The following is a 118,705-nucleotide window of genomic DNA, read 5'->3' on the forward strand; positions in this document are numbered from 1 at the left end:
TCACAAGTGACTATTTCTATTTTCACAGTCTCATTCCTATCAGCTGCGTTGTCTCAATATCATTGTCCCTGCTGTAAATTTAGGCAAATTACTGATTTCATTTTATGTGCATGAGCAGATTATTGCAAATCTTCATACCACTTACATTAAGTAGCAGCTTCACTTGCTTTTTGTGGTTTATATAGGACCATATCCATAAAAATATTTTCTCAGCAACATAACTTTCATGACCAGACAGAATTGTTAATTCAACAATTTTTGTAGTATTTTCAAGGATCTGCTGTCTTGCACCATGAACTCAAATCCTGCTTTTGTTTGCCCAAGCTTATTATGCCAATATACAAATGCTTCAGTCATTCCTCACTAATCTACCCAGCTGCCTATCTGGATTAGGTTTAGCCAGTTGCTAACCTCACTACTGTATGCACCAAAATTCTGTCTTTCTTACTCCTTTATCCATTTATTTTTCAACTTCTCATGTTTTTTACTGTAAAACTCTTTCCAGCCACGTGATTCTTCTACTATTTTTTTAACGTTCTGTTGATGTAATTTCAAAAATATGTAGTCCTATGATTTTTTAGCAGGTGACAGGTCTTTACCTGTCTCTGCAACCAGGTGCAAATCTTCCTCACACCTACCATGTCCCTCATCTCTATTTAGGAACTGTTACCACAACCAGGCATATCTTCAGTTTGTGGATGAGGCCACACTACATAACTAGATCCTTCCCAGCAGGTCACCACCCAGGTGTAGCTTTTGCATCCAGTTATCTTTGCCTCTGCCACACATTGGACCAACTCTCCTGCTGCACCAGCCATCCTCTTTATCTTCTCTTTCTTTTCCTATACATAAAGAAGGGAAAGAGGAAAAAGCTTGCCTAAACTCCAACCGAATTCTTCTTGCTGCTGTCTGTTTGACAGCTAGCTGCCTGCTTGGATTTTGTTTACTGTACCTCCTTTTCCTTATTTTGACTTAGCAGTTAATTTTCCATTTGGTGTGACTGAATGCTGGCAGCCTTCCTTCACCACCAGCTGCAGCACCTCTGTCTTCTTCCAAACATACAGCTTCAGCCAAACCACCACTTCATGGAACTACAGATTACTACCAATAAAGACAAGAACAGGCAGACAGATGCCTTTGCTTACACTTGGTTAACACCAGGCACAAGTTCCTGAAAACATCATTGACTCTCATTCCCTTCTTCATACCTCTCCTGGTTGCTAGAACAAAGCAAGTCAGCTCTGGCTTTGAATGGAGAGCTTCACTGCCTGCTGCATGTGAGGCAGCATGTGGGAGAACACGTTCTCTGATAAAGCCCTCGATAAGATATTGCAGCCTTAACCTCAAGGGGCCTTTCACACAAATTTCTGTGTCTGCTTCCCCAGCATGGCCAACAAGCAAACAAGAATGACTGCCCCAGATAATAACCAGCTTTTGGGGGATGAACCAATAGAATTTTGTCATAATTAAAAAGAAACAAACAAACAACAAAACAAACAAACAAAAAAACAACAAACAGAATGAACTTTAACTTTTGTCAAGAATGCATTTAGAAATAATGAGGCTACTCCTAAACTGATCAAAAAGGGCAAATGAAATCAAATTCTCAGAGGCAGAGGCAGATTCTCAACTACCGTATTAGAAATGAAACTTAAACCACCAAGAGAGGATCATAACATTAACAAACAAAGAAAGCCTGTTAGTTAACAATTTAAGAACAGCACTGCAGAGTGCAGGCTCTGAAACCTACCTGCTATAAACCAGAGCAACTCTAGTTTCAAAGATTTTCAGCTAACTGAAATATTGCCCATCTAAGACACAGATCTTCTGGATTCTAACTAGTCCTATGTGTAGCAATACCTTGTCCTATTACCAAGTTTAATACCTATTGCTCAACAGGTCAAGGGTGTTCCCTTCATTCAGGATTTCTTTTTCAAATTGGCAGCTTAGCTCAGTACATCAAAATTTACACTGTCTGAGGCTATACTGGGCTTATGAGGCAGAAACCTTGGAAAGGATGACCTAAAGTGGGTCTAGTGAACACTTAGCTGTTCCAGCAGCTTGAGGACATAACTCATACCTGTACGAAATTGCCACCCATGCTGCAACGGTAATCCCCAGAGAATATTGCCAAAATTTTGGGATCCAAAGGCAGTAAAATATTTGGCTGAAGAGTTTAGCATGTTCTTGTACACTCCCAGTCGCTCTTGATAGTTCCAAGGATTGATGACAATTTTGTTGTCCTTTACTAGGAAATCCAGCAGGCTTTCAGGGGCACGGTCCCACAGAGGGGGATAGTCATCTTCTCTGGTGGCATCATTTTCACTCTGTGCTGCGGCAGTTGCTGGAATCAGTGTAAGAGTCACTATAAGAAGAGCATGTGTGCCAAAGTAGGGCCACATTGTGAAGGTTTGTGACCCAGGTGTTTGTGGCTGCAGGGCTTTTATCATGAAAGCTGAGGGCTGGGTAAAAAAGGGTGACTCAGATGCAGAGGTCCTTCCCTCTTTCCAGTGACCCTGACGTGGAGTTGCCAGATTAGCAAACTGTGAGTAATGCTCTGTCCTCCTTGTGGGTTCTGGGGAGCAGCAGCAGATGTTTTAGAGGGATCAGTCTGACCAGAAAATGTCCAAATCTGTGCTGTCCGTGATATATACCCACCCTCCCAAAAGGCTGAGGTGCTACAGTACTGATTGCACAGTTGCGTTATCAACATTTTTGTCTCTGTGTTTCTTACTAGCTGTCACCTTCCTTTTCCCTGCCTAGTTCCTTTGGGTAAGGAAGGGACAGCAATGCCACAGAGCTCACCCCAAAAGAGGCACAGGCAGGGTTAGGTTAGGGCTGAGGTGCTCTGAGGAGGGCTCCAGGTGCCAACCAAGGATCAGTGACATATGGCAGGTGCTGCCATTGGCACCTTTGTCTTTTGGCCTTGGGACAACTGTCTACAGCCTTCAGGTCATAAAAGCATTTGAAGTAGACAAATCATCCTGGTTGCAGGCCATGCAGCATTCGGCTAGCTGTATTTTTAGTGTTTGTCTTGTGTGGAAATGGCCATTATAAAGACCTAAAGTCTCCTACTAAACCTCCATGATCTTGTAGACTCCAAAGGGAATACCCTTTGGTCACCCCTCCACTGATAAAATCAGTGTCTGACTAAGTTACACTCCAACAAAACGAAACTGTCCAGTTACCTTCACCTCACCTACTTCCAGGACTTTATAATCTTCAGCTGCTTTTTCTCAGATAAGCAATGGTTACAAATGAGCACTCAGCAAACACACACATCATTTCTTATCTCTGTAGTCTTTCTTTCGCATGAGAAAAAACACAAATGCCCATTTTCTTTGAAGTAATTCTGTGAGTTTTAGTTGGCCTTTTTGTACCTGAAGTACCTTAAACCCTGGATGAGAGCAAGTCAAATCTGGCTGCAGACTTTTGACAGTAAATTTAAAAGGAATGTATCGGTTCAATTCAAAATTTTTCCATCTTCTCTATTTGTTGTGGAGAATTTCTAGTTAATAGCATAATTTTTCAATGGTCACTTTTTGTTGTTGGCTCCACTACTGAGAAAGAAACCCAAAGGCTTTTGAATGAAAAGCAATCAGTGTTCATCAGAGATTAGCAAGGTCCTGAGAACTCTTTTTCTAATCACGCTGCCTCACAGAGATTTCAAATAATCAAGTTGTTGTTTCATTAAGTTTCTATGGATGGGATTTATCTAACCTAATTGTGGACATTTAAACATTAACTTTACTATGTAGATTGCCTCAACAGCCAAAGCAGAGAATCAGGGATGTCCAGAATGTAACTGGTTTAAAATATACCACTGAGATGTATTGCTCTTGACTGACTGTAGAGGGAGTTGAAATTACAACAATTCTAGACATAGAAGAATACTTTTAGATTAAATAAAATCAATATTGTTTTTAACTACTTTTATATAATAATTTCAGAAATGTTTTCAAAGGTACTTGTTTTTTCTTGAAAGAACATATTCTGTAAAATAATCCTGAGGACAAATGCCAAGAATGATGTTGTTTGTGTTTGCGTTTGTGTGTGTTTGTTTGTGTGTGTGTGTGTGTATTTACCTATACTAGGCTCACCTGAAAAGCAGAGATGCCGAAAAGCATTAGCTAGGGCACAAGATACATGGAGGAATCCTGTGATACTATGAAATAAAAGACACAGAGCTCATAATTGCACTAGGGCTGAATTTTTAGTTGGGAACATGAAGGAGTGAGTAACAGAGGGGGTTGTTTTTACCATCACTGAAATAAGTGTCCAGTTTGGGAATATAAGCTCTCTCTTCCTTTCTGTAGTCAAAGAGGAGAGCTTGAATTCCCCTAGTGAGAGATACCAGTCATTCGTACTATATGAGTGATTTCACTTTAAGCGCCTAAGGTAAAGAGATGTGAATAAACATCTTCATTTTTCACAGAGATACAATATATTTATATTCTCACGGCAGATTACATGTAGTAAATTGACTGGTTCCATGTTTGTGTGGAACTTTATTGTGCATGAAAAACCTTCCCCCTGCTCTGCCGTCTAGAAAGGCAGACCCTATTAACACCGGTCTGGGCAGCCATACAAATATCAAATACTAGTTTGGAGGCAAAAACGTACTTTCTCAAAAGACTTATAATAAGGAATTAAGATAAATTAATGACATAATGCTTGCCCTATGTCAATTTTTGAGCTATTTGATATATATAAAAAAAAAGGTTTGTGCTATACACTAAATGGTAAATAATGTTAAACAAGAAAAGCAAATAAGTTGCTGAAGTTTTTGTAAGACTGTAAGGACAACAGTTTTCCATTGAGAAATTTCTGTGCTGCTGTTTCCAGCTTGGAATCCAGTCCTGTTGGTTTGCTGCCCTTAGCAGGACGAGGGGAGGATTCATGTGACGTCAACTGGACTTAAGTGGTGTTGCTGTCAGGTCTTGAGTCACAGTATCCCTTCAGGCATGTCAGCATTTTAAATAATTGGAAGATTAAGGAAGATTATTAGTAATGTCAGCATCACCATTCTATTCACCACTCTTAATAAGTACTCTACCAGTTACTCAGTATGGCTGTGCTCTTACAGACATTGTAAGAGAAGCAAGTCCTGGAAAATAGTGTAGATAGCGATAGATGGTAAATTCAGGTTTGATATGTAATTGTTGTCAAGTTTCAAGAGAGAACACTGTAGTTTTCAGTTGGGCTGCAGAGTTTGCTTCAAGATAACTGCATCAAAGCTGATGGGCTCCAACTACATTAGTTGAGGTATCTAATAAGAAGAAATGGCAGCCCATGTTTAAGTCCCAAAACTATAAAAACATGAAGTTCCTTAGTCCTGATGGCACACCCCGAGTAATGAACTGGCAAGCCAGTGAGGAAGAGGCATCAGTACCCTCCCTGGAATGAGCTCAGAACTGACACAGAGCTTTGCAGGTGAGAAAACGTTCAGGTAACCTGGGGATGTCACTATCCTTCACTCACGTGAAACAGCACCGAAAGGAAGGCTTCACCCACTTTCTTTTAGGGCAAATGTCCTAAGGGGAAGAAGAATGAGTTTTCATTTAGATGGGATATTGGTCTGTATGAACCTCCCTGTCACCTGTCACCCTTTTTTCATGCCTGACATTTCCACTGATGACTGTAAGTGCTGCTTGACTGCAAGCTGTTCCAGGAAAAACACGACCACACTCTAGCTAAAAATATTCTTCATGTATTTCACTGGATAAACTTGTAGCAGTGAATGTATTTAGATTGCTTACCAGTCTTTGTTGCCATTGCTTTGAACTGGCTTTCTATTTCTTTTTTGTCACAGGCCTTTGATATTTAGCAGGGAGGATCTCTCTGGCTCCAGCGTCCTACAGTAAAACCCCATGACAGAGCTATAAAAGGGATTTTAAATTGCTACTCCACTTCTCTTGGGTGTGGCTGGGAGTAAAGGCCATCAGCCAAAGCCCAAGGCCACATGAGTGGACTCTACCACTAATGCAGCAACACGTGTTGTGGCAAGAGCATCAGCCATCCAAGGGGAAGTGACATTGTGTGCATGGTGGACCCAGCAAGAGGTGCTGTGTCCTCATATCCTGGCTCCTCCATACATCCTTGGACCTAAAATTTCTCCTTCTTTGGAATTTCTCCTTCGTATTGTCGATTAATCCTGTTCTCCCCTCTGCAAAAGCCTTCCCATGTTATCTGCTGATCTTGCCTCACCAGACAGAATAGCCTCTGCCGCAGATCCTGACAATTCAGGCTTTAAATTGTGCTGATAAATCCTGTTAATGAAGGATGGCTAAAAAAATATTCACGTTTCCCTTTTTTTTAACAGAAGCAATCTACTGAATTGGGCATACGCAGTAGCACGAAAAAAAAATAATAAATGAACTGATAATGAATAATGTTCCAAATCAAATCCAATGGCTCCTATTTTAGGAAATACCAGATTCATAGCTGAGGTAGGATACTTAGCATATGCAGTTTTTCTTTCCCAGATGAAGCAGTCATTTTTCCGTGAGACTGGCTGGGTGGACAAATGGCTGGATGGGATAAATGGCTAAAAAGTCAAATGTAAATCCAATGTTTCAGGAGTTCCAATTCCTAATATTAAAAGAAGATGAACTACCAGCAAGGTGCACATATTAATTTAGGAGCAAGCCTCCACACAAGATGTGTAATGGGCACCTGATGCAGTCCCAGATGTACACTTTCGGGTCAGAGTGCTCCAGAGGACTACAGGCAATACTCGAATTTCCTGAGCAGGTATACATATAAACAAAGAAACAAACCAACCCCCCTCCACCAGACCTGAAACAGGGAATTTTGAATTAACTTACATTTTTCATTTTCATAATGATATCATGGGCGTGTATTTATCCTATAGGTTAGTTCAGATCTTCAGATCTTCCCATCTTTCTGTTATGTTTGGCTCAGAAGGTGAAGGTTAAACTGATCATGGAGTTAGATGTCTGTAGTACTTAGCACCTACAGACACATCGTCTTCATCATCACCTCTTCATCAACACTTATCACAAAAGACATGAGCCTCTTTTTCGTAACACGATGGAATTCATTCCTTTGAGGCAGACCACACAAAATCCCCACTCACTGAAACATGTATTTAAAATCTGGTGAAACCAAAATAGATTAATATATTCCTGAGAGCACCAGGAAACAATTGGCTAATGTAGGAGGATGATAGTAAATTTTTAATATAACGTCTATTTTGTCTCAGAGATAGTTACTGAAATACAGCCTTAAGTCTGCTTATAAATTTAAGGAAATATTTTGGCTGTTTGCTTGTATATTACTAGGGAAAGAGCAAACTGCAGAAAAAAAGCACCAGAGTCACATTATGAGTTGGCTTTTTTTTTCAGTCTTTCATTAATTATGCATCCATTTATAAGACAAATTAACTGAATCTTCACTTATATTTTTAGCATGGCATTTTAATTAGATGAAAATGAGAATAAGTGGGAATAACTAATTAGAAAAAATCAGCATAATGGCAAAGATTCATTAAAAGAAAGGCACAAACATCCAAAGCAGTAAATCTGTTGCTAGATGCTAGCGCCCAGATTAACTGATGTGAAGTATTTAAAATGACAGCATCAATTAGAAACTTGGACCAAAACAGCTTTTTTGCCATTTGGAAGGAGTAAACAATTAATTCAGAAATTTAAATCAGGACATATTTTCATCTCTTAAAACTCAGACACTGCAGAGAAAATTTTCAGAGAACTGTGATCCATCTTCTTCCAGCTGCAGCCATTTTCCTTAGACTGAAAAATAAAAAGGAGGGGGAGGGGAGAAGCTTCCTCGCAAGAAAGGAAAGGAGAGCTAGCAAAAATGTTTCTCAAAGAAATAAATTAGTCTTCATTGTGTAAGCAGGAAAAATAAATTTTGGTACAAGATAACTGGAAAGAAATGCAGTAAAATAAAAGACAGGAGGTATAAATCATCCTTACATTTACTGCCTAATTTTGCTTCTGTCATGGGAAAGAATAACACTCTTGTTGTTTCTAATTGATATTCTGTGTTGGTATACAACACAGTAATTTGGTTCTGCTGTTTCATTCGCAATAATAGAGGAAATAAGGGTGCTTTTCAAGAAAAACGGATTTCAGTCTTGTTTGGAGAAACCCGAATAACTCGCTAGAAACAAATTCCAAACCTATTTGATTAAATTAAGATGTATATTTAACATATACTTCCTACACCAAATTAGTAATTTTTGAAACATAACTATGATACTATAGACCTAGGAAAGGTATGTAAGGAGCAAACATATGCATGGACAGATATTAAGAGAGAAAAATGACTGAGTATTGACAGATGCTTGCACAACAAAGCTAGCATTATTTTGAAAAGAGACCTAATGATAGTATATGGAGAGATGTCACATCACCAAGTTGAGAGATGACATAAAACACATGTTTTAAAACAGAATATTTTTCTGGAAAACACGTTAGATGTTTCCATTGTCCATTTTTTCATGCTTTTGCTTCACTTCACTTTTATTTCTTTTTAGATCACAGCCCAAACTCCATTACCTGGATGCTCCCAAGGACTTTGCTTCTGAGATTTCTCACATGACATGATTTCATACACGGCGTTATCAATTCCATAATACAAGCGTCCAATGCATACAGATTCATGTGAAATGTATTTCCTGTAGCTGACAGTTATATGCTGATAACTACACAACAAACAAAAACATGACTAAGTGCCACAAAGGCCCTCAAGCTTGGGACCAAAATGAAAGCCCCGCAGCGCACAATCAGGCAACCGTTGTGGGACAGGGCTTTCTAGTCCACTGCCCCATGTCGCAAAAAAATTAGGCCTTGGATTATCAAAGGGATGCAAGACAAACAGATGTTTTGTTTCAAGTGGGTTTGAAAGGAATTCATTTTAGTCCCCAGGAATTCCTATCAAGTTAGAACCTCTGAGGACTCACTGATTTCACTGGAAAAAATGTCCAGCTTCCCAAATATTCCTGGCCTTCTCCAAAGCATCATTTCCTCAAATGAATGTGGCACATGACCTTACTCAGCACGAGTCATTTAATTGTCATATTTTATTCTCATCAGGAAGATGAGAATAGTCATTGTTGGAAAAAAGTGTGTCTCCTTCAGCTTCCCATCCATCTCTCTGTCCTCTTGCCACCTTGATTTCCAATATAACCTGAGTTCATCCTTTCCCTCCTGCACCATTGCTCGAGTCATGCTCTTCGGACTTTGTGGGGAGCCACAATACAGTGCTTACTCACAGTGAATGACAGACCATGGGAAACCGCCCAGCAGCAGAGGCTGGGGAGCAATGATCTGGATTTTTTCTGCTGTTTGGCTGGTGAAGGGAGCTACTGTTCTCCCTAGGAATAAAGGTTGCCTTTCCTGGAGAGTGATGAGACCTGTTAGAGATGAGTAGAAGTCACTGACGCAGGTATAAAAAAGCCTTACACTATAGCCTAGATTTAAATGAAAGACCAGGGGTAATTTTTTTGCCTTAACATAGACCTCACTGCAGGCTAATTTACACATATTAATGTGTAACGTGTAACAATTAAGCACAACCGATCCTCAAATATTGAAAACTTAATCTTACAAGAAGGAGGCAGAAGACAAAACCCCTCCAGAACAGTGAACATAACGGCCAAGCTTTACAGAAGGCAGGTTTCTGAAGTCTGTGACTGGATTTCTGCTGCATTTTCTTCTAATTAATCTAATTTAAAAAGCTCAGCCTTGGAGCCAGAAGATTTGTATTCCTGTTCTGATTCTCTGCCTTTGGACAAGTAATTAAAAAGTAAACTATTATAATTTATTTTGTCTGACTGAGTACATCAGAATGAAAGACAGGCTCTGATCCTGGGCTTTTACCTTATATACTAAAATCCCACATCAAAATCCTTTGGTGTAACCTCTTCTGCAAAAAAACCTTGCAATTTTATATTCTTGTTCCACAACTGAACTGTGAATGCCAACTGTGTGTGCATAACACAACTTCTAACCAAATAAGCTTTTTTTTTTCCTTTTTCTTAGAGTCCACAGGAATTTATCTCACATTTTCCTTTGGAGTCAGCACTGGTACCAGGTAATCTCAGTAAGAATGGTGAAACAGCAGGCTTTTGTAAATTTATATATGACCACTAGATGATGCTATATAACTTTTCAATCGATCTATTACTTCCACATGTAACTAAAAAAAAATAATAAAATAATCTGAAGACTTGACTACAACTTGGTTTGAATACACTGGCAAATACACAGGTAAGCCAAATCTTATCACTTAAGTAAAAAATCCACGTTCCTCTCCCAGTCAGCAACTGTTGACAGATGGATGTAATAAGAGAGTACATCTGATTTTAGGGCTCCTTGTGCGAGATCAAAAATATTGTGGCAATGTGCTACAGAATGTTTTTAAACAAAACTTTGTCAGCAAAGGTGCTTTCAAAAAATGGTGAAAAAGTAACTTTGCCCAGCAGTTTTTATGCTGGATCGGGTATTAGCTCTTTTCCAGCAGTTAAGATAGTGCCTTAAGCTGGCAGAAGCATCACATGCCGTGCTTGAACTAAATCAGCTTGATTTTGATCCAGATGAAACTTGTGCTGCCAGGTAATGTGGTAGTGCAGGGAAGGCGGCTGTGGCTCAGGAAAAGGCTTTGGTGCTGTTCTGACTTCTATTTTTCCAATACCAAATAGCTCCTCTGATCTCTATGACCCTTGTCCGTGTGATGTCTCTTATATATTTCACGTCTTTGTGTCACTGTTCAACCACCAACCAGTGAATCTGAGTCTCGGGATAGATTTAGCTGTAGATACAGGCAAGTCCTTGTCCACATATTGTGAGTTTTTCATCATTTTCAGAAGTACTAAAAGGAAGAATCCCAAATTCTGCTGTCTGGGAGGCAGACTAGCAGTTGCTCTTGCCTCAGGGAGGTATTGATCCATGCAGTTTCCAGAAGTTCCTGATCAGGGAATGCGGCCTATGCACTTAGGTACTCACCAGGCAGTCATCGAAATAACTCTGCCGTCATAGATGTGCTCATTTCAAATGACTGGTGCAGGTCACCGTTATCTGAATGGCTTGAATCAGACTACTTTAAAGGGTAATTGATGAGGGCACGTAAGCTTGAATTATGCTTTAAGCTTGCTTGAAGAATTAGTCTGATCCTTTTTCAAAGCTTTGGTAGTGATGAGAAGATGTAACTTGAAAAGGTTCATCACCAAGAGCTGCAAAACACTTCCAAAAGGTGAGTTGTCTTCCTAAATCTTACTGCTTTTCATCTTTTTGGTCTTTTTTGGGGGGTCTTGAAGTGGTGAAAAGAAGTCTCATACTTTTGTGAAGTCTTCTGGACTTTACAAGTCACTACTCAGAGAGAGGCTCTATCCACTAGATGGATTTGTATAAACCACTGATTAAGTATTAGAGGTCTTAGTGGATAGAACTACCTGCTCCTTCATACCTAAATATATTTAGTCAATCTGCCCATTTGCTTAGGGTTGAAATGTACTAATGCCCTTGTATTTTGTTTATTTTGCTTGGCGCAATTTACCCATTGCATGCTCTCAAGTGACACCAGATAACATGTCGAGGTTTGCAGCAACCCTACACCCTGCTTGTCACATGCCATTCCTATAATGGCCTACTCCATCCCCCTGCTCCTTCTCCCTCAAAGGAGAGCCAGGGAAGAGTCTTCTTCTGACAGCCCCCACTGCTCCTGTTCAGTGTTGCCCCTACATGACAGAGGCAAAAGGCAACATCTCTTCAGTATCTGCTGCTTCCCATACTGTTTCTACCCCGACCTCGAACAGAAGGGGGTTCAGGAAGAGTTCAGATCCTAAATTCCCCCAAGAACTGAAGGGGACACGCATGGAGCAGTGAGGATCCATGTTGGGCTTTGCCCTCTGCCCCTTCAAGGTTTGCATTTCATGCCCCAGCTCTGACAGACTCTGACTCACCATCGCTGCTCTGGTCTTGCTTTGCAAGGTTTGTCCACCAAGATACATGGGGGAATTGTGTGTCTATGCTCAGTTCTTGACTCGACAAAGAGGGATGGTTCTAAATAACAACCACGTGTCCTCCGTTCCTAGATAAAGATGTCATCTGACAAATGTCTTGAATCTTCTGTTGCTGTATCAAAAAAAAGCCCCAAACCCTACCCAATGTATTAATACTGTTAATTACAGCAAAACGTTAATAAAAACATTCATTAACACCACTGATATTTTACAGTGAAATGACAGAAGGTGTTTCTACTGCCTAGTCATTAAGACATTGAAATATCTGTCTGCATGTTTCTGTTGGTTTATATGTGGGAACACAGTTGTTCCTGTCTTTCACAAATGATAGGAGTCTTACAGCTTTTCACTGATTTGAGACCTAGTATCATAGTGTTCACTTGATTCTGATGCAAAATCAAGAAAGAGACAAAATGCAGCAAGCATTTGTAGTGTCTAGGAAAATATATCTATTATTGAACACACCCTGAAATGAATACAAGGGAGAAAACGGTACAGCAATCCTGCTTGTATGCAACCTATCCATCTCTTCTAAGATGCCACTTCTGTCTGTATTTATACCCTGTTCTTGCAGATCCTTTTCGTTTACTGGCTATGTTGAAGAAGAAAAGACATGAAAATGCATATGAAAAACATCAGACACGGGGTTGGGTTTGGTAACGCTCCACTATTGGACTCTTGGCAGAATCTGGTTCCAATTCCTGCTGTGGGGATGATTTGCGTGGACTTTGCCTGCAGTGCCTCAGAAGTGTCACACTCCTGCCTGCGAAAAACTAAACTAGACTAAACTAAAATTAAAACTAAATTAAACTGGAGCACAGGGTTTTATAATGCTCTTCTGGAGCCTGAGAGCAGCTCTGGTCCCTGTCAATCGAGTATGATGATAAGAGAGTAACCGGGCAACAGAAGCTGCGACCTCTTTCACACAAACTAGAGAAGTTCTGACTTAATGACACCTTCATTCTCAGCAAGGCTTTTGTATCTGTTGCATGTTAAGCTCATGCCCTCATCAAGAATATTTTAATATACAGCTGAACTTTTGTACTTACTCCCCGTACCCACCTTCAGCTTTCCTGCGATAGGAAATTAGGTTTCCCTGCACTTGGGCCCATTGTTTTCTTCTTTGTCAGTATTACTTCAACAGCAGAATACATCAAACACCTATCTTACAGTTTCCTCTGTATGCCTTCAATTGCTTTATGGAGAGATCAACATCCTCTTTTGGGCATGTGGAGAAACTATTCAATTTTTCTAGCATGCCGAGAAGGATGTTAGCAGGAACATTCCTTACTTCGGGAAGTGGTAAAATGAGACTGCTTCATAGCTCCTTAATGTCTCATCTTTCAGGAGCACAACATTTTTGGCGGGTACAAGTTTCTGTAGCGATATACAGACAGTACCCAATGAGCAATCCAATCTAACTGCTTTATTGTAGTTATGAAATTCTCACATACAGCCTGGAAAATGGGGCTGAAAGGCTACAAAAATAAAAAGAATCAAATCTGATTCATACTTCAGCGCCTGAACTCCCAATGGTTCACAAAACATCCTGCAAGGAGAGAACGTCACCACAACAGTCACTGAAGAAGCCAATTCTGGGCTCAAAAAAAGTTTTGACGTGTCTTTTTGTGGGCTTGAATAGTAGCGAAGTTTTCAGCACTGGAGTTTTCAGCATTTTAAGCTATTAAAAGTATGGCAAATGAAAAGAAACCCAGAATTGTGCTTTGACTCAGACTTTTTTTTTTTGTTTGTTTATCATTGGATTAACGGAAAGTATATACAAATGAAAAGTTGGTAAAAATGCTTCTTTTTTTTTTTCCCTTCTGCTCCCCCACCCCGCTTTTTTTTTTTTCCAAAAAAAACCAGAACGCAATTCTCTCTGAGAGAAGGGATTTAACTTCCCTGAGTTAATCTGTTTTTCATAGCTCGTTCCAGGATTAGATCCGAAGGGTAGGAGAGGAAGAGATGGCAGTGAATATTACCATGACTGCAGGAGACTGTGACACTGAAAGTCGTGTAGTACATGGCCAGCATCAAACAGGAGATGGGAGTGCACTGCTCTGCTTTGCGCCTGAACCTCAGCAGTCCCAACCGGGCACAGAGACTCTTCATTTCCAGTAACTACAGTACTTCCTCTGGAAAGAAAAGCTTCACTATAAAATTAGGAACCTCTACTTTACAGGATTAAGTGAGTTTTATATTGGTTTTGGGTTTTTTTTCTGTAATACAAAAATTTGTTACATGCAAGGACAGCAAAGACAACTGCTGTTTTAATAAAGTCCATTCCTAAAATCTCTTCATTATTCTTTATTCATTATTATGATTCACAGAACTTCTCAGTTTATACAAAGCATTTCAAGTGAACAGAACATTGTTTTCTTCTAATCATGATGGAAATAATCAGTGATTTGAAAAGTTGTATTTCCTTTATAGCAGTTTACTTAGTAAAGCTTCTAAATTAAATCTGTCAGAACTCGAATCACTGTGAACAATCCTGTGCCAGCTCAGAGGAGACATTGAGTAAAATGGCCAAGGAATCCTCACGTTTGGGGTTAGCCATTTTAATGACAATCTGAGGTTTGCTATTGACCTCAGTGGAGCCAAAGTTTAGTCCCAGAAGATTTTAAGAGGTATCCCTGTAGTATGAGGTTTTGTTGCTTCCTACACATGCTTCTTGCACAATTTACAAGACAACCTGCAGCATGGGAAAAGAGGGTGAGTTTGGAATGAGTGGATCACAACACTTTTAAGCAAGTATGTGTTTACAGCAGGGTAAATTTATCTGCCTTCCTTGTGCTTTCTCCCTCGGAAATGAATGAAAGCTGTGGGGTGTCCTCTCTTGTATATATATTTCATTAATAACTGATTATTTAGGCCAAACAGAAACACTTGGATTTTTTATGGACTTTGCTGGGGTAGATACCAATTTAACCTCAGACTCAGAGGAGGGGGAGAGAGAAAGATTCACTCAGCAGCATCCTTTCCAACCCTAAGGCATTACGCTAAGCTTACGGGTACCCTTTGATCATCGTGTCTAGTGCCTCAGAACAATAAAGGATTATCTCAGATCTGTCCTGCAACATTCTGATTCTCTGTTGGCAGCAGCATCTGCTGTCCAGGGTTTACATTTTGCTATGTCAATGTGACCCAGAGCCTCGTCGACAGACTCCAGTGTCACCTGCCCTGCCCTTACTCCACAAAGCCTGATTGTTATTTTGCTTGTAATAGAATTACACCAGAGTAAATGTGCTGTGCTGAATAACATTACTCCACTGGGACTCCAAACAAGATCAGGCTGTCAGCACCTTGTCTCTCCTGTGCTTCTGCGAGATGCAAAGCGTGCAGGAGGGAGTTAGGGTGGAGGAGCCCAGCATCCCCGCAATGCTGGCCCTGCAGGAATGAGATCTCTCCTATTTCCATTCTCTGATCCTCCAAGGCTACCATAAAGGCCACAAACATAACATGCCAACTCTGATTTCCCAGGCTTCTCCTTGGAAATGCTCCTTCCTCGCCTCCACCTCCTTTCCCTGCCCCCCACCAGCGCGATGGCATTGAGAGGGGCTGCTTGATGGAGTGACGCGCGGTGAAGTCACCATAGAAACAGGGACTCTGGCCTCATTCGCACACTGAGCTGCTCTCCTGCAGCCCGCAGAGAGCACAGAAGCTGTTATAGGTATAGTCACAGATGATCGACACTGCCTGTTGTTCAAAACCATGTAAAGCAATGTCAGCGTACAGAAGGAAGGATATTTGGAGCAAATAATTTTCTCAGTTTTCTTCAAATATGCGATCCCTGAATCAAAAGCCATGCAACGAACCTATTACGTGTACTTCTCAATACACCTACAGAGCTTTTTCCATGCACGGGTACCAGGTGAAAAACCTGATATCCTGATTTTACTATTTTGATATGTGCCAGAAGTCCCCTAATTTCTCCAAAAGCACTGGGGCATTATGTAAGAAGCTTGGATATGATCCAGGATGTAGATAACAGCATAACAGGCGCGATAGAAAGCCCAACAAATTGGTGAACAAAGGATCTGATTCACTATTGATTTATTAATTTTCAGCTTGCCTAAGTACAGTGTTTTTTCCCTAGCCTTTGGAAGTGTAAATTAACAAATAAAATGTCAGCTCATCATATTCAAAATCCATTAAAACATAGAAATGAAAAAACTTATTTCCAAAATTACTCACAGGCGTTTAGGAGAATAAAGAACAGAGACAAATTTGCCAACATTTTCAAAAGTTCCTAGTCCACGAGTTACCTCTTGAAAATGGCATTAAGCTCATGAACGACTTAGATCTGTACAAAAATCCACTGATCCTGAAATACAAGTTGTAGTGAATAAGTGCCAGAGAGACTAAAGATAAAATAAAAAGACAGATTATCAGTAAGAGAGTGACAAGAAGGCAGAGAGTAATTCAGGAAACACCATAGGTGGAAAGGCAATCAATTGTCTAACATCAGCTCTTGGAAAATCTGTGTTGAATTTTGCATCTGGAAGCCTATGTGTATGGTAAGGTGATGCCACCTGGAAGTCGGAGTAGCAAGATACAATTCCAGCCTAAACAATTATACACATCCGTAAATTATCAAAACAAGCATCACAAATTAACAAGGAGGAAATAAAAATTTAATTAACATTAAATGAGGAATAAATAAAAAAATAAAACACTCTTAAGCCTCTCGGCTAACAAAACATGGACTGTTTGATCACCTGTTTCCTCACTTCAGCCCCTGCCTTTTCAAGGTAAGGGCCTAAGTCCCCTAGCAGGCAAAGGGAACTGGGCACTTGTATGCCTTTAAGTTGTGCAGCTTCATTTTACACCTGCCTGACTGATGCGATGTAACAGATTAATGAAGAAAAATCGCCTACTATAGAAACCTCTAGAAAGGACTTTGCCGTGTTAGTCACCAGATGTATGAGGCTGGGATGACCCTGCTTCTCCCAAACGCTCTTTAGGCACAGAGGAAGGAGTCTGTAACCCCCCTAGGATGCTAGAACTGCTTTTGTCACTTACTTTAAGCCGTGGTGGAGCACAATGGGATAAGAAGCTCTGCAGCCTGCTTGAGGAAGTGGCAATGAAGACTTTAAAGATTAAGATGAGCAACAAAACCTTCATACTGACTGCGGGCCACCGCTCAGTGTGATGCACAGGTTGTTGCACAGCCTCTCTCACGGGGGAAAGCCGGCAGACCCCAGAGTGCAGCCTGTTCATGACCAACTTCTTTTAAGACCATCCATTTAATGCTAGAGAAGAACTCTGAGGTTACCTGCAATCATTGTCCTTCAAATTTGAAAGCCCTCCCTGGAAGTGGCTGTTTGAACATATTGGTACTGTGTCAGTGCCCAAACAGGAATATTGTTTTTCTTCAGCAACCAGGGAGCATGTTATATAAAATGCAATAAGACAACAACATACAAGACTCATTAATCTAGAGAAATTCCATATTTTGGCTTTCATTCCTACAGTCTTAGCTATAAAATTTTCTGTACTGTTCCTCTCCCATTAGCCTCATTAAGTAATTAATGAGCTTTAGATACTAATGCAGTATATAGACTATGCAGATATGTGCATGCATGATAGGATTTGCGCGAGTTTGGTATAATCCTGTCCTCTGAATATGAAAGAGTAGAGTGGCAGCAAACACAGTGACACAGAGAGACTTTTTTTCAGTGTAAATAATGTCTTAAGTTACAAATTCATAATTTTTTTTAACTGTTCTAGTAACAAGGTATAGCAACTCCAGGAGAGACAGAGAAAGACTGGTAGAGGTCATTTTTTCATTAGAAATGGTTGAATGGCACTGGTCTGTTTCAGGGCATGCTCAGTTCTGTCATCATCTCTGAACAATAGGTACAATTGATTTCTGTAGGAATAAAAAGCAGCAGTATAAAACTTCCTGAAGCCTTAAGAAAGGCTGAATGAAATGTTTGATAGCAAAAATAGAACCAAGCTTTTATTTCATAACTATAAGAATTTAATTCTAATAAGCTACAGACCTAATTTCACCTAGTTTTATTCTCCATTGTCAGAGCCAAAGATTCCTCTAATTTTCATTACAATTTCTGGGTTTTTTTGTGTTTTCTCACCCCCTGTGAGGCTGAGAAACCAGCCAGGTGTTGGAATGCAAAGATCAAACCAAGACAGGTATGACAGTGCATGACATACAGAGTTCCCGAACTGGGATACGGGAGATCCCTTGCAGATATGAAGGCTGAAACTGTTCCCTTTACATGCAGCATGACCTACTTGTCCCATTGGGATGACTTGTCAGGGGAGTGTGGATGGTATTGCTGTCCCTTTGGTGAGGCAAGCCGTCACCTTGGTGGGGTCTGCAGGTATGAGGACATGGATGAACAGAAGGTGCAGCCTCATTGAGGCTGTAGCTGTCTCTGGCTGAGAAGCTGCTGTTAAAGAGGAGGAGGAGGAAAAAGGAGACATGACAACCAGGACCACCATGATTTCCTAAAATGATCTGGTCCAACACATATGCCAAAATATGCCTGTTTTAACAAACTAGTTGGTGCTCTTAGCATATTTCTATTTGATGAGTTGTGTGAACTTAAAACGTTATTTGTTTCTTAGCTTTCCTTTTTCTTTAGCATAAAGAACTCTTCTTTTTTGAAATATTGTGATGTGGTGCTGTGCAATTCTGGTATGCAGTACATCTGGAAAGCTTTTACATTTCCAAGTAAATAAGAAAAGAGAACAGTTATAATCATTGCTTATTCTCAAATTACTGCTTGGTACAGTAGACATCAGGGTCATTTAGCCAACATATCAGAAACTGGTGAGTTAAAGTCTCAAACTTTCAGTTTTTCATGGACAGAGAAAAAGGGCTCTGGTCTGGTGTATAATTAGTTGTGTCCAGCACATCTCCTTGGGCAGGGAGATAAGCTGCAGCCTGGGCCAACTGGGTCAGTGCCAATACCATGAACTAGCACAGCACGCTCCAGCAACTCCTTTTTCTGCCTCAGCATAACGCAGCATATTCCCAGGAGGGCAGAAGAGGTGAGTAAGCAAAGTGGTAGAAGTACAGCAAGTGCGTGCCACACAGGCATCCTCCTGGAAAAGCGTCCTCTCCAACCTGCTTCTGAAATCTCTTATTAAAGTATTCTCCACTGAAAGCTAGGAGGTCATGTTTGGGTCATACTTTTAGGGTGTTATGTAAAGAGATTCTCATCATAGCTTAGGAAAAGAAACCTATATGACTTAAACTGAAACACTCCTTCCTTGGAGGAGAAATTCTTCCTCTCCTTTCTTTTCCTCTCCTCCTCTTTCAGTGTGGTGCCCTTTCATCTCTTGCACAACTAAATCCAATTGTATGCTGAATAAAAAGATGTGTCTCTACATGAGCAAGCAGTAATGGGGACTAGAAAACAAGGTATTCATGGTTCTAGTTCGAGACAAAATACTTTTAGCTATTGAAGGCAAAAAAGTACTAAAAAAGTCATACGTATGCTCAATCAGGGTGCAGCAGGTTACCAATGCTCTGCATGACAAGAAATCTAAGGATGAAGAACAAAAAAGAAATGAAGGAAAAAAAAAGAAGGTGGGAAAGAGAGAGAGGAAAAACTAGAGGGTGATACTAACAGGATAAGAATTTTCACATGGAGCCAGATCAAAGATCTTTTATCTTACTGATAGGTATCTGACTGTGGCCAATAGTGGATGCTAGAAGAAAATAGAAAAACGCATACTGATATCTCTCCCAGGCAATTTCCCATATCAAAAAAAATTGTCAGTGGAGAGATTTTTGAGCTACATGTTTTGCCTGTGTTGTCCCCAACTGATTTTTCTTCCATGACTTTATTCAATTGCTTTTTAAACCCACATAGATCCTTATATGCACAACAAACTTTGGCAGGGAGTTGAATAGCTTGACCACAAGGACCGTTTTCTTTTCTGTTTTCTTGGAATCCATCACCTGCTTGTTTCTTTCATTCACATTTGCATCTTTGCACTACTTATGTGAGAAGAGACTGTGAACAACAGTGAACCTTTTACCCTTGTTTACCTTCCTTACTAAAGGTCATAGGGACCTGCGTCATATTTCTCCTCAGTCACCCCATTTCCTGCCTGAAGACTCCTACCGTACCTAGTCACTCCTTGAGCAGAACAACTTCAGACCCTGGCCGCCCCTTTTGGTACCCCACCCCGTTACATCATGCCTGGTTTGAGATGGGGGACCAGACCTGCTCTAGGTAATCAAAATCTGTCTCTACACTGGAGCAATAACGATGTTTTCTGTTTTGTTCTCTGCCTCTCCCTAAATAATCTCTAATATTTTATTTCCATTGTTTTGCCTACCGTTGACATTTGAGCCAATGTATTTATACAACTGTTCAGCATCCTGTCAGTACTTCGTTCCTGAATGGTAGTAGTCACCTGAGATCCCCTTGTCTTCTATGTGAAGTTAAGACCTTCCTGTGTATTATTTCCACCCACAGGTTTTTAGAGAAGCTACAACAAAATCTTATCAGAAACGGAACTTTTACTGTATTAACTTTTCTGAATAGGTCTCTTCATACTGTACTTATTCTAGGGTAGGTATAATTATTATATCTATTATATCATGACCTGTTGGTCATGTAAAATGCCTACAGAGAACTAGCAGCAAATTTCCTAATGGAAATACAGCTTTTATTAGCAAAAGAGTGTTTTAGCTTGGGTGGATGACACCATTCTGACCCAATTCTGCCCCAAATTAAACTAATAGAAGCATTTTTGTGCCCATGTCAGCTTTTATAACTATGTCAGCACTGGAGTTTTAGCCAGAATAGAAATTCTGAGAAAAAAGTCAACAATCCCAAATGACATTGAGAGATGGGCAAATTTTTCAACCATAAGATGGGTCTCTACTGTCAGACATATGGCCTGACAACATGTGTGAAGATAATCTGATAACCTGGTTTTCATTTGGACACTACTACGAGACAATAAGGGTACGTATCTTTCCAAAAGCACAATAAAACTCATTGTAGGTGGTATGAGATGTCATCACATCCCATTTTTGTTTTACTATGGAAAGTCCACCCAGACAACACTGAGAGAGCAGAAAGGCTGCTCATTGCTGTCCAGTGCTTAAAGGTAGGGACTGATGTGCTCGTCCTTCTGGAGAATATTGTAAAGACGAAATGTTATGATATCATGATGGCTTCATCACTGTTATTCTATATATTCACTGAGACAAGGAGCTTAGGTATTCTTCTAACAGAATGTATCTACCACTTTCATAGCAAAAGAACAATATGCTGGGTTTATTTCTCAGCTCCAACTCCAGAAATATTTTGTATTTTCATTCCTCATGTTTCAACCAATTATTCTGTTTAGTTGGTACGACTGCAGTCAATATTTATGATGGGTTTCAAGGGCCTAACTTAAAGCATTAAGTATTATGAATATAAAAAGTCAGTGTTCATCATCCCAGTGTTTTTCTTCTTCAGCATAAATGTTCCATTTCCTATTTTCTGATTGTCCTCAACTCATCAAATCTATATATATCTGGCTCATGCAGTCCCTCGGCTCAAGGCTGGAGGACATGAAGGTAGGGGGAGTACCTTTCCATCCCAGGCTATGCTGTTTCAGAGGTTTTTGGCTCCTGCTCGTCATGCCAGAAGAGGTGGAGAGGTCTGTGGGGTAGGGGCAGATGGAAAGGGGGCAGCTGGTCTCCCCTGAGCTTACCCTGCCCCAAGGCCTGCACATGGACCTCACAGATATGTATATATAGCTACATGCAATATATAAAACCATGCATATATATATATTTTTTATATGTGTGTTCATATGTGTGTGTGCACACACATTTACATGTAAGAGTATGTACAGTGTATCTCTGTGTATATATTTTGTATATAGATGTATGTATAGATGTATGCGTCTATGTATGTGCTGGTATACCTATGGGCACAAAATGCGCAGTTAATTGTCCCTTGGGAGGAATTTCCATCCCCAAACCCCCGTTTCTCCCGAGATGGAGCAAAGTGCCATGACGGGTTGTGCCCTGCTCCCACCAAGGAAGCACTTTTGGGGGCTGAGGCAGAGCCCAGGACCTCACCCGGACCTGCCAGCTGCTGCGGGAGGAATGAGAAGGACCCCAACCCAAGCACTGCTTCCCCCCGAGCCTGCTCTTGCTGGGTGTTCACGCAGACACGCAGACACAGGTGGGTGCATGACACACCCGTGCACGGCCACCAGCTGGAAATACTCCCTCCTCGGAGGGCACGGGAAGGGAAAAGAAACAATGCCCTTTTTTCTGCTTTTCTTTGTCTCTATATGGGAAAGACTTCAAGCGCGAAATCTTAAGAGCCCTCTAAGGTGTTTCAGAGCAAAGATAAATTCCCCTCATGATAAAATAAACAGGTGAAACATGACCGCCTCTGGGGTTTGCCCACGACGCGAGTAAGCGCTCAACGGCCCGTTAGTCCCTGTGTTCACGCGAATAAATAACACGGAGGGGATTATCACCTTCGGCGGAGCAGAGCGGCTTTGCCTTTGTCTCTACCCTTCCCGCAGGGTCGCAGGGAGGACCCGCCGCGCTCCCGGCAGCGAACAAAGGAAAACCCTGTCACCGTCCCGCTGCTGCTGGTGCAGAAGGCGCCCGGCATCCCTGCCTGCTCCGAGCAGGCTCCCCTGAAAGGGACACTAAATAATTGATCAGAATCGATTGCCTGCATACATTGGGAAGGGAAACCGGGCGCATCCCTTGCATGCAGCCTGCTCCTTCCCCCATCGGCGCCGTAATCCTATTCCAGCATGTGCAGATAGATGAGGGGACGCAACTCAGCCTTCAGGCCTGGGCGGGGTTCTTCCCGTTTAATCTTTTCTTTTCTCTTCCCTTCGCTGCTTTCCTCCCTCCCCCCTCGTTCCGTCTCCCAGGCCCAGTGAGGTCAGCTCATGAATATTGCTTCATTTTCCTGAGAGGCTCTGGCAGCGCCGGGTACCTCGTGTGCGGGTGCCCGTCTCCCTGTGCATGCGTTTCGCCAGCCCGGCAGCAGACAAAGTGGTGGTGAGTAATGCGCCTGCTTTAGATCCATTTCTTTTTTCTTTTTTCTTTTTTTTTTTTTCCCCCTACAAAAAGGGAACGTTATTCGGGATTCGGATGCAACAAACCCGTCAGGTATAAAGGGGGACCAGCGAAAATCCTCCCCGCGCCTTTAAAACCCGGACAAAAGGCAGAAGCGCTCCCAAACCTCAAGCCGCGGTTGCGATTTGGGATGTCGGAGATGGAGAGGCGGGCGCCCGGCGAGGGGAAGCGGGTGGCCGGGGCCGGGGGAAGCCCTTGCCTGAAGCCTCGGGCAGGGGACATCCTCACGCCGGCGGGTGGAGCCACCGGACTTCTCCCTTTTGTTGCTGCCATCTATTTACGGATTTTTTTTTCGCCTGGACAGCTGTTCCCGGCAGGAAAACCTGCGGAGACGCCAGGTCCTGGCGCCACGTGGGTTTGCCTCTGGGGAGGAGGCTGTGCGGAGGAGTTTTATGAGGACGGAGATTTCGGACTTGGGCTCAAACGGGGCTTTCGTTGTGCCAGTTAAAAGCGAAAAAAAAAATAAAATTAAGCAACTGAACCGTAGGCGGTAGCCGGTCCTGGAATTGGGGGGCATGCACGGTGCTGGTTGTGTTCCCGGCAGATCGCGGCTGAGCCTGATGACTTTGCTGCAGTGAAACTTCCCAAAAAGATCCAGGTATAGTGTAGGGTTCCCGACTGCTATTTTTAATTTAATTTTGTAATTTTAATTTTACAATAGGTAAAAGGCAAAGTAACGAGTAAAAGATAGAGGATCTAAGCTGAGTCCTGGCTTTCTGCATTTTCTTTAGGTTTGGATTTCAAGAGTGACATTTTGTACCTCTGAACAACAGCAGTTTGGGAATTCTGTTTGTGATGGTTAATAGAGATGTAAAGCAAACCTTTTATAAAGTGTTGTGATACAAGGGTAAGTTCTGATAGGTTTACACTTCCATGCTCCCTTTTTACTCATTAATGCCTGGGAAAATTTTGCCAAATTTTGTTCTTTTGAGCATGAACTTTCAGCATATTGGTTAAAAACAGAGCGATAATGACAGTGCGTTTGAGAGGAAACCCTGTGCCCCTGCCAGTGAGCGCAGAGCAAACACAGTCTCATTGTCTAGTATGTTCCAGGGAGTAAACCAATTGTCAGGGTACGTTATAATGTCTACATTGATTTTGCCCAGTCGGGGGGGGGTTCTTTCTTTATTCCCTCTTCTAGTAGGGAATGGCTAAGCCGTGTTTTAGGAGGGAATCATTAGGCCGTGTTAGGAATGGTGTCATTTCTACTTTTGCCCACGTTTTCCCTTTGAGGACAGTTGAATAAAGGCTATGTGAAAACTGTTTGTGGATCATAGCCATTATTTTCAGAATATACTAAGGAGTGTCTTTGCAGCATGATGTGGCATTTAACAGCCCTTTTAAATAATCTGTTGTGACCATGAAAACTATATTTTTATCCCTATGGGGAGAAAATTGCCTTCCGAGCACCCTTTGGTGAGTACCACATAATATCTTGTACTGGGTGAGGGTGTATTCCCTGCTTCCTCTGTTTTGAAAATCTGCTGGAGTGATTACGCCTCAGCATAATCAGTAACAAACCTGAATCAGACTTAAATCCTGACAATGCCTCTGGAAAACAAATTGGGACAAATCTGGATTTAGAAGCTGATTGAAGGCCCCCTTTCCTTTATGGGCCTCGATTCACTAGTTGCAGAGGCCTAACCCTGTCCTGGAAGAGTCCCTGTCAGTGCTGAAGGGAAATCTGTTGTTGCTTCCACGTGCGCAGCCCTTTGTACAGCAGCCTTCCCCCACTTGGCTGTGACAGACACCTGGAAGAGGCCTTTGAGGAGGCAGACAGGTGCAGTAGCACCCCAGACTGGTACTGGGCTTGGTACGGAGGACGACGAGAGGGAAGGCTGTGTGTGGATGGAATTTTAACTCTGATTTGGCAGCTCGAAGGGGGAAGGGTTCGGCATCAGGGGGGACAAACGCCCCTAGATGCAAGCCGAGTGGGAACTGGTCTCGGCCTCAGCCGGGCGGTGTGGGCTCCCTCCCGAAAGCCATTCCCTGCGGATTGACGCTGGGCGTCAGCCTCGGCCGGCTTCTCCTCGGCCGCCGCTCTGCCCGCAGGTGCCGGGGGGACGCGGGGCAGGGCTCGGGAGCCGACGGGGCACGGCGGCGGCCGGGAGCGGGCACGCTGGCCGCCGGCCTTGACGGAGACCCCGTCTCCCCGCCGCCGCCGGGGTGCCCTCCCCGTCCCCACCCCGACCGTCTTCTCCGCTTCTCCTCCCTCCCCCAGCTCTCAGGGCGGCGGAGGCGGAGGACGCCGCCGGTGATGGACGTCTCCCGGAGATAGCCGCCGCCATGAGCCAGCCACCTGCAGGGGGCGCCGCCGCCGCCGAGCCTCGCCTGCATCCCGAGGGCAGCAGCGGCAGGAAGCAGCAGCGAGCCTCCTCCCCGGCCAGGGCCCGCGACAACCCGCCGCGCCCGCCGCCCGCCGCCGCCGCCGCCGCAGCCTCCCGCGTCCCGCCCGCCGCCGCCGCCGCCGCCGCCGCCAAGGCCGCCTCGGCGCGGCCGCCGCCGGGCCAGGCCCCCCGAGCCGCCCGCGGCCGCGCCGCCGACAGGCCGCCGCGCAGCGCCGGGCCGCCGGGAGCTGTCCAACCCGGCGCCGGTGCTGAACCGCCGCCGGCCGCCGGCGGGAGAGCCGCCGCCGAGGAGCCGCCGCCGCTGCGGGCCGCCGAGGCCGCCGCGCCGCGGGCCGCCGAGGAGGCGCCCCCTGCAGGAGGCGGCGGCGGCGGCGGGGGGGAGCGGGAGGGGGCGGTGGCGCCGCAGCCGCCGCCGCCGCCCAAGCAGTGGCGGGGGAAAGCGGGGCGGTCTCCGCTGAAGGGCGCGGGGGAGGCGGCCCCGGCGCCTCCATCTTCCTCCGGCGCGGGGAAGGGTCGGGGGGCGGCGGGCGGCGGCGGCGGGTACTGGAAGGAGGGATGCCTGCAAAGTGAGCTCATCCAGTTCCACCTCAGGAAGGGGCTGGCGGCGGCCGCCCAGATGCAAACCAAGGGCAGCAACCACAGCAGCAGCGGCAGCACTTCCTCCGCCTCCTCCTCCTCCTCCGCCTCCGCGGCCGCCGCCCCGGCCGAGCCTCCCCCGGCCGCCTCCGCCTCCTCGCCCTCTGCCATGGCGGCGGCCGGGGCGGAGGGGCTGCGGCAAGGCGAGGCGGACGGCGGCGGCAGGACCGGCGCTCCCGAAGGCGCCCTGAGCCCGCAGCTGCAGGAGGAGATGCAGGAAGAGATGGAGAAGCTGCGGGAGGAGAACGAGAGCCTCAAGGTGAGGGGCCGGGGTGGCCGTGGCAGCGGGAGGGGGGGACCGGGGCGGGGGTGGGGGTTTGGGGGGAACCGGGGCCCACCCTCGCACCGGTGAGGAGCTTCCCTGCTGCCCTCACCCCCGGCACTGGTGCTGGAGGCAGAGTTAAGATGGCCCTGTTGTGGGGCCACTTCCCGTCTTCGTTGCGGTGCATATAATGAGCTGGGTTGTACTTAGCTGGTGTCTCTGCGGGCAGGAGCTCCATTTTGGCTGCTTTCCCCTATATATGCTGACATTTGTGCTTTTGACCCACCTGTGGCATCCCTGTCCCCTTCTCACCCCGGTGCCAGAATGAGATAGATGAGCTGAGGACGGAGATGGATGAGATGAGGGACAGTTTCTTCGAGGAGGACGCTTGTCAGCTTCAAGAAATGCGCCATGAACTGGAGCGAGCCAACAAGAACTGCCGTATCCTTCAGTACCGGCTGCGCAAGGCCGAGCGCAAGAGGCTCCGCTACGCCCAGACTGGCGAGATTGACGGCGAGCTCTTGCGCAGCATGGAGCAGGACCTCAAGGTACAGACATGAGCAGGTGTCAAGGGGAGGGAGAGCCTCAGATGGAGACATGAGCGTGCTCTCAGTCCTCATGACTCAGGCATTTCCATCTGTTCTGCTGTACACTGTGCACCCGATGCAGCCCATAGGATAGCAATGGTCAAGCTTACCTTGGTAATAGAAGCCCTGCAGTACATAGGTAGGCTATTTTCAGCTTTAGTCCAAGCATTTGTTGTAAAGTTGATGTGCAAGAAGTGACTCAAATACGAATTAGGATCTAGAGGTTTTGGCTCTTTTACGACGAATGCAAAACACACCCTACCACCACAAAATTAAACCACCTGAATCATCCCGTTAACTTTGAGGGGATTGCTGTACTCTTTAGTAAATATTTCAGAGGACTGGTAGATTAAATACGTGCAGAGTCACAACATGAAATCCTGACTCTGTTGGTGTCAGTGGAAAAACTGCTGTTATCTTTGGTGAAAGCAGGATTTTCCACATGCACTTGATACCATAGACACATCAAATTTCAATGTGTAATCAACTGTATTTAATCCATACCATCTGAATGAACCACAGCCCATTGTTGAGGAAAACAAGTCTGTGTTTAAAGATTGTAGTTGGTAAAATATTCATAATCTCCATTACAGATTTGTCCAATTACCGAAAAAAACCCAAACCCTTTCTTGCACTAGTTGGAAGTTGTTTAATTTCTGCTTCCATCCACTAGACTTTGTTAAGGCTCCTACTTAATCAAGACTCCTAAACTTGTTTCAGTTGACAGGTCTCCCTCCATTTCTCATGGAAATACAGACATCTGTATAGCAACATTTGTCCTCTGTATAGGACTAGTGACCTATGGTTTGTTGGATTCAGTGGACTGCAGTTGAAAATGCTAATTTAATACATGATCAGGAACAAGGTGATTCTTATACTTCTGTCTGATAAGTATAATGGATTGAGAGTCTGTTATTCCCAAGCCTGGTTTGCAGACTTGGATTATCTTTTCTGAAAATTTTCCAGCTTGACATCATTCTTATTAAAATGTAGACACCAGTCCAAGACACGTTTCAGTAATTTTCTCGCTAATGCCGATTTAAAACGCCGATATCCTTCTCTGTATTTCTATTTGATATTCCTTGCCTGTGCATATTCAAAAAACACATTTGCCGTTGCGGCCATGACAGTTCTGTAAGTACAACTGTTCACGTGGCCCCTGACAAAATAGTGTCTTCCTGGTCAGAAGCAAAATGACCCCTTTGTCAGGTCAGATGGAATTGCTGATCAAAGCAAGAGACATTTTGCACACTCAGAATGATGCTCAGGTGAATAGTTGACATACACACCTCTGCAGGCAGAATTTGAACGTGAGCCTTCATGTCCCAAGTGAGTATTGTGATTCCAGTTTATAGAGTTGATGTCTTTGTTGGCTCAATGATACTTTGTATTAGCAGGTAACACATACACAGGGCCTGGGAGAGGCTCGCCTGCAATATAGGACATAGCAGCTAAGGCCTTAGGTTGAGCTGGACAAAGGGCTTGCTCTAATTAGGATTTCTCCCACAATAATCCTACAACTGACTATTTGGAAAGGAATAGTGTTTTTGCAAAGCGTTCCCACAGATCATGAATGTGTTCCGCTTTGGAGTAGGGATGAACATCTAATGCCAAATTTCTGCCTAATTGAATTCCTGGTGCTGGCTAACCATAATTGTAACTCATGTGCAGTTCTCTGTAGTGTTCCCAAGTCCTCTTCTGAAGAATTTCTATCCAAAATGATGTTGTCCATTTTGCATGGGTAACATATTAGGGGACTTAATCCTTCAGAGACACAGTCTTGCATTTAGGTGTATTACAATGCATCTTGCCTAAGTGAGTCACATTTCCCATATGATCTAGAATGCTCTGTAGGATTTCCCTGCATTAATTGCCACTCCACCAAATCTTATGTCAAAAAATCACTACCAGTAATGATTTTGTTATTTTGTTGTATTTAACTGTATCTATGGACCGAAGAGAGAATCCGATAGGATGCTGCTAAAAATGTCCCCTATGATTTTCCATTTACTTTGGTTGGACAACCAGATGAACAGTTTAATACTGAGCATAGGAAAAGACATCAAGATTTCACCCTGTGGTGTGATTCTCAGCTCATCCTGCGGTCTTTTTGGGGTATGGTTATAATTGAAATTCCCCTCCACTCTCTGTTGGGCATTATGTGTCTTGAGTGTGCGTGCAGTGGGGGAGGTTATTGAATGATCTTGTGCTACACTGCAGTGTTGTATCTGTAATTCACACACACTGGGTTTCTTGTCAGGGGAGGCTGAGTCACTAGCTGCTGCTGTTTTCTGATAGATCGGATTCTTCAAGACTGCTTGCTTACAATTATTATTATTTTCTTTAGAGTTTTGGTATGTCAAAGAGAACTCTCTTTGACACAGAAACATAAAGATTGTTCCAGTGAAAGCCATAAAGGATAGCTCTCTGAGCTCCCCTAGCTAATGCTAAGAAGGATTAATTATACTTTCTGATGTTGTAAAAAAAGTAGGAAATTAGGCTTTTCAAACTATGTGCCTAAATCCCCATCATAACAGTGATTAGTGTATATTTAAATATTTTTGGTGCATGATTATAGTTTGTGGTGGTTTCACAAAACACAATGCAAGTGGCTTGAATGGCAAAATTCTCGTTGCTTTATATGAAGAAGAGGAATTAGGTCTTGACGTGTGCCTTTTAACTCCATTCCTGTGAAAATGCATTTAAAAAAAAGGCAAAAACCTCAGTGTTCATTTTCATTTAAAGTATTGGACATCATTTGGATGAACACAAGGTCAGTAAAAATGTCGTTTGTTCATATTTTACTCTTTAAATTATCCAATAGTAGTAAATGCCAGATATTTAGGTTAACTGCCCATGAAGGACAGAGAAACTAGTGGGGTTGAAATAAAGCTGTGTCCTTTTGTGGTCCTGTACCAGGCACAGGTACAGTAGACCTGGGAAGGTGGGCCCTGCTTTTAGATGCTTCTGCATGTGAAATATTTAAAGGGCACATGCCTTAGTGCATTGAAAAACATAAGCTAGCAGTGGTTGAGGGAAAATAGATGCTGCACTGTCTCCAGGAATAATGACAGTCCTGTTTCATTGTTGACATAACAGAGCCTAAGAAGGAGTTGGGGTTTAGTGTCTAATGCAGTTTCCAGTGAAGTCCGTAGGAAGACTATACCATTTTTTTGAAGGAATTGACTTGAATTTTGAATTATTTAGAACTCTATCTGTGGATGTGCTTGTCTACATTTTCTTTCATACGGCTTCTATCAAAATATCCAGAATTAACCTGTAAATGGTTGCTTAAGCACTAAAGGCTGCAGCAATAATTCTTTTTTTTAAAGAAATGTCTTTCTTTTGAAATATCATTTCATTTAGGTTGCAAAAGATGTATCAGTGAGACTTCACCATGAGTTAGAAAACGTGGAAGAAAAACGTACTGTAACAGAAGACGAAAACGAAAAATTAAGACAGCAGCTTATAGAAGTTGAAATTGCCAAACAAGCACTACAGAATGAACTGGAAAAAATGAAAGAGGTTAGTGTTGTTATTTACTTCTGCACAAAGTATTTGAAGTTCTCAAATGCTTATTGCTGAACTAACTGGTTTTCTTCCTACAACTTGTTTTGGCGGCAAAAACTATGTCTGGCAAAAGTTGAAAGTTGCATAGAGTGATGAAGTACAGTTTGGAAGCTGCGAACAAACTAAAATATTCAGTCTTTCCTAGGCAAAACAGAATCCAAACTGTGGCTTTGTTTTTCCTATAAAAGTAGGAAAAGGTGGAACTGATGGTAACAGAGTTCAGAGGCTTTGAGAAAATTGTGCTTATGTTAAGATACATGCAGGAAGGGTGCTGAAGGGAGTCAGAGGTATCTAACTTTGCAGATGATGTTCCCCATGTGTTTTTACAAAGACCATTTTTTTGTCCGTGGTAACTACTACTAGGGACTAGCAGGCACACCGAGACTGGGCATCTAGTTACCTCCCCACATTGTTCAGTCACGCTCTTTGTAGTATTGGGAAGTGAGAGATTCTACCTGGCCTTTCAGTCTAAGCATAATTTTACATTATACCTAATCCATCTTCAAAATTACTCCTTTCGCCATTATATAGTTGCAAGATACTGTGCCATTAAGTAAGCAGAAAATTGTATTACAGTGGTAATAGCCTGTCCGACAGAGGTAACAAAGCATGCAGTAAAAAGAGAAACTGTTGACTAAGAATGGCTTCTCAGAACAGATTTTAGAAATAGCTCTTCAGTTCGGTGTTTAAAATTCAATGAATGCCACCGATTTTAACTTTCAGTAATACTACCTAGCAGGAATGCCAATGTCTACTTTGATCTTCTATGAAGCAGAAGAGATGTATTTCAGTTGTTAAGAAAGGCAGGAAATTTTCAGTTGTGTGATAAGTTACAGTATTTTTAGGAATGTGATTGCTTACTTTAAGTGATGTAGTATTAAAAATGTTCATATTTTTTTCTTTACAGGAACTGAATTTCAAACATGTTAGTAGAGGATAAACAGGTGTTTTTTCTTTGCCTTCTGCTGCTTTTCCAGATAATTGCATATTTGAAAAGCCTTATTCAGCCTTATAAGGCTTATTCTGAGCCTTGTTCAGCTTCCCTCTCCTCTGCCTGAGACTTTCTTCTGTTTTCACTGTGGTTTCCGCCATTAAATGCAACTCAGTTTCCAGGACCATCTTCTTTATGAGTGCATGATCTTTCCGTCATTATCCTTACAACTTCTTGCTAAGCTTGGCTTTACTCCAAATTTTCCATTATTCTTGTCCATTCAGACTCTGCTTCCTTGTAGATTCCCATTTCTGAATCCTTTCCTCCTGCCTTGTGACAGGTTGTACCACAGTAAGCTTCTTTGGCCATGCTTCTTTTTATGGATCTTCAGATTACAGTGAAGTGTAGTGGCAATTTAATAGCTTATGCTCTTTGGGAGCTATGTACCTGCAGGAAATAACCCGATAAATAGGCTTCTTTGTCTCTGTCATCAATAGTCACTTTCTCCTTAACTCTGATTCTTCACTCCGGCCCACTACGCGGAACTGTGCTTCTGCTGCTCTCATACTGTTTTCCACTTCTTTCTTCAGCTTAGGTGTTTGTCTGTTTCTGTCTTTGCTCTTGGTATCAATGGAAGGATACTTGAGACTCCAGAAGAAAGGAAAGTGCTATGTTTAAGCCAGGGGCTCTTCTACATAATACTATTTTCATGAGGCTGAAACAGATGGATGGTTCCCATTGGCACAAAATGGGGGCACTGAGCCAGAATGGAAAAATGCAGTAAAACTCTACACCAGAGTAGAGGTGGAGTGGACAAGAAGTCAGAAATACATCCTTATACTGAATGGGAGAGGAGAACTGCTATGCTCAGTCATTATATGCGTCATCATAATTAGACAGGAACTTTCATTTATGTATTTCAAACAGGCTGCTGAGTCCCTTTCAGTAGGAGAAGGCTGCTTTTCAGGCTAGGACTTTCAGCACAGCATGGGGGGAGTTGGAGGATGGTTGAGGAGGTGCAAGTCAAAGAAAAGCAAGTTTGAAGTGCAGCCAAATTATTATGCACTTTGCAAGCATGCCATGACTTGGGGGATGACTGGAAGGATGCTGGTGACAAATACTAATTCTTACAAATTTGAAATTTAGAATCTGTGAAGACACTATGAAATGTTAACTTGAAACAAGCATGAAAAAAACCCAACGCAGTCTGAAGTGCATTACAATTTTTCTGTGACAAATACCGTCTCTTCTCTGGCAATTGGAGGTTTCATGCATCTTAAATGTCATTGACAGATACTCATAATATTAATTTTCTGTTTGCTTGTGAGTTATTTTCTCCAGTTTCATGGGTTTACAACCCTTTCTCATTTCAGTACAGCCATTATGACCAATCAGCCTCCTGCTTAAGAAGTTCTACTCTGCATAAATAAGAATGCAGAGTCAAGACCTTTTGTCTGGATTGTGATCTTCACTTTATTGAGCTTAGAATTAATGGCAGAGTTAATCTCCAAAGACAATGAAGCATTTTTATTTTACAGCATAATAACAGTGCTCAGAGTATGTAATGACTGATTTCTGCACTTTTATGTCATCAAATGTACTGCAAAAACACAAACCTTCCCATTCTTCTTAAAATCTATTTATGTATAACTGCCATGGGAAATTTGTTCTCCTTTTAAAAGAGCTGTGCAAAATAGCAGAGAATGGTTAAAAGACTTACTAGAAAATGTTGGAGGCAAAAGCATAATTTTTTGTTAGGTAGTCTCCAGAGGAGGACCAAAGCCAAAGTTCTCTTTGTGTAGATTCTGTATTGTTTTGAAAAACACGTTAGACTTGACTACAAACACGTATAAAAGATAAATGCTAGCAGATGTGTTTGTGGGGAGACAAATCTGGAGTTCTCCAGTGAATGTTTGGGTGAGTATAGACTTGTGAATATATTCGTCCGTTAATATAGAGAGATGGCTGCTGTTTCCTTTCTGGGTTTGTAGCTTTTGAAAAAAATAATTATGATATATTCCACGACAAATAGAAGTTGTTGTTGATGACAGCAGAAGCTTGCAGGCATCCGGGATTTGGAAGGTGTTCTAGCAAAACATACATTTTCTATCAGTTTACTTTCAGTCCCTCGATCTGCAGCTACTGCATTTAATGTTATTCCTGCATACATCCACATGGAAACATAAGATTTTTAATCTGCATTGTCAATTCTCAGCATTTATTTGTAGCAACTGCTGCTGATTTCCTCTTTATTATTTGTTATTATTAATTGTAATGCTTTTTGGGAAGCTGATGACAAACTAGGGAAATTGTTTCCCAGAAGAAAGAGAAACCAACTGTAGCTAGATGTATTTTCTCCAGATATAAAAAAATTTGTTAAATAGTTGGATTCCTTAATATGTTCATTAATTTGTTGGTAACCATTTGTTATAGCCTAGCTAACTCTTCTAGAGCTTTTAATGAGAACAGTGTGAACTAATAATTCATTCATTTGCTATAGCTATGTAGCAAATGCCCAGTTAGCTGTGCTTCAGATGGTTTGTTGTGAGACAAATGAAGTAGGAGGCAAATATGACAGATGTATTGGACACCGGCCTTTACAAATCCTCATTGCGATGCAGATATGTAATTGCAGGAGGCCCAGGGTTTTTCAGAGACATATATATCTATGGATAGAAATCGATTGCTCTTGTAGTGCTCCAAACTGGTCAGATGCAAGACAGCTCAGTTCTTACAGCCGCATTAGGGTGATGTTGTCAAGCTACCATTTTCTTCTCCTAAGCATAGGTTATTAGCTTAGGTACAGAGCTTGCGATAACCATGGCTACATGTCACGTGAACCAGACATCTCTGTCTTTTATCCCCTCAGTTCAGACTGCAGGCAGAGGAATTTTTGCCTCTCTACATGGGTCTGTGCTTTGCTGGAGCGGTGCCTGTCTTGTCAGTCAGTCAGTCTGGTTTTGTATGCTGCATGGAAACGGAAGAAAGCAGCAGGATTTGGGGAGCTGGGCACTGGAGCTCGGAGGAGGAATCTGAATTCTATTCCTGATTTTGATACTAACCTGCTGTGGGACCACAGGAAAGTGATTACTGCTCTACTCTTGCAACCTTTGCCTGCCCTGTTTCACCTGTGTGCACAGATTAGCTCTCCATACACCTCTTGTGTGCTCAGGCTGCACAGAAATTAGGAGGGTAGCTGGAAATTTCACAACAAAAGCTTCTGTAAAAAAAAGACAAAATGAAAAACCCAACAACTGTAAAAAAAAAAAACCAAAAAACAAAACAGAACCCCCCCCCAAAAAACTGGAGAGCTGTGAAAAGAACTGGTAAGGGATGATCTGTCCCAGTCCCCTTGATCATCTATATAAGCTTGCCCACTATGTCTCCTTGATAAAAATCTAGTGTCTCTCCTTTCTCACATCCCTTTCTCTCTCTAAACCCCTTCTCCAGCCATGTAACCAGAGCCACTTATTTCCAGTCTTTTTCCTATAACTCACAAATTCTCTAGATTCTCTCTCTCGATCTTGATCCTATGTCTGTTTTTCTTTTTTTTTTTTTAGGCGGGTGTGTGTGTCTTATAATAGTTCCTTTGCTTGGCTGTTTTTCTGTTTTCTGTTTCCTAAGTCCCAGTCTTATCGTTCTTCCTCCCTCCTTTCTTTCATCCTTCCAACTCTTCATCAGTGTCCAGTCTCCCCTCTGGATTTCAAGTCTATTCCAGTTCATTTTCCTCTTATTCTACTCCAAGTATATTATCCCCATTTCTTAGTTACAGCTTTGCTCTTCTGTGAAATTTGTCTTTTTCCCCTGATTCTTCCACCCCCTCATACAAATCTGTCAGCTTCCTTGGCTGGTTCTGTTCCTTTTCCTTGTTTCCAAGCTTTAGCTCTTTACTTTTGCATCTGGACGGAGAGCAGTGCAGGATCATTAACTGTGCTAGGAAAGAGCAATATATCACTGTGAGTACTAGGAGAAAAGGTTTCTGGTTCTAATGTCTAGCCTCGGCTTTATCTAGACCCACATGCAGCAACAATTGCAGGACTAATTAGGCTTTGCCTTCTGGCCTGGAGTTGGCACATAATCTGTCAGCTGGAGAAAATGTGCAGATTGATAGCTGGGGTGGGAGAGGATGCGGTAGTTTGTAAATACAGAATTTTCAGCAATTTAAACCAGTAAACTCCAAGAAGTAATTACCTGGTAATGTACAGAAATGGAAGATTTCTGAAAGATTATGGTTTGGCCAGTCATGATTTGGATGAAATAGAAAAGTATGAGGTATGTGTCGCATACAGACACAAAAATGTTCCCGAGCACAGGCATACTGGAACTTATCAAAAGAACAGTTACTAGAATAATTTAATATACGCAAACTAGGATATTCTCTTCTTGTAAAGAGCTGAATAATTTTGCTGAAATTTTCCAAAATATTAACAATGTTGATAACATCCTGAGACAGATGCTTGGCATGGAAAATTTGCAACATTTAAAATGTGATGAGGTTGTAAGGAACAGGAAACAGGTCTCATAATGGGTGGTGGTTTGCAGCATTTCCAATAGGCAAGGCAACCATATTCAACAGCAGCATTACATCTTCGGATGCCTTCAGAAGCAAAACTTTCTCATCCCCTATTTGTTTTGGTCACTTCTCTTAGGACCTTAAACTTCACCATTTCACAGTTGGGGCTGCCAGTGCTACCATTGGCCATCAAGCCCCTGACCAATGCTTCCTTATTTGCAAGAGGTCCATCAGAGTGATTCCCACAGCTGGCTTGTTTATGCCCTGTGGCAAAAATTGCCTTCAATCCATGGAAGAAATCATGTGACTTCTTCTAGTTGTCTGAAAAAGGATTCATCTGTTTCCTCTTACTCATCAGATGGTCTGTAGAAGATACCCCAAATTATGCCACCCATGCTTCTCTGATTGTTACCCGTAGCTCACAGCTGGCCCATCACCCATTACAAGGCAATGCTACATGCAACTGAACTGCTTTTTTGTGTAGAGCGCAACCCCGCTTCCTCGCCTTTAGAGTTTGTATTGATCCTTGATCCATGGCTGCACTATCCCATCATGTTTCTGTGATCCCAGTGAGGTCACAGGTCTGTAACTGCGCAAGGACTTCTAGCTTCTTTTTGTTTCCCATTCTGCATGCATACAAGCCACTGGAGATGGAGACTTGGCTGTGCTGCTTTGAAAGGGAAAGTTTGAGCCTCCTGCATCATACCATCTCCCAAGCACTTCCTAATTGCACCTCTTGTTTTCATTTCTCTTCAGAGCTTGAGCCTCATTTCAAACAGCTGGTAATGGAGGGAGCAGGGACAAAATTGAGAGAGACGAGACGCTAGTCTAATGCCTGCTGATGTAGCTGATCAGCTTCACAGGATCGGTGTAGTAAGTGATACTCTTCGAAGAGTTACAGTAATTTACTTGCTCCTGGCACCAGATGGCAGCAGGGGAGGATTTAATAAGTCTTTCACAAGCCCGGTTCCTTCTTGGGTCTTTTGGACGACCCAAATACCAAGCCTATCAGCAACACTTCTACTAAAAGTACCTTTAAGCAGAGGGTTTCCGTGATCTGGAATCTCAGTTTGTTGCCCCATGAAAATTCAATTTGCTTTGGTGAAAAGAACAACAGGATAATGAGGAGGCTTTCTTAAAAAGAGATGAGAAACAAGTCTCTGCCTGAGTTCATATAGGAAAAGGCAAAAAAGTCCTCTGTCTCCAAGTGCGGCCCAGTGATTCTCTAAGCATCACACCCCTGCAGATACAGAACCCCCATTTACTTCTGTCAGACTTGCTTATGTGAAATTCCGGTACCTTTGGTACACTGCCCAAATATCGTGTTCCTTTAAAAACAGTACTCAGGAGGGACGCTATTCATCATCTACGAGGGTGTGACTGACATCCTTGCTCAGAGCACACTGTGATTTCACAGTGAGCAGGATAAGCAGCTTGCTTCAGTTCTTTAGTTCTTTGGATATGAGAAAAGAATCATAGTGGAGAAATAAATTAATTTCTATTACAAAATCTGTTGTAGTAATTCTCTGAAAATGCCATGCTATAAACAGGAAAAAATTTATGTGCATTTGAGAAGCAGTTTGAATTTAAACCTCATAAAATTACATTTTAATTATGTATCAGCCATCAACAATTCACATGAGCCATTTGCTTTAAGACAGCTTATCAAAACTGAAAATAAACAGACTAATGGTCAATAATAATATAGCTCCAAAACGTATGTAATAAATAGTGAATGACTTCAAAGGAATAAGACTCCATAAATATCTTATTGTTAAGCGGTTTTGTGAGTAAAGATGCCTCGAGTGGATTTTTTTCAGAGACTCATTGAAGCTGGTGCGCTGCTTTGTGGATTCCTATTGATTTGTCTTAAAATTTGCAAGGATGTGTGAAAAGAGAGGCAGGATTGCTTGCTAATGGGGAAGTAATACTGAAAGAGTAGCAACTAGTAGTGAAAAAGAGTGTATCTGGGATATGTTTAAAACAGAATTTAGCCATCACAAAATAAAGTTAGGTTTGAGGAATTCTTTGAATCTGTAAACATAATGCTTCTCCTCTGGTTTCATGAGGGCACGGGACTTCCTTCCTTGTGGCAGAATATTACCTTGTTTTCTTTCCTTCCTTTCTGTGATGGATATCAGCAGCCTTATATTTGCAAGTTCTCTTGTCACAGTTGTTATTGATACTACATACAGTCTCAGGTAAAATCAGAATCTCTTTGCAGTCAGCTCTATTTTAAAGGAAAAAAAAAAAGTAATGACCATTTAAAAAAAATCCTATCCAGAATGGAGGCCCAGAGTAAGAGTTGAGCTTCTAAACACACAGAAACTATGTTTTAGATTAAGGACATGAGTCCCTACATCCAAGTCAGTACCTGAGACCCTTTTTTTGCTTGAATCATTCTTCTCAAAATTGTTCTTTGCTACAGAATTGCTTCCATTAGTCAAAAACTATATTTTTAAAGTAAATCAGGCTAAGGAAGGGCCCACACGCTGACAAGCAATTGCTAGCACATCCCTCGAATGGTTTTGGCCTGGATCAGCTACCACTGCTTCAGTGCTTGGGCATGATTAGGGGTCTAGCCTGGCTCAGAGCTCATTCCTGATTGACAGTTTGGATGTGGTCCTGCTTGTTTGGAAAGAAGCTGTAGGGAAGTTTAGCTGTATTGTCATTTTACCTGAAAGGAGACTGAATTGTGGAGTGCCAGTTGGCATCAGGTCCTGAGAACAGTCCCTGACCATTTAATTTATAGTGTAAAAACTAGGCAAAGGGTCTCTGACTTGGTATGGAGCCAGATGAGATAGCAAATGAGACACAGAACGGCATGTCCAGTCCGTTGCTGCCATGTGAATTCCTGCTGCTGAGAATTATTGGCAAGGGGCGATCACCAGCAGCGACAAAGCCAACACAATTGGCGTGCCCAGTTGTGTGTGGGAGGAATGGAAAGTGCAGTAACTGTGTCTCAGGTGGTGGATGGTAATTGTTTACTAAAGAAAATGGTTTGTGAGCATGAACTCGCAGTGGGGCAGGCTGGAAAAGATGTATCTGTTGCTACAGACTTCAGGCTATGACTTTGCTGATATCTAAAGGAGAAAGAAGGCCTTTTATATCTCAAGTAGTCAATCTTAATACCGACTTCAATAAGGTCCTTAAACTACGATACCACATTAACAAATGGAGGAAAGTTTGGTAAATCCAGTATTGCTTGGTTTCTATTCAGTCATCTCCTAATCATTTGTTGGCACTGTGCTGTTTGTAAGCCTGAGAAGTTTTACTTATTTTCTAGGAAAATATAAGGTTTTTAGGACTCTGTAATGGTCCTCAATCACAGAATACAAGTTTTTATTTTTTGCACTTCCCAGTTTCAGTATTTCTTTACTCAAGTGGACATTCAAGTGTCCATATACATAACTTAGACATAGAGGTACAAACTCGATTGCTCAAATGAAAGAAAAAGTTGTCAGGTAAATTAAAAGTGTAAAAATGAGCTCTCTGGTTTAGCTGGCTTTTCTATAGCTGTCTTGATACCTTTCATAGTTGTATCCATAGACAGTACATAGTCCACACTGGCTCTTGTGTTGTTTTGCTTAAGTTTTTTTAATAATATATTATGGTTTTTATGTTTTTTAAATTCCAACTATAATTTTATTTATGCCCATTGTGTCAATTTTGGCAAATCTCTGGAATTATTTTTGTAAGACACTGTGTATGATTTGCTTAGTTTCTTAAAGAAAGGGATTGCATGATAGAGAGGACAAATCTGACCTCTTTGTACTACTACAAAAGCATGAATGGGAGTATAGAGGTAGGCCAGGATTCTGGAAAATCCAGATGACTTTGCAAAATTACCTTCTATCAGCTGGAAGGCTTTATGGAGGCAGAACAGAGACATTTTCCAAGTGCGGAACCAGAGGTCTAGATACATGTCTTCATATGGAATCAATATGCACCAAATGTCATCATCTTCCTGGAAGTCTCACCAAGGCTTTGGTGAATAATAGTAATAGATGATTTCTCTCCCTTACACCATTGTGTTCAGTCTGCTGCTTAAGTGCATCGGTCCCTTCAAAGCAACACCTGGAAAAACAGAGCATTTGCAGTGTGCTGATACAGGTCAAAGCTGAGCTTGTTTCAGATTGAAAGGAAAATTATCATAGCTTCGTTTGTCTTTAGTGCACGTGCTCGCTGCTGGCTTCAGGGCTGTCTTTCTTATAGTCTTAAATTGAGCTCTTCAGCAACCCCACATGAAACAATTTTCTGTGTTTACATTCTCTGGTGCTGCTAGCAAGCCTACAGTTAAAAAATCAGGTCACTCTGTAGCCTGGTAGATATATTAGTTATCCTGCACATGGAATTTCCCAGTGCATCTTTCAGGTGCCTGTGTTCCTGATAGCCCTTTGGCAGAGCCTCACAGCCCCAGGTAGTTTGTTCTGGCTTCAGGAGAGTAAGCAGAAAGTACCACCATGGAGGTAAGCACTGTCCCATGTTTTGGCTGAACTCAGCTGCCAGTGTGAGGAAGAAGAACCTTGTCAAGTCATAGTACAGATGGCTGTTCTGAAGCATGTCCTGAGCCCTCAGGGAGTAACCTCAGTGCAGTTTCCAGTGTTAAAACAGGTGAACAAGACTGGCAAGACCTCAAATGGGAACATAGACAACAGAGCCATATGCAACAAAACTATCACAGAAACTGCTATATTTACTAGTCAATATATTACTCATTACTTTTTCAGAATGATAGTTCTGAGAACTTAGGTGGCTAACAAAAAGTACTCGGTGCTTACAGAATCAGAAAAGCCAAGTGAAGCAAATATAGCTTCTTTATGTGCTTCTATACATGATTAATAAGTAGTTCCTGAAGGAGAGATGATACTGTTTCATAACTAGTATCCTAATGGCACATAGCAGCATGCAGAAGATGTAGTGTAATACTCTGGGCTTTTGATTTGGCTGTAAATCTTGGTCCTTTTCTTTCAAAGTTGTTGCCTAAGCCATCTTTTCCCCCAGCCCACCCCAAAAAAGAGGCAACGCAACTCAATGATTTATTACAAATGCCTCTTTTCTACAAATGTCTCTTGTGTTTGTCTCCAGTGCACTTAAAAATAAAAGATTATACAGTGTAGTGAGGTTATTGGTTGCAGCATTGTGAATTTTTGAATGGTCCATCCCACCGTGCAGGAAATCAAGTGAGGGTGATCCCAGAGGAATGTAGAGACACTCTCAGAACATAAAAAACCCACCTGGAGGTGAATCTGGTGAGGGACATTAAAGGGCAACAAGAAGGGGTTTTACAGGTATATCAGCAGCAAAATGAAGATGAGGGAAATTGTGTGCACAGTGGTAAATGGCGTGGGAGACCTCTTTCATAACATTCTCCTAGACAAGCTGATGAAGTATGGGCTAAATAACTGGACAGTGAGGTTGACTGAAAATTGTCTGATGAAGTACCAGGCTCAAAGAGTTGTGATCAGCAGTGCAAGGTCCATCTGGAGATTTGTGACTAGTGGCGTACCTGTCAGGGAACAGCAAGGGCCAGCTGCTCTGAGGGACTGGGAGCCAGGAGCTAAGCAGAAGGACACAGCCTGCAGGGCAGGGACCCCACCGACCGGAGCCCAGTTCAGCAGTACCTCATCAAAGTGACCAGAACAAGCCTGGGTACAGCAGCTGTGATCAACCAAGAGTCCAGATCATCCGACAGGTTTGCGGTGACAAGGCAGGTCTGAGATTAAGCCAGGAAGTCAATCCACAGGTCTAGTGATCATGAGGCAAGTGATGGGGAAAGTGCAAGGTCAAGCCAGAAAGTCAGGCCACAGATGAGGGTTAAGATCAAGTGGATCCATGGCCACGCACAGCTATGGCAGAGCTGGCTACAGCTACAACATAGTTCAGGCGGGGACCTAAGGTCCAGATCTGAGGTTAGGTGGAGCTCCTGGGCCTAATAGCAGGGCTGTGGGTGAAAGTCCCTGGTGAAGTTCATCAGGATAATGAAGGCCTATTAACACACTCTGGCCTCTGGCAGGACCCCAGGGGTCAACACTTGGCCAATTGTGTTTAACATCTTCATTACTGACCTGGATGAGGTCAACAGGTCAAGGGAAGTGAGCCTTCCCCTCTACTCATCATTAGTGATGCCACACCTGGAGTGCTGGGTCCAGTTCTGCACTCCAAGACAGAAAAGGACATGCTGGAGCAAGGGCTGTGAAGGGATTGGAGCATGTGTCAAATGGGGGAAGCTGAGAGAGCTGTGACTGTTCAGCCTGGAGATGTTGGGGGAGCAGCAAGGGCTGGCTGCTTCCTGCGGGATGGGGAGTTCTGGGGGATAACACAGCCGGTGGGGCAGAGGTGTCACCGGCCAAGGCCCAGTCCCACAGTACCCCAGCAGATTGAGCAGGGCAGACTCAGAGATCATGGCCAGGTTCAAACAAGAGTCCAGATTATCAGCCAGGTTCGTGGTGATGAGGCAGGTCTGAGGAGAAGCCAGGGAACCAACCCACAGGTGGATCAACAGGGTCCATGTCTGGGCACAGGAACAACTGGGGTGAGCTGGAGACCAGTACTTCTCTCACGTAGTTCAAGCAGGTCCTGAAGCCCCCCAGACTGAGCTGAAACGGGCTCCGGGGCCCATGTGCAGGGTGTGCGGGGAAGCCCCAGGTGAGGTTGGTCAGGGCCACCAAGGCAGGCCTGTGGGTGCCCTCAGGGCCCTGACGGAAGAGTGAGTGTGTGTGAGAATTTTATCCATTTATATAAGTACTCGAGAGGAGGGTGTAAAGAAGGAGACAAATTCTTTTCAGTGGTGTCCAGTGACAGGACAAACCCATGCTTTTTTGCTGTGAAGGTGGTCAAGCACTGAACACATTGCCTACGGAGGAAGAAGACTCCAACTTGGAGATATTCAAGACCACCCAGGACATGGCCCTGAGAAGCCTGCAGAGCAGGGGCACTGGACTAGATCTCCAGAGGTCCCTTTCAGACTCAACTAGTGTGTGATTTTTCTCAGCTCTGGGGTCTGGACTTGTTAATAACAAGCAGAATTTAATTTCCCATTTTGCAGCAGAGCATACAGGGGTTAGAAAAGGTCACTTCTGGAAGGGGAAAAAGGAAATGGTTTCCAGATTATTTCTGCTAAACAGGGAGAGTTCAGTGTTTGTCCAAGCTGTCTTTCTTCTCAGGCAAAACACAGCGAGTGAACAGGCAGGAGGTCAGAGACAAGTGTGCTATCAAGCAGGGCATTTTCCCTGCTGCAATCATATGCACGGTGTTTTGTGCAACTAGATGTGTTCTGGGCAGTACAGCTGTACGTGTGTGTGTGTGTCCGTGTGCAAAGCACTAAAGCTTTCATCAGGCAGATACCTCACATGCAGTAAGGGAAGTAACGTACAAAGAACAAAGTACAACAAAGAAAGTATTATACACAGGATGGTTGTGGGGAATACTGCTCAACAAATGGCTTCTGTGTCCAGGCTGGACAGGAGTAGGGGCTGTACGTGACTGTGCACAGCGGCCGGCTGATGCCTCATTGACTACCAGTGTGCTAGTTGTGCTTTACCTCTGAACTGCCCCTACTACACTCCGGAGACCAGAATAGCATGTTTTGAGCCCCCTTCTTCTTTTATATCCTCTAATTTGCACACATTTATAGCCATATTATGTGGTGCGTGTCACTGCATATTAAATAGAGATGAGTCGCTTGACGGGGAGAGCACCCGACTGTAGGGTGTGCTGGGGTCTGGGATCAGCCCAGCTGCTCTTCTCAATCGTGTGGAATCAATGCTAGCCAGGAACAAAACCACCAGGCTTTTGATGTTTGTTCACTACAGCCTGGAGGTTTATTTTTCACCTACTGCAGTGCTTATAATATCAAGAAATACAACCTCTTAGCATTTTAGCAGATTCAGCTTTTGATAACACTCCATAGTTAAGAGTTCCAAGAACTGCATTTCTTACTTGGAAGCAAAGGGCAGTGGATTAACCTTTTAGGTATTTTCTGAAGTGTTTGCTTCTGCTGATATATTTTGACATATTATGTGATTTTTTTCTCCATTGCTAATATTGACAACAGCATATATCAAGATGCGTAGAATGAGACCTGTGGATATAAATTCTATTTCGCTTTGTCTAATCCTAGTTAACACAATTGTGTTGATTGACTTTGGTTATCTCAGCAATGAATCCAGGTTAGGATAATAACCAAACTCTTTGCTTAGGTCACAGATGAGTACTTGCACTTAGAAAGTATTTGCCATGCATCTGTTCCCATCAGTGTTGTGCATAATGAGAGGCTTCTACTTCCCTGTAAAGCATGACTGATGATGACATCCAACTGGCATAATTACCAAGAGTGTTTTATATTACAGGCTTGGTTGAATTCTTTTAATTTCTACAGATGCTAGCAGTTTACATCTTTGATTAAATGATTAATTGGAAACACCAGTAACATTGCCCCAGAAAGAGTTTTGGACTGGAACGTTGGGTTGACGATACACAGACATAGTGGTGTGCTTCTAACAGTATTATCGCTGAGTTCCCAGACTTTGGTTAGGTTTTGTGCATTCAGAAATTATGAAAACAGAACTGTATAATATGATCAACCAGTCTGGCCTCCTGAATAACATGGGTCATAAAATAACCCCAGCAATTTTATTTAAACCGATGCCTACTTTTCAGAAAAGGGTGCTGGTCTGTGCTAGAAATGGACAGATGAGAACAGTCTACCAGAACTCTTCCAGAACTGTCCCAGGAACTGTTCTAATTTGCACCTCCTTTCTCACCTAAATTTGCTGTAAGCTCGTTACCAGCCAGGAAATGTATGTTCTTACTACCATGCTAAACTCAAAAGTCCAGCATCAATGCTTTGATATTGTTTTTGTTTGTTTTTTTTTTTTTAAATCTGTATGCTTAGGGTTGATATAATTTAGCCATCTAAAAATTAAGCATTTAACCTAAGTTAGGAATTGGGCCTCCCTCAAAGGAGAAAAATGGGCACCACTTGGAAGTGATTCATTCCACTTGTGTGAGGGTGGTTTGACTGTGGAGAGGTACATCCCTTTCTAGCTATTGCACAGTGAACCTCAATTTTGACATCTAGATCCTAGGACTAAATTAAGGCTTTTGGTCACAAAATTACACTTGGACATTATTTCAGCTGATTATCCTCTATGACCCTGTAGTCTTTTTCAGAGATGTGACTTTTCAAGAGATCTTCTGTATCTTTATTTTCTAGGCTGTTTTCCTATTGTCTTAGCATAGCTTTACTCCTCGTTCTTACATGTGTATCTTCATATTTGGTCATATTAAAACAGATATTATTTGATTGCACCAAGGTTTGTATCAGTGACTGTCCTTTTCAATATTTAACATTTCTCCAACCTTTACTCTATCTGCAGTCTTTATCCAATATTATTTTAGTTTTTTTCCAGGCAGCAGCAAAAAATGTTAGTTAGTGTGGGACCAAGAATTGATTCTTGTGTGACCCCATTAGGACTTCTGTGGCATTAATTTGCAGGTGATTTGCTGGTTCAGTGACATTTATGATAAATGCTGAAGAGTCAGATGTTTGTTCACGGTAGCTAGTTAAAAATGCATCCCAGTGATCAAATATTTATAATGAGCTGAAGACTGTTAAACTTCATTTCAGAATGAGATTTTCACATTTCTAGCTGTCGTGGTTTAACCCAAGCCAGCAACTAAGCACCACACAGCTGCTCGCTCGCCCCCCAACCCGATGGGATGGGGTGGACAATCGAAGTAAAAGTGAGAAAACTTGTGGGTTGAGATAAAGACAGTTTAATAGGTAAAGCAAAAGCCACACATGCAAGCAAAGCAAAACAAGGAATTCATTCACTGCTTCCCATCGGCACGCAGGTGTTCAGCCATCTCCAGGAAAGCAGGGCGCCATCACACATAACGGTTACTTGGGAAGACAAACGGCATCACTCCGAATGTTCTCTCCCTTCCTTGTTCTTCCCTCAGCTTTATATGCTAAGCATGATGTGATATGGTGTGGAATACCTATGAAGAAAAATAACTCTATCCCAGACAAAACCAGCACACTAGCAAACAGAATCTTTAAATAAGTCTTAAGCCAACCTCTACATGAAGGTTTTAAGTCAGTCTAAGAGCCACAGCCCCTTCCCTTGCTGGGAATAAGCATTTCCCTTAAGAAGTTGAGCAAGTTTCATTTAGGGAGAAGAGTCATCATTTAGGAGGATGAGGCATGCAGATCAGCCATGGGTCTTCTGAGCCTTTTGTAGTCAGCAAAGCCACTGGATGGTCTGCTCCAGCCAGTGCTGCAATATTCTCCTTCTCCTCATCTCCATCTTTGCATGGTCAAAATAAAAGGAAAAGCACTGGGTGCAGGCTTATGGGAGAGCAAACTGGTACTAGAGTGAGAAAGGTAGGTGTGGGGATGTCCAAACTGCTAAAATGTCTTCCTTCCATTTTAGCTTCTAGCGTCCATGGATTATTTTTCCAGAGCACCTTCTTTACATGACCTGTTTAACAAAACTTAGATTAAAACTTAAATTTAATTCGTGGCAGGATCACACCAGCATAACTTCAGAGCACTGCGGAGATCCTCTGTTTTCAATAACCTAAGTTCCCAAACACCTTTGAAACTTCGCCATATGTTGTATTACCAAAAATGTTTTTCAGCCAATTTACAAGCTTTTCCGTAGAACTTTCCCAAGTAAACACAGACAAAAGAAGAAACGAAGAGTAACAGAAGACCCCTCCTTATAGGCAGGGGACAGAGTGGTGATTGCTGACGTGTGAGAGATGAATTTCTTTCCCCTGTTAACAGAAAATCATCTGCTCACTGCTCAGGCTTCTAGACCAAGTGCAGATTTCAAAATATTTCCTACATGAATTCATCTTAAATTTTTGCATCCTCTCAAATGAAGTCTGAAATCTGATTTTTTGGTGAGATATCCCTGTAACTGGAGGTTTTGTCCAAGGTGCACAGTCTTATAGGACAAGTTGCAAAGCTCCTTTCTCTGCTATGTGCCTACAAACCTACACAGATGGGCATGTTCTTGATGCCATCCTACCCTGTGAATCCCGGTGAGGGACTGCAAGAGCTGTCTGTGCATTTAATACAACTCTTAAGTACGAAATGGGCTTGAACACAAATATACACGTGTGATCAGCCCACAACTTAACTGAACCGGCTCCTGTACACATTTCCAGCAAGCAGTGTCGGGGTGCACATTGTGTGCAGGATCATCCTTATTTTCCTTCTCATTACTTTTCATTTTCAGACTAACCTTTTTTGTTGGGATGTGGTAACTACACTTTGGTTTATATATATGCATTTTTGTAACTAAGGCAGTAAACCTGATCTGGTTGCTTGCACTTTCCTGTTCTCATGAAAATTTGTTTGGAATCTCTTCTGAGATATTCTTCCAAGAAGACTGAAAAACTCTACATGTCATAATAGGTGTGTAGAAAGAAAACTTTTTAGAGCTGGCAAAATCTCTTATGTATTGAATTCATAATTGCCATATCCATGTCTGTGACTGTGATTATTGCTACTGTTATGTGGTGGTGTTCTGAACTATGTTGACATAGTGTCTGTCATACTGTCAGTCCCAGATAAAGACTGGGACAGTGCATTTTACTAGGCATTGTGCAAACCCTGACAAAAAGACTGACTCTCTTCTCCCAAAAAAGACAAATAGCTGAGTTGACAAATAAACAGCAACTTAGGAGGCCCTAGGAAATAGGTTTAACTAGCATCACTATGCAACGAAATACCTTATTCCTGCACTTTCACTCCAAAATATTCATGGTGTTCTGAGATTTGCTTTTGCGCTTCAGGATTAGGGAGCTGAGTGTAAGCTGACTCTGATTCCCGCATCCATAATGAGGCCTATTTGGATAGTGCTGGGGAGCTCAGCACGGCTAGCTCTTCCATCTTTTGAAAGGTTCAAATGGCAGGAGACCTCTTCCTCTTCAGAGAAATTGCTTCCACTGTTTTATGATATCCTGGTGGATGAAGGAGTATGTAATCACAGAAAGCAAAGTATCAGAGTTTGGCCAGCTATTTGACCAGGTCATATGGAGAGCTTTGAAAAGTCAGCTTTCATCTTCTGCTGCTCAGGATGTTTTTCAAATAAGAAAAAGAAGGAAGCAAATGTAATGGAAGCATAAATGTGCTGCTTCATTTTATGCATTGCAAAGAATGCTTTTACCTAGTTATACCACAGAGTTATCATTATTTGCTCTAGCAATGTGGGTTTGGTTCAAAATGCAAAGGGTTTCTTTAGGCAAAGTGCAAATGTGTAAATTTTACCTCTGCTTTTTTTTTTTTTTCTCATTTAATTGGCAAATGAATAATGGCAAAGGATCTGAAAATGATAGTTGAAATAAATCCTAAATCATTGCAAATGAAATCATACAAATATTGGAGGGCAGCTCCTCTTTTCTCTTCTGTAATATGAAGACATTCAAAAGACTACATAAGAACTATTTTTCTCTTCATGGTGAAGTAGTAAAGGTTGCTTTTGCTTTTTGTTTTGTATCGTTCCTCAGCAGTGTTTTCAAATATGCCAGTTTTAATATGAAGAGAGCATTGCTAGAGCTAGTAGAGATATGCTTAGTGTTTGCTTCATGGACAGGGGTGCTGTGCTTCTTTCATTTCATTTATCCCCTTCTTTTTCTCTCCTGCCTTAATTTTGCAAGCAAGTAGAATACTGAAATACTCAGGACTCCTCCTGCCCTTGAAGGGGGATAGAAGGAGTAATGGGTTGTATGATTCTACGTACTTGTGCCAATGACAAACAAAGGCAGTATCTTGAGCTTGTTGCTGGTAAATTGCACTGATAGAGTTGCAGAATGAGAGAGACATTTTAAAAACAGAGGGTTTCTTTTTTAGGAGAATGCACATTTTCAATTTGCCCACATGGATTCCATTTAGTTTTTAATACATATTCTAGTGCATTAAATTAGAGTTGGTGGCAGTAAACTGAAAAAATCTGTCTTTTGTCTGTTTTGACCCAGCTCCATGAGCTAACTGACCGTATTGACTGAAGGGAAAATGCAGAGAGAGTCTTACGGCAAATTTCAATTTCCGTGGTCATAGTCACTCTGTGCCAGACAGAGGCAAGTTTGTGCATCCCAAAAGGTCGTTCAATATTCAGCAACTTTTTTGAAAAGCTCTGCAGACCTGTCCCAGCAGGTGGGAGGCAGCTAACTGTAACCACATACAGTACCATTGTGTGCCGAAAAGAAGGTTCAGTTGCAGTTGTGGAGGCTGAAGAAGCTGCATGGCCTTTGCCTTAGCCTGCTCTGTGAGGAGGCATAAGGGCTGTTATGGGGGCTCTGTGCACCCATAAATGGCTTTATGTGTCAGGAATTCCTCCTGTGGTTGCCTGCTTTGATTTTTAGATCATAGACCCCCAAACCAGGCTTGAAATAATCAAACCTAAGTATCTTGAAAAATCTTGGTATATTTTGCTTAGGGTTTCTTTATTAATTGCTGAGAGATTTACTGTAGCTTAGGATCAGGTGGTTAGAATTTGAGTTGATTTTGCAGCTTTCCTACTCAGTGGAGTGTGATGCTATTATTTCTGCATTGTGTTATTCTCAGAGTAGATTTCAGGTCTTTTTACGCCTGAGAAGAACTGAGCATCACAGGTGGTGTTAGGACTGCACATTTGGCTTGCAGTTTAGGGCTGGCGAGAGAAGGATTATACCATCTGGTCTTGAGAAGTGCTTAGCATCTCCAGCAAGACATTGGATAAACTCCAGTGAAGGTCACCAGAGAATTGATGCTGCTGAACATCGCAACAGAATTACCCGTTGCATGTCATCCGGTCTGCATATAATATGAACGTTATCAGTGGTCTTATCTAGACTGTGGAAACTTCTCATCATTGCCAAAACACACGTGCAGCCCCATGTGTGCTGGCTACGGTGAATGCTGGAATAGTCAGGTCAAACCCAGTTTTGCCTCCTAGTCTTTCAGAGGTAAACAGAGATTATACAATGTAATGAAACATGCCCCAGTTGCTGGTTTTATTATCCCTAGTGCTGTTGAAATATTTCATTAGTACTTGAGCAGTTCAGCTGACTGCCCATTGTAGAAACTGAATTATATGCATTTTTTGCTTGTTTTCTCCTGCAGATGGGTAACTTGGTTCAAGGTTATAAGAACCATAAAGCTGTCTGGTAAGCATTACTGATCAGAGAGTGCAAAAGCATCTTATGTTTGTTACTTTTATCGTTGTCTTTTTTTAGCTCATAATCATTGAATAGAGTGAACTGCATATGATTTTTAAAATTATATAGAAGAAAAATTACCTGAGCCCAAAAATTATCCTTCAGAACAAACTCTCAAAACCAAATTCTCGAATATGAGTGGCAGATTTTTTTGCTATAGTTTGAGAAAACAGCAGAGATGGCTTTTAGTGGCACTACAGTATGTTTTGTGGTATACTGTGTCACGGGAAAAGGATGAACGAGTGGTGAATTTTAATAAAAGATGATCAAACACAAAAATGTTTGAACAAACAAATTTTGTACATGCAGGTGGCTGTCCCTTTCTAACATTTGTTAATAGGTCCAAAAAACCAACATGCAGACAATTTTAATAGTGTCCAATTGCAGGCATAATATGAAGATTCACTTGCAAGGATCTGGGTTGCCGTTTTTATTTTTGCCATAGGTTTATTTGAACTTTTTTTTTTTTTCCTTTTTCTGTTTTCCTGTGGTACTTCTTTTCATTAGCAACAATAAATTTTTTCAGGTTGAAAACTGGATTGGAAGAGCAGACTAGTACAGGGCTTGAGAGAAATGATAGAGTAGCCACTGTAAATTATGAAATGTACCTCTGAAAAAAACCTCTCCAAAAATTATTATTTAGATCCGGATATACTGCTTGATATGTGGCATTCTTTGCTCGGTATGAGTATTGCCTCAGTGCCCTAACGTGATGTTATGGGGCTCTGTGATTTTGCAGATGTCATATGTCAGCTGAGATGTGCAAGTGAGATCTTAAGTTCTAGTGATCAGAAAGTGTTTCATGGTGTTTTCACAAGAAAAGAGATCATACCGATTCCAGCTGGGCCTAATCCACTTGCTTACCCAAATCATTTTGCTAATTCAATTGTTTGTGTTCTTCATTGTTTTCTGCTATAACATGCTGTTGCTAAACACCATCATTTGTTGGCGAATAATACAAGCTCCATGGCTAGTTTGTTATAATTCAAATAGAGCAGAATAGAAAGTGGTGCCCAGTCACTGCATAGCCACAACTACTGCTGTAATTAAAATTACAGCTATCCCGACTACCAGAAGGAACTTTAACACAAAATATATTGAGAGAAAGGAGAAAACCAGATTTTTCATTTTAAGTCAAACCCTTAAAATATTTTTTGCCCTCTGTAGTTTCTCTTTCTTTTTTTTTTTTGTTTTTTGTCATGGGAAACTTTTTTATATACCTCTTATCTTCTGAAAAGTTGTAGGGTACACAAGAAGTTGCAGCTCAGCATTTCAGAACCTCATTATATCTGGAAAGATGCTGAACTTGGCAGGGTGAACAGAAAGCATTTAGGTAATCAAGCAGAAATACAGTTTAACTATCTCCTAGTTTTTTTATCAGTGGGTGGCATTGGCAAGAATCTGGTGCAAGAAGTTTGCAGTGCTAACTAATTTGAAAAGGGGCTTTTCAAAGTGATAATACATAGTGGTATAATCAGTGGTAACACACAGCAGGAAGCTGCACCTCTGAAAGTTTAATGCTTTATAAATTTGCCGTTTAAAAAGAAAAACAACGCAAAAACCTTCCCTATGCACATACCATTTCTGCAATAGGATAACTAACTGATGTGTAACCCTGGAGAAGAAGCATTTTGTAGACTGGATCCCAAAGATGTTGGCTTTATTTTTAAAGGGAAAAGTAAGTTAATTCAACTATTTTTTTGTGTCTTATCTGGATTCTTTTAGAATTCTGTGATTCACAGCTATTGAGTTATCACAGCTAAGATGCTAATGATCTTTGGTTTTATTGTTTTGTCTATTGAGAATTCAGTGTTTCTGCAAGAGGCATAAAAAAATTAATTCTGGTTCTTGGTGGATCCATCTGTGAATTTTAGTTCTGATTCTGAATTTGACATATTTTTTTGTAATTCTTGCAAAACTCTATAAGGAATTTGAGCAAAAAGCCTCATAGGGAAATCATCTCTTGTGGTTGCTCAGATTTATACAGGAGTCATAGAATCTATGGCATTGACTTTTCCTTTGGAGTGAGCAGTCCATGCGCTTAGTATTTGTTATGGGGATGATATGCAGAAGAACGAGAATAATTGGTACCAGCAGTGCACAGGATCATTATGTATAGCATACTCACCCACTGTACTCCGTTTCTTGAGGATTATGAACATAATTTAATTTCCACTGCATGGAACTGGGTGGCTTTTAGATACAGATGGGTTCTCCCCTGGCTGATGCAGGGAAATGCGTGTTTCTCAGTGGCACAAATGATCCTTCTACCAGAGAATAATCTCAGGGAGATGGCGTTGGTTGTATCACTGCCCTGCCTCAGGGCCTACATTTTACCTGGGGAACATAAAAACTGGGAACAGCTGCAAGTGGGATGTTATGTATTAACATACTCTCTCACTCGCTTTCTTCTCTCCTGCTGTTTTCTTGATGATCTGTATTGAGTGTTGACAGTGGGATGGCTGCAGTCGTTTTCCACCGCTACCACTTGCCCACTAACGAACTTTCTACTGTCAGCAATTACAAGATTTTTGCTGGATATGCTAGTAGGCTTCGATCCCAGTGCATCTTGCTCTAAAAGCAGGAGTTTCTTTTCTACTCACTTCAGCTACGTAACAGATGAGAAGACACCAAAGAAGCTTCCTCATATGGTGGTGCATACATGTGTTTGTGTGGTGCTGTTCTTAAGCTAATATGCTTTGTTTCTCCACTGGGACTTTGTAGTTCAAGCAGTTTTAAATTGTATTGACTTGAATATGTTCTGAAAACAGAACAAACCTAGGGACCAGATCTATGTGTAAGTTTGTCCGCACAGAGTTTGTCTAGGGCATACACCTGTAGAGGTGTGACCGCAATATACTGCAAGCTCAAAGCCTGCGGATGGGACACTGAGAAAGGTGTGCTTGTAGATGTACACTGGAAGTCAGCTGATGAGATCTCTGACACTGTTTTACGTAGCTTGCCTATCACAAAGGCTAAGGCCACATGGCCTGGCTAGATGCATCTTTTAAGTGCCTTGGCCCCATTAAGGTTAATATAAAATGGGAAAGACTGAAGCTGGGTTTCACTGCTTGCCTCAGCTTTTGCATCTCTAAGATGCCACTTGGGGTACCTGCTTTCTTCCTCTCTTGTCATGTGTTAAACATTCATTATTTACTAGTCTTAAAATGTGTTGTATAAAAAAAGGTAACAGACCGATTAAACCAATACCTTACTTGTATAACGTTGTGTAATTTTTTGGGCAGCTGTGTTTCCCCTCTCTATTTGGTATCTCAAGGATTACAAGAAATTAATTTCTTTATAGCTGCACTTGACTTGCAATGTTTTAAAAGAGTGACTGAATTATATACCTCTTTACTGAAATATTCAGTGCGTCTCGTTTTGTTGTTGCAGCAATCACTGAAAAGAAGAGGGAGCAAAGACCTACCAAAATCAGAAAAAAAGTCACAGCAGACACCAACAGAGGTATGTTGTAGTAACAGTAGCCTGGATTCTCAGGTGGAAGCTTCAGGGACACTATGGACATGATGTACATGATTTGTAGATTTGCATGTTGCTGGCTTGTTTGCACGCTCTGTTACTTTCCTGTAGGCTGTGAAACGGAGACCCCTTGCCCCAGATGTGCAGTCAGACCACGCTATGTCAAGGACCACCTAAACAAGCCACTGGTCCTGCAACAGCACCCAGGAGCTTTCATGTCCTCTATATTTTAAGCAAAATAAGTAAATGGGAGCACCAGTGAAACAAGATTATAGGCCCTTTGTGTGCTTACTTCAGGATTTTTGAACACCATAAAGTCTATTACAGTGTTGCAAGCCTAGAAAATATAAGGATTTTCTACAGGCCTCCCACCCCTACAATGTATTTTCTGGGGACTGTGCAAACTTCAGTCACAAGTGAAATAGTCTTTTCTCCTCTTTTAAATTCAAGTATTTATTAATTGATCAGTGAAAAAATGATCGCAGGAAAATCTCTTAGTATCTTAAGTTATGCACCAGCGATTGCAGCGACTGTTAATCTTGTAATTTAAGACCATCCACTGGAGGTCTCCTGTTTTACATCGTTTCTTCAAATACTTCTTTTTCTTTTTTCTAAGGAGGACAACGAAGACCTGAAATGCCAGCTACAGTTTGTCAAAGAAGAAGCAGCCTTGATGAGGAAGAAAATGGCTAAGATTGATAAAGAGAAAGACAGATTTGAACATGAGCTGCAAAAATATAGATCATTTTATGGGGATTTGGACAGTCCCTTGCCAAAAGGTGAAGCAGGTGGGCCACCTACCACAAGAGAAGCTGAACTCAAGCTTCGATTAAGACTTGTGGAGGAGGAAGCTAACATTCTTGGGAGGAAAATAGTGGAACTAGAAGTAGAAAATAGAGGACTGAAAGCAGAGCTTGATGATTTAAGAGGAGATGATTTCTCAGGGACCGCTAACCCGCTTCTGGGAGAGCAGAGTGAATCCCTGTCAGAATTACGACAGCATTTGCAGCTAGTAGAAGATGAAACAGAATTGCTGAGGAGAAATTTAGCTGATTTGGAAGAACAAAACAAGCGCATAACAGCTGAGCTGAACAAATACAAGTACAAGTCTGGGGCCCACGAGAGCTCTAGGCACCATGATAATGCCAAGACAGAAGCGTTACAGGAGGAGCTAAAAGCTGCACGAATGCAGATCAACGAGCTGAGTGGCAAAGTCATGCAACTCCAGTATGAGAACAGAGTCTTAATGTCCAACATGCAACGCTATGACTTGGCCTCTCATCTTGGGATCCGTGGCAGTCCCAGAGACAGTGATGCGGAAAGTGATGCAGGAAAAAAAGAGAGCGATGATGATTCCCGTCCCCCTCACCGCAAAAGGGAAGGCCCCATCGGTGGGGAAAGCGACTCTGAGGAGGTACGCAACATTCGGTGCCTGACACCCACGAGGTCTTTTTATCCGACGCCATCCGGGTGGCAGAAAAGCTTCACTGACAGGCAGCAGATGAAGGACATTCGCTCTGAAGCTGAGCGGCTGGGCAAGACAATAGACCGCTTAATTTCTGACACGAGCACCATCATAACAGAGGCAAGAATTTATGTAGCTAATGGGGACCTCTTTGGACTGATGGATGAGGAAGACGATGGCAGCAGAATACGTGAGCATGAGCTTCTTTACCGGATCAACGCACAGATGAAGGCCTTCAGGAAAGAGCTCCAGGCTTTCATCGACAGACTCGAAGTTCCAAAGTCTTCGGATGATCGAAGTGCAGATGAACCTTTGTCAGTGAGTCAGGTAGACTTTTACTTATTACGGCCTACAGGTAAAAAGGCTCTGTCAAATGAATTAAGCCTCAAATTCGATGTATGGCACATGAAAATTATTCTAGACAGTGGACAAAATTCACTACTTCTTAGATTATTTTAAATCCTCATTGGGCCATATGAAACCTTGTTCTATCAATGGGGCTGTTTGTGAACATTGAGTGAGTCTGATCTCCTGGAAATTAAAAGAATTATGCTCTAGGAGGTGGAAGATTTTACTCCTTTCTGGCCTGAGCAACTAAAGTTGCCAGAGTTGTGCCTTCATTGCCAGTAAAGGCAATGCAGACAGCATTTTTCGCACATAAATTAACATGATTGTTTTCTTAGTGGTTGGGTTCCTGTTAGATGAATAAAAAGAAAATCTTACAAATTTTAAACAGGAGGAAACATTAAATTTCCAAACTTATAAAGAATATGACAAACCACAAAGAAAAATAAACCATGCAAATCTACAGAGTCACAGAGCCACATGGTAGTGTGAATATTGGAATTGCTGTAACTAATTTTATCTTGTTGAAGGCCTATGGGTCACTGCTTACATGCAGGAGTGACTAGCATCTTTTCTGTAGTTTGTTTTTATGCAGAATTGTTCCAGAGAGGTTTGGGGGAGCAAATTCCTTGCTGACTCAAGATCTTTTGCCATGAAAAATGAAAAATTACCTACCCTCATCTTATCATGCAATCCTATAGTTGGCAAATCTTGTTATTGCTCATGGTATTATCCAATGTTTTACTAAGTCTCTTGCTGTGTTAATTTACTTTGTGCTGTCCTGGTAGCTTACAGTCAAAGTAGTTGCCAGGTGAAGCTGAAAGCTATTGTTTCTTATTCCTATGCTGACTAATTAGTCTTTTGTTTCCTTGTATCAGAAAGTCACAGACGCAGTGAGTTTAAAGCTGATCAATTACTATACATGTATTGCATGAAATCAAACAGAAATGGTATTTAGCATGCTCACTTTCTGATGTAGCAATAGCTCTGAGCTTGTAGAGCTCCCATTAGCTTAAAGGCAGAGCACTGCATGGGCATATATTTAAAGCAAACTAATTAGTATTTTCTCTAAGCAAATAACAGCAATAGTTAAATTGGACTTTTCAGGGCTTAACCATGCAGAACTCCTGAAGTCAATGGGAGATGGGCACTTGGTCCCTCCACAAGCATAGTCTGATTCACTATTTATTTTGTTGAAACTTTGGACTTGCTATTCCATTAATTGACTGTTCTCTCTGTCTTTGTATTTACTTTCCCAGATGTTCCAGCCTATCATTTTACTTATTCTCATCCTTGTATTATTTTCATCCCTTTCATACACAACAATATTTAAACTTGTCTTCCTTTTTACACTGTTTTTTGTACTGTAAGTCATTCATCATTTACTGTTCATTGTAGTATTATTTTCAGTTTGTTTATTTTGTCCACCCTCCAAGATAAGAAGTGCAAGAGACGTAGTTTCTGTAATAGCCACTGCTGTAAAAACACTGAAGACTACTTGTTTGCCAAAACCAAACCAAAAAAACTGCAAAAACCATACCAAAAAGTCACCCAGTTGAATAGGAAACTCACCACGGTGTTCCAGGTAAGCAAACAGAAAATGATATTTTTCACTTTGTCTGGTTTTATCATTTTTGAATAAAAATTTTCCGAGTAACTGGAACCAAGTTAATATTCATTAATTTTCACCAAATCAGAAGCAAACCAGAAATACGCGGAGTGCGTGTGAGGAGTCTGTTCCTTTCCTCTTCCCGTTCCCAGAAAAAGAATTTGTATTCTAGCCACATAGGAATAGTAAAACCACATTTGATGTGTATTCTGCAATTGCATGTCACAGCTTGTGTATATTTTGCATGATTGTGATGATAATGTTTTTCAGCACTGTATTATATGGATTACACACCACAGAGGGGACAAAATCAGAAGGATTTGTATATAGAGCACTATATCTGGACATGTGGCGAGGAGCTGGAGCCCCTGAGAATAGGATGCAAGAGGAGGAGGTATCAGAGTAGGCAAGGAGTCTTCTGAGAGACGTAGCCTGGCTGCATTCTCTCTGGGCTCTAGAAGAATGATGCTGACAGTCTGACTTGAACTGGAGAGAGTGATGCTAGTCACCTTGTCTGATGCCAAGTGTCTTTTCCTAAAAACCCAGTTTATCAGATAACATTTTCCAGTCTGTAGCCGACAGGGCTCTGGATTCTCTCTCCAGGTTTCAGAACGAGTTTTGAATGAACATGGTAACACTTCGCTTGCTGAGTGACCCCCGTCTAACCATGTCGTTGGTAGTGAGCGACCATAGGTGAGGGAAGCTTGTGTACATAGGTGTACATCAGTAGTCACCGAATATTCCTCTCTTGCCTACGAGAGGCTGCACTGAGAGCACAGGCAACTCCTGATCTTTCTACCACAGTGAACACAGGCAATTCCTACAAACACTATGAAAACCTCATCTGAAATGCCAAGCGTGGCTCAGTTTTCTTTTCTGTTTTATTCAACCTGTGTTGAAACCCCTGACTCCTACAAATGTGAGTTCTCCAAAGGTGATCATTTACAAGTGTATCAATGAAATTTTTTTGTGCAGATGCCATGATAAAATAAACCTAGTTATAAATAGTGGTAATAAATAAAGCAGCTGTTTTTCTAGCTGGCAATAAGGATTCCCTTTGATTTATCAGTCTGTTCACTTAACCCATTTCCCAGTGAGAACAGTTCATCTCCATGCCTGGGTTGTGCTCTGCTACCTGAAGTAGTAGAGAGGCACCGTTTTGAGGGATGCTCCTCAGATGGAATCAGAGTTTGAGCAATAAGATTTATTTTATGAGAACAAGAAAAATAGTAAACTCACAACATTCAGTATTAAACAAAGCTTGTATTTGTCTCTTTGTTTGTCTAGCTTTGCTCCGGCATCCTCTGCAGGTGTAGTAGCCTTGATCAGTTAAATCACTTAACTGTGATCTAATCCAAATACTTATTCCTACGAGAGGATGTTGTTGCCATCATTTATTTTGTAGTTAGCAAGATATGTATAAAGGAAATGAAAATAAATATATGTGAGATTAATAGATAGCCTTGCCTGGTTTCCTGATTAAATAGAAAGTCAGGCCCAAAGTAATTTTGAGTTTCTAAGATGCTCTAATTTATGCTCAGTTGCCTGAAGGTTGTTCCACGTATTAGAAACTATTATAGCAAGGTATAATTGCATGTCATCCTTTCACAATGAATTTCTGTAACTGTAAAGATAGTTCTCAAATCACTGGGAAAAGGCCCTTCTGCTGCTTTTCTTTCAGCAACTCCTGTAATAAATTTTTCAGCAACTGCTTGAGAAATTCTTATCCCCCCCCCGCCCCCCAGCCCCCCCATGGATTTGCAATTTGGACATTAAAAGTGTAATAACTTGAGGCTTAAACTTGTCATATCAGGTCTTAGCACAAGACTGACTTTTTGAGTTTCTTTCTAGTTTAGTGTCTCCCTTGGGGCAAGAAAAGATCATTTGGGTTTTGTTAAATGTTACTGGCTCAATCCCATAAAAGAGAAAAAATCATACTTAAATCTGATCTGAAGTTTTGGGCTTTCAGATTTTAACCCACACTTGTTTATACTTTTCTCAGGCTTGTATGTGATAAAGATGAGTAGAGAGGGTTTGATTTACACTTAGTGTATCAGTAACAGTACTGTAAAGTAGTAGGAAAGTTTCATACACTGAATTCATACATCTTGGAAGTAATTGTGAAAGATTTGTTTCTTTCTCAGATATCAGAAAAAGTGAGGATCAACCTCTTGAGAAAAGGTAGAGATAACCTCTGCACAGGACTGGCAATTATAACCCCATTGATTTCTCACAATGTTTTTTTTCTTGCATGTAGCTGGAGCTTTCCTCATTCTAATTCTGTCAGGCATCAGCAAAGCAATTTCAAAGCTGAGACCTTTTGGGACATCTAGGGAGCTATTGCACAGGCTACAGTCTGAAATTAAAGCATCTGAAAGCATACAAAATCATTTTAGAAGCTCCCCGCAGTCTTTGAATCTTCAATGAGCAAGGAGAATGGTGAGAACCCCTGCCAGCCTCAGTACAGAGAAATCTCAATGCGAAATGATATGTGTTTTTCATGTCCTTCTGCATTCAGCTTGAAGGGAGTGATTGGAGCTGCTTATCTGTTTCACACCAGATATTGCAGAGAAGTTCACAGCCCTCCATTTTTCGCTGTTTTGAAAGCTGCTGAGAAATAATAAATCAGTGTGGACATCCATCCATAGCCAGAAGATAACATCTAGCCAAAGAAATAATTGTTCTGTGTCTTGCTAAATTGAAATAACTTGGTCTCACAAAGAAACGCAATAACTATACTTGCCAAGAAAGGAAGCAGATTCTCCCCACTCAGTTACTGGCCTGGTGGGCAAAGTCCACCTCACAGGTGAGTAAGTAAATGCAGCTGAACACGTCCACATCCTCTAGCAGGAGTGCATGGGAGTCAGGCAGGGCAGAGCCAGGCAGAACACTGCTGATTCACTAGATTTTGTCTGCCGCATAGCATCTCATTCCAAAGAGCAATAATAAGAAAATATAATATTTTGCTTTTACATGGCAACAAGCTGGATATGTCAGGTTACCTATCAGTTAAAATCTCAGTTATACCGATAGCACATTCACAAGTCCCGATTTAGAATATTCTGACAAAATATTAATATTCTGGCAAAAATATAATTGAATTTGAACCCCAAGATTGCCTTAATTTTACATTTATCTGAAAGATTAAATTTCTGTTTCCTGTCGTCCCAGGGAATTCATTCTGTCTTCTTTCAGAAAGAAGAAATCTTTCAACTATAGGTCTAATTCTGACATTTTTACACTTGTGTAAATTGGCAGTAACTGCAATGAATTTTTATGTCATTTAGAAAATAGATGCATTTTTTCCTATAAAACAACCAGATAAATTAAATTACTTTCATATTTAAAGTCAGGTCTGAATGCCCTGACCAAATACCTCTACTATTATTTTTTTTTTACTGTTAACTGAAAAATTCCCATGATACTGGAATGGGAATTTTTTCCATTTCCATTCCCAAAAGATGATAATCTTTTCCAGGATCAGAGATATTCCTCTCAACCAAAAATATCCATGCCTGAAGCTCCAGTTAGAGATAGAATAAGTGTCTGCTGACACATGTCACCAGTGCTTCAGAATCAAAACGAGAAGAGAGCAGGTGCTATGGTGCAGAAATATGCCTGGCAGTCGGAAAATAGAAAATTGCCAAAACCATGGCTGTCTAAATATGTGTTATAAAAAGAGATGAACTGCACATGAACTTTGGGAGTTGTTTACAAAAACAAGCAGAGCTTTAGGATATTAGATGCCCTTCCCCTTAATCACCCCAGAATTTGATAGGTGAATAGGAGATTTCTAAAGGCATCAGTATCAGGGACGTAATTCCCATTGGCTTACATTTCTGTCTCTGATTTAATGCCAGGGGAAGTGATATTCAAACCCGGCTTTTGCCATTACACATGCAGTTGCCTATGGGGAAAATTACAGTGGCTCTATTTAAAGTAAACATCTAAAGTATCTGCCACCGATTTCCAATGTAACCTTGGAGAAGTGACATGACATAACACTTTGTTGGTTCTGTATCTCCACTAAATTATATACTATTGCAGAAGTGCACAACAGTAAGAGGAGACAGAATTTGTATTCCCTTCTGCCCATTTCTTGATTTATACGTGCACTCCTGAGATGTATTTGCCAGGATTATCAAGGTGTTAAAAGTACCATCATTCAGGAATCTGATGTTGTGGTTGGGTTGATTACAGTGGCAGCAGTGCTGTTCTTCCTTTTTGTTACCAAATTTATGTGGACACAGCAAAACAGGTGTGCCATAACCAAGCTACTACAGCAGAACTGAAGACGCTCTAAAGTGATCTTGAGTGCAGACTGTTAACCGGAATGCACACTACCCTAACTATGTAATTAGATTATAGCCCACACTAAAACTCATGCTCCTTTGCCTTCAGTCTTCCATGATGAAGAAAATTTTAGCAGAGGGCTTGTTTAAAATGCCCTCACACCTTTTTTTGTTGAGGTGCTGACTTTCAGCACAAGTAGACCTGATATCAGGTATGGACAAAGTACACTTTGCCTGTAGAAGCAGTGCGTTGGAAGTAATAAACCTACTACTACTAATAATAATAATAAAAAATAAGCCTTCCTGCTTATTTTGCTTGTGCCAAAGGCCATAAAGCCACATTTGCTGCTTTGCTGCTGTTGGGGGATGGACAGTCTCTGATGAATAATGTTTTTTTCCCCAAGTGCAAAAGTCACTACCGCTACACTTAAGGGTATCAGGAGCAATGAGCCCGGCTTTTTAGAGCTTGCTTTGTGGGTTTTTTTGTCCCAACTTTGCTCTGTGTTTCCCATACTAGGATGAGTTTAACGTGGCCCTTTGACCTATCAGAGGGGTCCAGCTCTTGTCTCCTAATGAGCCCCTCAGCCTCACACATTTCTAGTTCCTCATGCTGACAGAAATGTAGGATTTTGCCTGAGTGAAAACTCAAGTCTGGAATTTAGTCCATTGTTTTCTTTAATTTTACTGTGTTTTACTTCAAAGAGTTTGAGTAACAAGACGAGGGGCACTGAGTTAGCAATATGAAAGACGAGAATAATAACCTATGCTGATGGATAAGGGTGAAAAAACATGTCTTCAGAGTCTGTCTTCATTTGCAGTGGTGCAGCTGTGCTGGCTTCGGGGAGGAGGCAGCGCTGTGGCACCCAGCCTCCAGCTGTGGGCTCAATTCTGCTCCCCGGCACTCGGGCTTCGCTCCCAGCTGTGTCAGCTGGAGTGTCGCGACGTAACATCCCAAAAGAAAGTCACATTGTTGCTTTATGAAGAGGGAATTTTTAAATCCTCAGAGTTTAGAGGCTGGGAATTTTCTTCAGGAACGTTCAGTCGTGTACTTGGGCATCTTTGTTCAATTTTTAGGTGATCTTTGAAATTTTCACAAATAGCCGGAGTCCCATTATTTATGTTACATGGGTGCAGAATAAGCACCCCAGTAATGTATTCACTGAGACTTACAGCTAGACCATATAAGGAGAAAAATGTGTTTTCCCTGAAACCTGCTTTTGGTATTTACTATAAAATGAACTCAGAGCTAAAAAACTTCGTATTTAGCTGCGCATGGATTGTATCACAGATAAAACCATATTGTTCTAAAGAGGAGAGTGCTGACTAAGCAAAGGATGTGTGAATCCTCATATTTTATCCTTCGTCTCACTGATCCTCTTGTCATCAGCTGCTCTGCCCACAAAAATACACATCACTCCTGCTTAGTGCATTTGAAGACACCCATCTGATAGCAGAATTTGTCCAGAGTTTTATGCTGCATGAGTCAAGTACTTTGTGGCTGTTCTCCAGGTACATGTGAGGACAAATGTTCCCCGAAATGTGAATTTTCTGGCTATGGGTGGTCTCAGTCACCGTCCACAGACACATCCAAGCACAAGTATCCATCAGGGCAGTGGTATGTGCATGAAGCTTCTTCCCGGGCGTCTCTCTCAGTGAGCCAAATGAAAGCAATTAAACACATAGTGCAAGAGGAGAGTTAGTGTGATGGGCAGAGACGCAAAGAAGCTGAACTCCTTGTGCCTGCGGCTCAGCAGGGGGAGTACCTAAATTTCGCTACGCTGGCTTCGGGGTCTCCTGTGGACTTTCACTTGCTGAATCTTTTTTTGTCACATACTGTCCCTTCCCTCACTTCATGCCAACCCTTGCTGTGGGCACTCCCAGTGCTTAAAATCCAGGCTGAGGTGTTTTTAGACCTTCCTCGCTAGCCTTATGCCAGGGATGAGTTTCCCGGCGCAAGGGAGATTCTCCATCCAATTTCAAGCACTTTGCTTTGCCGAGACACAAAGTATCTTAACAGACTGGAGAATCTGATGCAGAAACCTTATAAAGTAGCAGGAATATTTCAGTATATCCCAAAGAAACCATTATCATCATTCCCAGAATGCAAGTCAGTAGGTTTAAACAGTGCCCAATAATTCTGCATCTCATAAGTGATGGTGTATTTAGAATACAGAAAAAGATTTTAGGGAGGAGTGGTTTGCTTTTAGCTCTTTAAGATAGCTGTTAGCCAGCAAAACTGCTGCTTTAAACAAACTCCCTTTACAAAGCAGTTTATGAGGATCAAGTTGCAAAGCTCAAAATGATCATACTGAAAAATATGACCCTGAAAACTGGGTCTGGAAGGCAGCAAAGAATCTTCCTTCACAACATGGACGCTAATAAAAGAAACCTAAAATTGCCTATTGTCATAGCTTTAATATTAACACTGGCTGCTTTGGCAAGCTTTAAAGACTGGACTGCACTATAAAACCTAAAAATGTCCTGGACTTGGAGTTGTTTACACAAAATATGAGGAGATATAAAGTTACAGAGCTGGGGGTTGGAGTAGATGGCTTTAAAACCATCCTCCGTGCACTGACGTCACGTGGAAGCCAGCTGCTGGGATGATGCTGAACGGAACTGTTTTTCAGTTTGCAAAAGTTACGGAGTTATTCAAAGAGAGTTGCAAATGCTGCCCCAGTTGAAAGGTTGTGTCTTGCTTAGCTTTCTTATTTCTTTTAAAGATCAAGATTCGCAGAACTGGATCCCAGCTAGCTATGCATTTCATTGCTTTCACTGCTGTTTAGAAATGGACTGAAAAACTTCTAAAGGATTTCTTATTCCATGAAAGGTATGGTTACAGCTTATTCTAAATCAGTGCTTTTGAACAGTTAAGATTAAAAAAGAAAGCAAATTACTAATGTGGCAAAGAGTTATTTAGACATCTCTTTAACATTATTTATATATAATGTGATGGTCATGTATGTTATATATGGTCTTTATTCTTAGAGAAAGACTTCATTAGCTCAGTCAGTTTCTTCAGAGGAGGCACAGATGTATCAACAGAACAGGGATGACAGGTAGTATTGTAAGCACTCGAGTCTCTTTCCTTCTTTCTCTCTCTCACTTTGTTTCTTTTTCTCTCTTCCTCCTTCTTTCTTTGTCTCTCTTTCTTTCTTCTTTCTTTCATTCTTTCCTTGTTTTCTTTCTTTTCTTTCTTTCTTTCTTTCTTTCTTTCTTTCTTTCTTTCTTTCTTTCTTTCTTTCTTTCTTTCTTTCTTTCTTTCTTTCTTTCTTTCTTTCTTTCTTTCTTTCTTTCTTTCTTTCTTTCTTTCTTTCTTTCTTTCTTTCTTTCTTTCTTTCTTTCTTCCTTCCTTCCTTCCTTCCTTCCTTCCTTCCTTCCTTCCTTCCTTCCTTCCTTTTTTCTTTCTCTTTCTTTCTTTCTTTCACTCTTTCATTGCTCCCTCTCTCTCATTTTTCTTCCCTTTCTCTCTCTCTTTCACTCTCTCACTCAACTGTAGTTTCTTTTTATGTATATAGTGCACGGTATTGTGACACATGGCACGCCTTTGTAATTGAACAAATACATAAATTTACGATTTCCTTAGTCATCCAAAATACAGCACTTCGTTGGAAATATAATGTAATTGCTTTTTTTTTCTGTAAAATCAAGGGAAGATTTGTGTTTCTGAATGTTTGTGCACATCCAATCTAATTAATCTTTGTTTAAAAATAACATCTCAGCTGATGTCACTGCATATTATTTTCAGAAGTTGATAGAGGTTTTTTGCAAACTATTATGCATTTTTAATATGTGGATAGGAAGGGTGTGGGTAAGACATGGGAAAATAATAACATTAACATCAAATAGTTGCTTAAAATATTTTTGCTTGAGAGGAGGGAGGGCTACGGGAAAAGTTAAGGGAAAATGCAGCTGATGCAGACAGAATTGATTATTTGCTTGAATTTGATTGCTGTAATGAGCTTCTGACCTTGTCTAGGACATGCAGAAAGTGCCAGCACTGCAAGAGCACAGATTCTGTTCTGATCCACACAGCAAATTATAATGTGGCATTTTACATCCCTTTGGATTGCTTAAGCCATGTAAAATACCCATGGGGACATCTCAGTGCACTATACAGAGTTTATACTACCAGGACTACAAATTTGATTTTATTGCTAGTAGGAAAAAAAACAAGCAACCCCCTTCCCCTCCACCCAACAAAAACAAACAAACAAACCAACCCCAACACCCGAAAACCCCCAAATAAACCATCTACCAAACACCAAGGAAAAGAAAGTTTCCTAGAAAGTTTCATAGGAAAAAAAATGTTTCATAGAATTACGAGTTAAAACTCTCTGAGGAATTTATCCACTCTACAATAGCAGTAAAACTGTATAGTAATCCAGCTGCTAGCATCAATAAACATGAGTTTTCTTCTCAGAATTTATGTCAAGAGGAAATTGGAGAAGCATAAGAGGCAATACAATATTTTTGTGGATCTTAGAACTACAAGTGACTATCTGTAACTAACCTCTTCCAAGACTTGATTTAATTTTGATGGTCTCCAACCTCTTTTTATAATCAGAGTTCCATATGAAACAACTTGGAAACTGTTAAGATGAATGCAAACATGGCAATAGTAGTTCCCAGCACTAGGAAACCACCAGGGGCCTTTTCAACGCTATATGCATGCTTGAAAGGAGTACATATTATGTATCTATTCTTATATGTGTAAAAAAAGATCGCTATATAGTATTGACTTTCTTTCTAGTAATATGCTGCTGATTGAAGCATGGTCATTATTACTAGTAGCGCATTAGCAAAATCACCATTTGTGCAAGTTGTAGACAGATTATGACTGCCTGCCCTGGCTTTACAGCGTTTCTACATTTTTCTATTTCTTTCTGATGTGTATTTGAAGGATTCTAGTGAAGCAGAGAGTCTATTTTTGTTTATTTCTCAGAGATGTCTTGAAAGGTTATGAAGACATAAACGTAGACAACAAAAAGAAAAAAGCAAATGACTGTACTAAAAAATACAACCTTTGAATTAGCAAGGTGAGAAAGTATTGAAATGGTTTTAAAGTTCATTAGCAATAGATGTTTACATTGCAACAGGTCTTAAGTGCAGTGGAATTTTTTTGTAAAAGTTGTTTTTGGTCAACACTTACTGAAGTCTGACACAAAGCTGAAACTTTGGCCCGGTGACGTGCAGTCTCTATAGCCTGGCTGCCTTCCTTAAGAAGCCACGAGCAAACCAGTGCTTGACATCTTTTGTGATGAGAATGCTGTGCTGTCTTTCAGCAGCAATTAGTTTCAAGGAATTTTATGTTTTTATAAAGCTGCCCTGTATGTTTTAGGCAGGTGGAAGAAGGGTCTGAAATCTGTTTGTAGGTAGTTGAGGGACAGATTGCCATTTCAGAGCTCCAAGGCAGATGTGTGTCAGAGTTTGAAAGAGTAAGCTCCAATACCATGTTACACAGTGACATGGTTACACCATTGTGAAACGGGCTGGCAGAGATGTTTGAAGAATAGTCAGCTTGTTCTCTAAGTCCTCCATCCAAAATTGCTTGGGGTAAACAGTTTTTCAAATCCTGAGTTAGGATCGGGCCCGTGATGGCTGTCAGTTGAGAGATCCTGTAGCAGGACTTCCTATGACCCAAAGACCTGAGTAACCCATTGGGCTTCAGCTGAGCTCTTCTGCTTGCTTGTTCAAGAAAGAAGCTGACTCCAAATTTGGCATCAGCTTCCCAGTCAGCTGAAATAACGCAGACACTAGTAAGCAGTGATTACACAGTAGCCACAGCTGAATCAACAAGACTTGTCCAATAAAATGCAGGATGAGGAAGAACTTTGCACGAAGTTCAAGAATGAATTTTCACTATATCAAAGAAAATTGGGCGATAAAATGGGCAGTTCCTGTGAGATGACAATCACTGACTGTCAGTCAGGAAAAGGAACAAATTCGAGGAAGGTAAACTGGACCATCCCTAGTTAGCTCTCTGTTAACTAATTTGCGTGCCCATACGCTTGGTTTCTGGCAGGAGACCAAAGCAATGCAGAGGCATTTTGGGACTAAAACTAGATTCCATGTCCACCTAAGTAACATAACAGCTGGCTTTGAGAGCCAAAGTTGACGAACTCAAGTATCGATATGTGTGTGTACCAGCCATTATACCATAGGAGCTGAGCCATCATAACTGAATGAATATTATTTCGGCCTTGCTGGCAAAGTAAATGTGCTGATGGTAGTGGAGTTTCTATTGTAAAGCCTACGAGAGCAAGAGGAACATAAGGCCCATAAAATCTGTAACTGTTTTGTTCCAAAGTCAGATGAGCAGATCCAAAATATTTGCCTTAAAATATACATATTTAGTCATTCGATTAATAATTTTTCATTCATAGATACCAAGATACTAAAGACTTCTGAAGAGGAAGGAGAAACTGAAGCAAAAATTAGTTAAATATTCTGAGCAAGTTTTTGAACTAGATTAGAGATAGTGCCATTGGAGAATAGTTCTTAGTTTTCCCTGTGCTGGTCCTGGAACTAACATTTATAGATTTAGATTTATAAATCCAAAATATATGAACTCTTTATAGTGACCTATAGTCCTTTATATAGTAGAATTATGCTTTCTACTCTACATGTAAGCTTGTTACTGGTTATTATCTTTCCTGTCCTGTTTTCCTTCATATATTCTACAGCATTCATATAGCCAGGAGAATTTTCTGCATGTATCAAGTTTACAGTCTTCAATTGCCAAAAGAATGTCACAGTCTTTGTCGTGCCACACGCATGTGTGAAAGGAGTGCATGAGCAAACATGATACCTTTACACTTGCAGTTGTCTTTTGAACAAATGTAAAAATAGCTTTCACCCTCAAGGGCAGACGTTGCAGGATCCCAAGGCCCTGAAGTGCCATGCAATATCATGCAGTCTCGAATTTCATTGAAAACGGGTTTATAGTGAAGAGTAGTGGCAAAGATGCAAAGTGACCACCGTACAGAGCCCACTGTGGCAGATGTTCCTGAATTCTATGATGCCAGATGCGTGTACCTCCTCCCCTTTCCAGATTGGGCCTCTCTGACCTTGGGTTTGTGTCCTATAATGCTTAGTTTGTCCATATTCCAGTCACACTCCACGTATATATCATGCAACTGTGTGATGCTGTGTCCTGCACATTTCAGTTAATTATTTGGGGGGTTTGCTTGGGGTTTTTTTCCCCGTGAAAGCTAGAATCAAACACAAGTAAAACTTATTCTGATAAACTTCCAGGAAACATTCAGGGAAGAAAGAAAAAAAGCAGAGCTGTCTTCTTGCTGTTACACAGGCTGTAACCATGGACCTGCGTAAACAACTGGAGAATACTGAGAGGAACTGGAATAAAGAGAAGATGGAATTGCTGGAGAGATTTGACAACGAAAGGAAAGAATGGGAATGTCAATGGAAGGTCATGCAGAAGAAAATAGAAGAGGTAGTTTTAAACAGAACTCTGAACACTTACATTTTCACTTGGGGTGAAGTGACTAGGGTTGCTTCAATTTTTTTTTTTTTTCTGAATGATATCCTATATCTTATCTGTCACTGGCAATTTCTAGTAACTGACAGTAGGATGCAAAGCCTGGGGTTAAGCACTGTTTGCAATTTCTCATTTAATAGCCATGAATACGAAGCAGGAAGTTAAATATCACTTTGTGAAATTTGCTATGGTGCCGTTGGCTGTATATACTGCTGCCAGTTCGGTATATACTGAGCCACACTGCTCGTATTATACATGCTTTTTTCAAGTACATGCTGAACAACTATGTATATGGGGTTTAGGAAAATGCATATTTAGTAATAAAAAATCTAGGCATCATAATTCTCCGGCAAAAAGGAATTAGACGGCACAGGTCTACTGGGGTAAATGGTAATATTAAAAAGAAGGTCATACATTATACGCTGCATTCTGGCTAGAACCTGTTCCATTTATGGACAGCTTTTAGTAGAGAAAAGAGCTACAGTAAATAGTATGAAAATCCTGACACCACTTCTGTTTACACGTACTAACAAACACTCACTCCCTGCCATTTCTAATGCATCTCCTTCCAGAAATAGTTTGGGTAGTTATTTATGATTCTTTTATCCCCAAATTGTCCCTGCAGCAGAACCCTCTGGCGCTCTGTAATGCGTAAATTGAATCTGCTTTGGCAACGTGTAGAAGCAATTTTTTTCACCTCTGAGTTTTCCACATTTTTCATTCGAATATACACATGGAGTAGTTTTGCTTGCTGGCTGCCAACACCATCCTGTGGCTGAGCAACACAGGAATGTATGGCAGAGATTGCTCGCATGAAAGTATGAGAAGGAAAATTATGAGAGCCAAATGAATTGCAGCCATACACTGCCCGTTAAACCAGCCTGCAGCATAACTCCATAATGTCAGCTCTCTTAGATTTTACCTGAAATTCTTGCAGACTTTGGTATGATAGTCTTTGCCACATTTTGTCTTTTGTGTTAGGACACTTCTGTGCAATCTTACCTAATTTCACCACCAAGATGAGAGTGCTTCAAAAGTTAGTAATGTGATTTCTGTGAATTCTGTTGAATTTCAGTTTGTTAGGTACATGAACTGTTTTGACATGATGATAATGTGTTGTGAAAAGGTATTCTGGATATTGGTAGTCCTGACAATGGGTGGAAAGACCATGTTTTTCCCATGTTCTTTATTACCATATGGATTAGGAAAGCATGACAGAGACAGAAAAAGAGATAAAGAATGGAATGGGGCTGAGGGGAAGAGAATGAAGCAAATTGCTGGGTACAGCAGGACCAGACAAAACTGCAGATGATACCCCAAAGTTATCAGCATCTCAAGGTCCCCTCCTAAGCTGTCTATATAGCTGCCCTTGATTTCAGTTGCCTGACATTTCTTCACCAAGAGCCACATGGCTGGAGAAAAAGGAAGATACATTTTAAATGCCATCATCTGTAGAGGAATTTCCTCTATAAATCTTGTGCTACCTTATCAGCTTGTATTTTTATTTAGTAGTTTTCTCTAGCCCACCAAACCCTAACTTAATTCCTGGATTCCTCCAGGAGGATTTACATGATTTAGGAGATGATATTGTTGAGAGTTATGAGGTGGTATCCTTTCTTCTTACTGATATGCTGAGTCCATATGAAGCCCTTATTTCTTGGAAATGACAGAAGTTCAGCCCCCAGGTTCCATGAGCAGCTGGGCTTTGGGAGTGAAATCTGAAAGCTCAGGATAAGGTCAAGTGTCAAGTCTCTGAATGTGAGAATACTTCTAATCCACAGCACTACCCATGAAATGGCCACATGTTCTTCATGTTGTTGTTCTTTTTCACTGCCCTTCCAAAAGATGTTGTGATGGCCTTATGCACTGTGAGAGAGCAGGCAGATGGCTGTTCAGAGGTGCCTGCTCTGCCCTTTCTTCATAAGAGCAAGTTAAGAATGAATGTTTATAAAGAGCCGTGGGATTCTTGGCACTGGAAATTATAGTGTAAGCAGAAGAGGCTTTTATGATGTTGCTATTTTTTCTAATTTATAATTCATCACAGTTCCCTCGTTTGAATGTGCTGGGTGACAGGAATTAACACCTTTTCATTTAACAATGAAGCCACTGGATCTCAGCAGATAGCCCAAAAGAAGATAAGAGGGTGACAGCACATTGCCACATAATACCATTCTGCAGTACTGATTTATCACTCCAGTGGTAGGGAAGAATTACATTTGCCTGAGAACCAGAAGAGTCTGGTCTAGTGCAGATAGCGCTGCATGCGATGAGAATTCACTTCCCCTCCCGAAACTAATATACTTTAACAGGCTGTAAGATAACCAGAGCCCTCTCTCTCCCTCCCATTCCCTCCCATTCCTCATCCATCAGATCAAGGCTGTGTCCACCACATTGTGTGCTGGTATTACTTGATGACAACCATAGAGCTTCTGGCTCAAGGCAGCGCCGTTGGCCTCGTCAGATCTCTTCCAATCCCATCCTATGGGTGGAAGCCGTACATTAAAACCATGGCAAAAAGTTTGTGAACAGTTACAGCCCTTTCCTCATCCTGTGACAGTAACAGTCTGTGAACTATCACACTGTGTGACTCAACATTTTTCTACTAACACATGTATAAAGTCTTTCTACTTGATGCTACTGAGTGAAGCATTGTTCAAAATAGAAGACTAATATGTTCTTTTACCATAGTGTTTATCACAGTACCATGATTTAATAGAAGGTTCTATTGTTTTTTCAGCTTTACCAGGAGGTAAAACTTAGAAGGGAGAGCAATATGAATGTCCATGATAACAAGACCATTCAGAGCAAGATGCTGCAGCTGTCCATGCATTCCCCTACTTCGGAAGAGAGTGACACAGTGGAACTGAACCATCAACACAACGTGGCAAATGACAGGATGGAAAAAGGGAGTTTGCTCAGTAAAACAGGACACGAATGTAAAGAAACCAGAGCCAAGAGCAGAAACAATACTCTGTTGATGGACAGTCTGGCCTTTGAGAACCACGAGGAATCTGAAGACAGCCTCAGCATCAAAACTTCCAAGAAAAATGCCAAGAATTATATTGGTGATCTCAATGTAGTAAGTATGTTTCAGTTACAAGTGTGAGGAAAATACTGAGGGGTTTGGACTGACGGGTTAACCTAAAGAACTGATATACCTGATTTTAGCTTTCCAGCTCTCTACTTTCTCCTCAGTTTGCTATTGATGAGTGCCTTCCCACTGTTTAAATGTGTTAACAGCATGCTCTTTAACTCCATTCATACCTTGGGGGCATTTTTGTATCTTGCCTTGTGCTGCTTTCCTCTGCTATGAGTCTTAAATGCAAATCACTACAAGTTTCAAAATAATTCTGGAGATATCATTTAAAAGGCTTATATTAAAGGACTGTTTTTATATTTATAAAGGCTCTTAAAGAACTTGCCAGAGTCAGTGAAGAATTATGCAGCTATCAAGAAGAAATTCGAAAGAAGTCCAACCACAGAAGGTAAAAACATATTTGTACTCTTTATATTAGAGGAAGAAAATGATTAATGAGACTGTGCTCCTGTTCACTCTGAAGCGGGGTTTGCTGTTGAATTTATTAGGAGTTGGGCAGTTCCTATCCTCCTAGTGTTTCAGTGCTCAGCATAAAACATTCAAATGAAATATACTGAAATATGATATAAGGCCACATTTTACTAGCAAAACAGAGTTTATCTATAGAACCCACAAAATGAAATTAGTATTTATGCGAGATGAAATTGTACTTGTTTCTAATGGCTATATAGAGGATTGGGAAACTGAACACATATTACTGTCTGCCCTGGTCCCATTTCCATGCAGTTCTATATGGCACTGTATGGGTTTGTTAGGCTGGGAGGTTTCTTACATTAAACCCAGATCTAGCCTTAAGTGCGGGGGATGTGTCAGGGACTGACCATCCAAGAGTGCAAAGAAGGCAAGAGAAGCAAGATCAACCATACATTTGTACTAGTGGAAAGATGGTAAGCCAGACCCTGAAAAGCATGGCAAATGAACATTCCGCCATCTGTTAAAAATTCAATATTCATGGTCTGCTTTAGCAAGCTAAACAACAGTCTTCTTCTCGAGTTGTGCAGAAAGTCTCAGAAGGTAAGACTGAACCATGAAAAAGACTGCGAAAGCTGTGTCCCAGCCATGCTGAGACCCCATGGAGGTCTGCATCATGGCAAACTCTTCTCAGATGCTCCCAAAGAGCAGAGGGACTTCTTACATTCCCCCATGCAATCAGTTGGCTATTTGTCACCACTTTATTATTGTAGTTGGGTTAGTGTTTGTATCTTTAAAGCAAATAATAGATTCATAGCTGATGCATAGTTTCTAAATCCTAGCTGAGAAAGGTGATTTTTGAACAGAACAGATCTCAAAAGACACGTCTCTACTGTCACATGTAATGTTAGGAAACCTACACAAGGGATGCACTATGTCCTAAAGCTTTCTTCATTCAGTTCATAGTCAGGTAGACTCTCACTGTAGTCATCAGAACTCACAAGATCCACTGTCCTTACTGTAGGATAGGTAAGAAAACAAGCAATCATCTACAAAAACTCAGCGAAGGAATTTTAGTGGCAAGGGAAAGGAATACAAGATTCCTTTTGGTGAGCTTTCTTCAAATTCTTCATGTGTATTTCAAATATCTGGATGTATCAGCTGCAGCAAAGCTGCTCCTAAATCTTTTTAAGCAGCCAGTGTTAAAACACCTGCTCACGGGGAGAACGAATCCATGCTGCAGTCCCCTGGGGGATTACCCTTATTGCTCATCCCTAAAACACCTTGCCTTTTATTTCCAGAATGAAGTCACTTCCTTTCCTGGGGAAATTTGAGGAAACGCAAAACACAGTTATTCTGCCTGACATGAACGATGTGTCCAGCAATGAATCACAGACTTCAGTTGCTTTTGAAACAGAGGAACATAATAACAGGAAGAATCTCATGAGCTCCACCAAGGCTTTGAAGGACATTCCTTGCAGTGATCTTACTGGTGACAGAGGAACAGACTTCAGACCTTGGCAAAAGAAAGAAGCTCCACCAGTTCCTCCACGGAGCACTTCTCGGCACCTAACAAACTCACTTTCTGCAGTTGTGCAGCTTTGTGAAGCACCAATGAGAGATCCAGGCATCAAAAGCAATTGCAAGGCTCAGGACTGTAGGAGTGGAAGGAAACCAATGAATCCTTCACCTATAAACCAGAATGAATCTGCAGGAGTCTGTGCAAATGAAGGGCAGTCTGTGAAAGGTCCTGTGATGGTAACTGCTTCAATACCAGTAATTAAAAATGAGTGCAATGTACCAACAAGTTTCTGCCACAACACGTGGGCATACGATGTGGGCAAACTTGGAAAAGACAATAAAAGTGAACCTTCCCCACTGTCAGCCCAAAAGAGTTGTTCAGATGGAAATATGGCCCAAAGCAACAAGATGCACCAGAAACAAAATCCCAAGTCTCACAGCAGCCCTTATTACAGTAATGACTTCTATGTCCCTGCTACCGTGCACAATGATCTTTTGGAAGACTCTAGGTATACTTTAGGAAAGACCCAAAGAAATGAAACTTTAGCAGCAAAGATCGATGAGTTTAACCGGACTGTCTTTCACACAGATAAACGTAACAATGCTTTGCAAGAAAACCAGGTGCCTCGAACAGCATCAGAAGATCACAAACCCTGCAGCCCACTGTGTGACTCTGCTATTAGCAGGACAGAAACTGTAAATACAACTTGCGTTTCAAATCCCAAATGCTCTGCGGCAAAGGAGAAAGAAACTAGCAACCCCAGCAAAGCGGTCAGAACGGCAGGGCAACAAAAGCAAATAAATGGACTTCCAAATACTAGTGGCTATAGGCACATGCTTCACGAGCATGACTGGAGACCAAGTAATTTATCCGGTCGCCCGCGTTCAGCTGACTCAAGGTCGAACTATGGTGTTGTTGAAAAGCTTTTGAAAAACTATGAAAAAGCAGCAGTGACTTCTCCATGTAATGCAAAATGCTGCAAAGATAAGTGGATGCAGGCAAATTCTGAATTCACCGATGGGGGTTGTGAGACATTGAGTCAGTATTTAGAAATGCTCCAGATTGAGCAAGGAAAGCAAGAATTTCCGAGGAATTCAGCCAAGCATATTGGGCAGCAACTCAAGCAAGGAAAAGAAAGACAGAAGTTACCAGAGGTAAGGTTCATAAGAATGGCAAGAACAAAATAATTCAGTTTCATACCAAGCTTCAGATTCTAAAATGAGGCAGGCTAACATGGTATTGTAAATAATTATGTAAAAATAGACACTTTAGGCCAGAATCAGGATGAATCAAGAGTGTTTCCTCTGAAGACAATAGAGGAGGGATAATAGAGAGGACAAGAAGATAACAGGGGAGGGCAGAAGCATGTAGACGTGCGCCAGATTTTAGTCTCTGCTGCTGTTGTGTGAAGCTAGATTTTAACTGCAGTGCAGTTATTCAAGGATTGAACTAGTGAGAACTGCGATCCGATTTTCGCTCCCTCCCTCCTTCCTTTAGCTGACAAATTATTTCATAAGCCTTCCCAAAAGGCTTGAGCACACTTGGACATGTCACAATCTTAGAGGGCTTAGACAGCATTGTTCAGCATCCAGGGTGCTGCTTGGTTCAGAATTTCATTGGAACTGTCTATGAAAAGGGGTATTGTGGCTCCATAAAATTTACAGCAATAAAGCGACCTCCTCTTACTCATGCCTCAGTTCCTGGCTTCTCCTATATATGCAAGCATAGCCTCACAGAAACAGAAGAGTATGGCATGACGAATTAATTTATATTTGGCTGAATTTTATTTGCAGAAGTTTTGAAATAATGCTTTTACCAACATTATTTCTTAATGAAACGAGAAACGGATGGTTTTGAAAATGCACTATAAGTTGCAGGTTCTGTAAAAGGCCAAAAGATGGAAAAATAATTTTTCCTGAAGAGCTCCTTGGCCAATAAAAACAAAGAGATTTGCCCCTTACTGTCTTAGAAAAGAGAAGGCAAATGTGTTTGGAGCCGAGAAACTTAAATGGCTTCAGACTGTCAGCTGGTATGCTTTAAACTGTCACGAATTCACAAACCAGTGGAGTTATGTGGATTTAAACAGCTGAGAATCTGACCATGCAGATTTTCTTCTGCATGTCTTTCTGACAGCCTGGCAGTGATGCAACGTCTTGCTTAGCAGACACATCTTTACTACAGCACAGAAAGAAAGGAAAAATCAACCTGATTTCTTTTTCAACCAATGAACTTTTGATAGGAAAACAAATTTTCATCAATGAATATGTGGGGAAGAAATAATGACTAGATAATGACTGAGTTTACATTGATGTAAGCCCAGAAAAACTTTACTAAGCCAATTGGATTTTTTTTTCTCCATAGGTTCATACTTTATGTTGTCTTTTCTATCTGTACAAACTAAGTGTAGAATATTGCCTGATTAGGGGCTACCATTTTAGGTCCAGCAGCATTCACATCACAAAGATTTAAAGAAATACAAATGGCATGAGACATTTGGTTTATTTTTATTATTTCAAATTTACATGACTGTAGCCATGACCGAAATCTGTTGCTTTTCCTGTATATACAAGGCTCTGCATGTAGACATGTCACCGCATTAATACATAACCATTCTGAATTCGTTACCAAGTGTAAAGAGCTTCACATTGCACTCATGGAAACAGAGTTCTTAGCAAGATGTGACTGCTGAAATAGGATCTATCAAAAAATACTTGAAAAGTATATAGATCATACTCCAGTAATGTAAGATGGTATTCCGAGTTCTACCTTTAGAACAGTATACAGTGTTCATTGACAAAAATCTTCCAAAAATGAAAAGAAATGAGAAGTGAATGTCAGTTTTGGCTTGCATTAACATTTTATACCTTTCCTTGTGTCTTGACACTTGGCTCCATATATTTTAAACTGCAACTGATGTGACAATCCCTATACATAGAAATAGCTGTTCTTTTGCATTCTGTGCATTACTGTGCTCCTTTTAATAGCTTCAGAGCACCTGTTCTGAGGTCAGCCCAAATGTCTTCCTACATTCCCGCTGCATTCTGCAAAAGCCGTAACTTGTTAAAGCAAGGAGTTGCCTTTGTGTTCTAGATATCTGTGCCAGCTAAATGCTCAAGTGGGAAGGGTTTCTCCCGGCCTGCTCGGCCAGCAAATCGACGCTTGCCTTCCAGATGGGCATCCAGATCACCGTCAGCACCGCCTGCTGTGAGAAGAACGGCGTACAACTGCTCTGTCTCCTTTCGGTCAGAGACCTCAGTAGTCTGAACCCAGAACTGGGTTGGATGGTGTCGTGAAAGCTCTGCGCCTCATTGTAACCGTGTTCGGTATGTGTTAGAGCAACCAGCTCTACACTGTTGTATCTTGTCCAAGAATGACCCCCACCACATGCCGGACAAAGCATTTTGAATCCTAGGTCATCATCACCACAGTCTTCAGTGTTTTTATTGAGATGAAATAACTATACCCCTGGTTTTCTCTGTTTTCTTTGGTAATAGCTCACAAGGAATTTCTTTTGAATGGCATCTTCCTTAATTTGCCAATCAATTTTGAGTTGAAACAATGTATAGTGCTGTATATTCTGACTCTTCTGCAAACAGCAGAACGTAAAGCTGTATGCATGATCATGTGTTCGTAGGTGCATGTGTTGGACTAGGAAGTATACAGGTCTGTATTTAGAAGAGACAAACTGTGCTAGTGTTGACATTGAAATTACAACCTATATGCCTACATATATATATATACTTTGTGTTTATTTTAAAAAGTTTGAAATATACAGTCCTGATGACATTTATATTTTGTATATCTTTTACATAGGTTCACAGGTGTAGTATTTAATGTACAAAACTAAATATGCATTTTTGTGACTGACTGCAGCGATAATGCCTTGCACAATATGTATCTGAAGCAGACTAGCTCGACTGATTCGTCAGTCATGCTTCACGGCATCCTCGTTCGGTTTCCTAATCCTTATGATGCTAGGTCAAAATACCCAAACATATTTTTTCTGAATTAAAATATTATACGATTTGTAATACATTAGCCTTTTTCAGCACCAGAGACATTCCTGAAATGTTCCAATCCCTTTAAAAAGCTTAAATGTGCCATTATATGTATAGCATACTGTAAACACTTCGGTAGTTTCAACTGGTGTAACATACAATTTATGAAGGGAAAAAAAGGGTTGTATATGCTCAATTCTGTAAAACTTATTTTTCCTTCTAGCGTTATACTTTAAGCTTTGGCAAAGTCCGATAACAATGGACTTGTTTATTTTCACTCAAGGCAGGAGAACAAGGACCATTGTTGTTCCCAGTGCTGCAGCCACACTCCCTTTTTACTCTTCTCCTAGACTAAGAGTGCCTGAGCCACTTGCTAATTTACTGCTCCTGGACTGACTCGTGGCAGTCGGTTACGAAGTTTACTTGCACTCTGGCAACAAGCTGCATCTCACACAGAAATATTGCATTGAGGTATCATCACTATGGTGCCCGAAATCCTAGACACATGGTGTTGGAAGTATGTTTTTGCCATCACTTGACTCGGTATCATGGGCCATCTGAATGATGTGCACAGAGCCTGGCTTGTTCCTTCCCACAGCGTGAAAGAAATATGGATGCTACCCAGACTCCTGCTGAACTTTCAGAAAGACAGTGTCCTTCATCCTGGAATTTTTGCACCCTTTTCTAGGCTGTTGCTGGATGCATAGGGCGGTAATGATGACAAACGTTACCTTTAAACAGCATGTCTAGGTTAAAAGGAGTAAAGAGGCACTTCTTCAACATCAGCCTGATCTTGTCTTGCAACGTTTCTTCTTCTCCTGGAGAAACATAGCGTGTTCAAAGGAATTTCAAAAATCATCCCAGGATCCATTAATGTGCACATCTTCTTATGTGAATGTAAAAAGGATTTTGGAGAGAGTGTAGGCTTTTGTCCTAGTGAATTGTATGTGTGGCAAAATAGGGAAAATTAGTTGTGCTTAATTTGATAGTGATCTATTGTCCTACTCCAGTCATGAGAATCCACACCTTTTTCCTTCCTTTCAGAGCCTTATTCTTCTTTCTTCTGCACGACTTCAGTTTTGCAGAGAGAGAAAACAGGAGGCCATGTGTTCTGAGCAATATAGCATGTATGGTAGTATCAGTAACTTTTCAGGCATGCCAGTATTGGAGCAAGCAGGCATTAAAGCCATAAATCCCACTTTATCATGCCATTGTAGCTGCCTGCATGGCAAAAACACGCTCAGAGTAATTTGCCCAATCTAGACTTCTGGTCCTTTCTAGGTGTGAGTGGTGGGAAAATCCCACAACAATATATGAAGGCTTCAAACAGATCAACAATTCATCAAAATTTACTCAGACTTTATTGCAAAATTATGGCTCAAAAAGATACAAGGACAGAAAATCTTGAAGAAAATCTTAAAGTTTGGATAGAGACAAAAAATCTGTGTGCTTGAGTGAAAAATCAAGGGTACTATAAATTTGCCTGTTTGCCCTAATTTAGAGGTTACACTCCATTAACTTCCTTAGAACTAGAAAAAATTAGAGGTGATTCATAAGAGAATTTGGAACATGGCTTAAGAGTCTAGCTAACAGTGGAAATTAGCAAACCAAAATGCCTTGCAAATTGACCTTTTAAATGCCTACGTAGCTAAGCAGCTTTAAATGCCTAAGGCTGAGGAAAGGGTAATAAGATAGAATTGTAGAAAAATGGTTCTTCTTTTCAGTCAGTGTTGACTGCAATAAAACTTCTTTAAATTACCTTCATGGTAAAGTTAAGCAGTTTTATTCTGAAAAACGGTGGTGCACTTTTGTTTGAAATATGTGACTATAAAAGTGTTTCCCTTGATTCATCAGTGAAGGAGTTTCTTTAGTTCCCTTCAGTTTCCTTGATTGCCTTTGACATAAATCACATTGTTGAATAACAGAGAAAGGATCAAATACTTACAACATTCCCTGATGTATGTAAGTTTAATGAACAGAAGGTTTTTGAAATAAACTAATAAGGTCGAGGACAAGTCCATTTTGTCAAGATTTTCTGTGTCCGTCGAATTACAGACATTGGTTCTGAGGCCCAAAAGTATCAAAACCAGTGATTTTGGTCTGCAGGTGGCTATTTGGACATACCAATTTTAGAAAATTACCACTGACACTGTTTAAATATTCTCTTCAACTGTAACAGGGCCAGTGCACGCTGGTGAAATTTTTAGTTCCCGGAAGTGTGATTACTGAATCCTAGTAATGGCTTTATTGCACTTATTTGCTATAGGGGCAAGACTTTCGGGTTTCCCCCATGTTATCTCTGACAAGGAAGTATAGTTACCTTGGAAGCTCTGAAGCAAGAGACTCTCTATACACAGAAACACACACACACACACATATAACTTGACTTTTCTATTAATCCTAGTGTCACCTATGGAAGCGGTGAGTTTTTTAAGTCTGTTTTTAAAATAGATTTTTAATATTATTCCTCCAGACGCTGTCTAAAGTCTTAATGCAGCTATAGGTTCTTCTTACTTGTGCTCTGAACAAGTCTAAGACTCTCTTTATTGCATGTTTGTGGGCTTTAGTACTGAAATAAATGCAGCAAGGAGTTTTCAAACTCTGCACACACAGATCAGCTGCCCATTGAAATGAGGATGTCACTAGGAATCAGCTGATGGTACTCAGTTGAGAGAAAGCATCATTCTCCCTCATGCTGGGAGATGAAGCCATAATCTTTCCCTGAAACCCTTTTATAGAGGAGTTTGGCAGAGTAGAAACACATAGAGAAGAGTCAGTTAGACTTTATCGACATAGGCAATATAGAAGGCCAGCTGAAGGCTAGAAAACTGGTCTGACTCCGAGCCTCTGCTAGAGGCAGAAGGAGTAGAGGAAAAAAAAATTCCTTTAAAACCTCTGGATATCATTCCTCAAACTCAGAGTACGTTTCCACTAAATGTTTAATCTTTCCAGTGCCAGTGATACACTTCTTGTGTATCTTTAAAATGTTGCTGAAGGGATGCACTTTGCTTGTTCTCCATCGACAACACAATTACCTGTCACTATTACACATACTGTAAGGGAGTTAGCTGTTATATATAGCAAAGAACTGGCAATCAGTGTAATATAATTTTCCAGAGCATTCAGAGCACCAATTTATTTCTCTGGTTGTCTATTTTAAAAATTGTTTCTGTAAATAGGGATTTTGTATCTAAATGGCTTCAACGGCATTTTAGCAAAGATCTACAGCAACGCAGCAGCCAGGCCATTTCCCTTAGACTTCTGTTATTTTTGGACCAAGCCTAAATTTCCTAGCACGCAAGAACTTATGCAATTCTCACGGTGCTGCTATGCAAAGAATTTCTTTGGCTTTGAGATCTGTAATATACAACTCTAGCCACTATACTGCTGATATTCTCTATTGGACTAATCTGCAATGGTGTCTTTGTTGTGTACATGCTCTTTAAACTGGAAGGCAGAATGCATTTGCTCTAAATGCACTAATTCAAAGCCCCTTGTTACCTCTGGCCTTTCCACTCCTCCTCAATTCCCAGTGGATATATATTTTCATGTGGTTTATTGCCATTGTTCTATATGTATATGCCATATCATTCTATTTGTACCACAGTCAAAATATTTTTTGGACAGCTTATTCTAAAAAGTGCTGATATTACTATTGCCATTCACAAATATACTAGGTCTTGATCTATTGTTTTGCTTCACTGAAAATGCACTTTCTTCATCAACTGTTAGTGGCATACATTATACAAAACCTGTGCTCTTGTTTTTTGAAATGATGATTAATCTGCTTTTGACGTTTGCTTCTACCCCTTTCCCTCACACCTTTTCTGTTTTGCAAACTACTTGCATCAGCAGAGATGTGTTTCTGGTATGTATGGTTGATCCAGTTGCTGTGTGGCTATGGGAGCTCATACCTAAGGGTGCCTTGCTATCTATGTTACTCTAAAAAGAATTGTATCTGAATTTCCGTGGGGTAAGAGAGATCGAACCCTCAATATGATCAAAGTGAAAGTGTGCAAATAAAAATCAGAAAGAAAACAGAAGAATCAAAGAGGAGGGTGCAAACTTGTAGTAAATGTTGTGGCTAGTTGGTTGCTTCTGATGGAAGATCCCTCTGTGCTGCCCACTTCCTACCACCTGAAACTTACAGTAATGTACTGTCTTTTTTTCAATGAGCATCTTTGTATGTATACTTTTCCTGTTCTGTGAGCCCGTAATAGCAAGAGTTACTGAAAGGCTGGTGTTAGTAACGTCAGATTAACACCAGTCCTTCCACTTCCCATATTTGATGGCATGGTGGTTACTGAAGAATGCTCAAGTCTCATTTGTTAATCCTTTCTGTGGCAGCAGTTGGTTTTATCAGCAGGTCCATGATGGTTCTCACAGCATGAACATTGTGGAATGCACGACATATTGTGTCTTCCACCCACGCTAGATCCCCAGCGCTGCACAAGGGCACGCTCTGTCACATTGCTGAAATGGGAGATTCCTGGAACGTAAATCTGAACCAACCTTGTTCTTCAGTACAAGAACCAGGCTGTATCTCAACTCCACTGGTTGTGCCAAGCAATGTGACTAGACTACAAGCAACTTCAGTCCTCAGTACACGATGCTTTTTACCTGACTGGGACAAAAATACAACCTTATGGTCTTTTCTGGAGGGATGGATGATTTTTACCACACTGGGACAAAATCACAGTCTTATGGTCTTTTGCAGAAGGATGCCCTACTCTAGGGACAGCTGGGGAGCAAAGAAGTAGAGCCTGCCCTAGGATAAGGCATCTCCTGGATCAGATGGATCAGATCAGATCCATGTCTTGTTGTCACGTAGTGTTAAATCCCGTACTACTTTTGAGGGAAATCAAGGTGTGTGTGGGGGGGGAGTGATTGCAATATACCAATTAGTATTTATTTGTATAGCTTTCCAAGTACCTATCCAGGGGCTGCTGTTTTATGTCTTTTTTCTAGTAACCACAATGTTTCTGTTTAAGGGCCCAGAGTTTGATTCCTTCTAGTGGCACATGTCTGTGTGTGTATGGCCAAGATTCACTGAAAAATGCCACTATAGGGTAAGGTCCATACCTCTTACACTTTTAAATCGGATTATCTAATGTGTGAGCCCAAAATTTACTCCTGTATTGCATATCATAATGTTTCCCTTTACTACAGAGTAGATATGATCCCAATATGACTTGGGTGAAAGACAGCAGGCACTGCACGCATGTCTAAGGCATGTAATACAGGTAGGCAAGCTGTACTGGCTGATATTTAATGGGTAAGCTAAAATCCCTTGACTAGTCACCCCGGGAAAGCCAGAGGTTCTTGAATATTCAGTCTCAGTGGATGCATAGACTTCTACTAACTTGCTAATGTGTCGCAGGGATCTTAATGCTAAGGAGTCTGGTTTTGATTGCCCCTCCAACTGGAGGCATGCAACCGTGGCAGATGTGCCTCCATAGTCTTTTGCCAGTGCCCCTCAAATTTCCCTGGTTTACTGCAGCTGGAAGAATTTCTGGCGCCACCAAATCATATTCACAGTAGAGAAGGACTTTCATTAAAGAAAATTGCACTCATATGTGAACTCTGAAAACATGACACTGCCAGCTGGCATGGTGACACAGAAAAGCATACTGAGTTTTACTTCTATATCTTTCTATATCACGAGATATGTGCAACAGGTCATATATTCTGGCACCATATATGATGCAGAGCTGCTTAAGATACTATTGATGGAAGTGCACCACAGATATGTGTGCCTGTGGGCTGCTTGTTTCTTTGCCGAATCCCAGTTTCCACAAAGATATTCTGATTGTTTGGGGAGATTGGAATTTATTTTTTTTTTTCAAAATCACTTGAAGGCAGTTGAGCTACCCGAGCTACCCAAGCTGTTGGTGCTAAGAAGTTACACAGGGAGTTCTTCTGAAACCAAAATGTCTAGTCAGAGAAGTAGCTGGCTACCAAAGGAGATAAGATGTTCACAAGCTGTCTCCTACACTGTCACATCTCTCTGTGTGTGTATATATCTAAATATATATATATATATATATGAGAGCTCTTAGCAACTTTCCCTCCAGGAAGTCCCACAGTGTCCTATGCAGCTGTTTGTGCTGTAAGACACCATTTACTGCGTATATAAGTACGACAGGCAGATACATAGTATATACAGATAAATGATGTCTAATATTGTATGTAAACAGAGTCCTCCCCAAGAATGGTACTACATTAAAAACAACATGTGACTTAATGGGAACCAGTAGTTTTTGAAAGCCTATTTTCATATAAGTAAATGCAATCAAAGCTTTTAATGAAAAAAATGTGCTTGTGCATGTCACCTTTTGCTTCCAAATATTGTAAGCCTAACGTACAAGCCCTGATCCTGATTTTGCCTCTTGTACTGCAGGAAAAAAGAAAAAAAAAAAAGAAAGTGGAAATAGAGGTAGTCAAAGAAATCCTCTAGCTTAGGCACTGCAAAATGGCAGGTACTGGTCTCCCTGTACATGGGTATGAGACTTCAACAGCTTAAAATTAAACAGTATTTTCCATGCAGGGAAGCTGAACTTCCATTTCTCCTCTCTGTAGTTTTACTCCTTCCTTCCCCCTCCTTCCATTAGGAGGTGAAGATGCAACCACCCAAGGAAAAGAGAAGTAGGCCTGGTAAAAATAGCTGCCTGGAAGCTTCTCTTCACTTTCCAGCTTCTCTTCTGCAGGCCTCCAGACCTGCAGAACACATGACGTTTCCACGGACTAGCTCAGAAGCGAGAGAAAGATGCCTTTTGTGGTCTTTCTGCAACAAGCACTAAGGCAGCCAGTTGGGGGACGAATAGTTTTATTGGTTTTTTTCGCTTTTTTAGTGTGGAGAAAGCTTTTACCTCTTCTGTGCGGGAGTCTGTCTCCCTCTCAACCAGCTCTTGGAAGGGTTTCTGCAATTTTAATTCATTTTACAGCAAAATTTCACAGCAGTTTGGACAGAAAGTGAAGAAATCCTCATTCCCTATTGGAAGGTAGCCAAAAGCTGAAGTAGATGTACAAAGGGCCAAGAGGAATTTAAAACTGTTTAAAAATCTCCAGCCAAAGTGATCTGCAGTCAGCCCACCAAGGTTTTTAGAACTGAACTGTCTCTTTAAGCTTGGCTCTGGGAAATAAACCAACTTGTTTCTGTTGTAGTGAGTGGAAAGTGGATGATGAAAGCAATTTGCAACATGCAGAAATGAAGATAACGGCGGTCTGGTGATTTAAGTAGCACTATCCTGCTTGTACAGCTTCCTGTGAGTAGTTATGTGTCAGATATTCTGTTTTGCCTGCGATGCCATTCAGTGCCAGCCCATATGTCTTTTGGTCTAGACTGCTGTGTTCCATAGGAGGTACACATTTAAATATGTCTGGGAGAACCAGGCTGATGCAATGCTGGAGACACCGTCTCTGGGATCTGCAACGTTTGAGAAAATCAAAGCTCACTAATTCAGAGCACCTGCTTTCCTTTTATGTCTATACACGGGAATATGTACACATCACAAGTATATATACACTTATCAATTTTTTTGCTGCTTCCTTCTTGCTTTTGAACTGTGACTCCACTGTATAGAAACAGCAACAGTGGGGCCTGTACACAGTTACAATCGGTCTTAGCCAAACTGGAACAAAACAGTGGCGTTACACTGGGCTTGGGATCCCAACCAAAATCCCGGTGAAAGGAAATGTTGAGACATTTCACATTCATTTCAGCTAAAGTAGTCCTAATCCTTTCTCATGCTATTCTGTTCAAACATTACAGGTTTGCAGCTGTCTTTACAGGGACAGTTTTAGTATATCCATATTTTTCGTTGCCTACATTTTCCTGTGATTTGGAGAAAGACAGGCTGTAGAAAAAGGACTTTGAATTAGATTGAAGATTTCCCAAATTCAGGATGATTGGATTCAGTTCATTCACTTGGCACACAGGGGTCAAATGTAAACTGTGTCTGACTGGAATTTATTGAAAGTTGAACAGGAACTGAGTCTTCAAATTCAGACCTTTGGTTTAGTCTAATTGTTGCTTGAACCTCCCTAGAATCCAAAAGCAGATCTCAAATTAATATTCCAGTCCTGGTACCTTCCACAAAGTTTGAATTTTGAATGACTGCAGAGAGAAACTTCAACTTTTACACATGTGTATAAGTATTATTGGTGTGCAGAGACTGTAGTGAATCTCAAAGCACTTCAGGAACTCAAAATTTCCTGCCAATATTTCACGCTGGTGATCTCCACTCTAGCCTGTAAGACAAACTGTGTAAAAGCCATGAACCTCAACACCCACAGGAGAAAGAACAACAATAAAAACACCAAAAAACCCCACGGAAAAAAGTCCAAGCTCCAGCCCCACCTAGGACATCTCTATTAAAATAAGGAAGCAGATACCAGCTTTGCTGCACAGGCTTCAGCACTGATGACTTATTGCCAAAGAAGTGCTCTCTCCCTCTTGTACAGGGGAACATTAGAGGCACTTCTCCGTGTTCATATCTGGATTCCCAGGTTTGTGATGACTTCCCTGAAAAAGCAACAACTGGCAGAGCTGAACTGAAAACAGCGCTTGTGCAACGAATGGATACTGATGTCATCACCTTTGTTCCAGAACTTCTTGCTGTTACTACTGACCAAGAAAGGCAGGAAGAAAGAAGGGTCTTCTTGCCACCCATAGCAAATTTAGGATTGCTAAAGGGTGAATCTTATAGCATCTCTTTTCCTAAACACAGTAAAAAACCCAACAGCCTCACTTCTCCTCTTTCTGAAATGCTCTGTGTACACACCTAGTCACTGTTGACTAAAACTGTTTTTCATAACAATGACATTACCCACTGTTGACTGAGTATTACAGGAAAAGCCAGCTGCAGCAGGTCAGGAATAAGGAAATGCCATTCTTCAATTTCTCATTTCTTTGGCAGCAACACAGAGAATTTGGTTTTCATTACACACACATCTTTTAGCTTTCAGTTGGATCAAGAGGAGAGGGCATTCGTCCATCTCCATCATTTCAGACAGGTCTTGGTCTGCAAAATTATTTAATGCTATCACACAATAAGAACTTCTGATCACTAGACTTTGTCTGGAGGTAGAATAAATAACTATGATCCGGCAAGTCATAAATATGGGGGTTGGGAAGACCACTCTTCTCCCCACAAGCAGCTTACAGTGTGAGACCATGCTAGATATGAGATGTTAAATCTTAAAGGACTGCACTGGTACATGTTTATCTTCTAGCTGTGTTTTCTGCAGCCCTGTGGAGCAAGTATTAACATTCCTATTTTTGAAGTGAAGGAAAATGAAGCAGAAAAAAAGAAATAGCAGGAAACTCTTGACTTTCTGGGGGGAACTGGGAGGAAGGAAGTGGAGCAGAAGATCAGAGCAGAAGCAGCTGTAGCAATGTAAGGTGTGCCATGCTCCTTTTCACTGCCCTTTCAAGAGGGAAAGGGTGAAACCTCCACCACCTTACAAGCCAAATGTTCGGATTGATGTCAGCTCACCTAACACTGGGGAAGGGAAAACCTAGCGGATTTTGTGCTGAAGTGTGTGAGGCACTTGTACGATTCATTTCAGCAGCTCTTCCCGGGAAGGTGGGTGCCTCCCGCGAAGGGAGGGGAGGCAGCTGGCAAGAGGAGGCACCTGCTACCGAGCCAGCACTGTGGAGCTTGCTGTCACTGCGCACTGCAGCCTAAGCAGATTTTCCCTGCCCAGAGAGGTGCTCCAGTCCAAATATGTTACTGTGCCATTAACACATCCTTGTCTGTATCTTGTCATGGTACAGAAGACTTTCTGTCACCACCGCCCCAGTAGAATTGGTCAAATCTGATAATGTATTAGCTTGGGCTGAAACAGCATATAAGGTATTCCCATATGCACCCTGCAGTGGGTCTGGGAACATGATGATTTGTAATGTAGTCAAAGGCAGAGCAGCCAAGCAGGGGGCAGAAATTAGTCCCTAGTGATCTGTACCAGGCTACCCAAGGGTAAGGGGCAGGTGCCTAGGTAGAGTGCTGAAAAGATGTGAAGGCAGACCTGTTCTCTGAGCTTTGCATCCTGCTTCTTTATGTGGGGCCTCAGCCCCTTAAATGTCTCCCCCGCCTCCCCTGAACATGAAGTATCAACATATCAAGTAGTTCAGAGATATATTAAATTAATGCTAGATCTTATTGAAGGAGGCACCATTTGTTCTGCTTGGACTCAGTTCACAGTGAGTAACTTACTGGTTGGGTACAGCCTTTAGTTACTTTCATAGATTAGCAAGGAAATAATTATTTAGAGATTTGGTCACTATCTCAAGTACTTTGGTAACTGTCAAGCTTATTCTAGCCAGCAAATTGTGTAACATTTGGTAAGTAATTCTGTAACTCTGTATTCACCATCTGAAGAGGCTTGTTGTTTTCTTTCAAAATGGTTCTATGTTCTACAGAGGTTCATCCCTGTATGTACATTTCTGGTCTAACGACTGTATGTTTACAATTAGTTTTCTGTTGTTCATCTGTAGGGTCTTAATCCAAAGAACAGAAATAGCAGCAAAATGGATTTATGGGACTGGGATTTAGGAGATCTGTGCTCAGTTTCTTTGATCTACCAGGACATGCCTCAGCTGATCTTAGCTCAAGCCACTGCGTGAGATTCTCAAATAGGGACCTAGAGTTTCTTTATTTCTACAGGAGCGAGTGAGGCACTTGCATAGTTGTGCGAGCCTCAGCTTTCGTTCCCCTTGTGCAAAATAATGGTTACAATAATGCTTTCTTTGGCTGACTGGTCTGTTTAGATTATGTTGGTCACTCTATGGACAGAGCAGAGAAACAACAGGAACTCCCTTTCAGTGCAAAGGAATAGTAACAAATCCAAAATCCACTGAAATCATTAGAAGTCTTTTCTATCTTGGATCATGCCCTGTGTGTGTTTAAGGTCAATTTTCAGCTAACGTTTCCTATCATCGAATTTGTGAGAATACTAAGGAAAGGAGCCACGACAGAAGGAGCTGAACAGATGCAAAGAACATTATATTCTTTGATTAACAAGTATCTCCCAATTACACTTTGGCAAAATTTGGTGTTAGTCCTAGTTCTAGAAAAATGTGGATATACCAAAGGCCAGTTGACAGTCTTGCAGACCGTCATCAAAAGAACTTCGTATTATCAAGGCAGTGGATAAAGTTATTAAAATATTGCTGAGGTTACCATATAAGGCATATTGGATTCAAAACAAAACTGGTCTGTGACTGTCAGTATGAGTTAACAGATTCCATGCAGCAGGTTCCAAATCTGCAATACTTTATTCTCCTGCCTCTGATTAAGGTCTTGGATCCATACAAGTCTCGCATTTAATTTCACTCTTCTCAGTTAAAAACACATCTTTAATCAAGTGCTGGGCAGCCACGGTTAGCACAATCAGATGTCCTAACGAAAGAAAGAAGTGGTAGGTATTGCCAGCAGAGCTCACACAAAGCACGCTGAAAAGGCAGGCAAGCTGATGGCTGGAAAAGTTTCTGTCTCTTCTCTTCTCTTTAATCACCTCTCCCCTCTCCTGCTGACATTTTCTAACTCAGCAGAAGCTGCCAAATTGTGGATGGTTGTGGGGCCTGCGTAAATCAGAATAAAACAAGGGAGCTAGTATTTGTAGGAGAGATTGGAACAGCAACAAATAAGACCGACCTGATTATTCAAGCATGGTCAGACATAATGCCAAACTCTGTCTTCTGATATTTGCTGTGTGATTTAAATACCAGTATATACTGCCGGATGCGATCAAAACGTGCTGCATCCCCTTTTTTCTCCTCTGGTGCAAATGTAGTAGCTGTTTAGTGCTCTGAACCAGCCGACTTCTGAATTTTGCTATACCAAATGCCTCAAACACAGTTAGCAGGGGGCAGCAACACCAAATCTGATGTTTGCTCACACAGTCATAAGTATCGAAATTTTATTACTGAGATTTTTAATTCCTATGCAACCAATATTACATTTTGACGAAGATGTGATATTGCATGCTGGGACTTGTATTTCAGCGCTGTATCAGTGTATGGAAGATAAGTAAAGGATCAGCACATTGCTGGCAACAGTTTGTTCCTAGATTCACCCTGAAGTCCCTTCTGCTACACTTTCTGATGCTTTGTCATCAAAGGTCCATGCTGTAGAAAAAGTATGGATAGAAGTTTGGTCACTGAAGTTTAGAGAGCACAGGAGGGGAGAGGAATGCTGAGTCACTGGCAAGACTCATCAAGCACCACTTCTGCCCTCCTGACTCTCTGGCATTAGAATAACCTTCTCCAGGAGTAGGACAGTACAAGCCCAGGTAGATCTTGGTAGCACTCAGCAGTATTGTGTACTTTGAGGGAAGGAGAAAAAAAAAAAAAAGAACAACCAAGCAATAAGAAAACCCCAGAAGTAAGAACATGAGTTAGTTTGTTCTGAAGATAATGTTTCTCCTATTCTTGGTCGCAGGGATATGTATCTGTCCACATTGATGGATTGGCCCTTTCGTATTTTTTGGATGGAGTACAATGCCATTGTTCCCACTTTGTAGCTGGAGAGCAGAAGCACAGAGAGACCCATGTTTTAAAGGCACTGAACTGTCTAATTGCAGAGACTTCTCGTGGGAGTCAGGTTTCCAAACCCAGTTTTAGCATCTGGCCAGCCATTGTTTTTCCTCCCTCCCTGGCCAAACTGAGATTACAGGGTAGAGAAGGAAATTGGACCCTCACCTCTCACATCCACCATTATAGCTACATCCCCACCAACTAAGATTGGGATCTGGGCCCTGCTTACTTTTACTGTTACAACTCTGGAAATTGCTGTGAGTTGTAAGCGTACGTTAACTTTCATTTCTGCCTTAAGAGGTGCCTGCTGTAATGGCAACATAGGTTAGCTGTGCATATGGTGAAAATGTACATTTTTTAACCTGCTTTTCTTTCATTCCTCCCCCTGCTCTTATGAGGAAGAGTGAATGCAACTTCCAGATTCATTTTGTCTGTCTGGGTCATTTTATGTGCTTTTAGCCTTGTTTCTTTTTATTCAAACTTCTTTATTCAGTCGAAGAAAATGATCCCCAAACTTTTCAAGAATCCTTACAGGGGAATTTTGCTTTGCCTCTAACTATGCCTTGCAATTGCCTCCAATACCATTCTGTCCTCTCAAAATAGGCAGGAGTAAACAACGTGGACAATTTGGATGAGAAAATCTCCCTGGATTATCAAATGACACAGGGCATATTTCATACTGTTCTCCATCCCCTTCTTTCTGTATTCAGACATACATCAGTTCTTTTCACCACTCCTGCAAATTGGGCAGAGGCTTTTTTTGTGGTTCTCCATGCTGACACCAAGTTAATTCCTAACATGGATTGCAGATGCCCTTGGGCCCATCCACACAATGGCATGGAGCTGGGGCAGATGAGTGAGAGATGCTAAGCCACCAAATGTCATCTTGTGGTTGTCTCTGAGTCACTTAAACACAGCTTATTAATGGAATTAGCACCTGGGTCCCAGTTAGTGAGCCCTGCAAGTTCACGTGGTGCCTCTGAAAGATGATTTTCAAGAAGTTCCAGATGTTCACTTGCAGGCAGTGAAATTACCATGTCTATTTGTTACTCATGTGGTTAGAAAACACACATACAGGAGAATAATCTTCCCTTTTAGAAACTTGTAATTTTGTTTTGTATAGCAGTGGGCAGCAAATGCTAATGAGAGAGCAAAAACCATCACACAGACTAAATGACATGTCTCTTTCTGCATCCAAATTTAACTTGCATTGAAGTCCATGGGAGTTTTGCCAATGATTTGTAGAAACACTAGATGTTCCTCAGGGTCAGACAAACAGCAAAACTATATAGGGAAAAAAGTCTAGCTGAAAGCTGCACTTGAAATATATATGTAAAAGTTAGTCCTGCTCATAAGAAGTTCACTGGCTGGGCTTGCACAGCCGCTCAGGAGCAGACCCCGGACTAACCATGGCGCAGAGTTCACTCTGACGACACCACCTGCTGGTGGGACCTCCTTGGGATGTGGCTCCAGGGAGAGACAGATAATGCTCCCTGATGTGAGCCCTGCACTATAGTGGCTTCCCCGGCACACCTCCCTGCTGTGCGAAGCATCCCATGGCCCCGTTGCCTCTGGCAGTGGCAGATCATGGGTGGAAAGAAGTCGATCCTGGATCCTGCCCAGGAATAATCTCCTTAGCTCTTCCTAGAAGAGCCACTTGCCACAGGGCAAGTAATGGTTGAAAAGAGCCTGAGTTCAAGCCAAAAGCAGGGATGCAAGTTCAGCCTGCGCAGGTACAAAGTAGGTTAGCCCCTGCTCTGAAACACACTGCTATGAAATTTTGTCGTACAGTCTCATTTAGAGTTGCTAGTTTTCTTGTTTGGTAAAATATAACCCTCTCCCTCTTTAAATAAGATGATAATTAAAGCACACAAATGCAGTACAAAGAATCCTGTTGCTTAGACCTTGATCCTATTTAGTGCTTCTGATCCCTGGCTTCATTAAAGAAGTGTTTAAGTGGATAATTTTGTTTCAGTAAGTAAACTGTTCTCTTAGACTAACAGAGAGTATTCAGTGTTCTGACAAGTTAGAGTTCAGAAAAAGATGCGCTTTAACATAGGGTAGATAAAATAAAGCAGGAGGGTAATCATATGCTGGCTAATTGTTTAAAAGCATCAGAATACTAAGAGACATGCATTTTAATATGAGAAACACAAATCTAGTTGAGTACTTTTTGGAGGCACCAGGGGAGATTTGGACTGCATTGTGCCAGGCACAAACAAACGCACATTGATCAGAACTTGTGGGCATGAACAGTATACAGCATTAAATGGACGAGATGGAGAGACAAAAAAAATTGTTTGTCCTTGTGCTAGAAGTTCCTATTGTAGGCAGAATCAGATGGAAACTATGGCTGGCAATGTTACAACTAAAATATTTGTAACGAACTACAGCATCTTCAAATACTCTAGTGTAATTTATCACACCAAGAGGTATCCTACAGCCTCCATTTCTTATTATGCAGACAAATATTAAAAGACACTTTACTGCAAAATGAGATAAACCTTCTTCCATGTGAACTCATATGCTCAACAAGATCAAGAGATCAGCGATGACTCATTTCTGAATGACCAGGTCATAGCAGGGGTACTAACTATTGTCTGGTATTGAAAGCATCAGGTGGGATCACCTCCTAACGTTGTGTGTTTACATATTTACCTTGGTGATGCTATTTATGTAGCTGTGGTCATTCTGTCCCTATGGGCCTTGGTACTGCATGTGAAACTGGGTAGGATAGCGTTGCCAGCAATGGAGGAAGAGGAAAATGTCACCAATTGACCACAATAGTTTAGCACACTTCATGCTTATGCGGCATGTTAGATCCCCAACACACTGGGCAAGCAGTGATGTGGCAATGTGAATTCACATTTTATGTCAGAATAACCATTGGGCATCCCTATGAAAAGTGTCATTTGGCACCTGTGCTTGCTTTGGGTACTTGAGTACTACCAAAACTTTACAAAGTGGGGAAAAAACAACTTTTGGCAAAATTTACATCCCAATAATGCAGTTTCTCTGGACACAGTCACAGTCCATAATCTCAACTGTCGAGAGGTACAGAGTGAGAGCAAGTCAACCTCACCTTTCTCAAAGGCAAAGTTATTTTGGGACCCAGTCTGCCAATAATGTACTAATGGATATTTTCAGGTCCTGGCTTCTGACGTCTGTAACTCACTGACAGCAGCGAGTTTCCTCTCCCCAAAGCATAACTGTGTCCAAGAGACAAATGAATCTGTTTGGTTTATCTCTGAGGCTACCTTATATTTTGGTCTTGACTGCTACCTATTTCTCTCACTGCCTCTCAATCTCTCTTTTCGTGTTCCTCTCCTTGCTTGGCAGTTGAAAAAAGCAAGAAAGCGTGAGCAGTGTATTTGCCACTTTAGGGAGACAAAAGGAACTTTATACTATTAGTTGCTGTAGGCAACATTCAAGTAGATGTGAATGCTCTCCTGGAACACCAAATGAGTTCTGCCTCCCTGCTTTCCACCTCCCAACAAGTCATCCTGACTGGCTGTCAGAAAGCGTTAAGTGCTCTGGAGAAACCAGGGATATAAATGCTGCTATGGAAAATAGATATATGAAATTATAATAATTACCTTTGTACTTACTATGTTGCAGTATATAATTGAAGGGTTTTTTTAAAAGCATTAGCCAAGCTTTTAAATCTGTTAGGAAAGAAAGATAAAACATGCACTTTTCTCAGTGTTTCTCATCACTTCACTTCTGAAGAGGGAAAATGGCTGAAAGTTGAAACTATGTTCTTCTCCCAGGTCCAGTTCTCATTAAGTGTTAGTACACAGTATTTGGATTTTATTTACTCGTGTCTGAGAATTTGAAGTCTGCAGGTTGATCACATTCTGTGAAGGTTTTCCTCAAGCCCATACGGACATATGAGATCTCTGTCATTTGACTAACTTGTTGGTTAATTGCCATGTGCCACCAAAGACCTGGATATCACTAGTAATCCTCTGCATACCAGCTGCTGGTCTGCCATAGATACAAGGTAATGCAACATAGCTCAGACTGTTGTGGAAATAAAACATGTGCCCAAGGACTGCAGCCAGAGCTAACAATGCAGGAAATTAGGAAACTTGATGTTTTTTTCCTGTCTCTGCCACTCATCTGCTTTGAAACTTTGGGGAAATCACTTTGATCTGTCATTTCCCTCTCTTCCCTTTTACTTTTCTTCTCTCTTGTTTACTTAGGTTAAAAGAACTTGAAGGATCATATGCACTTGGGATTTCTAGACTTCCCCATACAAAGAATTCTTCTGTTTGTTTGCATCCAGCTAGGATATGAACCTTTTGGTTCATATGACCTTAGAGAGCGCTCTGGTGAAGACAGCCATATATGTAAGTAGTGTGAGTTCAATGAAGGAATTACATATTAACTTCAGCAAGAGCAGCGGATGGTACGGTGCCTTACTGCAGAAAACAATAGCCATTAGCCTGAAATATTCCTAATTGAATCTGACTCCTAACTAAACCACTGCTGTGAGTCACAGCCGTTCTGCAATGTAAATACTTTTCTCAATCAGAGACAATAAAATATAATTGGAGTCAGATTGTTGTTATTGATTAGAACATAATGCATCAGAGAGCATCCTTTTCCATACACTCTATTTATAGTGTCTGCATCATGGAACAGTCGTTACGGCTTTTCCATCCTCATTGCACAATCATGAACAAAGCATTAAACACGCATTCCTGTTAGCACACTAACTTGGGCCTGTCAAAGAAGATGGGAACTAAAGCCAATCAGAGAACTTAGTGTTTGGCATTTCTGTAAGAATCTATCCAAGTAGAGTGAAATGTAGGGAAAAAGGGGTGTGATTTAGCAAGGGATGTTGGCTTTCTCTATATGGGGCATGTTACACTTTGAAGACATGGTATATATGTTTACACTGCCAAAAACATTTACGGGGCAGATGGCACTACATGAGTCTTTTCTCCCTTCAAAAGTGGCGCTCTGCCCAGCTCTGCAGCTTTCCCTCCACTCCCTCCATGAACCTACTGTCCCAGGAAAGCCTTTCTCAAAGAGGCTTGTAGTGGAAAGCAAGAGTTGTGTTCTGCCAGACCCAATTCACTTTAAATTGTAGTCAACTGGATGAGGTATGTATTAACAGGCATAGAAACAGGAACCAGCGAGAAACTAACATGCTGTTAAAATATTCTTCCTAGCCCTTGCTTTGAATGCCACTTGAGACTGCTGTCTTCAGAGCTGTTGTTGCAGGGTGGTAATAGTGCAGTGTCACACGAAGCCTCTGATTTAGAGTCAGCTTTCTGCGGAGGACACAGAAAGCTGCCATCTCCAGAATAAGGTGTACTTAGGCCAAGACTGACACTATGACAGCACCACGTGTTCCCAGCAGAAATAGCGACTGTAATGCCCTTGAACAAGCCCATTTCGTCTAACGTTTGGAGTAAGCTCACAGACCCCCAAAGGTGAGGTTAGCAGATGCTTACTATCATACAGAGCCCTCCTTTGTGATATGAAGCAGGTGATAGTTAATAATCAGGCTCCCAGTCGAGCAAAGCACATAAGCACATGAGTAACTGCTGAAGTTAAACCTGTGCCCAAGTAGTTCACTGGACTGGAGCCAAAGGATGGAAAAGCTGATAGCAAGGGAACTTTCAACTGAAATAGAAGAAAAGAAGCACGTTACTGGAAACACCGGTGACAATTCTTTCAAGTTCCTATCCTCCAACATAGTCTTATTTTGTCCCTGCTTGCATCCTAGCACAGCTATGCAGAGCTAAGCTGGAGTGATTCACCCTGGAGGGTTCTCTGTTTCAGTGGAAATTACTTTAGGAGTGTAATTTATTCTGATTGTTAGTAGTAATTGTCTGCTTTTCTGGTAGAGAAAGTGAATAGTATTTAAAAATGAGTAGCAAACAGCAGTGGAAGAAGACCTACAATAAACTCTGTTGTTTATTAGCCATGAGCAAATACGGCTCGCTGCAGATTGTGCATCCTTCTGCTACAGCAGGCCCCAGACCCCAGAGCACCACAGAGCAATGTGCACCTGCTATAAATAGCCACCAAGGGCTGTTTGAGAGTATTCTGAAGGTACTAAATATTTTTGCAGGACTAGATCTTTCATTTGTCCTTCATGGTATGACTCAACATGAAATTATATTGCTATGTTATATTAACTTGGATATTTTGGGCCTGGCTGTCATTTAGAGCAAAACAGGCAGTAAAAGGACCAGTCAAGTTGATACAGAATTTATGTCTACTTCAAGGTCTTCCACACTCTCTGCATGGGGTAAAATGTGCCAAAGGCACCCACGTTCCTCCGTGTTGTGCTTGTGCTCTGTGTTCCCTGTGGCCTCAGTAGCACCTGTGAGCAGAACCATGGAGTTGTGTTCCTGCCTCCTGTCTGCAGGAGTTTTCATCCCATGCCTTCAGTGACCATGGTCCATCATAAGCTCCTAGCTGTTAAGGGGTCTCCGGGGTGAAAGAAAACTATATATCCAGAGGAAAGAAGTCATGTAGTTCCCAATGCACAGGGCGAAGTGCAGAAGGGACTGCAGGAGCAGGTGAAGCCCGGCTGGATCATCTCACATCAGATTCCTGTGAATCCCAAGAGAGCATGTGGTCCATGAGGTTATGCTGAGCAGTCTGCGGACCTGTGTGAAAGATTAGCATCCGTTGCATCTGGAGGGAATGGTTTGATGCTAACAATGTCTTGTGGTCTGTAAAAAGGTAGGCCCTATGCTTTGGTCCACGCAGTGTGGGATATGAGTTTGATCTCAAGCACTATACTGTATCAAGAGGTGGCCTATAGCAGCATGAGAGTGTGCTTGAGAGCACACTCAAGTTGCTGTTTAGCAAGGGCAGGATGTGTACAAACACATAAACTTTCACAGGGCCACAAGCCAAAGGACATATATCATCTCCAAGGGATGACAAGAGCTCTGATTGATTCTTTTTATGGGCCAGAGCTGGGTTGACTGCATGGCTATTAACTCAGACAAGCCAAAGCTGTCAAACCCAGAAGCTCCTGCTGGCCCGCTGCTTGACACAGAGGACATTGTCCAACAAGAGCTGAATTGTTCATAAACTGCTCCTCATGAACCTCCTCGTAGTGCCTGAACTCATGGAAGGGGCAAATACATCCTTGGAGGATTTTTGTCCTGCTGCTGCTTCCCTGGTACCTGGCAGACTGACGGGCATCAGAGTGTGCAGCAGTTGAACGAAAAAGGTCACCATGAAAGGAAGCCAAAAGATCAGGCACTGTTCCAGGCACGGCTGCTGATATATAAAATATAATCCAACTGGCACGCAAACCCTTGTAGCTGCCAAACTTATCCCATGAAGAGCTCAGGGTGGTCTCCAGGGCTGGACCACTGAAAGGAAAAAATGCACTAATGGCAGCAAGATGGGGAAGCCTTGCCAAGCCAGGACAAAAATCATGTGTGTACCAGTTTCCATGTCTGTGAAGACAGCTCTGTTACGTCTGTGAGAAAGGACCTTACACATGGACATGGTCACGCACACGTACGCACACCCTCAGCTCAGGCACATGCAGCCCAAGATGGCTCGCGCCAGTGTCACCCTGCAATGCCATCGGCATCAGACGGTGCTGCGGATGCAGGCTCTGCTGCGTGCACTGATGCCGAAGGGGACTTTACTCCCAGACGCACATTTCCAGCGCTAATGCTTGTGCCCCAGCCTGGCACGCAGGATCCAGGGAGAGGTCCAGATGAAAACTGACCCAGAGGAAAAATAAAGACTCATCGTGTTCAGCCTGAGACGTTCCCTGACTCAGTTTGCTGTGTGCCCACACTCCTGCTGGTGACAGCGCAAGGGAGGCTTTGGCCATGTGCAGCAGGGCCACTCTTGTCCCTTTTGATGACGGCGTGAAATCAGATCTGTGTGACTGCACATGAAACCCCAGTCTGGTTCATGCAGGTCAGACTTGGAGGAGCATTCGAGGGTTTGTTTCAAGGAGACTGTTTGTTTATCTGGGCTGTCCTTTTAGACTAAAATAGAAATAAGCATTAACCATGAAGAATTTTATCCCCTTAGGTACTTAGATGAATGTAGGCTGCTTGAGAGCCCAGTTGCTGGCTGACCTGGCTTCTTTCCCTTTTTCCCTTCACCCGCCCCTTCCCAGCTGTGTCCTGTCCCCCATGCTCTAATGGCTCTGGGGTCTGTTGAACCCCACGCTGAGCAGTTTGGCATGTTAAATCCTCAGCACATTAACCCACCAAAAGAAAAAGAATCCTTCCCTAGTAGGCCAAGGTACTGACATGCCTTTTGCACAGCCTCTGACAACCATCAGAAAGAGGTGGAAACACGGTGGCAGTCTGCAGGTAAACCAGCGTGGGCTCCCCCTTGGGGACAACAGCCCCAGAAGACAACAGTCACCTCCTGGTCCGGAACAGCGCATTTCCTAACCTGCTTTGTGAACAGTGAAAATAGTGAAAGGCAAGTTAAAGTCTCTTCTTTGATCTTACCAGTGCTTTGCAGTTAGTTTTGAGTGAAACAATCACAATTTAAAAATGCAGAGGATTTGCTTTCTTTCTCTTGGTGGCCAGCAAGTGGGATGTGTTGAAATAAGAGATGTCTTGTCCAGCTGGAGCAGTCGATTGATATTTGGGATCATTTCTATCAGGAGCAGTAATCAATTACATGGATCATGTGTCCCTTGGTGTGATCTTATTTAACCTACAAAGCACAAAGCCTTGATCTCCTGAGCACAGTCGGAAGGAATGGGCATTTCCCGTGCTCAGCATCCCCCAGCCTGCCACGCCAGCGAGCTCTGTGCCCACGAATCCCAGTTTTTGTTCCCTCCCAGGAAGACCCGTGATGCTTTCTCCTTGGTTTTTGCTGTCAACACACATTTGTCTTTAGCTCATAGGCTCATCCTGGGTTTGTGACTCAGCAAACTCCAGCACCGCAACACGCTGTGCAGCCTTCGCTGGTTGTTCCTCTTATTTTCATGAGGTTTTGCTAACAGCAGCTGGTGGCGGCCCCCGTTGGGTCAGGAGAAGTGCACGCCACATCTCTGGTTTGCAGTCATGTCTCTCATGTTGTCATGTCTCTCACCGCTTTTAAAGGGAACACAGTCTTGTTTTAGGACAGGCAAAACTGTCGTGACTTGAAGATAGATCTTCAAGAGGTTAATTTCCTAATGTCTTCTCTCTACATAAGTACCCTATAGTGGGAGGGGGAACAACCCTGTACAGCCCTCTCTCCCTCTCATCTATAGGGTAGCAATTCACTGTAATGCCACAAACCCATTCATGGTCTACGCCAGGCTTAGTTCTGCACGTATCTCATGTCTGCACTGGGCAACACTGAGGTTAGTATGTGTATTTGTATTTGTGTGTTTGCTTATGATCTTCGGCTTTTATGTTTTCCTTCTCGCTTTCATTTGTTCATGCTTGGTCTAATTCTTTTTTCTTTACACTACACTTTGTTTCTTTCTGTTATGTTTTTGTTTACCAGGAAAGCGTTGTTTCCAGTTGCCCCTTTCCCTAATTCCACATGCTGCCCTGCATACCCCTCTCCCCATACACCCATCCTTTCAGTATTGGCTGGACTCAGACTGGTAACCCAGTTTCTGGGAGGTGTTATGGACTGCAGTGAAACACTCTGTACAGACTTGAAATGTCAGTACGTGCACAGATTTAAGATCGCCAGCAATGGGCATTCAGAGGCCAGAGAACTTGCCTGAAACTCAAACAGTTGAGCCAACAGTTTTTGATAATAAATTACATAAAGAAATAAAATAGTATTGGAAATGTATAAGCATGTGCAATCACTTTTCCAATATTTTCCAAATACTCTCATTTTTTTCTGCTCTCTTCTAGAAAGACATAAATCTATGAATTAATCATCAGTTCTGTCCCAGCAAAGGCTGAGAACTAATGCTGTGGGGTGTGTTGAGTGCATTATCTGGGAGGAGTACTCTGACTCTGCACACACGTGTCTACACATGTGACAAGTATGTGGCAGTGTGGCTTCACCAAAGGTGGTAGATGCAAGCCTTGCTTTGTAACAGAGCAGATTTTCCCTAAAAAAAGGGTTCAGTTCTTGAACATCCAAATGTTCTAAATACAGATACTTGCATTTTCAGGTTTTGTCAGTGTTCAGGCTTCCAAAAGAAAAAGAAATTCCTCAATCTCTAAACGAAAAACTACTGTTGTAGAAAATGCATTTTAGTCTTCTGAGTGCTCCAGTGACTGCCCAGTGTCCCACCTTCCTAGATTTTCTAGCCTCACACTGACCTGCCAGACTGCCTTTCTTGAACCAAAAGGATGTGAGAAAGAAGGTGGCAAGCAGCACTGGAGACACCAGGTCACCATCCTATGCCTGACCTGAATCCTTGTCTTTGAGGGAATAATAAAAATATTTATCTGCCCTCGGTGTTCTGATAATTCATTAATTAGCATTTGTATTGCACTCCCAAATTCTCTGGTGGGAGGCAGGACTCTGCAGATACCCTTAGCAGTAGCAGCAGGAGTGGTTTCAGCCATGCAAGCGGGACTGGTTTGGTGGCTGAATGTGACAACGTGCCCGCTGCCATCATGCCAAAAACTCAAAAGTTCAAAGGTATTTTGTGGGTCGTGTTACTTTGGCCACTTCTCCCCATCTTATATTGAAATCTGATGTGTTTTTTGGAAGAGGCAGCTTCCCCTAATCCAGCAGGACTGTTTTCATTATAAACAAACCTCTCGCAGTAGGGCTGGAGCCCGCACTGCTTTGTGCCTGTTGGCTCCGACAGCGGTTCCCCGGGGCGGCACGGAGGTGGAAAGCGTGTGCCAATGCCTCCAGCCAGCAGTGATTGCTCCGGCACGGCGGCAGCCCCCCAGCAAGCCATCCAGACGTTGTGGCCCCGTATAAATCCCGTGTGGCATCGGTGCCAGCCCCACTGGAGCATGAGCTGATGTTGGGGGAGAGCAATGGTGCGCTGCTGGCTGGGGACCCTGTCTCTAGTGGCAACCAAAGGAGGAATAAGAGAGGGCTGGGGCTGGTGGATGGAGGCAATGGGGAGCAGAAGGGGGAGCCCTGCAACAAAGACCCCAGAAAGATAAATGGAGATAGAGAGGGATGCTGAAGGATGGCTGAGCAGAGGGACAGAGAGCTGGGGGACAGGCTAAGGATAGGGGCTAGGAAGGGGGAAAGGTAGTGAAACCATGGAAAAGAGGACAGAAGAGGGAAGAGAAGGAGACAGGGTGATTTCAGACTCCCAGGAGGAAAATCAGATGCTAGGAAATGGAAGGAACTGTCTGGAGGGACAGAGGGACACGGGGAGCAGACCAGCGTCAGGAGTGGCATAAGGACTGGAGGGGAAGCTGCAGGCAAAAGAGACAGGGCAGAGAAAAGGGGGAGAAGGCGAAGGGAGGCTGGATTTGGGGTAAGAAGAATCAGAAGACAGAGGGAAAGAAAACATGCAAGAAATTGATACAATGGAGAGAAATAGAGAATGAAAGCAAAGAAGCAAGGAAGTGCTTGCAACTCTCAAAAATTTCAATTCATTCAGTCTTGTTCCAGCCCAGTTTTTGGGGGTGACTCTTGGGATGGGCTCAGGAGCCTGTGTTGAACAAACTCTGCTGTTTGGAAATTTCCTTCCAATAGCAATGAAGAAAGATGCTTGAAAACTGGCATGTTTCCTATAACGCAGAGATGGAAGGAAAGAAAAATAATAGACTTGTCCATAAAGACAGTAATTACAACCACATGCTCTTATAGTAGAACTATTTTTAAAGTATCACTCTAGTATTTTTGTTTATTAACTGTCACTGGGGAGGAAAGGGACAGTAGTGTAGTAAGGAATTAACTAACCTGTGTTTGCAGCTCTGCCTGCTGCATGTATATGCCATAGGGTAAGTACCTAATGCCGAACATCACCTGGTAGCAGGTGTGGAGCTGAGGTGCAGTTTCCCCAGGGGTTTTAGCCAGCCCGCTATTGCAGTGCTGCTGGAGGAGCTGCACTCCCGGAGCGGGAGCCAGGGGGTAGGAGAAGAAGACCCTCTCCTGGCCAGGGAGCGATGCCTCCCCCCTCTGTGGGGGGGACTCCAGATCCCTGCTGGGAACCGGCCGGCTGGGAAGGGTCTGATTTCCAGCGAGTTCCCGCTGGCTTGGCTCCTTCCACCTCAAAGGCTGAACAAAAGCAAGGGAATTCAGCCCTGAAAGCAGCCAACTCTCCATGTCCTCCAGCACTGCCAAATTCTTGGAACAGAGACTTTAATTGCATGCAAGCGGTGCTGTGAGAGCCAGGCTGAGACCGGAGGGAGGGTTTTCCATCAGATGTCTTCCTGTCATGAGCTTCACAAGGTGCCTACCTGCTAATGTGATGCTGCTTTTAATCTGTAGTACACTCCTCAACCCTGAGCATTTGAATTCCAGCTGTTTGGTTCATAGCTTATCCTGTTCCTGGCACAAGGAAGGAAAGGCTGCATGCAAAAAAAGAGATGTGCGTGGCATTGCCTATGGAGTTTTGGCTCATTTCTGCAGCTGCTGCCCCTGGAGGCCCTCGGCTGAAGCCCACGGGGAGGGTGCCGGCGGCAGGAGGGGTGTGCAGAGGAGGGTTCGCCGGTGGGCTCCAGGAGCTCTGCTGATGGCACCCACCGGTGGCACCCGTGCCCTACAACCCGTCCTCTCCGTGCCCCCACCCCATCACCAGGAGTATGTCGACCCTGATACATGTACCGAGGACAGGCGGTGAGTGCGGCTGATCACAGGGTGGAAAAACCCTTCCACGTCTGGTACCCCCGACTGCGTGAAAAGCCACCCCCCCAGCCGCGCCAGTGCCTTTCTCCCAGGGAAGCTGCACACCCCGCACAAAAGCCGCTGTGTTTCAGCAGCCCAGAGCAGAGGCTGTTGATGAAGGAGTTCAGCAGATGGCACAGGCTGACACCACGCGCTGGACCTCTCCTCCTAAGGAATTTTTTTCTGCGCTAAAGGGCATTGAAAGCTTTAAAAAGCATTAGCAAGCACAGCGGTTAAGCGCTCTCCTGCATTTTAATTGTCGATTGCTGCATGTGACCTTAGAGAGCCACATTTTAATGTCACATTCAAAGAGGTATATATGTCAGTGTCCATGGAGGGAACGGCTGTGCAGTAGCCCTGCAAACGTACCAGAGGGGTGGCGAGAAGCCTGCCTGCGACGCTGCGTGGGGAGGCATCTGCCAACGGCAGCGACTCCATTAAAGACAGCAGTAAAGTAAAATTCTGTAAAAATCAGATGTGCCCGAGTGGCAAGCTCTTTTGGAAATCCAGCTGGAAGAAATGGTATTTGTTCCATGAAGATGTAATGAGAATCACTTAACAACATAAAAACAGAGCATGCGTTTGATGAACTCTAGTGAAGAAGAAAAAATAGTACAAATGCCTGGCACTAAGAGTAAAAATTCTCAGCATATTTGGCTCTTCAAAATCTCTGCTTACAGATGTGAAAACAGCTTTGTTTACTTCATAACTGTCAAGGTTATAATGGCTTAAAACAAGCCTCCTGACATCTTCATCCAGTTTTACGGGTCTTTCCTTACTGATGTAAGTGTTCTCGCAAAATGGTCTGGCATCTCATTAGAAACAGAATTGTATTGACTGAAACAGACTGTAAATAAACCCATGTATGCGCAGGCTGTTTCTTGCCATGGTCCATATCCTGATACTGCGTTCATATATACACGTGTTAGGGCCTTGCTTTTCAGAGATGCTGACACATGCAATTCCTGCTACATCAGCAAAGTTTCTGGATGCACCAACCTTTTAAAAACCAGGTCCAGTGTAGTTTTCTGTTCTGCTGGTTCCACTTCAGCATCTCAAGAATGCCGTGTTAATATGGTGTGGACAACATGAACCTGCTTGCTGCTTTGCTTCCCTGCTCTGTGCTCTGTGACAACAAATTGCAACTTCTTACTATCATTATATTGATTATTTTTCATTTTATATTGATTATTATTGATTATATTTATATTTTATGATCAGAGGGCTGGAGCACCTATGCTATGAGGACAGGCTGAGAGAGTTGGGGTTGTTCAGCCTGGAGAAGAGAAGGCTCCAGGGAGACCTTATAGTGGCCTTCCAGTACCTAAAGGGGGCCTACAGGAAAGATGGGGAGGGACTCTTTATCAGGGAGTGTAATGATAGGACAAGGGGCAATGGCCTCAAACTGAAAGAGGGAAGATTTAGATTGGATATCAGGAGGAAATTCTTTACGGTAAGGGTGGTGAGGCACTGGAACAGGTTGCCCAGAGAAGCTGTGGATGCCCCATCCCTGGAAGTGTTCAAGGCCAGGCTGGATGGGGCTTTGAGCAGCCTGGTCTAGTGGGAGGTGTCCCTGCCCATGGCAGGGGGGTTGGAACTAGATGATCTTTAAGGTCCCTTCCAACCTGAACCATTCTGTGATTCTGTGATTTTTAATAGGGTAGTGAACTGTCATGGAAACTGCCAGTCCATTTCTTCTCCTGCTGCATCCTGGCATTTGCAATTAGCTCAGAAAAGCAGTCTGAACTAGCCGTCTCCAACAGCAGTATCTGTGGTCAACTGTGTGCATGGGCTGATTCTTGAGGGCTTCATAGAAGGAAAAGCCATCTCAGGAAAGTGAGAATAAAGGTCTCCTCCTCCTCTAGCAAATGCCTGGTCCTCTGAAAACAAAGATAATTGGAAAGCACTGGGCTAGCTTAGCTTCTCTTCAGCAAGGGCTGCCTGTGAGTTTACAGGCTTGGGGCTTTGCCAGAGTGTGCTGTAGAGTTGCCATTGTTTCTCTCTCTTCTTTTTTTCTCTTTTTTTTTTTTTTTTTTTTGTTCTATATTAGCTATATGGCCATATATAGGTGACATGGACATTAGCTATACTTTCTGTGGACTTGCTAAGGCAGGAATTCCCAGAGAATTACAGGCATTTCTGCACCTAAGCAAATGACATTAAAACTATTAGCACATGGAATAGCCTGGGAAAGTGCCAGATGCCCTGAGGTTTAATAAAAGAAAAATTGTATTTGTATGATGCAAGGCCTGAAACAGAGGACAACTTCACTGGTCAGGCTAGTTTCATCGCAGGAAAAGGTATCTGCTTTCTGCAATAGCTCATAAAATTATAGGAAATAGGGATGGAAGCAGCTTTAGGAAGAATCTCAAATATCAAGGCAATATCAACCAGACTTGAACTGCCTCAGAGAGCTCCCTTCCCATGCCTTGCTATCCCTGATGTGGGGAGAGCTTTCTCCAAGGGCTAAACGGGACATCTGACATCGCACTTCAAATGAAACCCTTCCTTCTTGTTTTACCCGCTATTCCCACGGAGGTTTTCCCTTTCTCCTCACAGCATTTGCTTTCATGTCCACCAGGCCTTTGCATCAAAGATCCTTCTCCAGGGCAGTCCTGTCCATCTCGGTTTGCCCTGTGCAGAAAACGGTTGCCAGAAGTGCCCTTGCTGTAGGAAGCCTGAACGTGCTCCTGCACTTGCTTGAGACAAGACCTTTGTTCAGTCCTGTTTGCTGCGTTTAAGCTATCGGTGCTGTCAGAGCACAAGCAGAGCCAGAGGGACAGGAAAAACTGTGTGCTGAGCATAGTCTGTGTGCAAGCACACACATCCCCACATGCTGCAGTTCCTTTACCAAGGCAACCCGCGTTTTTGCTGGCTTTTGGCTTCTTTGCATAAAAATTGTAAAGTGACTTTCACAGCTCAGGGAAACGGGGAGGGAGAGCATATATAAGCAGGTAAAGTGGTGGCTTATTCCCTCGGGTTATCATTTAATGGTGCTCTTCAGTATTTTCACTGTGATAAACGTATCAGGATATCTGAAACAGATGGGAATAACTTAAAATTTAACTCAGTCCCAGCCAGAACAGCTTGCAACACACATATTGTTTCCTATTGTCAAAATGTGATTGGAAGCCTTATTTTATTTGTGGGAAAGGGCTGAGTGTGCATCTTGGATGGATTAACTCCACTTCTTACATAAACCTACAAAACTGCCCACAGAGCTAATCTATATGAAACTTGTTTTCTTGGTAAGAGCTCTTTCCCTTAAATTCTATCATCTTTTTAATTCTAAAAATCCATCTTTACAATAAATATGAGCTGTGTGGCTGTATAATTTTGTTTTTCTTTTTTAACTACAAATAGGTTTTCAGGACTAATAAAATGGCAGTGTGTATGAACTCTCCTTCTGCAGTGTTTGATTGACAATATTAGTCCCAGAGCTACGTTGCCATCAGAGATGACAAAATGCTTTTTGTGCATGGGAATAATAAACTTCCCAATGCCAGACTTTCCAAAGTGGCATCGGTGGGGGGAGTTGAGATTTTGACCTTTCTTCACACAGGCTTCCAGGTGGATGCAAGGGCCACGCACGGTGGTACAGCACCAGCAGCTCCAGGACCCCTGCCCGGCCAGCATCGCCGCTGGGAGAGTTATACACAGAGACCAGCTGAGACCCTGGAGCATGACAGCAGCCCTGGCAGGCACGCGGTGACCCAGGAGATAACCAGCAAGCACAGTGCCCCTGGGTGGGCAAAGACTTTCACGCACAGACTCTCCTCCACCGACCAGTACAGCTTTGACTAGCGCTATTGGATTCAATGCACCAGTCCTCTTTATTTATTTCTTATCTATAGAGGGAGAGACTGCTAAATAAAAGTTCAGATGTTACACCATCGGTGGAAGCCTATTCATTGCCCTCTGCCCTGCGTTGCTTTCCTTCACCCCCATTCTCACCCCAGCACCAGCAAAGGCAGGCCCGGATGTGGGAAAGGGCCCAGTCCACCCGTGGTGAGGGGCAAGGAGAGGAGCTGGTGGAGCTGGTGTGTTTACACACCTAAGGCTGTAGTTTGGTAATACAAGACCTTTAAGACTAGGAAAGTTCGGGTTCCTAGTACTAGACCAAAACCTCCCCAGCCCCCCAATACCAATCTGACACCAATAAACTCTGCCAGCTCCCACTTGTTCAAAGAAAATTGGTTCATTATTTCATTCTTTCTTCTTGTCATTGCAGGACAAGAGGTAACAGGCACAAACTTGAGCATAGGAAGTTCCACCTAAACATGAGGAGGAACTTCTTTACCCTGAGGGTGGCAGAGCACTGGAACAGGCTGCCCAGAGAGGTGGTGGAGTCTCGTCTCTGGAGACATTCAAAACCCGCCTGGACGCGTTCCTGTGCAACCTGCTCTAGGTGACCCTGCTCTGGCAGGGGGTTGGAACGAGATGATCTCCAGAGTCCCTTCCAACCCCTACCATTCTGTGATTCTGTGGGCTCAGCTTTTATCAGCTGGCTTTATATCACTGTTTTAACTTCACACCACATCAGGTATTGCCAGTTCTCCTGCAACCCATTTGAAAGCTTCAGGCTGCCAGAAACTGCTGCTACGGGCTTGGGTTAATTTGGCAGGAATATGATTGTTTGATCTCATTTGTCCTGTTAGGACTTGTAGCACTCAGGTCTGGTACTAATTATCATGAAACCACAGTCTTGAGAGAAGGCACAAGCAATTATTGGAGAGGAAGAGCACAAGATAATTAAAAGAGAGAATGAGGGAATAAAAGGGGGCTGGTGGGAATGTAAATCTCCAGGTAATAAGTAAAAGCAGAGCAATAATAAACTCCAGATAAAATTCTTTGGGGATCAGTAGTGAAAATAGGCATGGTGAGGGGAAAGAATAAGGCCTGATATTTTGATGAACCCTTCATCCAAAGCATTTCCTAGTCACCTCTGACTTAAAAAGAGGCAGTGTATGAGATGGGTAAACACATCTCCCATTTTACAGGTGGGGAGGTGAAGGTGGGCATACGTCGGTCATGGGTTTGTCTAGCATCTCGCAGGAAACCTTGACAAACCCCACGGAGCTCTCTCAAGCCCTAGCAGCAGACGGTCCCCGCTCTCCAGCCAGGAGCTGAGGACCCACGATGAATGGCCTCCACTTCCCACAGGAAGGTGTCCGGCTTGTTGGGGTGGCCAGGGGCAAAGACTTAAAGGAACCAAAGAATCAGCATTTCTCTTGCCCTCATGAGCATAACTTCTGGCAAGTCTTCCCAGTGATCTTTCTGTATCTGCTAGCAAAGGCAAACTCTGTGTCAAAGGGAAAACAGCCTCATGAGTAAACGAGCAGTGTATTTTGCAAGCCATGAGAACCTCATCCATAATGTGTTCTGGCAGTGGGCTTTTGTCTCTCTTTGCATGCTTCTGCTCCTGAGGACCTCCTATGGCAGAATCAGAAACAGCAGTGAATAAAAAGGCCTCCCGTCTCCAATTTAAGTACACCATGGTGTTCTCTTAAAAGACTTGGCCCCGCAGTAACAGTAGGCTTAAGTGTACATGAAATTACTTTTCATTTTAATGCTTCTCTGTCTCAGTGCTTTCTGTCTGTGAATTTTGTAGGCAGGACTCAGAAATTGAAATCCCAGCACGGCGCGGGCCAAGGGGAAAAAGAACAGCTGAGCACACCAATAAAATAAAAATAGAAATGGTAGCTACACCAAGAGGGGCAAGGCTCTGCAACCATGCAATCCATCTCAACATTGCCCTCAGATCAGAAACCCAGGAGCCGGAGGGAGGGGAATCACTCTTCCTATATGGCTTCACCCACATCCTGCTGGGGACAGATCCCATTTCTTTAACAACGTGGATCCAGCTAAGGAGGAGCCAGAACAGTAAATATTGCTGTGGGCAGAGTTCATAACGCCCTACTCATTTTTCTTTTCTTGAAATATCATGTAGCAGCAATAGTAAGTGGATCTCTCTTTTCTTTTAGACGCCTTCAGGGAAATGTGAGGGTTTTCTGATTTTTTTGAATTGGGTGAAGCCCAACTGCAAGGTGGATTTAATAGTCTGAAACCCAACATGCTTGAAAATCTTCCAGAGTATTTCTGCACTGGGATATTCTTGGGAGAGCACCTCTGGATACCACAAAGCTGTTCACGCCATTAATCTGGGATTTGCCTTTCCTCCTTTAATCTTGTCTCTGTTGGGGAGATTTTTGCAGAATTGTATCATCAATTCTGATAGAAGTCAAATCATTTTTTTCTGCTTCTTTTATGTAACAGGCAGGACATTTAGCCATTTGATTGTTATTGATTTCCTTGGGAATTAGGCACCTAAATATTTTTGGGATTTCAGCCAAAGCTCTGTGAAGAGATCTCCTTTTTGCACTTAGAACATTTCTGGTCAGTTTATCCACAGATGAGTGCCACAGTCTGCCTTGACTCTTACTGTTCTCAGCCATACATCCCATATTCCTTTGCCGAGTTTGCAAGGACAAAATCCACCCTCAGTGTTAGAGCTGAGAGCTGTACAGCTTGTTAAGAAATGGTGCTTGGGTAGAAGGGCCTTCCTCTGCACCCACCCAGGTCGTAGGGTGGAGAGATGCTCCGTGTACTGGCAGCTCAGGGAGGATGAAATGGGGATATGTGGGGATGTTCATCAGAGGATGAAATTTGCTCAGATGTAAGCTAGGTCAAACAGAAGGCTAAAAAACGTAATCCCCAAAGCCAACAAAACAAACGAACACAGCTGGATGAAATTACTAGCGTGAGCTCTGTCCATTCTCTGGCCACTTTGGGTTCTTACACCACAAGCAGTCACTAATGGAGCTTTTTGGCAACAGAAAAAAACAGCATTTTAGTGCTACCTTGGCTGGCTTTAAAGCACGTGCTCTCCTGCACTGTTTCTGCAGAGTGGATTTTGGAAGACGGTTCCACTTTGACACTGTGTGCTTTTTGAAGAACTCTGCTGATCTTTCCTGAGAGCTAACAAGACAGAATTGAGCTGCCTGCATCCTTTCCCCCTCACTCCTTGACAGCTCCATATAAATAACAATACTTACAATTGGCAGCTGACATTTACATTGTCTAAAGAAAATGACCTCAAAGGAGAGAGGCTCCCCTGATGTGTGAAGTTTGTAAAATAATAGCGAACTTGTGTGTTCTGCAGAGAAAAATATAAAAATAGGTGGTACCTGGTGAAGGTGGAACAGCTCAAGTGAAGTTTGACAGGTTTACTACGTATCTGTACTTCATCACATCACAAATTGCTCCTTCCTGCCTTTAACAGCTGGATTGGTTTCCTCACTAGCATTTTTATTGCAGCCAGCAGTCAGGAAAATCAAGGCATGCAGAGCAGGCTCTGAATTTGCTCTATCTTCTGGGTTTTATTGTCCACCTCTGAAATCCAACTTCAAGCCCGGGCTTTCCCCGCACATTCATTTCCTACCCTGCTAAAGTCTCCTTTCAAACACTGATATCATACGCTGGGAACTCCCATCAAACCAGACCCCTTTAGCACTGCCAGATCTAAAGCAGTGCTAAGGCAATATTTGAAGACACTGGCAGGTATTGGAGTACATGATGGCCTGGATTTCTAGATGATGCCGGCTGCTGCGCTTGCAATCGTGTTGCCTGCATGAAGGAAGACTGGTCTCTTTCTGCACCTGAGATTTTCCTAGTACTTATATTTCAACTTTCTTGAGGCCATCATCTCTGTGTGCCCCTGAGGGACACGGTCACCTGTTAGCGGCTGTCCTAGCCTTCTACACACACTGATGCAAATAGTCCAAGTCCTACAAATCACCAAGTATTTACCACTTGCAACTGGGCATGGTTGTTGGAGAAGAGCCTCCTGAATGCTGGGGAGCTCCCCGATTCCAAGAGGAGCAACCATTTCTGGGTGCTCCTATTGTGCTGTGATTTGCTTTATATACTGCAAAAAGTCACCAAGCCCTCATGTCCTGGTTTGGGCGACACAGGACTGATTTCTCTTCTAATGCTTGAGAAAACTGTGCTTTTAGAAGACACTAGTGTCTGAATTAGTGAAAAAATTTACTTTATCGCCAGCTAAGCTATGTGGGTTTCCAGGTGCCTTAGTGTTTTTGAGCCTTGCCAGGTGCGGGGATGAGGAGGAACGAGACCCAGGCACTTGACCCAAGCTGCCAACAGGATTATTTCACACCATGAACGTCACATTCAATATAAATTAGAGACTTAGATAAGTCTCTCTCTCTCCCTTGATGGCGGCCATCCTGAGAACTCCTTGCCCTGGCACTGGACCCCTAAGCCCCTCCCTTTCTCCCGAAGCCATGGCGCTCGCAGTGTCTGACGTTTGCTGTCCACTGCTGGGAGTGCACAGCTTCCTGCTGATAGCATTGGCTGAGTATAATCCTTCTATACTTTATACTGGTATTGGGATCAATACTGGTTCTTTAGTATTGTTAATGTTAATTATTTAGTCTTATTCTATTAAAGCTATTTCAACCCTTGGGTTTCCTTATTTTTTCCCAGTTCCGTTTCCTGGGTGGGGAGGGGTCATCGGGCAATAGAATAATTGTCTAAATGACAATAAATTGTTGTGGATTTCTCAAACCATAACACCTAACCACTCAACATGCTCATAGTGCCTTGAGCAGTGCATTTTTACCTAGGGTTTGTAGACTACTTCAAAAAGGTCTGTGAGAAGGCACTAAGGAAAGCAAGCCTATTGTCACTGGGTTTAAATTCAGTGGCAGGCTAGATGCCTAGAAAAATAAAAATTAAGAATCAGCAAGTCAAACAAGGTTTCAACACACCATCCTAAGATACATTATTTCACATCTGAAATGTGCAAGTTAAAAACCAGTATCAAACTAAAAGGTCCACTGCCAGCCCTTAAAAATGGGTGCAATAAAGATTTCTATTCTTAAGGGTTATTGTTGCTATTGCAAGTAATGAAAATAACAGGCATAAAGGACCCCAGCAGAAATTTTTAGTAAGATGCTGAGGATAATACAGTTTATAATCTATCGTCTCCTTTGATTATTATCTTTTGTCTTTCTCCATGTGTCTCTGCTCCTTGAACACCTAAATGGGAAACTTGTTTAGATTCTACAAAATGCATTGGGGATCTGCTTTTCACATGTCACTTTCTTTTATTGGATCAATCTGTATGAATAAAATCTCTAAGAAACAAATTCTTGTAAAAGCTGCGTGCAGCCTTCTGCCATGCAGCAGGCAGCCCCTTGGCCCACCCAGTCCACGCTGCCTTTCCCAGGCTGCTTCATAAGCCACGGTAAAAAGGACAGGCTGCCAAAAAAGGGATGGCAGATCCACAAGTTAATCCCTTGTTGGGCACAGAGGAACCAAGGGTCTCTGAACATGTGGCCACAATCTCCCATATCATGGTGTTTCCAGAGCATAATTTTGGGGCATCAATGCAATATGTACAAATCACGAGCATTTGTGCTGACTGAATCAGAGAATGATAGAATGCCAGGTTGGAAGGGACCTCAAGGATCATCTGGTCCAACCTTTCTTGGCAAAAGCATGGTCTAAACAAGACAGCCCAGCACCCTGTCCAGCTGAATCTTAAAAGTGTCCATTGATGGGGAATCCATCACTTCCCTGGGGAGATTATTCCAATGGCTGATTGTTCTCAATGTGAAAAATTTTCCTCATGTGTCCAATTGGAATCTGCCCTGGAGTAACTTGTACCCTTTACCCCTCATCTTTTCCATGTGACTCCTTGTAAAAAGGGAGTCTCCATCCCTTAAAGCGTGTAGCCACCCTTTAAATATTGGAACACGGTGATATGATTCTATAAGGTCTCCCCTAAGTCTTTTTTTCTCGAGGCTGAACAAACCCAATTCTCTCAGCCTTTCCTCATATGGCAGGCTTCCCAGTCCTTTGATCATCTTGGTGGCCCTTCTCTGGACCAGCCTGTCCACATCTTTTTTGTCTCGCAGGGACCAAAACTGAACACAGTATTCCAGGTGTGGCCTGACAGGTGCTGAGTAGAGTGGGATAATGACTTCTTTATCTTTGCTGGTGACATCCTTGTAGATGCAGCCCAGCACCCTGTTGGCTTTCATTGCCGCAGCAGCACACTGTTCACTCATATTGAGCTTGTTGTCCACCAGGAACTCCAGGTCCCTTTCCACAGAGCTGCTCCCCAGCCAGGTAGATCCCAGCCTGTGCTGCACTACTGGATTATGTTTTCCTGGGTGCAAGACCTTACACTTGTCCTTGTTGAACTTCATAAGGTTCTTGTTAGTCCACCCTTCCAGCCTATCCAGATCTTCCTGCAGGGTGGCTATCCCTTCTGAAGTGTCCACATTCCCACTCAGTTTGGTGTCATCAGCAAACTTCACCAGAATATTTTGCTTGGAACCGGCTTTTTGAATAATTGTTGCTAACACTCTTGCTAATGGTGCTGGTTTGTTGCTTCAGTGATTTAAAGGAACTGTTAGATCATCAGATCTGGCTTCCTGTAAAACAACAGGCCATTACACTTCATCCAGCTATTCCTGTACAGAGTGCAATAATTCATTTCCGACCCAGAAGTAATGTGTTGAGCTAACGCTTCTGGAAAGAGACTAAAGAAAGACAGCAGTGACAGAAAATCTGTCATACTATTCAGTATGTTCTGGATTGATGGGTTTATATATGTATATGCACATAAACACACACACACACACATACACGAAGAGAGGTTATAGGAGTATGTCTGATTTCTCACATTAATTTGCTTGGCTTCATTTTCCAGCCACTGTGTGGAAAATTCTTGTAACATCATGTCTATACAACTAGTGATATTTTAAACGCTATGTATTTCCTCATAAAATGTCATCATATAACTATGTCATCTTTTTTTTTTTCATGATTGAACACTTAAGGTCATTTTGTTTGTTTTTTCCTAGGATAGTGCCTTTCAGTCTGCTAGCCTGGCTTGTATCTCTTCTCCCTTGGCTTGAAACTTTGCAGCTTTGTGTTGAAACCATTTTCACTGAATAGTTCCAATTTCCCAAGTGATCAAGATCATTATGGTTGACAGTCTTAGCCTGTTCTTATCTACATCTTTCCTCTTGTCTCAGCCACCAGGTTTAGCATTGGTGATTTTGTATTTACTTCTTGGTCCACACAAACCCAGTAACTTTGCTAGACTTGAGCTGAGGTCTGCAGAAACTCCCCAGATACGTCCTCTTTCAACAATGATTCCTCACTAACAACCAGTTTTGAGATATGAGGTCAGGTATCTCTTTGTACTGGAGTGCCAGAGACTACTCATTTTTAAAACAAGAACGTTGTGTGTTTCAAAGCTGATTGCATTACACAATCGGACAAAGTTTTAGCTTAAGGTCACATCTCTTATTAGAATATTCAAAATAATGAACAGTTACATACTTTCACCAACTAAACTCTTGAATGAGTGAAATCAGGCCTGTCTTACACTAAACATTTTCCATAAACTATGTATCTTCACACTGTCCACACATAGGACATTGAATGCGATATCAGGGTAGATGACCTGTAATTATTTGAGTCCTCTTTTGTGTTCTGTTTGAAGTTTGATATTTTCTCAAGTATTCTAATATTTACCAGAAATAATGACAGAAGGCCATTGATCTTTTTAGCTTATTTTTCTGTGACTCCTGGATGAAAGTCATCAAGACTCAGACTGTATTGCATATTCACATTTCAAAAAAATTCAATTTAAATTTTTTTAAGAAAAATACATTATTTGCTGGAACATTTTGTGCGTATGTCCATTGCAAAATTGTGTGAGCTTTTTTAAGGAGAGATGATTGTAACTTAAAAAATGTCCTTTTCATTGGCTTAGGTAAATTAAATTCACTTATAGTAACATATTCCAAAGCAGGATTGCTGAGTCCAATATTCGTGGGCAAGTACTGCTTATTACTGCAGCTGGTGGCAAGGATTAGCTTTACAAGAAAGGTGTGGCCTGAGGAAAAACTGAGAAAGAAAGAAAAAAAAAAAAAAAGAAAAAGAAAAAAAACCCAAAATGCTCCCATTTTTTAATAGCTTTACCATGCAAATCAATGCACTTAACTTACATTTACCATTTAATACAGATAGCGCGGTACTTAAATTCAGTCCTGTAGGTGAGACCCTTTGGTTGCACCACCATTAGAAGATGATAAAACTTGTGAAACATTGCATTTAATTCATTAGGAGCCTTGCGCTCCTGGGAAGTCACGGCTCCAACTTGTAGTTGGGGATCCTTTGAATAAATGCTGGATAGTAGGAAATCTCAGAAATATTTCAGGAAATTTAATTTCAGGAATAGTCCCACTTTACCTAAGAAATTATTCTGGTTTTACATTTCTTAAAAGAAGAACGTGAAACCAAGATTTAACTGTAACTTCCCGTGCCTTCTTTCCTGTTGACACAGTTATTTATTCACTATGTGTGAATAATTGCTAGCAATCAAACTGCTCTGTGAATTTGATCTTTATTTGCCTGTAGTACAGGTGAGTTTCTTTCCGTGTGTTTCTTGGCTAAATTCGCCTATGTGCTGGCATTATTAGAGCTTGTGAAATGGACACAGAAGCCATTATCCCTGACACTGCTTCTTGCTGCGCTTGCTCTCAGGACTGACATGATCGCTTCTGATGGCTGGCTGGCTGGCTCCAAGTCCAAGTCTGGCTTAAAATTCCCAATAGCTTTTTGATTATTTTTTTTTTCCTGGGAGACACTGACATAAACAGGAATGAGGAACTCCAGAAACTATGAAATCATTTCTTTTCCACCCAAACAGGCTGCATGTGGGACATTTTTCCAACAGTAAAGAGGGTTCTGTCAGATTTATTGCCTGGGTGCGCAATTTGCATTTACTTTTCCCTCCTTGCCATCTCACAGGTTTATTGCCATTCCCACACTGAATAAACGGCAGAACTGGAGATCCAGATCCTTAACATGCCTTCTGCCACTGATGCAACTCCTCCTGTTCAAAAGGGACTTAAAGCATCTTTAATTCCTGTGCAGAGGCAAGACAATTAACCAGAAGACTTTCTTTAATGATAGAGAGGAAGCAGATCTGGGCTAGAAGACAGAGAAGCCAAAATCCCATAGGATCCATCTGTTCTGGTAAGTGAGACACTTCCTTGGTTAGATCAGTCAATGTTTTACTAGATAGACACCCTAAGGCTAGTCTGGTTCATGCCAGAAGCTGGTCTTCTGCATACTTCAGCATGATGGATTGGTAATAGAAAGTGCTCCTTGGTGATCCAGGGGACAGCTTTTGAAATAGAGGCTGAACCTCTGTTCAAAAGAAGAGGCAAGTCTCATTCTGATGATTTTCTAACTGTAGAAATTGGCCTAAAATCTTAATGTGGCATGTTAATATTTTTTTTTTCTTAAGGGCTCATCAGAGAGCGTCTCTACTAGCTTGGAAAGCTATGTCCCATCCAATTTGGTTTTCCACACTGCCACTGAGGGCAAAGTCTGTTTTCTGGAATGCTCCTGCAAGAAGAAATATTTCTTCATTGAAAATGAACCTTCCAGGACCATGGGAACAGCTGGAGTTCATTGATTTTTAACTTATGACAAACACCCTTCGTTATGTTTTGCAGTATGGACTCAGCATTCGTTACTTCCTGTGGAGAGAAAACGTTACGTCTGCCTTCCTGATCGGGCTGCAACAGTTTATTCATTTCCCAGGAATGCTAGTTCAGTGCCTCTCCTTTTTCTTCTTATAGTCAAACTCCTCAGGCAAAAGTTTGGGAACATCACAGACTATTTTAAAGCAATTCGCACTCCATATTTCATTACACTGTCTCATTGAACTGCTCAGCTATCTAAGAGCATCCAAATGGCGACATCATGCAAGCATCTCTTCATTATGTCAATCCATGCGCATAATGATGCTCTTATATGTATACACACATTTCTAGCAGTTACGGCTCATAGGCTGTAAAGCTGATCCGCTAATCTGAAGCAGCATGTTCTTTTGGCCTCTGCTTCTTTTCTGTAAAAACCCAACACCACGTCGCCCTACAGATGTGCTCTGGAGCGCAGCGTTAGCACAAAGTACAGCTCTGCTTGCTAAGCAAGCGCTGCTGCCTTGAAACGAATCTGGAACGTGTGGCTGGGATTTTTATTTTCGACCAAGGTGCCTAGGTGCCGTTAGAGTGATGAGAAAAAAAAAACTTTTTAAAAGGAGAATCAGACCCAATGAGCCTACAGGCACCTTGACTAGCCATGATGCCGCGGGGTGCCTCTGCCAACCTTATCAGGGCTGGTTTCTGCAATATATTATTAAAAACAGAGGGCAAACTATCAGCTATAGAGCTGTTAAACTGAACCCTTATAACCTTTTGTTGAACAGATTAAAGAAATCTTAAGCAAAAGCAGTTTGTTTAAGAGCCAAACTGTGCCTGCTTTTGAAAGGAATTGGTTTTGCACCGGCCAAAGTTGTTTTTTTTCACCAATATGATGCAAAACTTCAGTTTGCCCAGTCTGGGTACAAAAGCAGAGCTGCTTGAAGAGTTTGACTGAACTTTCCTTGGGTCTTAGAGATTCATTTTACACTATCCTTTCTCCTCTATCCCTCTCTGGCTCGCCCAACAAAGGGTGTGTAGAGCAATCTTACTTTTAATTTGACTCAAAAAACCAAATGCTCTAAAGGAACACTGCCCTGTGAATAATACGATTCTTCCCCCTTGTGGCATTTCTCACAAAAATCGCAATTTGTGATGTTTACAGTAAATATTTTTCAAATCCGACAGACACAAACCCTTGTGCTTCATTTGTAGCTACAGGCAGGCAGAGGGAGGAGGAGAGCAGAGGTTTGAAGCAGCATTTGAAGATGACTTCTGTCACTTCTGACATGAGTTCAGGGTACAGCAGTGCCAAACCTCAAGTTAAAGCAGTGACATTGCCTGCCTTGTGGTGTGTGGCCTGACAGGACGGGGTTGGGCTCTGCCGAGAGGCTGTTCTGTTTCCAGGGGTCTCCTGCTCTTCCAGTGACACTGTTTAACTCCACGCTGCCCCAGTGACCGTGGGAGTCAGTGAAGGGCGCATGCGTCCCTGCAGCCAAGAGGCACTCCACGGCAGTATCTGATTAAAATCCTGTTCTTTTTTACCCTGATCCCTACTGTTTGTTTAAATAGGTGCTCTGGAGCTCACTGAGGACTTCTGGCATTTGATATGCTGTCAATGCAATGAAGATGCTGTTCCCCATAGGAGATCTCTCATTCCTCTGACTCGGAGCAGCACCGGCAGAGGAACACATTTTTCATGTGCCATTGCAGAGCACAAGAGGAAGTTTCAGAGCAACTGCAAGTGAATTTCAGGATGTAATACTATGTCGTTAATTTGATAAAGTTATCAAAATATAATTTAGGGGAAGGCTTTGTTTTCCACTGCTCTTCCTGTAGTGACTTGGTGTAATAAATCTGTATAGCAAATAACTCTGCTTCTCCACATTTATCCTCATTGTTTAATGCCAGATCCCTGCATCAATATACACTTGAGCTTTTTTAAGTTCATGACAAAAAAGAAACCAGACTTCCTGGAGAGGGGAGGGAACGCTCTTGGGTCACGTCGCAGAAATTCCTGTTT

The 118,705-nt window shown here is 42.1% G+C and overlaps 3 protein-coding genes across 7 annotated transcripts in view; 2 read left to right on the forward strand and 1 right to left on the reverse strand.

Annotated features, from left to right (window-relative positions):
- C3H6orf58 (chromosome 3 C6orf58 homolog) overlaps window positions 1–2,402 on the reverse strand; it is a 14,909-nt gene extending 12,507 nt beyond the window's left edge. The window contains exon 1 of the mRNA XM_074579367.1: window positions 2,081–2,402. Coding sequence (XP_074435468.1) covers window positions 2,081–2,402 — 322 coding nt within the window. The remainder of the gene's footprint in view (window positions 1–2,080) is intronic.
- A 20,367-nt stretch (window positions 2,403–22,769) lies between these two features.
- On the forward strand, window positions 22,770–56,663 carry MTCL3 (MTCL family member 3). 2 transcript variants are annotated; one of them, XM_074580778.1, is made up of 6 exons: window positions 22,770–23,024; window positions 25,324–26,345; window positions 26,672–26,896; window positions 30,302–30,460; window positions 53,557–53,628; window positions 54,260–56,663. In XM_074580778.1, the coding sequence occupies exons 2-6, from the start codon at window positions 25,389–25,391 to the stop codon at window positions 55,565–55,567; spliced, it is 2,721 nt and encodes a 906-aa protein (XP_074436879.1). In that variant the 5' UTR covers window positions 22,770–23,024; window positions 25,324–25,388; the 3' UTR covers window positions 55,568–56,663. The 2 variants fall into 2 exon arrangements, with proteins under 2 accessions (XP_074436879.1, XP_074436880.1); XM_074580779.1 differs by lacking the exon at window positions 22,770–23,024 and adding an exon at window positions 23,834–23,949.
- A 139-nt stretch (window positions 56,664–56,802) lies between these two features.
- On the forward strand, window positions 56,803–84,669 carry KIAA0408 (KIAA0408 ortholog). Of its 4 annotated transcripts, none has more exons than XM_074580783.1 (8): window positions 56,828–57,038; window positions 59,581–59,868; window positions 64,078–64,184; window positions 68,612–68,810; window positions 71,593–71,934; window positions 72,261–72,340; window positions 73,665–75,039; window positions 76,976–84,669. In XM_074580783.1, exons 4-8 carry the CDS (start codon window positions 68,676–68,678, stop codon window positions 77,147–77,149), a joined length of 2,106 nt encoding a protein of 701 aa, XP_074436884.1. In that variant the 5' UTR covers window positions 56,828–57,038; window positions 59,581–59,868; window positions 64,078–64,184; window positions 68,612–68,675; the 3' UTR covers window positions 77,150–84,669. The 4 variants fall into 4 exon arrangements, with proteins under 4 accessions (XP_074436885.1, XP_074436884.1, XP_074436886.1 ...); XM_074580785.1 differs by having other exon boundaries at window positions 68,667–68,810; window positions 76,976–84,668; XM_074580784.1 differs by lacking the exon at window positions 59,581–59,868 and having other exon boundaries at window positions 56,803–57,038; window positions 68,667–68,810; window positions 76,976–84,668.
- Window positions 84,670–118,705: the final 34,036 nt, after the last annotated feature.

This window comes from Larus michahellis, chromosome 3 (assembly GCF_964199755.1).
Source record: "Larus michahellis chromosome 3, bLarMic1.1, whole genome shotgun sequence".
NCBI classification, from domain to species: Eukaryota; Metazoa; Chordata; class Aves; order Charadriiformes; family Laridae; genus Larus; species Larus michahellis.

Bases quoted from the DNA above. Each gene is read 5' to 3' on its own strand.
- KIAA0408 (XM_074580784.1), top strand. From the start codon at position 68,676: ATGGACCTGCGTAAACAACTGGAGAATACTGAGAGGAACTGGAATAAA. The intron at 72,341-73,664 runs GTAAAAACATAT...TTTTATTTCCAG, and splicing joins AAGAAGTCCAACCACAGAAG to AATGAAGTCACTTCCTTTCC. The intron at 75,040-76,975 runs GTAAGGTTCATA...TTTGTGTTCTAG, and splicing joins AAAGACAGAAGTTACCAGAG to ATATCTGTGCCAGCTAAATG.
- MTCL3 (XM_074580778.1), top strand. From the start codon at position 25,389: ATGAGCCAGCCACCTGCAGGGGGCGCCGCCGCCGCCGAGCCTCGCCTG. The intron at 26,897-30,301 runs GTACAGACATGA...CATTTCATTTAG, and splicing joins GCATGGAGCAGGACCTCAAG to GTTGCAAAAGATGTATCAGT. The intron at 53,629-54,259 runs GTATGTTGTAGT...CTTTTTTCTAAG, and splicing joins CACAGCAGACACCAACAGAG to GAGGACAACGAAGACCTGAA.